Below are 143843 nucleotides of genomic sequence, written 5' to 3'. Positions count from 1 at the left end.
TTTCTATAATGAATGAGTAACCTATTCCTATAATTTTTTAATAAAATTTTCATATATAATTTATCTATTAGATTCTTTAAAAAAAATATATATATATATATATATATATATATATATATATATATATAGTGAAGAAACTTTATTTTTTTTATTAAGTTAATAAAATTTTTATAATTAATTATTTTAAAAAAAATAGTAATTTATAAAAATTCTTATAAGATGAAATATAAAATTTTGTTAAATATTTATGTACAAGCAGAAGCACAAGCAGAAGTTGGAAGAAATGATGACTGATTTCATGAAATCCTTTTTCAATTGCGTCTGTTTGAGAATACGAATGCAATTGCTTAATGAGCAATATCCCTTTTTATACCAAATTCAAAGCTCACCAGGTTATTTATTTGCTGCATCATTCCCACAAAGCAACATTATTTTAGTCCAAAGAGAGAAGAATATGTACTATTTTTTTAGTAATATTATAAAATAAAATATTAATAATAAAAAAATAATAATCAAATAAGATATAATCATTTAATATATCACATTTAAAATCTATAATTTTAACTAAAATTATAAAATTACATGAAAATTTAAGATATTATGAAAAATATAATGTTTTAACACAATTTTACAATTCACATCAACATTTTTGTAAAATGATATATCATTTTTATAAAGTAATTAAGTATAAAAAAATTTATTAATTAAACACTCTTTTAACAATACTATAAAAATTTATTAGTTAAAGATAAAATCAAATAAAAATAATAATCTAATATGTCACATTTAAATCTATAATTTTAATTAAAATTATTACTTTATAAAAAATTTAAAATTAAAAAAAAATGATGATTTAAAACAATTTTACAACTTAGCTTATATTATTTTCAAAAAATTATTTTTTTTTCTATAAAGTGCATGAATATATGTACTATTTTAATTATTTTAGTATTTCCTATAATGAATAAGTAATCTGTTTCTATAATTTTTTAATAAAAGTTATCACATATAATTTATCTATTAAATTTTTTAAAAAATATTATAAGTATTATTTTACGTGAAGAAATTTTACTTTTTTTTCGTTAAACTAAAAATTTTTTTATAATTAACCGTTTTAAGGAAAAAATATCATTTTATAAAAATTTTCATAAGATGAATTACAAAATTTTATTAAATAATCTTCTTTTTATAACAGAATAGTTTTACTTTATAATAAAATAAAGTAACTATAGAATACTCCCTATATAAATACATTAATGCCTAATCCTCCACCAAGAAGGAAATTGCAATTGATCTGGAGGATTTGCATTTACATATTTACCCTTCATTACATGGTCAGCAGCTTGGCATGGGCTTGTTATTTTGTAATGATGTAATTATCAAAATATATGGACAAAATAATAAATAATAATTGTAATTTGTCTTCTACATAATTTAGTCTTAGGCTAGGATATTCCAGATATGCCGCTGGAACTAGACCCAGAAGGGGAAAAAAATAGCTAATCATATTCAGAAAAAAAAAAAAAAGTAATTTAAAGGAGCAGTAGAACTGTAATGCTCATGAAGCACAAGCAGAAGTTTTGAAGAAATGATGACTGATATCATGAGATCCTTTTTCAAATAGGTCTGTTTGAGAATACGGATGCAATTGCTTAAAAGTACAGTGAGTTTGATTCAAGGCTAAATTTTTTAGCAACATCATCAAGAAATTTTCTAGCAGTTCATTTCATTCAGAAAGGAAAATGCAGCTGCTACATATCATGAATTTCATTAAAAAAAAAATGCAAGAATATTCAAGCTTAATGAGCAATATCCCTTTTTATACCAAATTCAAAGCTCACCAGGTTATTCATTTGTTGCATCATTCCCACAAAAGCAACATTTTTTAGTCTAGAGTGGAGATAACGAGTACAGATTTAGGGGAGAATTCGGCGAATAGGAGCTAATATAAAAACAATTGAATTAAAACAGTATGTCAATAAGAGTAAAAGGCTTACAATTGGTCCGGCATTTTATCAAACAGCTTGCCCTCGTTCTTCTCCTCTAAATTTCGGTGAGATCAACAGAGTAATTTAAGGGTTAATTTCTACTTATCTCAACCCTGTCAAAAGATTGATGGCCACTGGGATAAAAGAATGGTACATCCATCATTTGCCCTGGACAGTCAATTAGACGGATGAGTCGAAGAGATTCACAAATCACTGCCCGATCACAAATGCTCTTCAGTTGTGGTAAATTTCTCAAATTGAAAATCAATAACTTTGGGAGACTGAAATCCATAGTTTCTTCTTCTTCTTGTCTTTCTGCTCCTATTATCTCCTCCATCGACGAACAATCTCTGACATTAATCTCTTTCAGGTTTTGGAGGCTCGCCAGCAGGCGAGGAGGGAACAACTTCTTAATGGTTGGGCAATTTATCATCTCAAAAGTACTCAGTTGGTTAAAGCTGTTACCATAACATGGCAATGGTGGTGCAACAGCAACTTCTCTGCCAAAGAGGAAACGGAAGTTCTCCAAACTGTCAAGGTTTAGAAATTTAAGTCTTGGAAAAATACGCCAACCGTCTTCAGGCAACAAAAACAAGCACTCCATCCCATTGCACTTTCTAATGGAAACGTATTCCAGTTGAGTTGCATATATTAACGGATGAACACAGTGTAAGCTTTGTGCATCATTGCATTCTACAATCGCTAGCCCTTGCAAGTCAGCTGGAAAGTTCAGAAAATTCCCTTCTTTGCCGATACTGCAATTATTCGCCACAACATATTTATCAACCTCATAATTCCAACCTATCCCACTTCTTAAAAAAAAACGGTCACTCATTTTCTGGGATGATGGTCCTATTAAAAGTTCACATTCACTTCCAATCATCAATTCTTCCATTGATTCGACAAATGTGTTGAAGCCTACGAGATCATGGAAACGACAATACAAAGTTTCCACCTTGCTCAGTGATGCAACTTCCTCTCCCTCGACTGCTAACTTTAAAGGAAGTTTAAGAAATTGCAAATGAGAGAGTTTAGGTAATATCCCACGTCTTATTTCTTTTACCGATGTACCGCGGAGGTCTAGATACATGAGTTTGGACAGAAATTCCAGGCCATCTGGCACTTCTTCAACTCCACTAAATCCGAGATCCAATCTCTTCAGTTCTCTGAGATTTGCTAAAGATGGCAAACGCGTTAGCTTTCGACATCCACCGACCGCCAAGGAGGCGAGATTGACGAGGGTAGTGACAGAATTTGGCAAGTTTTGGATCCCTGTATTAGAAAGATCAAGAACCTTGAGCCCATGCAAGTGCTTAAAGAAAGAATCTGCAATCCGTCTCAATTCAAAATTGCCATGCAACAGTAGAGTTGAAAGGTTGGGACATCTTGGTGAATGATTAGAAGCAATTTCTTTAATGTAATTATGATGCAATGAAACTCTCACGAGATCTCCGGTCCAGATGCCTTCCTCTGGTAACTCTTCTAATCCCTTACCAAATTCAATCATGGCTCTAACTCCTGAACTTTCTTTCATTATTTGAAGGGCCATGCTTCTAATCAAGTGATGCATTGGTGTTAGATAACGATCACCATTCAGCAAGCATACATTTTCGAGTATATTTAACATTGTATGGCCCTCGTCAAACTCTTCTCTCCTGCTGTTCATCCTCTTTATTATCCCCTCATCAATCAAATACTGTATCAAATCCTCTTTAGCTATCCAACCATCATGCTCATCTTCTACTACTTCAAATAATGCACAGTATAAAAAACACTGTTGCAATGCTGGATCTTTCAAGTAATCATAACTAAGTTTTAATTTTCGAAATATCTCCTCACTAACTTGTCTCTGAATACGACCTTTCAGTGCATTCCTCCATTGTTGTATGTTGACTACTCCCCTCATATATCTGGCCATCGTTCTGATTCCTAGAGGCAAACCTTCTAATTCACTTACAACAGATTTTGCAATCTCCTCAACATCATTGGAAAGTGTCATTTTGTCTCCCACTTCTTTCTCGAACAACCGCCAGCCTTCTATCCCTGAAAGAGTCTCCATTTTGATGGTCTTCTGGCAATTTGTTTGTCTACACACTTCAAAAGATCGAGTTGTGAGAATCAAGTTACATCCATTCATATGGATAGGAATTCCCACATCTTGGAGAGAAATATAATCCCACACATCATCAAAAATTAAAATAGATCTCTTATTTTGAGTCAATTCTTTGGACAACCTTGCTGCTCTTTTATTTTCATCATCTTCACTGGAAAGATTTATACCCGCAGCCTTCGCAATAGAATTTTGGAGTTTGTGGATGCTGCAATTTGGAGACACATTAACCCAATAAACGTGATGAAACTTATTGGGGTCTTGTAGGAGTTTATTGTTGAGATGTTTTGCCAGCTCAGTTTTGCCAACGCCACCCATCCCATAAATACCGATTCTTAAGACATCATTCATTAACCAAGACCAAATATCCTCAATATGTTCTTCAAAATTTTCACCGACGACCTCTCTTGTCAGTAATGTATCGCCTAAAGTATTAACTGGGGGCACAAGTCCTCCAGCATTGTTCTCCATCTCACTACCCACTCCTGGAAGTGCAATGGTTGTCCCTTCCCCTATTTCTTGTTCCGGGGTCTGAACTAATTCCCTCAGTGTCATTTCTACATCCGTCACTTGGTTTTCAGCTACAGCTACGTTGTATTGTCTCCCTGAAGAAGTTGGAATTGTGAAAGCTGCATTGTTATTGGGTAAACTTGACATAGTTTTACGTTTTCGGTTGGGACCTCGTATTCCTTGATAATAAGATTGGGGATCTCCAATGGCTTGATAGGCTTCTTGTTGAACATCTTTAGGAACTGCAGGGCAAACATTAACATCATGTCCTTCAATTTTGGCCAAATGTCGTTTAAACCTTGTAATGCTCCCAGCGTAGCGTCCCCCACAATAATTACACTTGAAACCAGGATTTAATTTAGAGGCATATTTCCAAAATGGATCGTTGCCTCTCCCCATTTTTTAAAAATCCTACAGATATAATAAATTAGGGGTAAAAGGTTAAGTTCAATTCCAAGAGAGGAGAAAACTGAGTATCAATTTATAATAATATCCATGGAAATGCATATAATTGAGTCACATCTATTTGAGCTCAACATTGTATTAGAAGATCAGCAAGGCTCACCTATTAGCCACTTCTTTAATTTCTTGAACTGATCTGTAGGATTGGGGATCCAATCCTCCTCTTGTTTTGTCAGCTGTAAATTCTGATTTCCAGTGATGATATTTTCCTTTTATTCAAAAAAAAAAAATTAGTATATATTGAACTTTACACAAAATTAAACATATGAATCAAGATCGCCTGAAATTGATAGTAGATATTTTATTTTTGCAACCTACTTATGCATGCTTTATCTTGATCACCATCCCACCAACAGATAGTAGATAAAATTAAATAAATAATAACATACAAAAATTCAATTTAATTATATTAATGTTCAATTCAATTAATTTATAATAAAAATTTATGTATTGGGAATAGAATTTGGAATAATAATTAAATTCTTGCATAATTTCATTTCTTTAAACTCCGCTTAAGCAGTTTGCGCTTAACCGGTCCCAAGCCCGGATAAAGGAGGAGGGTTGCGGTAGGTGACAACCAGCGTAAAAATTTCGTTACACCTTATGATATGGATTCAAATGATAAAAATGTTGGGGCGTCCTCTACTAATGACCCGCTATATCAGAGCCCTGGTGTAGTGAGAAATATGCAAGGGTGTAAGGCGTTCACCAAAAGCGACGCGCCATGCCGACGCCCAGGTGTGGTGTTAAGTGAGCAAGGGTTCCCACATTATGAACGGGTATGAGTAAAGAAGTTAGTCCATAGGACAGATAGTAGAACAGATAGTGGAACAGAATACAAGATAGACATAGAAAATAATATAAGATATTATAGAAGGAGACCAATTAGGAAGGAGCAGGATAAGAGGAGGATCAGGGTTGGTACTTGGAATGTTGGATCACTTACAGAAAAATTAATGGAGCTTGTGGATACCTTGGAAAGGAGAAGAGTGAATATTGCTTGCATTCAGGAGACTAAATGGGTAGGAGAGAAAAGTAAGGAAGTGGGTAATTCAGGGTACAAACTGTGATTTACCGGAAAGGAGAAAAACAAGAACGGAGTGGACATAATCATAGACAGGACATTGAAAGACGCAGTAATAGCTGTGAAAAGCGTAGGAGATAGAATTATACTAGTAAAGCTAATACTAGAAGGAGAAACAATAAATATAGTTAGTGCTTATGCCTCACAAATAGGACTAGACATTGAGAGTAAACAAAAGTTTTAGGAAGATATGGATGATTTAATGCAAAACATACCGAATGAAGAGAATGTTTTCATTGGTGGAGATTTGAATGGACATGTAGGAAGTGATAGACAAGGTTATGAGAATGTTCATGGAGGTTTTGGTTTTGGCAGTCGAAATGAGGAGGGAAAAAGCATCCTGAATTTTGCTATGGCATACAACCTAATACTAATAAATACCTGCTTTATAAAAAGAGAGTTACATTTAGTGACTTTCAAAAGTGGGTAACATAGAAGCCAAATCGACTTCTTCTTAACCAGAAAGACAAATAGAGCTCTATACAAGGATTGCAAGGTCATTCCAGGAGAGGCTTTAACAAGTTAACATCGATTGGTGGTCTTGGATGTCAAGTTTAGAAACAATTCAAGTAAGGTCAGAAGAAATAGTGTAGCTCGAACAAAGTGGTGGGAGTTCAAAGGAGTAAAGCAAGTGAAGTTCAAAAATGAGCTTCTCGAGTCCGAAGTATGGAAGCTGGGTATGGAGGCCAATGATATGTGGATACAGATGGCATCAAAGATTAGAGAAGTAGCTAGAAAAGTACTTGGAGAGTCTAAAGGACATGGACCACCCTCAAAAGAGAGATGGTGATAGAATGAGGAAGTACAAAAGGCAATGAAGAGAAAAAAAAAATGGTATAAGAAATTAACTAAATGTGATAATAATGAGGCATATGAACAGTACAAGATAGCAAAGAAAGAGGCAAAAAAGGCAGTTAGTCAAGCAAAAGCACAGGCCTTTGAAAAGTTATATGAGAAACTTGGAACTAAAGAAGGGGAGAAAGATATTTATAGATTAGCAAGGAGGAGAGAAAGGAAATGTCAAGATCTTAATCAAGTTAGGTGCATTAAGGATAAAGAAGGAAAAGTATTGGTGAAAGATGAGGATATTAAAGAAATATGGAGAAATTATTTTAATGATCTCTTTAATAATAGTCAAAATGGTAATAGCGTGAATATAGACTATAGAACAATAGAAAAGAATGTGAATTATACTAGAAGGATTATATATTTAAAAGTAAAGGAAGCACTTAAGAGAATGAAAGTGGGTAAAGCCTGTTGACCCGATGAAATACCAATTGAAGTATGGAAGTGTTTAGGAGATATGGGAGTGGCATGGTTAACTAAATTATTTAATAAGATTCTAAACTCAAAGAAAATGCCCGATGAATGGAGGAGGAGTATTTTAGTACCTATTTTTAAAAATAAGGGAGATATACAGAGTTGCTCAAACTATAAGGGAATTAAACTCATGAGTCATACTATGAAGTTGTGAGAGAGAGTTGTGGAGCATCGACTACGTTATGATACTTCTATCTCTCTCAATTAATTTGGTTTCATGCCCGGTCGTTCAACTATGGAAGCGATCTTTCTCATTAGAAGCTTGATGGAGAAATATAGAGATATGAAGAAAGATATACACATGGTTTTTATTGATTTGGATAAGGCTTATGATAGTATTCCAAGAGATGTCTTATGGAATGTGTTAGAACAAAAGAGGATATCTATTAGGTACATACAAGTATTGAAAGATATGTATGAAGGAGCAACTACTATTGTGCGCACAGTGGAAGGGGACACAAAAGATTTTCCGATCTCAATTGGATTACACCAAGGATCAGCCATAAGCCCTTACCTTTTTACATTAGTTTTAGATGAATTGACGAAACATATATAAGAGAGTATTCCTTGGTGCATGATGTTTGCGGATGATATTGTTCTGATAGGTGAGACACGAGAAGGAGTCAATAGAAAGCTAGAGCTTTAGAGAAGTACTATAGAGTCAAAGGGTTTTAAGTTAAGTAGAACGAAGACAGAATACATGCATTGCAAGTTCAGTGAAGGCCAAACTGGTGATAGGGAAGGAGTTAGTTTGAATGGAGTTGTACTGTCCCAAAGTAATCACTTTAAATATCTAGGCTCAGTCCTTCAAGTAGATGGGGGATGTGAGGAGGATGTTAGTCATAGGATTAAAGCCGGATGGTTGAAGTGGAGACGTGCCACGGGAGTTTTATGTGATCGTAAGATTCCCAATAAGTTGAAAGGAAAATTTTATCGTACAGCCATACGATCGGCTATGTTATATGGTAGTGAGTGTTGGGCACTGAAAGAGTCGTATGCGTCTAAGATAAGAGTTGCAGAGATGAGAATGTTAAGGTGGATGTGTGGCCATACTAGACTAGATAAAGTACGTAATGAGAGTATTACAGAAAAGGTAGGAGTAGTGCCAATTGAAGATAAGTTGAGAGAAGGAAGATTGAGGTGGTTTGGTCATGTGAAGCGTAGACATACGGAGGCTTTAGTTAGACACGTAGAGCACATTAGGTTAGAGGATAGAAAAAAAAAATAGTAGACCTAAATTGACTTGGAGGAGAGTAGTACAACATGACCTAGAGACATTACACATTTCTGAGGATTTAAACCCAAATCGTTTAGAGTGGAGAAAGCGAATCCATATAGCTGACCTCAAATTTTTGGGATAAAGGCTTAGTTGAGTTGAGTATAATTTCATTTCTTTAATTAAAATTATTTTTTTAATATAATAAATTTTAAAATATATATTAAAAGAAAATGGAAACAATTAAAAAAATACAGTTCAACGTTATTATTTTTTTTTTATTTTCAATATTTATAAGTAATAAATAAAAATTATTAATAGCTATGTAATTAATCAAGATTTCAAACTAAGGCTAGCCGATAGAAACTCAAGGGTTTAATATATATTTAATGAAAATTAAGTTAAATGTTTACTTTCCAACATAAGTTGATGTCTTTTTCAGTGTTATCAAATCTGAATTGAACTGTTGGGTTGATCAGTGAATTGATGATTTGTGTATTAAATTAGTTTGAATTTGCAATCAAACCGAATATGGAGTTGATTCGCCAAAAATCAAGTAACCTGGCCGGTTTGAAAAATTATTTTTGAATGCTTGCGCAGAAATTTGAATCCAAGGCCTCGTGAGAATTTTTTGAAGTTAACTGATTAAACCAACTTGATAATTGTATATTTTATTTATTTCTATATATATTTTCAGAATAATTACTTTGTATCATACAAGTTTAGCAATTTTAAATTTTAAATATAAATAAAATGTTTAATTAATTTTATAAAAATAAATGTATTTTGTTCAAAATTTCTAATATTATTTAATTATTTTCTTGTAAAATTTAATAAAATATGTTTATTTAATTGATATAAATTTATAATTTTACTAAAATTACTTATTGAATGTATTCAATATAGTATGTAATATTAAAGGTATATTTAAAAAATATATTTTATGTATATCAAACTAAATTTCGTGATTTAAGCCTAAGAAGTTTAATTTTTTTAATTTTTTTTTATTTTTAAGATTAAATTAAAAATAAATTAAAAACCAATTTAGATATAAGACCACAAACAATAAAATAAGCTTTTGAGAGGTTAAACAGATCAACGGCATGAAATCTAAGAAAAAAATATATAATTTGCAATTTTTTCCCCCTTACTATTTTTGAAAATAAAAACTAAAAAGTAATGATTAGATCATTAAAGAAAAAAAAATAAAGATAAAAATATTTTTTTTTTATCAAAAAGATGTTCTTTAAAACGTTATTGTGTTCTTTTTCTTCAGTAAATTAAAATATATATATATTTATTAAACATGAATTTTTGTTGTTATTATTATATTTGTTTTCAAGCAAAATTAAAAGAAAAATAAAAAAAAAATAGAGCACATACCTGGAGTGATGGGTTAATCTTCAAAGATATATAAATTTAATAGTGTTGAAGATGAAGCGCCACTGAGATCCAACAACCACTTAGATCTGCGAGCGAGATGCGACTCTGGGAGAGAAGTCGAGTTGCTCTGGGAGAGAAGTCAAGTTGGAGGCAGAAGAAAACAAGACAAAGAAAACAGAGCGCGCTAGGTAAAGAAAGGGCAAAATATTATAAAGCGACGAGAAATGGAATCGCAAGTCAAGGAGGTGGAGCCTCGCTTGAAGGATTGCGAGAAATGATGTATGTATGTACCTAATAATATCTCTTAAACCATTAATGAAAATAATTTTCTTTATTTTACGCATTAAAAGCAAAGGATGAGCAAATAAAATCAAAAAATTAATCTGTAAATTAAAAATTAGTAACCTTGTATTTGGACGAGGAAATTTAAAATATAAGATTTAAACTTAATAAGAGTATATGTTTTGTTTAATTGATTAAAGCATTGAATATATATTAAATTTATACTCAACTCAACTAAACTTTTATCTCAAAAATTTGAGATCGACTTTCTCACTACACTCGAGCTTCGATGTTGTGTGACGAAATTTTTATGCTGGTTGTCACCTACCGCAATCCTCCTCCTTTATTCGAACTTGGGACCGGCTAAGCCCAAATTATTTAGCGAAGTTATATATTAAATTTATAAATGTAATAAATATCTTTTTTAAGTGTAAATTTAAAATAATTTATAAAATAGCCTTATTTTAAATGGACTATAAAGGTTCTTACAAAATAGATTGATAATACTTTAAATCCACCATTTATTAATAATTTATGTTAAAATTAAATCTAAATACCTTATTTTAATTTTTAGTATTCAAAAATAGCATAATATTAATTTAAGAAAAGTATTTAATTGAATTGTTAATTTGGATTCGGATTCAATTTATATTTTTATTTATTTTTCAAATAACTTTTATTTTTAATTTAATTTTAATTTTCATAAATACAATATTACAATTAATAAGATAAGTAATTAACTTTTAATTTGATTCCATTCTATTAAATTAACTGATTGATTTATAAACTTATTTATTTTTATATTTAGATTTTTTTATATTATCATATTTAGATTTTTTTTATATTATCATATTTAGATTTTTTTATATTATCATATTTATAAATATAATTTTTTATTTATATTCTATTTAATAATTCACCTCATTACATCTTTATAATATTTTATTTCTCATAATTAATATGAAAAATAATGAATTGTTATAATTGAATTTTATTTTAAATAAATAGCACGTTAAAGCTAATTTTATCATAAAAATGAACCATTTTATTATTATATTATATTTCTTTTATTGCTTAGAATTGTAAATATTATTGAATTATATTGGTAATTTGAAATTTAATGGTATAATATTATTAACATTTTTGTTTTTTGCATTATTTTTATTTTATAATATTTTACTTATAATAATGCATGATGTTGTTCATAGGTTTTTCTGCAGATTTGGATCTGCAAGACAAAAAAAAGAACACCAATGGACTGGCTTGGGTAACCTCTCCAATACATAAGTCAGTATGAGTATTGAGTAGAGTAAAAAATGAATAGAAATAACAATAAACCTGATTGTGGGGAGGCTTGATTTCCTTATATAGGCATCAAGTAGACTCATATTTGGAGTAAAATTTAATATTAAAATAGAGTTCTTATTTTAGAGGAAGTTCAGTTAAAGTAGGGTTTGGAATTTTTAATAAGTTGGGATATTTATACTTAGTGGATAATGTTTGCATTGGATTAAAATTATATTCATTTATGTATTTTGGGTGGTACTATATCATTAAGCCCCTTGAGTGCGAATTTTTAGGTTCGATGTCAAATGATGTATTAGATGACAGAACTTTGACCACGTGACGGAGCCTTTTTTTGGGCAAACCATTGCCTTAGAAATTTTGGGCAGATTGACACCTTGAGGTTAGGCGAGTGGTCGCCTTTGGGTAAACACCTTAAGGATGAGCGAATGATCACCTTTTGGTAGTGGATAAACGCTTTTAAGATGAATGAATGATTGCCTTAGGCAGGCGAATCATGCATGTGACACCTATTACCTGTCTACAATGTAGCCGAGTAAGGCATGCCACATTCGGTGTCGAAGCACCTTATCTTGTCTTATCTTATACCGTGTTAATTTAAATTTCATTTATTCGTATTTGTCCATGTGTGAAAATTTTTTTTTTATCACAATTTATTTTTGTGAAGACCCGAATAGAGTCTTCTCTGTCTTATTAGCGTTTGGCGGGTTTCATTATTTACTTGTTAAAACAGTTCATATCCATTTTACCTTTCCATGTATCACATCATATCATCTTTGCTCACATAAATTTCAAGTAAATATATTTTATTCATTCATATAAAATTCATATACAATAATAAAATTCATATACAACAATTTATAAATTATTTACAATCCCAAAATGAATTACATCCCGTTTATATACAATGAATAAAATACAAAATCTAGATACACATGGGCCCTACCAAAAAAAAAAAAAAAAGGACTGCTGAGGTAACACCAACACTATAATAGATCTGATGCAATCCCTATATGGCACTACTGCTGCTGCTGTTGCTAGTCTCTAGTACCTACGCGTGGTAAAACTAACGCGCTAAGCGAATTGCTTAATGGTGCATAAATAGAAGTAAAAATAGCTAAATAATTGAAGATAAATATTCCATGTAAAATTTCATAAATTTTGAGTCAATTACATGTTTGTTGAATTTTGGGAGCAAATGAATTTATCAGGATCTTTCTATTCATTTATCTCATATTCAGTTTTATTAAATTCATATAAGTGATCTCTTCATGTAATTATTTAATTTTAAAGCTTATTACACACATATGTGCCCAAGTAATCTATGACAGACTATAGAAGCTAGATACACGGAAGTATACTAGTTAGACATCTGTATGTCTATCATGTATACATCAGTCATGTCAGGCACAAGGCCAGCGGGCAGGCGCATAAAGGCATAAATCAAATCAGGCACAATGGCCAACGGGCAGGCATAAAGTTAGAGGAATAACCACATCAGACAGATATTATCTATCAATGATCATTCATATGGGCAATACTGCAATCTGTAGTCCCTAATTGGTATACCAATTGATCCATGCTATATACATAAGTCTAGGTATACTTTGGACAAAGTAGTATTATTAAGTACTTATAGTTTTATTATTTCATAGTATGTACTATTTGTGTTTCATAGCATTTTCATGTTACTTGTTACATAAGTCCCACATACATATTTATGTCACTTTTATGTTTAGCTATTCATTTTGGTTAATTCCATATCATATGACAAGTTATTTTATGAACCTTTCTCAAGGTCTATATTTGGTGTCCTAACTTCACCTAGCAAATTGATCAAGATGTAGCTACTGTTTGGCCACACTTCCTTCATGGAAGTTGTTCCTCTATGTCTTATCTTTGTTTTCCTTTTTGAATCATGTCATTTAGAGTTTTAGAACTCAAGTTATGGTCAAATTACCAAAACTGGTTTATTGACCCTTTATAGTTCCAGAACCAGGCAGATTCTGGAGTTAAATTTATCTAGTCATTTGGGCATGCTATAGTTAATTTTAGGCCTAATGTCCTTCATATGAATTATTCTCCTATGTTTTAGGGGTCACTCGTGTTCAAGAATCACAATTTTTCAAGTTATATAGGGTGGGTTATAGCCAATTAACTGACCTGGACTCATGAACACTGTGCCTTCAAGATTTCATATTCAGGTTAGTATCTTTGATTCCCATTTTAGGGTTCTTACACTTAAAATTTGAGGAAAGTTCCTTAATCAAAGTTGGAGTTCTGTTTCTTAGGTTTTCAAAACGGCTTGGCTCATCCCAATTGTAGTTTTCTAGTGAGAGATATGATCTAAATACTATTCAGGGGTCAAGTGGCAATGTAGTTCAATTTCAGGATTTGGGGTACTGATTTGTCCTAACAATTTGGCTAAGTTCCATTAGATTCTGGGTTTTGGTCTAAATACCAAAATTGTAGTTCTAAGTCTTATAGAAATTTTAGCTTTAGTTTCACTGTATTTGCAGTTTTGTGGACCATGTTATGACATTTTTGCCAAAACTGGTCGGGTAGGTCAAAGTCCAGAATTTCAAGTCAGTTTTGGTTTTGGTCAAAATTATTGACCTAACTTATTCTAGCAAATTAGTTGAGTTAAAGTCAGAACTGAGCTCTGTGTTCTTCATGAAAAATGTAGATTTATGTCCTAAATTTCATCTCCAATTGGCTTCACACCAATTGAAGCAATGTTGCTCTACTTATGGCCACATAACCCTGCTGGACTCATAGTTTCAAAATCCTGCACAAGAAATTCAACACTCCCAATATTAATTCCACCCAACTTCCAAACTTCAATCACATTCAAAGCACTTCAAATAATCAACAAATGGTCTCAACAAAGTCAATTAGACATCAATTCACAAAACCCTTTTTGGGTCAAAACCCTAACTTCAAATTCTCAACTCATGCATAACACATGTAATTCATAATCTAACTCATTTATACTCATCACATGCCATCACTAACTAGTTTAGAACAATTGAAACCATCAAATTCTCACTATCCCCATGGCTACCGAAATTAGGGTTTCCATTTAATCATGGTATTCTTTTAATTTCATGGAATTTCAACCTAGTTTGACATGCTAATAACACTTAGAGAAGGAAAGAAGCTTAGGTAGTGCACTAACCTCAACTTGAGCCAAATTAACCTTGCCTAAACTTCAAATTCTCTCACTTTCTTGGCTGTCAAAGGCTTCCTCAAGGTGTAGGAGCAATTTTTAGTGAAGGCAAGTATACGTTTTGGGGTGAGAATGAAGAGAAATTTAAGCTTGAAAGCTTGAAAATGGTGGGAGTATCCTAAGAACAAGGTTTGGCCATGGTGGTTCCAAGAAGAAGAAGATAGGCTTTTTGGTTAATTAAGTTCATTTGTCTCTCTTTTGTATGGTTGTCTGATTTCCATTGGTTATAAATTTTAATTACATCGTTCTTGTGTCATGCTTACACCATAAATGCATTTAAATTTTCTTTTCTTTCTTTTTCTTTTCTTATTTTCTCTACTCATTTCCATTACACAAATTCATGATTTTAATTCATTTTTAATGTTTTATTCTCTCTCATTTTGATTGATATTTAGGTCAAAATTCAACACTGAGGGTAAAATGACCAAAATGCCCTTCGTCATGTTCATTGAATTATAACTGTTTTTACCAATCAGCTTAATTTTTTTTTTGTATTTTTTTGGCATTTTTATTATCATCTAAACCTCATAAATTCCCCAATTAAGTCCCAATATTTATCTTACAGGTTTCCCCAGAAGTCTAGGGTTAACAATTGTCTTCACAGTCGCTTCCCGTTAGGGTTATCCATTGTCGGGACCTCAGCTCCTTTAACCTCTTTACACTTCATTTCTTTTATTTTTTCTTAATTTTACTTGGTCTTTATTCAATCAATTTATATCTCCTCACTTTAGTTTAAGTGTAGTTTCAGACATCCTGACTGTCTGAACAGATGTTAGTCATCGGAATAGTAGAATGTATAGACTACCTAAAGTGAGGGCGTTACAATGCACCTTAAGGATGGGTGAGCAATCTAACTTTGGCAGGCCAATAAATGCCTTAAGTTAGGTGGGTGAGTGAAATCAACCTAGTAGGCAGGCGGATAAATACTTTAGTTAGAGCAGGCAAGTAATCAACTTGGGAGACAGGCGGATAAATGCCTTAGTTAGGCAAGCGAGTAAAATTAACCCAGTAGGCAAATGATAAACGTCTTAGTTAGGGCAGGTGAGTGAAATTAGCTTGGTAGGCAGGCATATAAATGTCTTAGTTAGGGCAAGCGAATGAAATCAACTAGATAGGCAGTTGGATAAACGTCTTAATTAGGGTGGACAAATAAAATCAACACGATAGGTAGGTGGATAAACGCCTTAGTTAGATCGTGCAAGTGAAATTAGCTTGATAAGCAGGCAGATAAACATCTTAATTAGATTGGGCGAGTGATTTTTGCAAAAGTAATGCTTATACAAATATTCTTATAATATTTGCTGATGAATAATATATAATGCTGCATAGCAAATATGTATTTCACATTTCAAGTAAGTCTAAATATTAATCTTGACTGAAAATAAGGGTCTTCATATTTAACGAAGATTTGTCAATTAAATATTTATGTATGCATATATGTAGAATAAATTTAGTTTAAAAGTTAAAGCTTGTAACATTAGAAAAAGCCAAACGCAAGCTTGAAGGCTATATTGAAATATATAAATTTAGATGTCTCTATAAATCGACACTTATCTTTAAAAATAATATTGAACTGTACAATTTAATTAGGCTTGTATAAATTGCCTTTGATTAATTCTAGATATTAATTTATAGAATGAGTTACTTTAACAAATGTATGGTGGTCAAAATGTAAATATTGCAATAATTTCATGCGCACCATACAATGGCCTTTTTGGTGATTCTGTGCTAAAGATGTGTAGGAAAGAACTTGGGGTTCTATAAGTAAATATAATCAACAATTTTGCAATTTATGGCAAAGACGCCATGTAGCCCATTATGATGGCATACTTGTGATATTTTTTTTTTTTTGTCAGAAGATAATCCATACAACGCTTAAGGACTGAACTCCGTATCTTAATAAAACCTTGGCCATCCCAAAGGATCTATCCCTAGAATCGCCACACTAACGAATCTCAACTAGAACCATACCGAGACATACTCGGCTTACCCCTCTCGAGGTTTTTTTTTTTTTTTTTCTATCAGAAGATAACACATACACAATGCTCAAAGACAGGACTCGATATCTTGATAAAATCACGATAATTTTACTAAGACCTCTCATTATATATAAACACTACATACACACTTATCATATCCGATTTGGAATCCAAAGGATTGATAGCATACTTGTGAATACTGTTAAAACTTCATGCAAGAAAATAGGATGACACAAATGTAATTATGAGCTATAGTCAAGGGCCATCTTTCAACAGTGACAAGAAGACATTATTGTAATTATAGCAAAGAATTTAGTTGGTGGCATTAGACATAAATAAAGCCAAAATTCCCTAAAGCACAAGCTGATTTGTTGCCACGTCCCATGAGAGCCCATCACGGTGGCACTTTTGGTAATTTTGAGTAAAAATAGTTTAATTTGCACTCTTTTTTTTCTTGGAGGAATAAAAACAATTACAAAGATGTAAATAGAAAAATTTTAAAATATATAATAACATTGAAATATGACAATTTTTTTAGTGAGTAGAACGTTAACATATTGCTTAAAAATTATATTTAATGGAATTCTATTTTTTTCGTATTCTTAAGTGTTAAAATAAAAAATAAGTTAGAATTTAAACTAAAAATTTTAAATTTATATAAATTTTAAAATTAATTTAAATATTTAAAAAATAAGCTAATTGTAAATGATAAAAATATTGAAAGGTTTTTTAGAAAATCTAATCATTCCCTCTCTTTCTTATGATTATATATTATATAGATATGAAAGTATTAAGTAATAGAATGCATAAAAATTTCTATAAACGAATAATTCTCTTTTTAATTTTTATTTAAGTATATATTAAAAAATTAAATATATTAAAAGAAAAAACGTATAACTACCGAGTTAGCTCAATTGTTTTTTATTTTAAAGATTTTTTTATGAGATTTTGAGTTTAATTCTCTATACCAATGCTAAAAAATAAATATATTTTTTATTGAATAATTAAATCGGCCGAGTCAATCGGGTCATATCGGTCGACCGGATCACGCCAGGTTGCATTCTTGTCTAATTTAATTATATATTCGGACGGATTTGAGAGTTAATTCACTGATTTAACCAGTCGATTTGGTTCAAATTTAATAACTATCAAAATTAGAATTGGAATGAATCTATCTATCTATAAATATAAAGTAGACAAACTCCTCCGAGATCTTACCATGTAACATTCTAAGAGTAGAACTTGTCATGTGGCATTACAAGTGGCAATCTATCTTTTTTTTTCAAAAGATATCAAAATTCATTAATATATGAAACAACTTACAATTTTAGTTTAGAAAAGGGACTCATGACTCAATTTACAGAGGCCTATCTAAACAAACCCAACCATATTCTAAAAGAGGGTCCAAGCCCTTCAAAAAACCCTAGCTGATGATGCACCATTGCCTAGACCCATGATCCTTTGAAGAAGCGAAAAGGCTGCATGAAGGCTGAGAGAGATGACTGAACTTTCACCAGGGAAAAACAACTTCGATTGAAGCATCAATGGACTACAGACGGCTGACATCGCCTTAAAAGAGAGTCCCGAAAGCAACCCATGGTGAAAAAAGCCAGGCAAGCTAGACAACCTCCTGAAAATAGAAGCACCAGTCATGACAGCACCGCTGTTGAGATTGAATGGGTAGGAAAGATCTAGAAAACTCAAACCCGCAAAAGCAGTGCTAAGGCCCCTAGATCCAAAGCTTGAAAGGAGCAGAAATTTGAGAGAAAGGTAAAGCCCTGTGGCTTCTCATTCTCATATAGCCGGAGGGGGCGACACTCACTCGGTCAACTCTTGACCTTTGGGGTACCCCCCTCTCTCTACCACAACCATTGAAGCAATTTCCCCTCTAGAGCAATAACACAAACACAAAAATACATGCAAACTAACATAGAGTCAAATAGGTCAAATGAACTGCAGACATGTAAACCAAAAATAAAATAATCTATCTATAATCCATCCCGGAGGGGAGGGTGTAACCCACATTCGGGCTGAGGGAGGAGCTCTCCCTGCCCTTGAGGGGCAGAAGGAGCCGCTGGTCGACAGAACAAAGAGGAACTAAACCCTAGCTAAACACACAGAAATGAGAGAAAAAACAGGGAACCCTCTTCACAATACACAAACAATGAGAGAGGGTAGAGGGTAAGTGGCAATCTATTTATTCTTCTATGCTATAATAATAATAATAATAATAATAATAATAATAATAATAATAATGATAATAATAAGATATAAAGCAAACAAACCCTTTGAGATCTTGTTATGTGGCATTCTAAGAATAGAGATTGCTACGTAGCATTACAAGTTGTAATTTATCTATTCATCTGTTCTATGTATATAATAATAAAGAACTTGTCATGTGACATTCTAAGAAAGTCTTATCTCTCTTCTAATGATGATATTTACTTGAACATTTTATTTAAATTTATATTAATATTTAATTTTACATTATTTTCATATTTTTTATGGTACAATTAATAAAAAATTAATATTATTACTTTGGTTAATATAAATTATTTCACATCGCTTTGTTATTATTTAGAAAAATTTATGTATCGTTTATATTTGTATTAATATTTAATATTTAATTATTTTCTTGATATTTTTATAATATAATTAATAAATGATTGAAATAAAATTTTATTTTTCATATATTAATTGAGCATTATTAATTTTATGCTTTTTAATTATTTTGATATTTTTATTGTTTTATATATATAATTTATTAATTATTCCTTTTTCCTCTAATATTATTATATTAATATTTTATGTTTCTTTAATAAATAAGGTTATATGTATGATTAAAAAGAATAAAATAATAAATTATTTTTAGTGGCTATTGATTTATAATTTGTAGTCATTATTTTGTAACCTATAACTATTAAATGGCCAAACTTTGAAATTAAAGGTATAACGTTTTCAAATTAAAATTATTTAATAATTAAATTAAATTTATTTTGAATTTTTCTTCATTAAGTAGTTTGTGCCATTTGTAAATTACCAAACTTTTTTCAATCAACTAATGCTTTTCAAATTATTTTTTAATTTTTTATATTTTTCATTGTTTTCTATTCAATTTTTTTAGTCTCAATCTTAAAATATATATATATATATATATATATATATATATATATATATATATATATATATATATATATTTATTGATTCTTATTCCTAATTCCTTATAATATTAAAATGAAACTATTGAATCCAAAGCTAAAAGTCAAGTACCACCCACAACAAAATAAATAAATAAATAAATAAAATAATATCAAGAAAAACATAACTATTCGTGTGTGTGTATATATACACACAAAGATGAGTTTTCAATTTTAATTCTGGATATATTTCTTTTTAGTTTTATTTTTTTATTTGTCTTTGTTATTTTCTTTATATATAATGTTTTTATATTTATAGTAATTATTATCTTTTATATTAACTATTTAATTTTATTTTTATTTAATTTTTTTAATTTCTTTTAAAATATTTTTATTATTGTCATTGTTACCCCAGTTTTTATGATTAAATAATTAAAAATATTAAATATATTTAATTAATATTATTTAATTATTAATGTTTATAAATTTCTTAATTAATATTTCTTAAACATTTTACTATTTCATTTTCAGTACAAAAATTTAAGAATTATATACTTTAAAATTAATAAAAAAATTATATATTGAATGTCATATATATATATATATATATAATGAATTTTGAAAATATTAAATAATATAATTATGTATTTATATATATGAGATATAATAAAATAAAATTGTAAATATATAAACATAATATATGAGTTATATGTATTATTTCAGGCTATTAATTTTATTATTTAAAATTTTAATAATAAATTTAATGCAGTTATTACACTTTAATTTTGTTAAAATAATTTTTTTATTCATATAAATTTTACTAATTTAAAATACATTACATGTAACACAATATATTGATATTATAAAATTATTTCTTGAGTTTTATTTTTTATAAATCTACGCATCAACCCATATTTAACCGCTATTATGTACTATTAATATTATTTATCAAAATTTTAAATTTAATATTATTAATTAATTATTATAATTTTAAAGTAATAAAATATTTTCTAAATATTTTTCCAATCAAATCAATATAAATATTTTTTCAAAAATTAATTTTTAATTAATTAAACTTTTTTATGGCAATCTAAAATAGAATTTTAATCTTTAATTGCATTGTTATATGTTGCTATACATATAGTGCCTAGATTTATTTTACAACCATGATCATTAGGATATTTATGGTAACTCTCAATTAAATAATATTTATTAAATAAAGTAAATAACAATTGATAATTTCTATTTTAAAATTGATCAAATATTAATTATATTTGATATTTAATTATAACTTATATATAAATTTTGTATTTATACATTATATTTATTACTGAAATATATTATATTGTGTCACTTTTCTCACAAAATAATTTTAATCATTCATTATAATAATTTTATAAAAGAAATATTTATTGTTAGAGTTCACCAAAATACACAAGTTACATTCTCTATATAGTCAATGTAATTTTTTCCTAAAAAATTGAGAATTATCTTTCAAATCTTTACTAATTTTGTTTTATTTGATTTGAGTTATGAGCATTGAATTGATAATGTGACGAATATGTTATTTCAAATGTCCATATTCTTTATTCAACATTTTAGTATTAGATGGTAACTTTAAATATTTTCTTGCAATAAGTTAACATTCTTTTTTTTTAATTAAATAATAATTAGTGATAAATTTTTTTTTAATTTAAATGACTTCTTATTCAGTATCTATAAATAGTTGATACATTGTGATGTTTGAGCACACCACCAAATAATAAAAATAAGTAATTAGAAAAAGTTTTTTTTTCTCATATTTTCCTCTCAAATTCTTTCTTTGATTTGATATATTTTTACTATTTTTATTTAATATTTATTAGTCTCGATTCCCAAAATTTATTTATATTTCTACTTGTCCCTAATTTCCTATAATGTTAAGAAAAGTTTATTGAATTCCTAAAAAATAGTGACTTGTGCTAGAATTATGTCATCACGCATCGGATTGATATTTTGATCATCAATCGTTTTATTTTCATCAATTTTTGATAAAATTATTTCCAATTTTAGTTAAATAACTATATTTTTATATAAAAATCATTTGCAACTATATTTTTATTTATCAGTAAAATCTCAAAGATAAATGACAAATATGGTTATATTAAAAATTCAATTATAAATAAAAGTGATTGAAAAATTAAAATTGCAAAACTGTTTGTTGAAAAATGTTATATATTTTTAATATTTATTAAATTAATAGAAAATAATGATATTTAGTTACATATGTATATATTATATATTTATTTAAGATTTTAATTTTTACGAAATATATGTATTTTATATCATAAATTTATATAAAATGATAATAATTATTGTAAACGAATTAATTTATAAAAAATATATCAAATTAATAAAAAAAATTACATTTTACAAAACTTGAGAGATGTAGATTTTTTAAAATAATATAATAAAATATTATTTTTAATTAAGAATAATGTTATATATTTTTATTATTATTAAATTTAAATAATTCAATTCATCATTAGAAGTTCAATATATTTTTTATTATATTAATTAAAAAATATTATATTTATATATTTTTTAAAATAATATTATTTTCTCATTAATTTAACATATTTTTTCTAAACAAAAAAATAAATATTAATTTACATAAATTATGAGATAAAATATAAAAATTTCATAAAATTTAAATTAGTTTTGTGATAAAATTTAAATTGTTTTTGTGAATAAAGTAATTTTATTAAATTTCATAGGAACTTTATACGTATTAAAAAATTAAATAAGATATTTTAATTAATTACACTATAAATTAATTAAAAAATACTAATATATGAGTGAAAATTTATTTAAATTAAATTAAATAAAAGAAAAATATTTAATAATAATAATAATAATAATAATAATAATAATAATATATTCTTATTTAAAATATAATTAAAAAATAAAAATTATAAATCAGCCAGAGCATCATGCTAGTTTGTGATGTTATGGTATCTTTTAGACTGCTCCGTTTGAATTAGACCTAACTCATAAATACAGCAAACAGCCCATGAATGTACTGAAATGAAGTACATTGAATTAGATTCAAGGCTAAATTTTTTGGCAACATCATCAAGAAATCTGCTAATTATTCATTTCATTGAGAAAGGACGGTGATACTTGCGTGGATTGAGGACAAACCCCATTTTTTTTTTTTTCCTTTAATTTTCAAAGACAAAGTAATGATGGTTGACTAATGACTAAATAAAAAAAATTGAAACGTATAAAAAAATAGAGCAAAGAAGTTACATGTTTTGTAATGCAATATTACATTATAATTTTTTAGTCATCTCGCAATCACATATAATTTGTATTGCATTTCTTTAAGTTAGAGTGGATTTACACATTAAATTTACCATAGACTTCGCAACAATATTAAGATATCAGAGAACTAGTTTAACTTTATACTCGGTAGATTTACAATAAAGCCTATATTTCTATTAAGAAAATTAACGGGAATTTACAGGGAGAGGAAAAAAAAATCTCTACATATGATATTTATTGACCCAAAAAATACATAAGATTGAGTACCGATAAAAGTTCTTCGGTTAGTGTTGAAGAATAAAAGAGTCCATCTTATATATATAGATATGTAATCAAGGAAAATATATGTGGGACAATCACAAGTGTCAGAACAATGTAAAGGGATACAAATGAGTTCCCCATAACAATAGGTTTATATCAAGGATCGGCTTTGAGTCCATAGCCTTTTACCTTTGTTATGAATGAGCTAGCCAATAATATTCAAGATGATATCTCATGTTGCATGTTATTTGTAGATAACATTGTCTTAGTGGATGGAACTAATGAAAGAGTTAACCAAAAATTGAAATTGTAAAAAAGGACTCTTGAAAATAAAAATTTAAGCTTAGCAGAAATAAGATAGAATATATGCATTGCGAGTTTAACTCTCATAAAAGGAACGGAGGAGAGGTTTGATTAAATGAAATTTTGGTGTCAAAATATAATCAATTTAATTATTTAGGATCTATCATCTAGAAGAATGGAGTAATAGATCAGGATGTAACACATATGATCAGAATAAGATGGATGAAATGGACGAGTGGGATGGGCATGCTCTATGATTTTACAATCCTTGATAAAGTGAGAAGTATGTTCTATAGAATTATGATTAGACCAGTTATGTTGCATGCAAATGAATGTTGGACATCTAATTAGTGCACCCACAAAAGTATAGCAAAAATGCAGATGTTAAGATGAGTGTCTAGTAACACAAATATTGATAAAATTAGGAATAGCCATATCTGTCAGAAAATGCATTAAGAATAAAATGAGAGAAGTTAAATAAAATGGATTAGTTATGTCCAACATATAACATCAAATGCTCCGATACGGAAATATTATAAGTCAGTAGTGGAAATAACATAGAAGGAAGTAGTATCAAAGATTTACGATTTTTAGATATCGATATGAAATTGAACTCCGCTTAAGTAATTTGTGCTTAGCCGGTCCCAAGCCCGGATAAAGGAGGAGGATTGCGGTAGGTAACAACCAGCGTAAAAATTCTGTCACACCTTATGATATGAATTCAAATGATATAAACGTTGGGGCGTCCTCTACTTACAATACGCTACATCGGAGCCCGGATGTAGTGAGAAATATACAAGAGTGTAGGGCGTTCACCAAAAACGACGCGCCATGTCGGTACCGGGGTGTAGTATTAAATGAGCAAGAGTTCCAATATCATGGATGGGTATGGATAAAGAAGTTAGTCCATAGGATAGATAGTAGAACAGATAGTGGAACAGAACACAAAATAGGCATAAAGAACAATAAAAGATATCATAGAATAAGATCAATTAGGAAGGAACATGATAGGAGGAGAATCAATGTTGGTACTTGGAATGTTGGATCACTTATAGAAAAATTAATGGAGCTTGTGGATACCTTGGAAAGGAGAAGGGTGAATATTGCTTGCATTCAGGAGACTAAATGGGTAGGAGAAAAAAGCAAGGAAGTGAGTAATTCAGGGTACAAACAAACTGTGGTTTACCGGAAAGAAGAGGAACAAGAACGGAGTGGGCATAATCACAGACATGACATTGAAAGATGCTATAATAGCTGTGAAAAGAGTAGGAGATAGAATTATACTAGTAAAGATAGTACTAGAAGGAAAAACAATAAATGTAGTTAGTGCTTATGCCCCACAAATAGAACTAAATAGTGAGAGTAAACAAAGGTTTTAGAAAGATTTGGATGATCTAATGCAAAGCATACCAAATGAAGAGAATGTTTTCATCGGTGGAGATTTGAATGGATATGTAGGAAGTGATAGGCAAGGTTATGAGAATATTCATGGAGATTTTGGTTTTCGCAGCCGCAATGAGGAGGGAAAAAGTATCCTGGATTTTGCTATGGTATACGACCTAATACTAGCAAATACCTACTTTATAAAAAGAGAGTCACATTTAGTGACTTTCAAAAGTGGGCAACATAAAAGCCAAATTGACTTTCTCTTAACCAGAAAGACAAATAAAGCTCTATGCAAAGATTGTAAGGTCATTCCGGGAGAAGTTTTAACAAGCCAACATCGGTTAGTGGTCTTGGATATCAAGTTTAAGAACAATTCAAGTAAGGTTAGAAGAAATAGTGTAGCTCGAAGCTCAAACAAAGTGGTGGGAGTTGAAAGGAGTAAAGCAAGTGAAGTTCAAAAATGAGCTTATCGAGTCCGAAGCATGGAAGCTGGATGTGAAGGCCAATGGTTTGTGGATACACATGACATCAAGGATTAGAGAACTAGCTAAAAAAGTACTATGAGAGTCTAGAGGACATGGAATACCCTCAAAAGAGAGATATTGGTAGAATAAGGAAGTACAAAAGGCAGTGAAGAGAAAGAGAGAATGGTATAAGAAATTACCTAAGTGTGATAATAATAAGACATATGAACAGTACAAGATAGCAAAGACAGAGGCAAAAAAGGCAGTTAGTCAAGCAAGAGCGTAGGCCTTTGAAAAGTTGTATGAGAAACTTAGAACTAAAGAAGGGAAGAAAGATATTTATAGATTAGCAAGGAGGAGAGAAAAGAAATGTCAAGATCTCAATCAAGTTAGATGCATTAAGGATAAAGAAGGAAAAATGTTGGTGAAAGACGAGGACATTAAAGAAAGATAGAGAAATTATTTTGATGATCTTTTTACTAATAATTAAAATGGTAATAGTGTGAATATGAACTACAAAGCAATAGAAAAGAATGTGAACTATACTAGAAGTATTAGATCTTTAAAAGTAAAGGAAGCACTTAAGAAAATAAAAGTAGAAAAAGCTTGTGGACCCGATGGAATACCAATTGAAGTGTGAAATTGTTTGGGAGATATGGGAGTGGCATGGTTAACTAAATTGTTTAATAAGATTCCAAACTCAAAGAAAATGCCTGATGAATGGAGGAGTATTTTAGTACCTATTTTTTAAAATAAGGGAGACATACAGAATTATTCAAACTATAGGAGAATTAAACTCATGAGCCATACTATGAAGCTATGGGAGAGAGTTGTGGAACATCGACTACGTCATGACACTTCTATCTCTCCCAATCAATTTGGCTTCATGCCCGGTCGTTCAACTATAGAAGCGATCTTTCTCATTAGAAGTTTAATGGAGAAATATAGAGATGTGAAGAAAGATCTACACATGGTTTTTATTGATTTGGAGAAAGCTTATGATAGTATTCCAAGAGATGTCTTATGGAGAGTGTTAGAACAAAAGAGGGTATCTATTAGGTACATACAAATGTTGAAAGATATGTATGAAAGAGCAACTACTATTGTGCGCATAGTGGGAGGGGACACAAGAGATTTTCCTATCTCAGTTGGATTATACCAAGGTTCAGCTGTAAGCCCTTACCTTTTTATATTAGTTTTAAATGAATTGACGAAACATATATAAGAGAGTATCCCTTGGTGTATGATGTTTGCGAATGATATAATTCTGATAGATGAGACACGAGAAGGAGTCAATAGAAAGCTAGAGCTTTGGAGAAGTACCCTAGAATCAAAGAGTTTTAAGTTAAGTAGAACGAAAACAGAATACATGCATTGCAAGTTCAGTGAAAGCCGAACTGGTGATAGGGAAGGAGTTAGTTTGGATGGAGTGATACTGTCTCAAAGTAATCACTTTAAATATCTCGGCTTAGTCCTTCAAGTAGATGGAAGATGTGAGGAGGATGTTAGTCATATGATTAAAGCTGGATGGTTGAAGTGGAAACGTGCCACGAGAATTTTATATGATCGCAAAATTTCCAATAAGTTGAAAGGAAAATTTTACCGTTGCGGAGATGAGAATGTTAAGGTGGATGAGTGGCCATACTAGATTAGATAAAGTCCGTAACGAGAGTATTAGAGAAAAAGGTAGGAGTGGTGGCAATTGAGGATAAGTTGAGAGAAGGGAGATTGAGGTGGTTTGATCATGTGAAGCGTAGACATACGGAGGCTCTAGTTAGACAAGTAGAGCACATTAAGTTAGATGATAGAAAGAAAAGAAGGGGTAGACCTAAACTGACCTGGAGGAGAGTAGTACAACATGACTTAGAAGCATTACATATTTCCTAGGATTTAACCCAAAATCATTTAGAGTGGAGAAAGAGAATCCATATAGTCGATCACAAATTTTTGAGATAAATGCTTAGTTTAGTTAAGTTGAGTTGATCTGAAATTAGTTTTAAATAGAGTTGAATAGCCAAAAATAATCTATATAGTGGATCTCAACTAGTTTGAAACTAAAACTTAGTTATTGTTGTAATAAACATGAATGTTTAGAGCGACTTATTTTAACCAATATGCCATGAAGAAGAGACTAATTTAGATGCTACTGAGATGATGCAAAAACAAAATATAAAGTTTGAAATGCCTTCTGATTGAATGCTTTTGGTATGTACACAACAAGCAATAATGCAAACAAGGAACACAATTGAAGATCAAAATTAAAGAGTGAAAAAGTCATTGCAATTGGGGGGATAGCAGAGTTATGTGATGCTTTAGTGTACCGTCAACTACGGTAATAATACAAACTTAAAAAAGAAATTAAACATATCTCCATGCTTTTGATTATAAAATGTTACAAGCTAAATAAGAATCCCCATAAGATAATTGAGATAAGACAAGATTATAGAGTGAGTGTATCTATATAACAACGCGTAAAAGGATGTTATACAATGACATGGATTGTTTATGTTGTAGTGTAATGGACAAGAATGTTTCTGTCAACTTGAAATCAATAACCCATGTAAAAAGGGACTGATTGAGGCAAAAAGGGACTGATTGAGGCACCGTTTAGATGTGGGAACACGAGATTCAGAATTTGAACCTAATAGGTAGAAAAAGACAAATTTAAGTTCAACATGTAGACAGATTTAAGTTGTGAAGGATTCTCACCCAAAAGCAACCCGAAGCCCACCATGCCCCTTTGACCACCAGAGCCAGAAACTCAACTCAACTCAACTAAGCCTTTATCTTAAAAATTTATTGGGATCGGTTATATGGATTCTATTTCTCCATTCTAACGATTTTGGGTTAAGTTCTCGAAAATGTGTAATGCTTCTAGGTCATGTTGTACTACTATCCACCAAGTTAGTTTAGATCTACCCCTTCTTTTCTTTCTGTCCTTTAACCCAATGTGCTCTACTTGTCTAACTGGAGTTTCCGTATGTCTACGCTTCACATGACCAAACCACTTCAATCTCCATTCTCTCAACTTATTCTCAATTGGCACCACTCCTACCTTTTCTCTAATAATCTCATTACAGACTTTATCTAGTCTAGTATGGTCACTCATCCACCTTAGCATTCTCATCTCCGCAACTCTCATCTTAGATACATACGACTCCTTCATTGCCCAACACCCACTACCATATAACATGGCCAGTCGTATGGCTGTACGATAAAATTTTCCTTTCAACTTATTGAGAATCTTGCAATCGCATAAAACTCCCGTAACACGTACAAAAGTTTACAAATTCATTTTTTACAGTTCCAACAACAGAAACAAAAAAACTATATACATGATGTAAGCAAAAACAATTTGTCATCATCATAGAACTTGGAACTCTGTAACTTACAATGTACTCTAACATAACTAGGAGCTATACCTAAAGCCATAGCAATCAATGCTCAAAGTTTAAAGACACAACATATATAGTAGTTACAAATTTAACCTGATTACAAGAAAAAATTGCACGGGTCACCTGCAATTGCACAGACAATTTCACAGATGCAGCCCAGCAAAAAGCAACTCCAATTCCTCTTCCTGTGAGACAGTCCTCTGACATAATTGAAAAGATAACAAGTTAATGGCCATGAAAATTGCCATTCAAACATCTTAATACAGATTTCAGGTACTTGGGCATCACATACTGATAAAATTCCAAATTTGTTTTGTCAAAATTGCTCTTTATTTTTCTAATTGCAGATCCCCAAAAGCTTCTCTGTTCCCCCTCTTCCCTCCCACACCCCCCTCCCCCACCCTCTTCCCCTCCCTTCCTTTGATTTGAAAATAATTGGACCAGAAAATGGCAGTGCTGCCTTTTTTGTCCTGTTTAAAAAAGAGCTGTTAATATTCCATACCTGAATGGATAGAAGTTGCAGAATTTTGTTGAGAACTCGCAGGCGATGGGTAGCATAAGTGCTGTTTACAGGAAGTTGGTTCATTCTCTTCATTTCTTCATGAACTGCTGCCTTCTTCTCTTCATTTCCACTTTGCTGCCATTGAGGTTTAGACTGCGAGCCAGTTACATTTTCCATGGTACCGCTGTCCGTAAGATGACCAATTATACTCAATTTATCTGTATATCTGTGCCAAAGCAATAAGAGAATCTAACACAGGTTAGTAGACTGGGAAGAAAAAAAAAGATCACTAATATAATACTGAAGGTAGCAGAAATCTTTTTTTTTTTTTTTCAAAAATCATTTCCAAGAAAATGGTTTTAAAACTTAATGCCACAAGAAACCCTTTCCTATCTTGTCTCTAACTCATTCAATCTCATGATAAAATCATAAAAATAAGGCCAAATGTTATTATTTTTTAACAATCTCAGTCAACTTGTTAAAATTATTAACAATGGCTGTAAAATTGATATTAAAAAAATTGAAAATATAAGCAAAAGTCGGGATATTGTGGTCATTTAACGTTAAAAATAAAGGAAAACCAGCCTCAAACATCCAAAAGCTTTTAGGCAATTCTCGAATCCTCTCCTGAGGCCAAGGGAACAAAATCACCAATTCAGAAGATGAAGTCCACCTCAAAACGCTTGTGGGTGAATCAAAGAGAAGTTATCTCCCAAATAAAATGGGACTACTATCAATATCAGCAATTGAAAGACATGTCATTAGGAAGAAGTAATAATCAACAGAGAAGAAAGCATAACGTAATAATACCTTATAGGGCTTTGAAATTATAAGAGAAATAAAGTATCAAGAAAAATGATTGAGAACAGAGATTATTTCTCCAGCTCCTCTTATTTCTAAAGCTCCAAGATAGAAATTTTTGCATTGAAGAAAGAATTCAAAATCAAGCACATGTCTTTTCTCTAGAGCTAAGAAACTTATGAGAAAAAATAATAATAATTCCAAATAGACAAAATTAAAAAAGAAGAAGAAGAAGAAGAAGAAGAAGAAGAAGGAAAGACAAAATTTTCCTTCCTTTTCCTACAATTTCTCAGGATCCAAACAGAACACAGAATTCAACTTCGAAAATCTCACATCAACAAGATATAACGTACAAAAACCCTAAAAAGAATAAGTCGCAGAGGAGACACTCACAGTCACAGTCGTCGCTTTGTCTGCAAATTTGTAAGATCGGAAGCATGATTCTGCAGGCATCACCGCTTGGCTCTCCACATCGTTTAGCATCTGTGGGGTCAAAACGCAGTCGTTTTTCTTCTGCTAACCTCCCCACACGTACCAATCCCACAACGCTGCCTCACCTCACATTGGCACGTGCAAACAAAGAAAAATAAAAACCCCATAAAAGCCAAAGAAAATGAAACAATCAAATTTAAAAGTCAAGGGGCGAGCACACACTGTTTGCGATCTCTCTTTTCTTTTCTCTCTTTCCTTTTTCACATGGTAATCAGAGAGAGGGAAAAGAGAGAGACAATAAAGAACACAGAGAGAAGAGGGGAGAGCCAGATAAAAAGACGAAACTGACCTCAATTTCTCTGTTCTTGCTGTTTCTGCTTCTTGTTTGTTTCTTCTGTCTCTCAATTTGCCGATTCTAGGTTTGGTTGGTACTGTCGCCATGAACGAGAAGGCCAACGTCTCTAAAGAGCTTAATGCTAAGCACAGAAAGGTTCTCTTTCAATATCCTTATTAGCGCTATCTCTTTTTTTTTTTTTTTTATTTCGATTCTATCTTAAGTTTTTCCTTTTTTTTTTTTTTTTTTTTCTTTTTGGAGTTTGGCTTGTTCTGATTATATCTCAATTTCCTGTTGATCTAGAAGAAGTTTATGTTCTATTTTGTTGATGTGAAATTCGGGGAAAATGAAGCTTAGATTGAATAGAACGTTGATGGATTTGAATTTTTGCCTGATTTAATCTGTGTGTTTTGGATGGGAATCTGCGTTTTCAATCTGATTTTATATTCTATTTTGATGTAACTTCCCATTTCTAGTTAATTTTCTGTTTTTATGAACTTTTCCTGAAGATTTGATTTAAATTTTGGATAAATGATGAAATATGCCCATGTTAAGATCATTTCTTACGTCAACAAATATATGATCTCTCTTTAACAATTAGTGCTTATGTATAATTTTGCTGAAAATTTGCTGTTGTAACTCTTAGCTATGCATACGTTAAGCTAATACTGGATATGAATTTATATTTTTAATTTATCAATCCTTGTTTTAAAACCTGTAGAAAATGATACAATCAAGAAAATTGCATTTTGTAGGCATCTATTTAAACAATATTTTGAGGTCTTATTTGTATCTTTAAAACTAATGTGGATGTACAGGCCCAGAAATGCCTACAGGTATAATACTCACAAGTACTTTAATTTTTCAGTGTGGCTGCTTGTGATTTGTTTCTTCCGTTGAAATATTTTGAGTTTCAATGGAATTATCTGGTATTATAGATGCCTGTATTTTCTCGTGTGTCATATTGCCTGGGTGCTGTTATGGCATCCAAATTGATATTGGTTTGTGTGCTAATTACCAAATTATTTATCATACAGTAAGTGAAATAGATGAACGTTGTTGAGTCTTAAGTTTATGGTATGCATCAGCTGAAACACTATAGCAATGAGTGTTTTGGAAATGAGCGTTAGTTATCATTCAGAGAGTTAGGAACATATTAACTACAGTGGAATTACAAAGTTCTCAAGAACATTTACTGATTCTAACGCTGCATTTATGCTATTTTCATAGTGCTTTTTTCTTTTTACATATCAGCTTTACCATTGAGTGACTAGATTTTAATTTAAGCCAAAATTTAGAATGTTTTAAGTTAATGCCTTTTTTCTCTTTTAAAAGAAATGTAGCTATTAGCATTTTTCTTTCACTTGTGGAAATGCTTGGCTAACATGATCGTGTTGCCTATGATACATCAAATTGATTAGTAGGAGACAATTAGATAATTTTTTCAATCACTGAAAAGGAATTTCTGATGAGCATATTATCTTATGACTTGTTTGCTTTGTTTCTCAGAAGTATACTTCCTAGATTGGATTTTTATCTTTGCATTTTATACCTATGCAGATCTTGGAAGGTCTCCTTAAATTGCCTGAGAATAGAGAATGTGCTGACTGCAAAGCCAAGTATGTATGTAGAGAATATTAAGGATATAATAACCATATTAATAGTAAATAGTTGAGTTCATGCATAAGCTTGGAAATAACTTAGGGTTTTCTTAGCAGTATTGTTGTAATTGTTGTTGAGAAAAAGACACAATTTTGAATATGTTGATTAAAAGCAATTAAATTTAATATAGATTTTACATATTTTGTTCGTAAAAACTCCAAGAAGTTGCTTTTTGTTGTTGCATCTAATTTTTTATTTTTTCAAAAAAGCAGTTTCAACTTTAATGCCAAACGCACACGTAGTGGTCTTGGATCCTCATAAATTACACCATACATTAGCAGGCTTTTGTTAGTTTCTCATTCTTTGTTATATTATGAGTTGTTAATATTAACTTGTTTGTGATGCAGAGGTCCAAGGTGGGCAAGTGTGAATTTAGGTATCTTTATATGCATGCAATGTTCAGGGATACACCGAAGCCTGGGGGTGCACATATCGAAGGTGATGTTTCATTGTCCAATATGCTTTATGATTGATTTAATTCTTTGAGAACTAAGTGAAAAGGATGAGCTGTCCTTAACTTCCATTGAATTATTATATGTGGACTTCTGATGGAAATTCAGTAAGCTTTATTGTAGAACAATAGCATATGGACAGTAATTATGGGGGACCATATTAACAAGGGCTTCTTGATTTTGTTCAGAATCAACTCAACTTCAGCTTTTCTTTATTATTATGATTTTATGAGAAAATGCCTAAAAAGCAGTTGTGAGGTGGAGGGATTGATGATTAATCCTACATGGAATAATAATTCTGAATATATGATGGTATTTCAATTAAGTGAATTGTACTTTTGCACATTGTGTGTCATAAATGAATCTGTAACCTTTTGCATATATTCATTTTGCTTGCTTTTTAACCTTTATTATATCATTGTTAATCATGTGAATCAATGGAAACTTGGCTTTGGCTGTTCAATGAATCTATAACCTTTTATTTAATATATATATATATATATATATAGAGAGAGAGAGAGAGAGAGAGAGAGAGAGAGAGAGAGCTGTGAATCTTGATAGTTAATGGAATATTTCCTTATTAAAACTACAATAGCAATTATCTATCTGGACGATATTTTTGAATCCTTTCTTGTTTCTGCTGCAGGTTCGATCTGCAGCCCTTGACACATGGCTTCCAGAGCAGGTTGCATTTATTCAATGTAAGATTGTTTGTTTTGTTATGAGCTTGTAGTGATTTTTATCATGTTGATTTGACCTTTAAAATTGATTAATTCTCTGCTTCTTACTGTTCTTGTAAAGCAATGGGAAATGAGAAGGCAAATAGTTACTGGGAAGCAGAGCTACCCCCCAACTACGATAGAGTTGGCATAGAGAATTTCATTCGTGCAAAGTATGCATCGAGCATTAGAATGCTGTCTTTACCTTTTTTTCCCCATGGGCATCATCAATCTCTTTTGTGCCAATGTAAGTACTCTTGATTATTGCATTTGTCTTACAGGTATGAAGAGAAGAGATGGGTCCCTAGAGATGGAGAACCAAAATCCCCTCCTAGAGACCATGATGAAAGGTCTTCTTTGCATTGGCAGAGACCCAGTGAAAGAAGTGGGCATCAACGTGCCAGCAGTTCAGAAAATATGTTTGATGAAAGAAAGAATGCTCAACCACTAAGTTCAAAGGACAGTTTTCCTGTTCAAAGAATTAGCATTCCCATTCCTCCGAAGGGACCTGAGCAGGTATTTTGTCTTTAATTCTAGTTGAATATTGTGACATTCAAAGGTTTAACTGTGAATGTTCGCAATAAGAGCATGGCTTACCAATATTTTCTTGTTTCTTAACTTTCCCCTTTCTTTTCTCCTCCTTTCATTTATAAGACAAATGAATTAAGAAAAGAAAGAGGGTAACAGCGAAGGCCTTTGTAGGTGCAAGTTTTTTAATTGCTTTCTCTGTGTGTTGTTCCCTTCCTAAAATTGACGATAATAAATAATTAGTATGTCAGTTATTTGAGTTTGTTACAGAATAAGTAAACTTCTTGCTTGATTCTTTGCCCCTAATTTATTGAAAATGAAATCCGCCTCAAAAAAGACAAGGAATAGATCACTTTACTGGAACTGTAAATTTATGTAATGTAATTCATATTAAGCCAATGAAATTAAGAGAATGACAGGGCGGAGCCATTTCCAAGTATTTTGATCAAATTTCTGCTATTCTATTATCTTTGGCTAATTTCATGATATCTCTTGGTTAGAGTGGATATATCATACTTGCATATTTCTTGCTGTTTATTTACTTAAACCCCCTTCTCCTCTCCCCCTCCCCCCCCCCCCAACAAAAAAAAAAAGGAGTTGTAGACATGTTCAATGCTTAATTACTTGAGTATGATGTATTTGTGCACAAACAGATCGCCCATCCAAAGCCCCATCAGGTTATTCAGAAAATTGAACCTACAGTGGAGCCAGCTGAACCAACAAAGAATGCTGCAACTGCCATTCCAGCTGCTTCGGCCCCGAAAGTTGATTATGCTACTGACCTTTTCAATATGTTATCTGTGGATGGCCCAAGTGAAAATGGCTCTGAGGCAGCTTCCAATGATGATAATGGATGGGCAGGATTTCAATGTAAGTCTTCATTTTGCACATTTTCCACTTGAAAGGATCATACAAGCAGAACCAGTTTTTGCTCTTTTTTTTTTTTTCATTTGTTCCCTTTTCCCCTTATAAAAATTTTAGTAGCATGGTCTAGTTTCTGTTACAAATACCCTTGATGTTCCATTAGTAAGTTCTGTTGTTGCTGTTTAGTTTGACTCTCGGCCAATTAACAGCTGCAGCTGCAGCTGCTGAAGAAGCATCAACAACAGACAAAAATGCTCCAACTAAAGTGGCAGAGAATAATACCAACTCCACTTCTGGAATTGAGGATCTATTTAAAGATTCGCCTTCTTTAACAGCACCTTCAGTGACAGAGAAACACCAAAAAGATGTAAAAAATGATATCATGAGCCTTTTTGAGAAGGTATATGGTGGTGGTGTTTTTTATTATTATTTATTATTATTATTATGTTCATTTAAATATATATATATATATATATATATATATTTCATAACTTTAATCATGTAATTATTTACAGAAGTAGAGAAACTCAATTTGTGCCTTAAAATCATTTCATAAAACCTACATCAGTTAAATGTTTACAATTGGAAATTAGCATTCATTAGAGAATTTACATTTGCTGTACGAATATAAGTTATTTGATACTCATATCGTGAATATATTACAGTCCAATATGGTGTCCCCATTTGCAATGCATCAACAGCAACTTGCTATGCTGGCACAGCAACAGTCCCTTCTCATGGCTGCTGCAGCAAAATCAGGTGGTGTGGAACCAAAATTTCCTGGCAGTATTCAACAGCCTGGGTCCAATGGTATATTGCCTGCTCAAAATTGGCCAAATGTTGGATACCAAATTCCTGGATTAGTGATGCCAGTAGCCGGGCAGGGTGACCCACGGAAACTTATGCAGGTAGCCTAACATTGATTGCATCAATTTTTGTGGCATTTTTGTAGCATCTGGAGATCTTCTGACATTTCAATTGTCTTTCCCTTGAGTTAGACTGGTAACTCAGGACTCACAAATCTAGCAGGAAGCTCTGTACCATATCCAATGTCTAGGTATATATATATTTTTTCCCTTTTAATTTGACTGCTGTAATAAAGCTCAATATTGATGAATTAGCAATTACGTGGTTTTGCTTGAAACTTGATCATTAATGAATAATGAAACCTTCCTTGGAAAAAAACCCTTTCTGATTGTCAGCTGAAATATTTTTATAAATGTTATTTTTTTGTTATACTTGTTTGAGTCGAGTCAAACTTCAGATGGTATTTGACTGATGTCTAAAATTTCTAAAGTACATATCTTGTTATTTGTGTGTAACAGCTGCCTTTTTTTTTGCAAAAGTTCAATGAGCATATTTCAAATGGTGGAAATTTATGGATTTCTTGTCTTTGACTAGGTGAAGCTGAAGAATCAATCATTGAAAGTTTCTTCTCCTCCTTGCTGTATTTCCTCCCCTCTTCTCTGTGCATGTCTGATTGTGTGTATGTGCCATTCCTTGTGAGATGATCCTTGGGTCTTCCATTGCATTTAAACTTCCAGCATCTAGTTTTGCTCTGTGCAAGGAATAAAAATTTCTCTTTTTCTCAAAATTTTCCTGACCAACATTTTGTAAAGAATTTGCTTAGTCATCAGGGATTATAATTCAACCTAATGTCCAAGTTTCTGTGTCCTCTGTTGACTACTTGCAGGATGATTTCAGGTTGGCACTTAAAAATAATTGCCATTTTTAACCTAACTTGCACACCATATTTCTCACATAAGCAATGTCGGTGTTCCTTGCTTGTATCTTGATAATAGGCAAACCATGGGAGGTTTTTGTACCCTCTGCGAAGGACTATAATATACCCCAATGTGCAAACTTTCTAAGGATTTTGAGAAAATACCATAATTCCATATTCTTACATTGCTTTTGCTTTTCTTTTTCCTACTTTTGTAGTTTTTACTATGCCTCTCTCCTCGCTGTTGCTTTTTTGGTTTTGGTCATGTACAAAGGTAAAATTACATGGTCTCATTGAGGCTTTATCCTTAAGGGGCACATAGGTTGGCAATTTTAGGCACAACCCATGAACACGACCGAAAATAGAGGGTTGGTTTGAGCTCATTCATGTTTGTGTTGAAATCATGTCAATCTGACTTGACATATTTATGATACGCTTTATTATTTGTGTCACATGTCGATCCATAACCCACCAACCCGTTTTAACCCGCCAACCCGTTTTAACTTGGCAACCCATTTAACCTGTTAACTCGCAAATGACATTATTAAAAGTAATGAATTAATAAATATAAGTCTAATTATTTATTGCATTAGAATTGCGTTACAATAACTAATTTGTTTTCTTTTTATTAAAACTAATTTAATTTGTGAATTGATATAATAAGTTAAAAAATATTGCTTAATAATTGTTATTTTTAATTTTTTAGTTAAAATGTTGATTAGCTAAATATTAAAAATATCATTTGCTTGATTTATGTTTTTTATTTTTATATATTATTAAATTTTTGCATGTTAATATGCATAAATTTCATGTAATACATTATTTTATAAAAATTAAAAATATTAAATCGTGTCAAATTGTGTTAAATAAGTTGAGTCATGTCAAATCGTGTTAAATAGGTTGATTGATATCAAATTGTGTTAAATGGATCGTGTCGTGTCAAATTAACCCAACATGATTTAACATTAATCGTGTCGCGTAACCCATATAATAAAAAAATCGTGTTTGTATTTCGATTTTTGACACGATTTATTAATCGCGTCGTGTTCGTGTTTGTGTCGTGTCGACACGAACACGACCTAACAACCCGAACTACAACCCCATTCAGGTGCCTTTCTGTTTTGTTTTTAACTGTGTGGTTATATGTAACATTGCATGGAATTTACTCTATAAACATCACTATCACTATACAATTGGAAGGTTATCTTGTATGTAACCCTGATGAAGATTGCTGCTAGCTTTTTCTTGGAGTAAATTGGAGATTAGAATTTGGGGCTAGCTGTCAGTAATCTTGTGTTTGTGTTCAACCATGCCTAGAGGCGGATGCTATTTACTTTTCTCTCGTCAGCATGAATTATTTTAATTAAACTTATTAGTTTTTTTCTTGGTTGCATTGATGTTTTATTATGTTCTGGATGCTTGTGCATTCAATTATTATTAACAAATTGAAAGCATTGTGTAATGTGTTTTATTTATCTGCATTTTAGTAAATGTGTGCTTGACATCACATCAGCGCACATCTAGGTGCCTTATCCTTGGACATCTCTGTTGACTGCCCTTTGGCTGTAATCCTGCAATTTTTTTTACTGTGGTAAGGGCTGGCAGCACTGCTTAAGTGGATTAACTAATTGCCATATGGTTTTTGAATCCCAAACAAAGTCTGGTTCGATTGGACCAATATTAGTTTGTGCTGATATCATGTTTGTTATGGATAATAAATATGGGGCAATTACCAAAATTTTTTGATATGTTCTATGCAACTTTATTTTCATAATATTTGCCATTCCTTGCTTGCAGCTTTTATACCTCAGGGCAGGTTACCCCTGTTAATGGTGTGACGACTGGAGTTAGTCCTCAATCGGGAGCTCCAGTTTCATCCGGGAATTCATCACAATCTGGAAAGGATTATGATTTCTCATCATTAACACAAGGCATGTTCCCAAAGCAGTGAGTTTCGAGGGAGTGACAATGTTGGCCTTTTCATACCAATACCATGATAGTTGTATTACAGGAAAATAGCACCTAAAAAAGATTTTCCTCCTGTATGGCGATTGTAAACTATTTTGTAGAGGCAGTTTCAGTTTTTCTCTTTCATATTTGTTTAATGGCTCATTTTGTATTGGGTAGATGTATCCAGAGTAATAAAGATGGGTTTGGATTGATCTCATCCTTCTCTGCTTATTGCTACCTTTCCCCATCTTGCAGATTTTGAACCATTAGTATTCTGTACAAGTTTGTATCTTGAAAGTGTGGAACTGGAAGTGTCTCTTATATATTGATTTTTTTGTTATTTTTTTTAACCAAACTGTTTATGCTTGGAGTTGATTTAGTTTAGTTAGAAGACACCCATATAAATTAGGACAGGATGTGGCTAATCTTCTAATAATTGCATTTTTCCTTGTATCATTTCAAACTCAATCGATATGTTTATCAAACATTCGATATCTTCAATATCGGTCAGGAAAGCAAGTATGACTGCTGATGGTATAGCTAAGTTATGGAGTTTTTGTGAGTGGCTCTTTGTCATGCCTTCTGCTATTCAACGTTGTATGTGCTTAAGCCAATTTCGCCATATGATGCATGATTGAAGTTTATTTTTTTAAAAAAAAAAATCGATATGCTTATCAAACATTCTCCTTTTCAATTTTTATTATCAATGGCAAAGCTTGAATTTTATTTTTGGGAGGCTATATAGAGAATGTAACGCTGAGTATAATAACATGCAAAAGATTTTGTTGTGTATATAATAATATTTTTTTAGAAGTTGTATATATAATTTTATTATAATAAGAAAAAGCAAAACTTTAATGAATAAAACTTAAATTAATTAATAAATAAAATTAATTTATTATTAATCAATTAAAGAAATTTAAACTTATAATCAAATATTTCAAATATATGTAAAACTAATAGAATGAGATACGTTAATATGAGAAGTGATTATACGTGATTTTGTAATTTAATTTGTATTAAAACCAACTTTTTTTATTTGATTTGGTAAAAAATATTGAATTCATCCAAACCGATTCATGTACACACCTAGTAAAGATAGTAGTGGCTAAGTGGTGATAGTGGTAATCAAGTGATAGTGGTAGTAATAGCAATGGTGATAGTAGGATGGTGGTGAAGGTGATAGTGATAGCAATGGTGATAATGGCAGTAATAGTGACACGGTAGCGACAGTGATGATAATAATAGTGATAGTTGAATAGTAGTGATAGCAATAATATTGATGATAAATAAAAAAAAATTAAAATAAGTAATCATTATTAATTCATTTTTATATATATTAATTATTATATCATCTTAAATATAATTGATTACATTATGTAATTTATATTTCACTACATAATTTTTTTTATTATCAAATAATATAATCGAATATATAATATAATATGTCAAATATAATCTAAATTTAAGTCAATTATTATTTTTTTTTGTTTTTTGTTTTTTTATGAATGTTCAGTGTATTATTTTTTAGTTCATGGGAAATATCCTATAACTTGCCGTTGGTCACACTATTTCCCAGCCATGCATGCATTCGATTTTTATCACTTCACCTGCCAAGAAAGCATCGATCTGATTTTGAACAAGTTCTAGCCATTTGATTAAAATTCTGTACGTAGTCACACACAACTACAAATAGTGGCTGTAAAATGTCATAATTAAGCAAGTTGAAGAGTGTATAATTGGCCTGAAATCATTATTGGTGACTTTGAATACGGGCAAGTTCCTTTGCGTATACAAACAAAATAATAATCAAGCATTTTTTTTTTTTCTACATATTGGCGTAATCAAATTAAATTTGGTTGGTCTAATGATTTCTCACCTTACCATTGAAATTATACGCTTTGGATAATTGCACGCCAAGCTCTTATTAGACCGTCGGTGGTTTAGGTGTCCGGATAAAGACAGACAACGTATGATACATACGTTTTTCATGACACAAAAATGTTACAGGCATAGTTACTAAGTATTTTCAAACACAGAATTCAACTTGTTAAATTTCAGGCCAGGAGAGTATGGATAAATATTATCATAATTTTGGCAGAATTAAATTTTCAATATATATTTTTTTATTTATTTACATTTTTATCCCATTTGCATGAACCCACCACCTTCCATTTGTTAATCATTTGAATTTGTGGTCGGTCGGGTAGGGCTGCACCCAAAAGGCTGATTGGCATGTGAGATACCCACCACCATTGCCCGGAGATTCAGGATCCTGAACAAAGCTCCGGTTGACCTACAGTGATGCTATTATAAAATTTAGTGTGCCCGTAAAAGAAAAATCAAATGTTTCTGACATTACCAATTGCACCTACATTAAAGTAAGCCTAGATTAATTGAGATAAAGAAATTAGGATTGGAGAGACCATGGCTTGTTTTGGGTTAATTAATTAATTGGGAATAAATTATAATAAATTAATCATAGAGTGCATAGTGCAGAGAAAGATGCTAAATAAAAAATATATATATTTTTAAAGTCGATATATTTAGAGTGAAACTAGATCTGATTCACTATAAATTTAAGACATAAATATATGATATTCATAAATTTTAAATTTATTTTGTACATGATATTACGTTGTTGCTTCTACTCTACTCCTTCACATGGGTAATAGTAATAATAAGAAACATGCTTCGAAATGGCTATTAATTAATTAATAGAGTTAGGCATGATATGGTCAATTAACATTGCAGAATGGTTGGAATGTCAAGCTCAACAAATTCTACATCATGATGACTGATATTATGAATACGGGATAGTTAAGTGTGCTTCTGAAATATATAATTCAACAGAGCATATATGTATATATGATGTGGAAAATTATGTCAATAGCTTTTAGGCTTACATCCATTTCATAATTTCTACTTCTGCATCTTTAATCTGTATATAACAATATATATAACTTCTTTTCTCGCTTTATATTTGGGTTTGGTTCCACAGATTCAAGGAATTTATGTTTCTAAGTTGAACTTCACTTAAAATTTTTAACAATAATTTCAATATGATTTAAATTATTGTAAATAAAATGATGTCGTTTTGAATGCTAGGGATGGAGTAGGATAAATTGTGACGTATGCATGCTAAGTGTCAATGCGTGGGGTATCAGATGTCAACTCTGACATGTAGTAAAGTCCTACGTGTCCGATTCTAACCTAACTCTTACCTACAAGGAGAATTTTCATAGCTCCCACAACAGTGCGCTGCTGGAAATCTAAAACGGCACTGCACCTTATGCAACTTTCGAAACATTAGCATCATCCTATAGATATATACCAACTCTTGTTCTCATTATCTCTACACATGCAGCTTGCCCTCACACGCTCTCTTTTAGCACCCTGTCTCTGTCTCCGCATTCAGAACCACCGCCTGAACAATCTTGAAGCTTTCTTAATTTCCCTGAAAAAGTTATGATGGTGTTTCCTACTTCAGGTTCTGGAAACTTAGTCATCTCTCTCAAACTAGCTTTAATTTCCACCGCTGTATTATCTGTTGCGGTGATTTTAAAGCTATCTGTTCCGGTGGTAACTGATTTTGCAGTCTCTGAACTTCCTGTCGTGTATAGCTCTGTTCTCTCTTGGCTTCGGCCTCCTTATCTTTATTTGGTCATCAATGGCATAATCATGTCAATCGTCGCCTCCTCCATGCTGCAGCTCCAAAAATCTGAGGAACCCTCAAAACAACAGGTGATTTTTTCCTGGCCAACGCCGACGGTGGTGCCAGCGAAGGCCTCTGGCGATGTATCATCTGACTATATTGATGGCGTTATTGTGGGCGGATCTGGGTATCAAGATTTGAATGTGGTAGACAAGCTTGTGCCCGTGGATGATCGCACTGTGAATGCTGTGTACAGTAGTGAGGAGGGTAGGGTTGTAGAAAGAGAGATAACAGTGACGGAAGCTGGTGATGAGGCTGCGGTGTCTTACAAATCGGTGCAGCCTCCACATAGGAGTAATCCAATGGACTTCTTGTTTGAGAAAGAAGAGAAAAAGAAACCACAGGTTTCTGCAAGTTTTGGTTCCAAGAAATCAGTGAAAGCAAGTCCTGAACGTATCTCTCCATCTCTCTCTCGCTAAAAACATAAAAATGTCAGGTTAAGCAAATCACCATTGGGTCATTGGTTAATTTAATCACCATTTTCTTTTCCTTGCAGCCGGGAAGGCAACAGTGTTATTAGGCGTATCGAAACCGAAACGGCACGATACCATGGAGAGCACGTGGAAGATGCTAACGGACGGCCGTCCAATGCCATTGACCAGACACCTCAAGAAATCCGACACGTGGGACACTCACGTTCGTCGAGACGACGCCATCTCACCTCTGCCGCTTCCGGAGAAGATGAAGAAGTCGGAGACTTTTAGTGAAAACAAGTCGAAGCTGAGTCATGAGAATGGTCAGGGATCGGGGAAACCGAAAAGAGAACCATCGTTGAGTCAAGACGAGTTCAACCGCCGAGTGGAGGCGTTTATAAAGAAGTTCAATGAAGAAATGAGGCTGCAGAGGCAAGAATCGTTGAATCAGTACCAGGAGATGCTTAACAGGGGGACTTATTAGGAATTTTGATTAGCTTTGTGGGTTGAAACCTAAATTACATGTTTATGTTTGTTTTATGAATAACAAAAGAAAAAAAAAATCAAAGGGGATAAAAAGGGATAACAGAGCACTAGAATTGCCGGTTGGTAAAGTAGACTCCAGTCTCCCCAGTTTTTATTGGTTGGACATGGATGATGGAAATTGGAAAATCAGAAGGCACACCTTAATCAGCTAGTCCTGCCTATCTTTGCTCTCTTTAAAAAATTTATCCCAAACTAACCAATAATCAGCTAGCCAAAAACGAAGGAATCACTATCAGCTCAATCATATGAAATCCTTGACAATATTCATGGAATTGGTAACCTTTTGTCTGGTTGTAGCTGGATCTGATATGGTCCCATTTGTCAAAAGCATAACTCACACAGACAGAGATGAGGATGCTTTCTCAGGATACCAGTCACCTTCCCTCCAGTCACTGAGGTCATGATGCGCCTGCTCAATCCGTCAGCGAGAATGAGAACCACTGATCTTATCTGTTCCATGGCCGACTAGCTTCCATTCATAATGCAAGCGTCAAATTTGCATTAGAAGGCCTTTTTTTTTTTTTTTCTTAACACGCTATAGCGGTTGAACCATTCAGAGCATTAGCATATCTAGTTTCAACTTTCAAGACTGGTGGATAAAATTAGCACTCAAATGCACCATCTATTATACACCTTTTTTTTTTTTTAATTATTCAACAAGATCTTTGAAATGCTCATGCAACTTCACTAAGTGACGTATTATTTTGTGATAGTGATATAATACGACCTGAATTCTGAATTGAATGACAAGCAATTTGAATCATTGAATTCAAAAAAGAGACCGAATACCTACGAAAACAAAGTGATCAAATAAGAGACAAAGTGCTCGAATAAAACATATAGTGTTCGGGCAGGTTACAAGATGATCAAATAAAATGATAACTCGGACAAGATATAGGTATTAGATATAATCGAAAAGTATTTGAACAAGAAATAGTGATCGAGTATGCCTTAAAAGTAGATTATATGTTAAACGTATGTTCTATATTTTCACTGGGAATGTCGTTAGATTTTAAGTGACAGCTCCATAAAATACAAAAAAAAAAATGATTAGATATGAACTGGTAAAATTCCTATTAAGACAGAAAGTGTACTATCCTTTATCTCATAAATATGGTTCGCAACAATACTTAAGGCATGCAATTCTACACATATATTTCTTTCAGTATTTGCTTTCCCTTATCAGCATTTACTGACTTAAGCATTAAAGTGGCCCTGCTCAAGCCAATGACCTCACATTCTTTCTTACCGGAATCATTCATTGACCCGAAACCTCAAGCAACATCAAATAGCATAAAAAAAACATTCTCATACCTAGAGGCCAAGTCAGTCTGCAATGGGTCGCAGAACATTAAATTACTATTACGAGAAACCTATAAAATATTCTGGTATAATATGAAAGGTCTATATAACCAAGTGTAGAACAGGGAAGACTTCCCGCAGTGATCTTAATTATACTGCTTTATATCCATTAATCTTTTCTCTGTACATTGTGAAGTAAATCCTAAAGAACAGCAGGTTGGGACATTTACATAGCCATTGTGGCTGGGAAGAGCCTATCCAAGAAAGTATATACACCCCCTCCTAGGAGAAGTGCACCACTGCAAAGCAAATCAAATTCAAATATGTGTTAGAAGCAATTAAACTCTAGGGATCCCACAAGCTGGAAAAAATAATTCTTGTTACACATGCAATTACACAGTAAGGTAATACTATGGTTGCTAAGATAGTTGACTAAGATTACTCCAAAATTACCTCATTGGATTGATCCATGCTGAAAACTTGCGGAATGACAGCAGGCTCTGCAAATGTCTTAAAGGTTAAACTTTGAGAAGATTAAAAAGAATATTGAGACAAGGTAATAGATTAATTGGACTCTCTTTACTTACATATAGCCATAATTAGGCTAATTGTTATCACCAAGGGTATTGACACATTACATTTTACTCCCACATCAAATTAGACTATGACTATTGCACATCAGGCCCAGTCCTAGCAACCAGTAGATTCATGCAACGTTCAAGTCCAGAACGTAGTGGAAGCAATTTTTGATACTCTTGGTTAAACAAAATGATAAAACTATATCCCCCAATGTAAACCAAATACCTGCAATGCTCCAGCAAAAGAAGCAGCAAGAAGCAGAGGAGCAACATAGCCAGTAGTGTACGTCAAAAGTAAGCTGCCCCCTACCACTGGATCCTGTTATAAATAATACTTAGTTACACTTTTACAAAGTTGCAGCCAATATGTAAACAAAATTTAAGCAAAGTGCATTTGTGCCATAGAACTTTTCCTTTCACACTAAATTCTTTGCAAATATCAAACAGAACTTTTGGACGCAGATAACTAGGAAAAAATGAGCATAACCTGTTGGTCTGCATCTGTATTTGCAAAAAGAAATGGAAGGGGGAAGGCAAGGAGCATAGGCAGTGCCAGTGAGAGAAAAAAAGGGAGACAGCAATATGTACCTTACTTGCAGCTACAAATCCCAGCAAAGTGGCAAGCACAGGCGTGCTGCAAGGAGAGGCAGCTAATGCAAAAGTAAGCCCAGCTAAATATGCTTGCACACCTAAAAATGCCATACTTTTCATCATTAAAACTTTCAAGAGAACCAGATCATATATAATGAATATTCAAAGGATTAGGCAAAATTTGAAAAGGGCAATTACTTGATGGAAAATTAGCAGCAGCAGCACGGGGGTCAAAATTGTTAAAAAAGGAAGGGAGTTGAAATTCAATTATCTGCAATATTGCCCGCAGAATGAGAATATAAACAAAAAAGGAAGAACTAAATCACAAATAGCCAACTCAATAAAGTCTATTTGCAACTAAACCATTCAAGCTAATCCAGGAAATGCTAAAAAGGCCATCATCAAGTGCTCAGAATAACCAAACAACCAGCCAACATTTGCACAAATAAAACAATTAGCAAAATATATCAATACCTCAAGGAGATTTAGACCCATAATAATAGCCAAACCAGAAGCAGCCAAAGGTAATCCTTGTCCTATCTGTCCATATGCCTTTCCAGCAAATGAAGCTGCTATGCCAAGAAGAGCTAGTGTCGTAGCCAATCCTAAAGAAAATGCAATAGAATCTGAAATGACCTGGACAGAAGCATCAAACTTATTAGATCAATGTGTCAAAGTCATATCTAAGAGTAAAAACTTAAAAGAATTAAAAAAGAAAATCATTTAGGAAGTCGTAACATTACCTCTGCCCTACTTTTCCCAGAGCCAAATGCTCCTGTATGGTCAAAATGAGATCATTATCCAGATGTAGAGATGACAAGAGATGCAAAACACAAATTGCAAACTCCTTACTAGTAAATTATGTCACTTTTCCATGAAATATGATATGATACGATATAATACTTACCAATGTAACCAAGGGTCAATGGTAGAACACTCAGTGTACATGGTGAAAGGCTAGTCACAAGCCCTGCCCCAAAAATAACTGCCAAACTGTAATGCAGAATAAGCAACGAATCAAACAATATTGATAAAAACACATGGATCTTTTTAATGAACAGATGCAAATAGAAGGAAGCGGAGTAGGGACAAACCTGGTGAAACTAAGGGCTGATAACTGGTCCTGAACAGCTTCATTAGCCTGCTGTCCGGCTGAATATAAGAAGCCTCCAAACCAATCACCAATGCTTCCATCAGCCAAAGTATAGATAGAAGCAGTTTCTTCCTGAATAAAAGCAAAAATAATTACAGGTCCTAAGATTATTTGAGAAGTATACCCTGAAACAGTCTACGGAAATAGTATCATGTATTACAAGGATACAAAATAGGAACTTTTGAAACTCTAACCTAAAATACTAATGATAAATGAGGATACCGTTAGGTGAAAAGTTGGAATATAAAAATTTTGACAACATTAAGGAATTCAAAGATAAAAATAAAATGAAATAACGGTTGAAGAAAAATATCCATTAAAATGTTTCCCACGTAAGGTTTGGAATTGGAGGTGTCAGTTCAGACAGAAACAAACGAAGTCTCACCAATAATTTATCCGTCATTACAGCCTTTGCCGCATCTATTGCAACCAAATTTGCAGCTGAGAATTCAGAAAAGAAAGATGTTTATAGCTGAAAACCTTGAAGAACACACAAAAGAAGGCCCCAATATGCAATTCTTAACCTTTAATCAAATAAAAAATTACATTGACGGTTATGTTGCCATATTAGAACTGCCACGCCCAGAAATAGAAGCATCCCAATCGACAAATTGGGGCAATTTTCCATTTAAATCTCCAAAAATAATATTAAATAAGCAATTAAGCATCACTCCTTAATCATGTATCAAGTACAACGCAGTCTTTGCAATGAAATCACTGTTACCTGCAATGGAACTTGCTATTGTCTTTGTTCGAAAGCCGTCATTCTTCGATAACGATACGATATCATCACGAAGATTGTCATTCGTGGAAGATTTGTTACTCATTTTGATTGGGACCTTATCTCTCCCTTCACCAGCGAAATTGATAGTCTCAATTATTTATTTAAGTCCAGACAAAATGAAATCGAAAAGAGAAAACTTTCAATTTACTCACCATGATTGGTTCTGTGTCTATTTATGGAACAGCTAACACAGTGGTTTACAAGCAAACTCATGATAACACGACGGAAACTCTGAGTTCTGAGTTGTGTTTGGTCTCCGAGAATGACAACGGGAAATTAAGATGAGTGATTCGGAAGAAAATTTGAGTGGAGAAAGACCTGTATGGGAGCGGAGCGGGAGATATTTTGCTCGCTCCGAGGGCGAATATACCAAAATCAGTGACAGTGACTGGATATTAAGCGGAGATGATCAACGGTCAATTTCTTTAGACGACGCAGTGGTAAACCATATTATTTTTTACCTTTTTAGCCTCTAATAAAATCGGAAAAAAAATATTTACGTCGAAGCGGTGATTTCATACATGCACTAAATACGCAAAGAGGATGATAAATTAATTTATAATATATAAATATATGGATGGAGAATGAATTTATATTATTTATAAATATATTATTTTTAATTAAATTTATATAAATTTTAAAAAAATTCTATTTGAGTTAAATAATATTAGTAATTAAAAATCATCTGCATTAAAATTTTATTAATAAATATTATATTTAAAATTTTTATTTCAATATATAAAAGTATGAATGGGAAAGGATAAAAATATTTTTAATTTTTAAAATAATTTTTGATATTTAAAATAATTACATTAATATTTTATTTTAAATTAATTATTTTTATTAAAATTTCTAAAATTTTTTTACTTATTCATATTAAAAAAATAATTAAAATATATTAAAAACGTAATTAAATTATAATAATAACTACTTCTTAAAATACTAACTGCAAATGTCCATGTATCACACCCAAACACAATAATACGAAACAATATAGAAAAGCACATTGCTTGCTAAATATTTTGATTTAGTTTCCAAGCATTATTGATCTCTGTTTATGGGATTACCCATCCATGATTTTTAGTCTAGGAGTAATTAAACCTCACATGCAGCAGCTATATAGGTAGAAGCCCTGAATATAGTCTTGTTCTATACGAGTCCTATATTATTAGAATGCACATCTGAGATGGAAAGTTCAAAGCTACCACAGATGGATTTTTGAAAATGGAGCTACCAATTTCTTTATTTTCCAGGGCTGTATAGCATGCATGAGAGAGTTTCTTTTCAGCAACTTCAGAGGGATATCTCAGATGTTGCCAATTGCACTTGTTGTGGGCTGCGGACCCTGATTAGCACCTCCCTGCTGGAATATTTGCAACGATAAAACATTAGCATTAATTGTAGGATGTATCTCATTTATCAACAAGATTAAAACTACAATGATTTTGAAGGAAAATGAAGTGAAGAAGCTGTATAGATGGTGGATACTTACAGCTTGAATGAGTTCTTTCCTTACACAATTCATGCATTTAACACCTCCAGTATCCAAGATCAAATATGCATGTGCTGACATAATGCATCCGCAGTGAAGAAGCTAGGAAGGAAAATTAATTAGAAAATTAGCATGGCAGAAAATTTTTTTTTTAAAAATTGGAAAATGGGTAGGAAGCCATGAAAGGGAAATGGGAAGAACATGGAGAGTAGAGATATAGCTCACCGCATCACAAACAGCACAGTTCCTCCATCCATTAGCGCTCCAGTGAAAAATTTTGCAGAAGTTTCCGCTATCATATGCGGATCTATAGTTGCAAAATGAAAAATTGTTCAAGAAAATCATTGAGAATTTAATAATCAGCAAATAAAATTTCTCATAATGCTCGTTAATCTACTCTTCATGGTAATACCAGATAATTAACAAGCAAAAGTGACAATACAACATAAATTAACAATCCTGGAGAGGAACCAAATGATTACTAACTTCACATTTTGCGAGTTTCTTAGCTGAAATTTTTCCCCAGTGCTCAGCTTAGATTAATAAAGAGTTTCAAAATCTCCTTAGCAAAGTTCTTGATGGTTGCACCTTCTTCACCTTTCAAGACTAGACCAAGATCCTTCCCAAATCTCAACATGATGGCAGCTTCCTCTTACAGTAATGGATTTGATGAGGTGGTGGATATTAATTGATGCTTTCATTTTTAGGATTATTGGTTTTACAATTTTGTATATTCCCTTATTCAATCCCCCCTCTCGATACATCACACTACAAAAAAACACTTTTTGGCGACGAACTTACTAATTATTATATTATATATAACTAAAACAAACAATCTTTTTACTGTTCCTGAGAAACAGTAAAAGGATTCTTTTTTTTGTTATTATTATTTTAATTTTTTATTATTTTATTTCATTATTAAATTTACATTAGTTATTATTATTGGTAATTTTATTTTGTGATATAATGACTTTCACTTTATACATTAACATTATATAAATGAAATATCAGAATTTCATATTACGTTGTTAATCTATTTTACTAATATTACTTATACTGTCTTTTTCTTTTTATAAACTACTATTTTAAATAGTAATATAATTATAGAGTTGTTCAGTATACTAAATATAGAGCTGAGCATTTAATTCGAATCAAACCAAATTGAATCATTAAAATTGAATTAACCGAATTATAATATTTTAGAAATCGAACCAAACTGAAATGAATAAAAAATAAATTAAAGCAAACCTCTCTATTTCGGTTTGGTTCAATTCAAACTGATCAATTTTTGAATTTTGATTGATTTTTTAATTTAGATTTATTTTCAAATTATTTGGTCTGATTTTAATTTTTATTTGAACCTAATAACCATTAATCAATGAAATTAAATAATTTATATACATAAAATTATATATAATTCATAAATTCTCTATAAAAATAAATCAATTTGAAAATAAATAAAGCAATTTAGTTCATTTCGATTCAATCAATTTTTACCTCTTCAAAATCGAACCAAATCGAAATAATCAAAATTCTTAAAATGTAAAATTGAATTGAACTAAATTATTTTAAAAATCAAATTGAATTACTGAATTAAGGCGGTTTAGTTCGGTTTATTCGATTCAAATTGAATATAATTCACTCTTAATTAAATATGCAAATTTAGTTTATAAGTAACTAATAATTGAATTTTATTTACTTTTAAATTGATTAAATGATTTTAATAATTATTAAAAAATAATTTTATTTGTAATTTATAAGTATAATAGTTATATTATTATTATAAAATAAAATTGAATATATTTTTAGTATAAATATTTTTTATTTATTAATTATATTAAAAAATAAATAAAAAATAATAATATTCGCAACACCGTGCGGACTTTTAGAGATTGTGTGTATCCATATATCGAAACTTATATTTTCCTCAAAGTATATATATATATAAAAGAAAAATCTTCGCGACATAGTTCGCATTCTCTCTTTCCCGTGATTACATTATAGGTGCTTTTGGTTCCTCTCTCTCTCTCGCGCACACGCAAACCCTTTCGATTCGATCCAATCCGAGAAGTCTATCTAAATCTTTTCTTAATTGGGCAAATCTAGGGTTTTTTATTTTTGTTTCATTTTATTGTCTTTTGTTGGCGAATCGTTGATTGGAGATTGTTGTTATTGGGGCGTCAGGGTTTGTAGGCGCTTGTAGATCAGGTTTCATGTTAAATGGGTGTATTCTTTGGTAAATTTTAATGATGTTTTGGCATATGGCAGGGCTCTCCACGACGTTGCCAGTGAGTGCTTTTTTTGACATTTCTCGAATCGTTATTTCTTTTCTTCTTGATTCGTATTCACGTGTTAATAAATGCATCTGCTTCTTAGCTTAATTTCTTTGTTCCCGTATTGTCTGAATTTTTTTCTTCTTGATTACGGGGAAAGCGCTGGAAAATATAAGAAAATGGACATTTTGAATTTCTATTGTTTCTAGTCTTTCGGAACCACCATAGACTGAAACTTTTGTCTGTTTCATCAGTATAATGTATAGTGCTAGTCTATCACTAAATCCATGACTAATCCATCGCTAATAATTTTTAACAAGAAGATCTTTTGTGACAAACTAAATCTGTTGCTAACCTTAGAAATCTGTAGCTCATCTTGGTTTAATCAAATATTTGATAAAATGACGAACTGGCTTAGAACATTGAGTTGCGGACTCCTTACCAATCAAGAATAGTAGTGATTTCTTTATCTATTTCATTAGTCGATTCACTAGATAAAAATGCATAGACATTGATGGTTGATGTAGAATTCGTAGCTTGTTATTATGGACCAAAAGGGATTACATTGATAAATTATATAAATGTTTTGGTTGGTAAGCATAATGATGTTCAAGAAATTGTTTATAAATAATGTTTTTTTTAAGCCAAACTGTGGTTTATCCAATTGCTGTTTCTTTTTATAAAACTTACACTTACTCCCTATCTCTCTTTTTGTTTACCTGCAATATAATTTTTTATTATTAATAAAAAGATTAGTAGGAAAAACTTAATATGAACACATTGTTTACGTCTCGGTCAGCAAACTTCCCCATTTACGCCAATAAGGCATGTTTGGAACACCCTCCTTTTACCAAGATATCAACCAAAGAAATTGCTACACCTCTTGTGTGAGTGAAGCTAACGCTTGGCAAGGTAGCACATAGATTAAGAGAAGATTTGATGAGATCGTAAAGACGCCATGGACACCCTCAAACGAATCAACCATGAAATTGCATTACTCGAATTCGATTCAAAGATAAACATACAAAAGGGACTGAAAAGATTAGTCGATTTTGAGATGTAAGTTGCAACGCTTTACGAATTGCTAAAAACTCTACTTCATTTGAATCAGAGATGCCAATTGGGCAAGAGAAAATACATTTCATTTACCTTCATGATCTCTCAAGACACCTCCAATTCCAGTTGATTCTAGATTCCTTGTGAGGACCCATCAGTCCATTTGAACATATTGGGAGGTGGAGGAATCCATGAGATAGTAGGTTTAATCACTGTTTCATTTCCCATCCCAACCTTTAATAGCTTCCACACCAAGGAGAAGTTGCATGCCCGTATAAGGAAAGGACTCATCTTTACTCTTCATCCATACTCTGCTCTCTATCTCACCTTTATCTCCTCATCAAATCCCCCTTCTCAATAAATCATGTAGGGCTAAATGGGATAGTATAGGTCAATAGCTTTATTCAATATCGAATAGAAAGGTACACTAGCTGGCAACATTGAATCAAGGACTCTCTGCCCTTCCCCAGTCAAGCATGGTAAGGATTGCGTTAAATATTTCATTAGTCGATTTCCCAGATAAAAATGTATGAGTAGGGCATTAATGGATTAATTAGAATTAGTTGCCTGCTACTGTGGAGCAAAGGAAAGTACATTGATAATGATATAAGCACAATGATGATAAATTGTGTGTAGTTTAAAGTGATCTCTTAGGTTGCCATCGATAATAGTTTCCATCGTCGACTATAACCTCCCCTCATTTTCCTTTTACAGTTTGTTGTATTTTGTGCCTTCTTTATTCTTCTACCCTTTGTGGGTTTGCTATAGGGTATTCTTTAAACCCTTGCACATCCCCATCCAATCATATAAGGTAAAAGGTATAAAAAGTAAGACTCCTCTCTACTTTCAAAAAACCTAATTAGAACAAAATTACTAGACTTTCTTCATATAGAAGATTACAATCAAATGAGGATAAATAATCCTTGTTGTAAAGGATCTCCGGGCATACTATCATCAAATTCCTCTTCATCAGCGGATCGGGTAACCATAGGTCCCAAATCAAGAATAGGGGTCTCTGATTACTTCACCATACTAGTTGAATAGTTGCTTCCTAAGTAGCCTACATGCGCTGGTAATTTCTATTAGATAGGTCTTGAGTGTCCTATTCGAAGCTTTGCATGGCTTCATGTTTGTGCTCTTATCTCCATCCAGTCGAGGTGCAAAAAAGCAAGATTTCGCCTTACTTTTAAAGATCAATTGCATTAAATGAACTTCGGCAGTTGATCGACACCAACCTAAGGAGGAGGGAATGCCACATAATAAATGCAGCAGCTTTTAAAGAAAGAAAGAATCTCGTTATCAATGAGAGGATTATTATAAATAGTCTCTCCAAGGAAAGAAACTCCCTCTTCAAATCAACTACGCAATTATGTCCTAATTCCTCCTTTAACATGTTTAGCAGAAAAAACCTTCCACAATTGCCACAGAATCAATGTCCACTTGCATTTGTCGATAACTCCATGATCCAACCCATAGAAAGTCTTGTAGACATACCTCACAATTCAGTGGAAAACGAAGAACAAGCATTCATTCTGAGGGAAATCAACTAGCCACCCACCTCTAGGGGTAAGAAAACAAAATCGAAAAAATATTCCTCCACCAAAAACCTATTTTATTTTTTATTTACTAACTCAATCTCACTTATATATAACTGAATTTAATTTTGAATAAATAGTATCAATTTATTTTATTAATCACCATTGTAAATAATATGGAATTACATTGATAATATTTACAATGATGATTTAATGAAAAAAAAAATTTAAAAGTGCATGGTATTCTATTAAATAAGGGTGCCCATAAATCTTTTTAATTGATTTTTTTACACTAAATTTAACGAAATAAAATTAGGAAATAAAAATAGTTTGTAAGACTGCTAGTTTAAAAAACATTAGAGTCTATTTGGTTGTGGAAATCTAAAGTAATTTTTTGGATAAATTTTATAAGAAAACTGAAAAATAAAAAATTATTACATTATTTTTTTTAATTTTTAAAAATTTAATTATGATTTTAAAATAATTTTAATTTATTTTTTATTATTTTCTTTCATAATAATATTACTATTTTTCAATTGTTTTCCTAATAAAAAATAATGACTTTTCTATAATAAAAATTATATAATAATTTTCATAATTAAAATTAAATAATTATTTTAAAAATTTTATTTGTAATAATAAAAAATAATCATTTTATTAAAAATAAATAAATAACGCATTTAAAAAATTAATAATAGAATAAGTTTTAAATATATTTCATAATAATTTATTTTTAATTATTATAAAAAATAAATTATATAATATACAGGTAAATGCATTTTTCATATTTTTCCTTACTTTTTCTATAAAAAATGAAAGCTTCTTTTAAAAAAATAAGACTAAAATTTTCTTAAAAGAAACAAAAAAACTAAAATATTATTTTTCGATTGTCAATGTTTTAAGCTATTATATTAGTGTTATATTATTGTAATGGGCCAGGCCATATACCAAATCACATCCTAAGCCTATTCTTTCTTGGGCTAAGAACAAAACCTCTTATCCAAGCCCAGTACTAGGTGGACCCAAACCCATGATGGGTCCACCATAAATCTTTTACTCCACCCAGCAACATTTCAATGCAAGACCTTCCAAAGATCAAACCTTTACCAGCACACAGTTAATCTAAACAACTCCCATATAAACTTATTGCATATAAAATTAAAAGGGAAAACAATCCATAAAATATAAAGCATAGATTTATTTTTTTGATATTAATAAAAAAAAACCCAATAATACTAATAAATGAACGAACATGCATGCATGCATGAAACTGATTCACAAATATGTATACACCACTGGTTGAATTTGAAGAGGAAAGAAAAAAAAGCATTAAAATGATTCCATAATCGAAGAAAAATAGAGATCAAAAGCAAAACAAGAAGCAAGCTTATGAATGAAGAGAAGCACTTACGCACAATTGTCGCAAAGCCCTGCATAATTGCCACTTCTCAGTTGCCAGCCTCGCCTGAAGTGAGTCGAGTGAGCCATGCAGTAGAAGCATTTCCCAGCATTCAGAATTAAGCGAGGAAGAAGAAGAAGTGAAGGACAAGAGGCGGAAGAATCCATGAGATCAAGAGAACTTAAGAAAAGAAGAAGAAGAAGAAACCTGAAGCAAATAAGAAAGAAATAAGAAAGTAAAGAATGGTTATATAAAGACAATCTTAATCGTCACCATTATGACAAATGTTCAAGTTTTTGCTAAAAGACAGTAAAATGGATTCGCTCACAAGTTCAACTCTGCAATTTTAATTTTCTAGAAAATTATTTTTTTAATAGATTTTAACTCGCCCTAAATTATAACTATAATGAAGAAGTTTGAGACATCCACAAGGATCAACTCAAATCCTTGTAAAGTGATACAACTACTTGGCATGTAATTACATGAAAAGATATTACTTTTTTTAATAGATACATACATGAAGTAATATAACTGTTTAGCAGAAAGATTCTACGTGAAATGTTTATATGAAAAAATGCAACGCTTCTTAACAGTTACATGTATAAATAGTATAACTGTTTGACCAAAAGATATAACTACATAAAAATATGTAATTCTTTTTAATAAATATATGCATGAAGAAATGCAACTATTTAGCCAAAAGATACAACTGTATGAAGATATGTAACTCTTTTTAATAAATACATACGTGAATTGATGTAATTATTTGACCAAAATATGTAACTATATAAAGAGATAAACCTTTTTTTAATAGTTACATATAACTCTTTGGCCAAAAGACGCATTGATTTATAGATAGCTATATTTTTGTCTTCATTAGTGTAATAAGAGAAAACACATAAATAAAAGTTATGTGCATTAAATGGTGGTACATTAACTTTTGTTCTTGACATCTTTAAAAAAACTCCCATTTGATTTATTGATGGAGGAGTGATTATTCTGCAAATAAAGTATACATTTAACCTTCATTTGTTTTATGAAAAATATTTTCTGAAAATATTTTTTACATTTTTTTAATATTTGGGGCACTCAGAAAAAATTAATCAACGAAAAATATTTTACTGATCAAAGAGAAAACTAAATTATTTTTAAGAAAAATGACTTTCATTTTTTAAAAGAAAAAATCATTTTTCGTTTTTCAAATTTTGATAATCTTAATAAAGTGTGAACACACTTATATATATATATGAAATAAATACATATCATTAATTTAATATTACAACCAAACAATGAAAAATATTTTTATATAAAATATTTTTCATGAAAAATATTTTTCATATATAAGTTATTTTCTATGAAGCACGAGCTTTAAATTGTGAAACAAATATGATAGAAATCTTAAAATTATATGAATATTAGTTATAACCTATGCATTTAAATTTATATGTTAGGTCTTATATTTTTCTTCAGATAATATATATTAAATTTTAAATATAAAATATACGGTAGTATTTACATCATATATTTATATTTGAAATTCATAAAAAAAACTAAATTTAAGTAAAATTTTATATATATATATATATATATATATATATATATATATATATATATATAATTTTACGCACTGAATTGCAAGTATCAACTTTTTTATTTTTCTTTTTCAGGATTTTGAGATTATAAATTTTGGATTCTTAACAATTAATGGGTCTCAAATTTGTCAAAATTAAAAGGCGGTCCTCAGTATGACAAAAGAGGATTAGAGTTAATGAGTTGTTAGATTAAGTGGCAAGATTAAAGACCTAGGTTTAGTTTTATATTGTTGGTAAAGATAAATTTAATAATTAGTGTAACCTGATTTAATTCAGTGATTGAAATTGCATTATTTATCACTAAATTTAAATTGAAAATCTATTTTTTTAATTTCTTACTAAAAAAAATTTAATTAGGTTATTTAAAGCACGCAATCAAATGATATAAAATTCAAATTATTCTATATCATAATCGATTCCTTAATTATTTATTTTGTGCAATTTTGTTTTCAGTGGTATTTTTTAAATAAGATCTTTCATTCCATCGTGACTGATTTAATAATTCAATCAATTTAATTTGATATTAATTAAAATTTTAATAATTTTTAGTAAAATAATTGAAATTTTAAAAATTAAAATCATATTCTCATTTGATTATCAAATAGAATTATCAGATGTAACTATTAATATTTTTCTTGCTTGAGTTTCATTTATTATTCTATAGATTCAAGATATAAAATAAATAATAAATATATATCTATTAAATATATAGATTTTATATATTTATATATTAAGAGAGGTTCATGGCATATAATTTCAAAATTTTTTTTGACGTTTTTGGGGGTCCATAAAAAAAACCGTTTTTTTTAGCACTAAATGGAGCTTGAAAATAAAAAAAAAATTATATACTAATTAATGATAAATTGAATCTGAGCAATAATTAGTAATTTTACTTATACATTGCACACGGCTATTTATTATTTTATTTTAATAATATAATTAATCTATATTTTTATATTTTTATAATTATATTATAAAATTTTAATTAATTATAATTTTATATCAATTTTAATAAATAAATAAATTATTAATTAATAGATTTTTTTTATTAGTCTTTAAATTATTAGACATATACCAATAGAAAAATAAAAAAAAATACATGTCACTTTAACTATTTTGAAAATATCATTATTAAAATTCTTATATTTTAAACATAAGAAATGTTTTTAAAAATATATATATTTAAATTTTCTAAATAATTTTTTAGTGAATAATTAATTTTACATATATAATTTTTTTTAAAATAATTATTTTTAATGTAATTAAAATTTTAATTAAAATTTTAATTTTAGGGATATAATATGATGAATATAGTTTTATAATATTTAAAGTTATAAACTTTAGAAAATTTTAAAATTTTTTAAAAAATATGCTACAAATAATTTTAGATTTTAATATTTGAAATAAGATTTTAATAGTTAAAATTTAAAAATATTTAAATTTAAATAAAATTAATATTTAATAATTAAAAATAATAAACAAATGTGTCATATAACACTTTTTTTAGCATATTTATTAGTTTATGTAGAACGTATATATTTTCTCGAATTGTTAATATTTAAAAGTACTCGCTTATATTTCTAAATTCTATTTTATCACCAGTATCATATTAAATTCAACTAATAAGTATTTGAATAAAATTTTTAATAAATAATTTAATAACTATAAACTTTTTAACGTATCATGTTACGAAAAAATTTGATAAAATCTCATACATTAAACTTTACATGAATTGAGAAATACACATTTTAATGGAAGCATTAAATAAATTTCAGCTGAAGCATAAAGTAAAAAATAAGAAAATTCAAGAGCTTATTTGTGGGGTTGAAATCTAATTTTTAGAAAATTAGCATTTTAATGTTATTAGAAAACTTTAAATTATTTAATTATATAAATTTTATAATTAAAATATATCAAATTTAATATAAAAATAATTCTTAATTAACACATTGTAAACAAATAATAATTTCCTCAACATCGTGGTCCTACTCTCAGTAAAATTTCCTCAAAATTTAAAATCTTTCCTTCTACCATTCTCTAGTGTTCGAAATCTCTGGTTGTAAAGACCAGTTTCTTCATAGTATTTAGTCATACAGCAGTTTTGCTGATTGAGTTCTCGCTGTTTTGCTATCATTCTGCAAAATTTTCTCAACTGACTGCTCATTTTTCGATATTGCTTTTGCTATGGCTTTCATCTTTCGAACATTTTTTTATCTTTTAATTGGTCTTCCCTTCACCTTTCTGTTCCAAAAGCAGTACCGATTAGACAAACACATCAAGGGGAAAAAATGAACAAGATGTAAACAGGAGAAATGATCCCAAAAAAAAAGTTCTTCATGTACCTGATGATTGATACTTAGCCAACTGATCAAAAATCATTATGTAAACCTTTCCAATGTTAACAGAGAGAGATTGAGAGAGAGGCATAGAGATTAGAGAATGAGGGAATACATAAACTGAAGAAAAAATTCTATATGCTTGTGTCAAGAATGAACACTAATATGCCATCAATGGGCAGAGTTTAGAATTAGAATATGAATGTTTTTGAGAACTTGAAGCTAACCCATATGATGTGTCTTCAATACTGAAGGACCTCAACAACCAACAGTATCAGTTTCCATAATACATGGCATAAACATTACCCATACATTGGAATCTTTGATTAGCATATATAAATAGCAGACAACCATCCTTATCCACATTGCAGAATCGTTACATACACCTCTCTTCCTCATTTTCCCAAACAGCATAAGCAATTCTTCAGCAAAATTTTACGCTCTTAGCACATTGTTCATTGGTTTGGTAACCATGACCAATTGTGTTTACACCTTCATTAATAAATATCATTCTCAATTCCAATTACAGTTTAATCAACTTTAATCCAGGGCAGGCGTCGTAAACAAATTGAATCATCATTTTTCTTTAATCCTTAGCAGTAACATTCAGATATAAGTGCACTCGTATATAAACACAGAGACTACAGTACAGATATAACTGGGAAATCGAAAACTGTTGTAATGAGTAATAGACGGGTTGGCACTGACCTATTAGGAAACGCAGAAACCAGTTTTTGAGCTACAGACTCTGACGTATCCATTGCTGCGTGTACAATTAAACTCAGTTCAATACAATCACAAGAAATCACCACTAAAAATAAAATAAAACAAAAATTTGCATCAAAAAAATTAGAGAGAGAAAAGGTGCAATTGAATTTAACAGAAGAGAAAGAATTAAGTGCCTTGAGGGACATCTGAGGTGGTGGGCTCTGTGATGTCCATTGGCCAGAGCATGCAGCTGATCTAAATAGTGTACTAATGTGTCCATAAAGAAGCACTCAGTTTCCAACTAATTTGTAATGAGCACAACTACCCAACTTAAGGATTTTCTTTTTGGCAATGAGGATCTTTACATGGCCCCCAATTACCTGTTAGGTGACTTAACAATCATGTTTCCTGAACTCTACTGTCCACTGGGCCAGAATTTTATTAACACTAGCAACTTTTTAAGGTTGCTTTCAGCTAAAATTTTGAATGGTTCTTGACTTCAGTCATTGCTCACCCATATTAAATAAATTTGGTTTTTTCAATAATCCAAAATTTATCAATCAATTTTTTTGTTTTACCATTTATTAATTATTAGAATATATTGCATTTAGACTCAAGATTTATATGATCTTTTGTGACTATATATTCATAATTAAATTGATAAAAAATAAAAAAGAAAAAGGGGGTTCAAGGTCTTCAACAGCAGGAAAATCTCAAGGCCCTATTAACTTGGCAAGCACTCAAGCAAGAATAGGAGGTCAGGAGGAGGCAAGAAGCTAAATAAGAAGTTTTGGACCTTAGGAAAAAATTATGTTTCTTTTCAGAAATTTCAATATTTCATATTGAAGACAATGATGTTCAATGATTAAAAGGGTAAGCCTATGGCACAAAAAGATGAGGCATCTAATGACATCTACATATGCCACTGCCAATGCAATGTCATGGCTCTCATATACATACATGCGTGTCCCTTTCCTTCTGAAAACAATGGATGGCCACTCCTTTAACAATTCTTTTAACTATTTAGCGATCTTAGAGTATATGCTTTCACTGTGAATAGATGAATTTCTTTTTTTATAAATAAAAATAAAATAAAATTTAATATTTAAGAAAATACTATTTTTTAATGCTTTTAATATATATATATATATTATAAGAGTCTTGCAATATTCTTGGTAAAATAAAAATTTTGTAATGCAAATTATTTGAAGAGATGGGAAGATTAGTGAAATTAAACTTAACGTACAAAATGACATGCATGAAGTGGGGAGTATATATCAATAATATGTATCATGCAAATAAAATGAAATAAAATAATAGAGGGATGAACATGAAGTAATTATGGGATTGATGCTAAAAGCAAATAATAATGTTTCATTTAGGAATTAATTAATATTGATGAAAATATTAATTATTATTAAATTGCAGACAACTTTTAGGTCAATTCTAATGGGAGACAAGGGCAACCAAATGGGTTGCATTAGGTGTTTCACTTTATTTTACAAGAAGTTGGTAAACTAGAGGTTAAGTGAGTTACAGTTCCAAAACTGTGATTGCCCATTATCCTTTTTGACCTTCCCAATTCTATTCTATGGGCGAAACCCAAGACTGGTCCTGATTTTAAGAATTTTGAATTTTTTTTTAAAATAATGTTCATTTTTATTTATGAACAATAAATTTTAATAATTATTTCTGCACTTATATAATTATAATATTATAATTTTTTAATTTTAAAATGTAACATAAAATTTTTTAAATTTTACACGGTAAAATTTTTCTAATTTTCAATTATTAATTTTTTAGTCAGAAACTGACGTGAACAGCTATCGCATAGCGTTTAATCAATATTTCTCTCCCCGATCTCTTATGTAAAGTGTAAAATTATTCTTTCTACACATGAAAAATTATTATGTTTACAGAGATAAGAATGATTTAATTTACACATGACTTAAAAGATAAAAGAAAAATACTGACTAAGTTTCATGTTAGAACTGTTCGAGTCAACGTGTAACTGAAAAATTGATAATTAGAGGTTATAGGGATTTTATTGTGTAAAATTTAAAAGTTGATGGAGTTTTATGTTATATTTTTAAGTTAAACGACTATAATATTATAATTAGATAAGTTCAGAGATAATTATCAAAATTTATTTATATATACAGATGTTATAAATAAGTGAAAAACACATTAATTTTTAAATAAATTAATTTAAAAATTCTCTACCATCTGCAGTATTAGCTCATTTTGAAGTAAGCTGAGCCAAAAAAATCTTTAAGAAAACACATCGATATCTCATTTTTTAAGTTTATGAACTTCATAAAAAAGACAGAATCGAGGGTTATAAGAAGTCAACACCATTAATGGAAGTAAATTCATTAAAAAATTTATAAATCTAGAAGAACTATTTAGAAAAGAACTAAAAATCAAAGAAAAGAAGAGCAAAGAACCACTATCGATAAAAGAAAGACGTAACCCTTAAATGGGTTGCAGGAGAAGCATGAATTGGAGAGAAAAGAAGCGAATGAAAGACATTGCTCGTAACTTTTCAAGCAGAATTTATTTGGATTTCACGCCTTATGGTACTATTTGTTTTGGTAAATTACTTCCTAAATATAATTTTCTAACTTTATAATAATATGAATTTGAATTTATTTTTTTAAATAAAAATATAAAATTTTAACGTAATACTTTATCTTTTTTATTAAAATATTACCTTTGCCCTAAATTCTTATAAAACAAGAGATACTTATGATATTACTTTAGTGCAATTAAAAAAATACCAACTTTGACAAATTGCCAATAAATATCTTTTTGAGTTATTTAAATTTAATTTAACTTATTATATGGCATAATTTTGGGTTTTTTTTTTTTAATTGAATAGGCATGGGTCTATATAAAGGTCCAAAATAGTAGCACTAGACCCCTCAAGCTAAAAGACAATTAATTATTTCCAACAATGCGGGAAGTTGAAATAAAATACCTTTTAACATGATATGAAACTCACTACCTTATCTCGATTACGCTGCTCGATATATGAATATAATCCTTTGAGGGAGGGATTTTGCCAATTTCCATGATGTATTTTGAGCATTTAATTTTATTGTTATTTTTATTTTGCTTGAAATTTATATAAATTTTCATGAATTTAAATTATGATTTGATTTAAAAATTTCGCGTTATGATTCTATTGAGATAAAAAATGAGATTTGTATGAATCAATACAAATATTATAATATTTTGTATCATTTGTAGAAGAAGTGTGAGATATTTAAAAAACATATTAGGGTTAGAATTTGAGAATTCTGAGTAATTATATCTTATTTCTTTTATCATAGCAGAACTTTTTCTCTTGTTTTACTCATGGATGTTGACCTTACCTTACGATCGAACCACATTAAATTCTGTGTTGTTATTCTTCTTTTTTCTATACTGTATGATTATATAATTTATATGTGTGCTTTAGAATTACATATTTGTTATAATATTTATTTTTATTAAACTTATTCCATAATTAAGTTTTCATTTATTTTATACAAAATATTTTTTAAAATATTTTTTTTATCTTTAATATTAAAAGTATCCAAAAAAAATAAATTAATAAAATATATTTTAAATTATTTTTGAGAAAAAATAACTTTTTTTTAATGGAAAGTCATTTTCTATTTTTTATAGTTTAATAATCGAGAAAACACTAAATATTTTAATAGAAAATTTTCCCTAGCTTTCAATTGTAATTGTGTATTTCAATTAATTCCTTTGTAAATAACATTATCAAATTAATTCAATAGTTCTCGTTTAGGCATTACATCTAATAACACTGTTGTAACACTTTTAGATTTTGCCACATTGTCTAAAATGAGAAACGAGTAAAATAATTATTTTGTAAATATTGAAATAATAAGTTAATACTTAAATACTTATTTTATTACAAAAAATCAAGAATTTAATTTTCAAAGAGATTAATCATTAAAACTCTTAATTGTTACATATACATAGAATCAAATAAATCAACCCATGAAAAATAGGTTATACAGCTAAAGATTCAGCTCTTAATGTACTTAATTTATAATTTAAATTTCATTATTGTGGTTGGAGATTTTTGTGATTAGGTGATATGTATATTCTTAGTGGTCTATAGGCGCTCTCTGGCTCTCAGATGAGAATACTCCTCTTTCCCTTAAACTTTTATTTATTAAAAAAAAATGAAACAAAATTTAAAAAAATTTCAATAATGAGAATTTATCAAGCACAATAAACAAAACTCTAACCCTCAAATTCTTAGAAATGTTGTTAGAGTAGCTAAATGAATCAATCTTTTTGTTGAGAGAAAGACGACGATATGATTGTGTTTGTGTATTTATCTTCAATAAAAAAACTAAAATGTCAATAGGTAAGTTGATGTACGTGTGTTCATGGTATCAGTTGTGAATGAGTATATAATATAAATTTATAAATATTAACGCGTATTAATAAAATTTTAACAATTTTATTAAAGAATATATCTCTTATATGAACTTATATGTGAATATTTATATGCTATATAAAAAAAAAAAATTGACAATATGGCATGAGACGAGGTCAAAAGCAGAAATGAGAAAAATGGTGAATAGGAATGGAATATGAAAAGAGCAAAGCATTAGACACCAACATCAACGCGAGAGTGGGAGAGGATTAGGTGGACAATGGCTTCGCCGGTTCAACATATTTGTCAATTTCTTCTTCCTGACTTATCTACCACATTTTTCCTTAGCTTTTGGCGCTTTCCCTTTTCCCCCCTAATTAGTGGGGCCTACGTTTCCGTTATGATTAATCTCCCTCCACTTAAATTATTATTCCTTTATGTTCTATTTTATATCTCAAATTACCTGTTTACCCTTTTTGCAATATATATATTTCAACTTTGCAAAATTCAAAATACCAAATCTATTGCTCCCTCATAAAATCTTCCTTGATTGGGTGAGGATAAAACTTTCTTATAAGTGTAAAAAATTCAATTATTTAATTTATATTATTAAATTAATTTTTTAAAAGTAAATATTTTTTTTTGTAAGAAACTATTTTATACAGTAAAGGATTATTAAGTTGTTCTTTCATAATTAAGTATAATTTAATTTATTAATTTATTCTTTAATTTATTATACTTTAAATCATATTATGAGTTTTATTTTTTTTATAACTTAAGAGCAAATTCACTTTTTGGAAAATTATACTAAACATATTTATATCATATTATACAACAGGAATTATCAATAATTTAATTAAATATATGATATTTATCAAGGGCTGTGTATATGTATATATATATATGATATATTTTTTTAATAATTTAGCTCAGTAAATTAAGGAAAAAAGGAATAGAAACTTATTTATTCATAAACAATTATAATTTATAAAGGTCTAGCAAAATTTTGTCTTCAACCTTGTTGTGTCCATTCTTTTAAGAACCTACTTTTGCTTTTGACTTCTTGCTTATAAGGCACCCAATGCAAAAGAATTAGGAAAAGCAAAACCAATTTCATATTCACAAAGCAAAAATACACATATTAAGGGGCATTATTGTCAATTGATTTTCATGTATTTAAACTTCCCTCCATTATAAGCAATGTCACAATCAACAAAACCCATTGACTTTCAAATATCTTATCATGTCATAACCTCAAAGTCATGCACATAATTTAAATTCAAACACAATATTATAAACATATATATATATATATATATATATATATATATATATATATATATATATATATCTTTAATGGCTCAATCATATTAAAAATTATCCAAGGACAAAAGACACATATTCCCTATCCTCTTGGGCATGTTTGTGTCCAACCACAAAAAAGCCATCAAGTTCTTTTTATATATGCTAATTAAAACTAAAAGGTTTGGATATACCCTTCTTTTGTGAGGTATTCACTACCATACCCTTTTAGGTGAAGAAAAAGTTCTTTGCAAATGTAATTATTGAGAAGTGCTCAAAAGGACCATGCCCATATGGTCCACAAAAAAAAAAAAAAAAAGCTTTGTGCTTTCTAATATTTAACCAAGGACATGGTCCCATAAGATCCAAAGTGTATGGTCATCATGTAATCATGTAATTAGCTTTGAAAAAACAATGATTTCTAAAATTTTTTTATAGCTTAATTAGATTGAGGGATAGTGGGAGTTTTACCTAATGTTTTGAAATTTATACTAATTTTAAAATCATGTTGTGACACCCCTTATCCGTGTACAGTATACCCGAGTAAGTAATGCCACACGGTGTACCGGTACACTCTAATATATCTTAATTAATTTATATCATGCTTTTGAATATAATTTATGAAATATAATTTATTTAAGCCATTTATCGAAATTATTATTTATTTGAGGTTCCGAAAATTTTAAAGAAAATCCGGCAGAGTACCGGCTAAAAATGGAGAAAACAGTTCTTCGGAACCTGTAAAAAACACTTCCAATACTCATGTCTCGTCATCTCAAACTCCAATATCAAAATCTCAACAACATTCCTCAATTTCAGTTCTCAATCATCCATCACATGTGATAATCAAGTATAAATCACAATTAGATATTTATTTTTCCATTCACAAATACAATTTTCATAATTTACATGATCAATAAAATACATTTCATAATTCTAAATACATATGAGAAAATAAAAATTTAGTTACAAAATGACAAAATGACACCTAGTGCCCTACCAATGCACTGCAGGTGGTGAGGACTGACATCGTGCAGAATCGCAGATGGACTCACCCGTCTGCGGTCTACTGGGCTCACGATCGATATCTCCGATCTACGCGTGGCAAAAGCAACGCGCTAAGCAATAATGCTTAGTGGTGCAATAATAAAATAAAAGAAAATAGCAGAAAATAAATATGTAGTGAATGTATATGTTTTATTTGTTTTGAATTTGTATATCATTAACTTTGTCCACTTTCATTCATTTGGTTGCCCAAGTAACCTACACTAGATGACTGGACTGGATAAACGGGTAAACTGGCACTAGGTATCAAGTACCTCGGGTCGTCATACCATCGGTCACATATGCATCTCCCAGGCAATGTAATGACTAATAATTTGTGATAACATCAGGCACAAGGTCAAAGCTCAATACAAGATCAGAATGGCTAAAAGCCATAAAATCACAGAATAGCATATTGCCATGTGTAGTACTGCTAACTGAACCCTATTGGCATGCCAAACTATCCAAACCAATCTTGTTAGGTATACTAGGGCATTTGAAACTTTTAAATTCTTCAATTTGTGAATTTCAAGTTTTGGTGTCACTATTCACCCCATTGGTCAACAAAAATGTTGACTTTTGGATAGAAAATAGGTATATTGGTTTTGACACTCCCAACATACCACATTTTGCATTTAAAACTTGTTGGAATTAACCCCTAAATCCATTTCCAAACCTAAAACCTAGAGAACAGAATTTTCAGTTTTTGTGACCCAATTTTACTGTTCCATTGGGCCCTGTTGCAGTGGGAATTTGAGGAAATGGTAAACATGAAAGTTGTTCCTTATTTTGTCTAGTTGAATTTCCTTTTTTGAATTACTCCATTTGGAGTTTTGTAGCTCCAGATATGGTCCAAAAATCACAGCTGGCCGGATTGGAAAAACTGCAGAATTACCAAATCTACAGTACCATAAATAGTGATTGTGACTGCCATTTGGGTTAGGTTCTGGTCATAATTTGGGGTAGGTTTCTTCATGAAAGTTGTTTTTCTAGGTCTTAACTTGTTGCTGTAAAAATTTCAGGTCAATTGACCATTTCTACAGTGAGTTATGGCCAAATGAACAGTTGGTCATTTCTGCAGGTGCTGTTGCAGGGTATCCGGATTGGGGCCAACTTTTGGTCCTCTTGCTTTGGTCTTTTGGGCATGGTTTCTTCAGCAAAAATGTGCCATTATAAGTCTAGTTTCATGTCCAATTGGCCAAAAACCAATTGGACCAACACAGCCAAAGATTTGGCAGTCCAAGTGGGCTGGAATTACAGTCTCATTTCTGCTGTCTTTAGGCAGCCTTCCCATTTCAGTTTGCCATGCATTAACTCACTTCAAAATATGATTAACTTGCCTTAAATGGTCACTAATTGACCATTAGAATGTCCATTAATCATTTCATAAGCCAAGTCCACATTTTACTCCCAAAACCCTAGTTCAAATTCATGATTTATACAATTTACCTTAGTTAGCTACTAATTCATTATTCTTATGTTTATAAACTTCAAACTTGATTTCTAGTTCACTCCAAGCTCATCAAAAACACTCATTCCTCTTCCTTCACTAGGGCAGCCGAAATTCATGGTGGACATACACACAATTTTTATTCATTTATGCTACAATTTCTTACTTAATTCAAGTCTCTTATCATGTAGATAAAAGTTTAAGGTATGTATATCCACTAACCTTTAAGTGGCACTTCTTGGACTTGTATTTTTCTTAGAATTTCTCCTCTTTGTGGCTGCCTAGAGCTTTCTTAGGGTGTGTAGATAAATTTTAGTAAAGATAACTTAGGGTTTTGGGGTGAGGTTTGAGAGGTTTTTAAGCTTGATTGAAGATGTTAATGGAGGTTTAGGTATGGCTTGGGTTTCGGCTGGTTTGGGGAAGGAGATGGCTGCTAGCTTTTTGATTTTTTTTTAGTCTCAATTTGTCTCTTTTATTAGTTAGTTAATTGGTTATTTAATTGTGATTGGTTATAGCTTTTAAATGACATCATCAAGATGTCATAAATGAGCTTTTTTTTATTTTTCTTTTCTTTTCATCACTACTCAATTTCAATTTAATTTTTAGTAATGTTTATTCATATTTTATGTCATAATAATTATTTACTTAACTAGACAAGTCGGCCAAAAATCACTCCGAAGGCGAAATGACCAAAATGCCCTCCATTTGGCTTAACGGGTCAAAATTGTCTGTACCGATTGAAAAATTTTTCTAAATATTTTCTTGGCATTCTAATGCCATAGGAACCTCAATGACCCTTCTCTGGAGTCCCAATAATTATTTTATGAATTTTTACCCCGGTCTAGGGCTCCTAGTTGCGAGAACCGCAACTTCCCTCTAGTTACCCGTCGCTTGGGCACCGGCTCATTTGACTTGGTTAAATTTTATTTCTAAAATTTTTACTAAATTTTTCTTATTAATATTTGAGTTAATTATGGTTCCTCACTTTAGTTTAAATATTTTTCCTGACGTTCTAGCTGTCCGGACCGACACCAGTCACCGGAACAGTAGAATGTACGGAGTTGCTACCGGGAGGGTGTTACACATGTAGTGCCAAATCCATACTTTGTGTGAAAGGTTATTAGTTGTATTTTACAAGTATTTATAATTTGATACAGATTTTGACACTTCTAGTTCTTCATTAAGTTTCTAATAATGCGCCAATTGAAAAGCAATTTTGGTGTAGTGTGAGTAATGCAATATTTTAACCAACTTAAATTTTAATTTGGGTATATATATATATCATTAAATGAAGAGTTGTATAAAATGTTGCACCTACTTATGTGAAAATTTTAATCAATTAATTTATTTTTATTCTAAAAATAAAAAATATTTATGCTAGCTTGTTAATATTATAGATCTTTTTTCTCACAAAAAAATCACTTGGTGTATAAGAAATTTTATAAAATTTGTTATATTATGATTTTACATGAAAAAAAAAGACTAAAGGAAATAAAAAGCATAGATTATGCAATTATATTGTTTTTCTTTTATGATTATGTTATAATAATAATAATAATAATAATAATAATAATAATAATAATAATAATAATAATAATGCTATGTAATTTGCAATCTAATTTTTTATTTTTTTTTAAATTGAAAATTTTAATTAAAATAACAAAAATTGATTATTTTTTTTATTATTATTATTATTTTTTTACAAACAACATATGTAACATAAGTATCATTAGTATTATACATTATCACTATACATTCTATATTTTTTTTTTCAAAAAATAGATTATCATTACTATTTGAAGTAAAACAAGGGTTAAAACCCAAACAACAATAGGTTAAACATATATTGTCTAGCTAGTAAAACTTAGCAAATCCAAATCCGCAATTTAGTTCCCAATCCATGATAACAAGAAAGTCACAATATAGCACACCAGAAGCCCCTCACACATACCCTATTTGAAGCTAGGTCAAGTTACGCAAAATAGGATCATCGATTATTTTACCACTGCTGTCACCATTTGTGGGTAAGAATGCTAGGAATCTTATGAGTTCGAATAGACCAGAGGCTCATACAAAGCATTAGAAACCCAAAAATAGCAACCCCAACCAACAATGGTGGCCAAAATGTGAGCTCCAAACAAACCAGTAAAGCGCCAAGCCATGGAGGTACTGAGAAACCAAACTGAGGAGGAGGTGATGTAAAGCTCTTAGGTCCTATAAACCTTCAAGAGTCGGCCACTACTAGGTGAGTAAAGACTCTGGAGACTTTGCCGGCCAAAGAAATAGAGAACCCTCTCAAGTCCAATACTAAGGAAACCACAATCACAGACAGAGGAGCTGAAAGATAGATGACATCGATAGATCTTTCACCTTTGAAGCTTCTAGCTCGCATGCAACACCCTAAACATACAGTAAAACCAACTCTATAGGTGATTGAAATGAAGCACTCAACAATTAGTACTAGCCCCACCACCAAAAAAAAAAAAAAATTCAAAACTTTATTTACGCACACACTCCCACCCGAAAGGAGAGGAGGGCAGACCAACTTCTGGGACAAGAGAGGAGAGCCTTCCCCCCCTGATGAGGCATAGTAAATCGTTGAATGATAGAAAGAATAGTCTATACGTCCTAAGTTTGTTGTAAGTACAAAGAATTAGATCATGCCTAGTAGGAATAACATAGATTATAGAAATGATAACTTGGTCAAAAGCAAATTTTATTAATATTGTTTCAAAAATTAATTAAATAATATAATAATTCAGTTTTCATTTTTTGTGTACAAATTACAAAAATTTATAACTAAGAATCACGTATCGAAATTAAAGTTTATAAATTCTCAACTATATTATTGATAAACATTTAAATACTCTTGCACGTGAAAAAAATCAATGAACTCACAAGTAATTATTACATTACAACACCATTGCCTTACTTAATCTCAAAATTGCATTTTATTTCCTTAATTCTCCTTCCATTATATCATTGTAAATAACATTATTAAAAAATGTAAAGCTATAATTTCCAATTATTTTCTTTATTTTTTAAGATAAAATTCTCCTTTTTTTTTAATGGTAAGATAAAATTCTATTTATAGTTTAGAAGAAATTAATATTTATACAAATATAGGTGGGCATTTTAGCAAAGATACTATTTGATGGTCGATTTTCCAAGCAGGCAACTCTCCCTAGTTTGCAAGAAATTATTACAAATACGGGTTGGTATACAAATAAAGGAAATTTGGTGGGTTGGATATGCAATAAATGATAAATCCTCCAAAATGCAAAATGACCACCCAAAAAGGGCATAACGGGAATTTAGCATGGAAATTCAAAAAATAGTAATCTGTAATAGCATAATTTGAAATTTAAAAAAAAAAAAAAAAAACCCTCAAAGCTTTCGACTTCCTAATTGGCAACTGGACCCTTCTCAGCTTTTACAGGGTTCCAGACTCTCATCAAGCTAAGCATTTTGTTTTTTCTTTCCAAAAAAAGAGAAATTACAAATATATATTTTATTATTTTTAAATCAGATCTAAACCGTTTCACAAGAAACGATTTCGCCAACTCACCACCTAACCTGAAAATTTTGAATTTATGCAAAAGCAACAACAATAGCAAAACCAAAAGCAGAGAAGGAGGAGAAGAAGCAGAAGCTGAATTCTGTTTCAGGAAAAGGAAAACAGAAAGCCCTCTTCTCTTTTCTTCTTCCTCAACACCAAGGTTGGGTTGGGTTGGATTACGAGAAACAGCCACAGTTTGTGTGAGTTTCGTTGTTAATCTTAACAGCCTTTACACTCTCTTTTAGCAAACCAAGCTTGTCACAGAGTTTGTTTTCTTTTTGCCTTTTTGTTTTCGCGCAACGGTGGAAACAGATACAACCACAACGTTTCCTTCTTCTACCTGTTAACAAACCCTCAAAATTTTAGCCTCAGAATTCTGTAATTCTTATCTTAATTCGGTTTTTTTTTTTATTGGGAACTGTGGTTTGGAGAGAGGTGGCGTGGCGTAGCGTGGCGTTCATTGAGACACCTTTTTTTATTAAATTTTATTTTTGCGGATTATAAAATTGTAAGTATAGTTGGCGAGGATATTTTGATTCCAAATAGGGTTTTTGGATGCTTATTTTTATCTTAATTAAACCTCAATTTTGAGATTTTAGAGGCAGACTGAGTTTCTTTATTGGAGTTTGTGTCTCTTTTTCTTTTTGTCGAAGTTTGGATCAGAAGGGTTTTTTTTTTGTTCAAAGCTGCGTTTTCATGACGTTGTGTGTATGAGAGAACTGCAATTTTTTCGAGCTTTTGGTAACTATCGCAGAAATTAGTTTTTGAGAACGTGTTCCGCTTTGATTTGAATAAGAATTTTGCTTTCTTCGTCTGTCTTCCTTCACATTTTGGCGTTTATGAAATCCAATTTCGACTTTTTATCAGTCTTAAGGTGTTGAGAGAAGTTGCGAGTGTAAAATTTTTAACATTTTGATCCAAATTAGGTATTCGAAGCTGTTTGAGTATTTGTTAATTTTTATTATTTTACAATTTGTTATTGGGTGACAAATTTCTTAGTTTGTGGAATCAGAATGCTTGGAAGTTTATTTTTGAAAATTTTGTGTCGTGTCAGGGTTTTGTATTGAAGGAATAAATTGCAATAGAAAATGATGGTGTCTGCGTCACCGGCAGCGGTGGCAAGGAGCTCATTGGAGGAGATGCTGGACTCGCTTCGGCGGCGAGATGAGGCCTTGGAGAAGACCAAAGAACTGCCGCCTGCTTTGCCAGCTCGGCCCACCTCAAGGGCACGACTTCCCTCTGCGCGGCACTCACTGCCCACTGACTTCATGGTAGGTGCCAATGGCCAAATGGAAAGCAAAGTGGAAATTGAAGTTAATAAAGGGAAGGAGGATACAATTAGGAAGGAGAAGCAGTTAGGGAACAAGACAGGAAGTTTTGGAAGCAAGAAGATGAGGAAAGATCAGAATTGTGTGGATTCAAATCCTTATTCGGAGGAGAAGAATGGGCCAGCAAAGGGACCTGTTATTAGTTCAATACCAAACGCTGAAGAGCCAGAGTGGGAGGACAACATTGGCTATTTTATCAAGAAGGTAATTTTACGCGCCCCCGCGCGCGCGCACACACACACGTATCCCAATCTTCCTTTTTTCCTTCAGATCTACCTGTTATTTCATATCAATGCTCAGTGGATTGTTTTTATGTTGTAACTAAAGTTGTCGGAGTGCCTAGAGATAAGAGCCGGCTCAGTAGTTTTTGCTAGAGTAGGAATGCTTATGGATGTTAGGTTTTTTTTTTTTTTTTACTTTAGGTTTTGGATTTTCGGGCAGAAGTTGAAATTTTAGGAGTTGATCCAGCTCACTAGTTTTTGCTAGAATAGGAATGCCTATGGATAGGTTTGTTTTTGTTACTTTAGGTTTTAGATTTTAGGGCAGAAGTTGAAATTTTAGGAGTTGAAACTTTCTACAATGATTGGTGATCCACAGGTGTCTCCACATTGTAATAGGAGATGTTTAACCGTGGAGAACAGTTTCTCTTATATATGGTTGTACTCATCTGTAGAATAACCTCGAAAATGTGAATTTATTTTACAATAGTGGTTGATGGGCAGGTGCGGGGTGGTACAACAGGGATACATGTTAGAACTGTTATATTGTTGGGATGAGTGGATTAATCAACACTCATTTAATTTAGAAGGTGAAGATATAGCTGAAATGTTTAGAACGGATAGATTGTGTCATTCACAATGTCAATTATTGATATTGGTTCCTTAATAGTTTTTAAGTGTGAATTATTTTATTCCATAAAAAGCATTTTTGTTATTGTACATGGATATGTTTTATTTGGTGAAAGTTGGCGCAAACGAAATTGAGTTTATTATGGGATTATTTTCTTCCAGAAACTACGAATCTGGTGTCAGCTTGCAAATGGGCGATGGGGTTCAGGGAATATACAATCAACTTCAGGGGATGAAGCAGTTGTCTTACTCTCAGGTGGAAATGTAAGCTCCTTTTTTCTCTGAATGCTTTTTGAACATCTTTCAATTGCTTATGCTGGTGGAGTCTAACTGCAAATAATGTTTCATTTTTATAGTTTGTAAAGGTGTCTACTGCAGACCTCTTGCCTGCAAACCCAGATATTCTTGAGGGTGTAGATGATCTTATGAAGCTTAGTTATCTGAATGAGCCATCAGTTTTTTACAATCTTAAGTACCGATATTCTCAGGATATGGTTTATGTAAGTGCAATAGAAACCTTTTTCTCATACCATGTTCTTGTTAGTAAGATTTTTGTCTTCTCTCAGCTCCTTTTTTGCCATTTCTTTTGTTCATTTCCGCAGAGCAAAGCAGGGCCAGTTTTAATTGCTGTAAATCCCTTCAAAGCTGTTCCATTTTATGGAAATGAAATTATCACAGCTTATAAGCAGAAGCTTCTGGACAGTCCTCATGTTTATGCTATAGCAGACACTGCTTACAGTGAGATGATGAGAGGTGAATGAATCCTATTTCTTTTTTTTTTTTTTCCTGCTCTTGAAGTTAGTATTATGTCTGAGGCCCTTCTTTCTCATTGCCTTCTTTTTGGTGATTACAATCTGCAGATGAAAAAAATCAATCCATAATTATAAGGTTAGTTTTCATTTCTTTCTTTTAGTATTTTTGAGCTTCTCTATTTTTTCCCCCTTATCTCCTATTGTGCTGGGTCTTTACTCTTTAATCTCTTCTTTAATACTTCAAAAACAATTGGGATATTTGTGTAGCTATAAATTCTTTTAACATTTGTCCTACAGTGGTGAAAGTGGAGCTGGGAAAACCGAGACAGCAAAGCATGCAATGCAATACTTGGCTAATCTTGGTGGTGGCATTGGTGGCATAGAGCATGAGATTCTTCAGACCAACTGCATACTTGAAGCATTCGGAAATGCAAAAACATCCAGGAATGACAACTCCAGCAGATTTGTGAGTTATTATTACTTTTTTTGTACTTCATTGGATAAGTTACTCCCGGATTTGTCACTTTAACACTTTGCACTTTTCCTTTTGGTGCAGGGGAAGCTAATTGAAATTCATTTCAGCACATTAGGGAAGATATGCGGTGCTAAAATTCAAACTTGTAAGCATGTTTAAGTCAAGTGAATTGTTTTTATTAGTGTGCAATTTCATGCTTTGTGTAATAACTGATTTGCCAATTTTCCTATGTTGACATATGCAAATGTTGATTCTCGTATGATACTTGTGCATAGTTCTGCTAGAAAAGGTAAATTTTCAATCCAAAATTTTATCTTGGAATTTGCATTTTCATCATCTTTGACTTCTCAGCTTGTTATTTCTCCTTTAAGCAGTCTAGAGTAGTTCAGCTGGCCAAGGGTGAAAGATCTTACCATATATTTTACCAACTTTGTGCTGGTGCTCCATCAATTCTTAGAGGTAAAATTTTCGTGAATTAGCCATCTAAATTTCGAAAGTTTTTTGATTAAAAGTAACCTTTATTATGCTGATATGCATATTGCATACATTTGCCAGGCATTTCCATAGTAAAAGGAGATTAAAATTTGTTTTAATGAGATAATGTTGCTAAGACCTTATACAATGGATCTTAAAATTGCTCTGGGGTCTTTTCAACTTACTGTTTTGTCATGTTAACTGATTCTATTATTGGTTAATCCTTGTCGAACATTTGTTTCTGTGCTGTTTTTATCATTAATCATAAGCTCTCATGTGGCTTAAAGGCTGATATGCAGAACTGTAGCATACACATTCAGCATTCATTTTTGAGCTTTAGTTGTACAATAGCTATCTCTTCCTTGAAAAGCTAAAACTATTGATTGATCAATCCATCTTAACTTCATTGTGCCCTCTCTTTCTCTCTCTGTCTCTCTCTCCCCCTCCTGCCCTCTCCCCTTATATCTCTTTTTTCCCTTTGCAGAGAGATTGAACCTTAAAATGGCTAGTGAGTACAACTATCTTAACCAGAGTGAGTGCTTGGTAATTGATGGTGTTGATGATGCCCTGAACTTTCATAAGCTTATGGTAAGTACAAAGTTAAGTTTTTACTGCCATGATCTATATGGTAAAAGCCCCATGTTTTACATTATTTTATTTCATGGCACTAAGGATGATAGATTTCTTCTGTTTTTGGTGGGTTATTTTCCCATCTCTCTAGGAAGCCTTAGACATTATTCAAATTTGCAAAGCTGATCAGGAGCAGACATTTGCAATGCTTGCTGCAATATTGTGGCTTGGAAATGTATCATTTCAAGTAATTGGCAATGAAAATCATGTGGAGGTGTTGGCTGATGAAGGTAAAATCCAAAGGGATATGCTTTTGATGGTGTCTCTTCTAATGCATGTTTTGTGTCTATTGTCGTTTCTGTGCCTTCTATCTTGGCAGCTTTGATTATTGGATTATAACTGATACTGCCTCAAGTTTATTATCTAGTCATAAACGAAAGATGGAAATGTCTTAGTGATTTTGTCAAGCAGTGATAGTGAGGTGGAACCATATTTGTTGATGGAATATGTTAATATGTCAGTTTCAAGTCAGAGTGATTATATAAGTACTAGACTATGCAGCTTTCAATTTTAATTCAAGTAATGGAAGTCTAACTTTTCTCTCTTGGCAAACTAATAGAATTTGGTGATTACCAGTAAGAGTTCATGTTTATAGCTGATTGAAAGGAGTAGACTTAGATGAACTTTAACCCTGAATATTCTGATGGCAATTTGAATGAGCTTAATCATGTGTAATGCATTTACTAAAATTATGATTGTGCAATAGTTTTAACATGATAGAATGGGTTTGTATATGTAGTGAAATAACCAATCAGCTGAATGAGTAGAATGTCGTACATCTAATACTGATTAGACATGCATCGTAGGATATACAGGTAGCCAGCATTTTGACATGATTACATACATGGTATTGTGGAGCTTTATTTGAAACACTACTGATTTTGCTATTATGAACTTTTACAGCTATAACAAATGCTGCCAGGCTGATGGGTTGTAGTATCCAGGACTTGACACTTGCCTTATCAACCCATAAAATTCGATGTGGAAAGGATGATATTGTTAAAAAGTTGACATTCCAGCAGGTATTTTTAGTTCTTGATTTAAAAATAAATTTACCCATCTTTTATGCACATCTATCATATACCTATTATATATTTGAAAACTATTTGCCAAATGCGTGCATTTATTTGATGTCCTTAATTATCTTGAATTCAGGCAATTGACAGAAGAGATGCATTGGCAAAGTTTATCTTTGCAAGCTTGTTTGATTGGCTTGTGGATCAAATCAACAAGTCACTTGGAGTGGGCAAACTGTGTACTGGAAGATCCATAAATATCCTTGATATTTATGGGTTTGAGTCATTTATGGTATACAAGTTGTATGTTTGATGTTTCTGTTTGGTAATGCTTTAAGTGCTGTACACTTGTATCCCTGGTGATTTTAGGCTCTTCAATTTTTCAGAATAATAGCTTTGAACAATTTTGCATTAATTATGCAAATGAGAGGCTGCAGCAACATTTCAACAGGCATCTATTTAAACTTGAGCAGGAGGTAAGCATCTTGGATCTTTAGCAGCATTAATGCATGTTGAAATAAGGCAACCTTCCAGGATTCTTCTTGGTTACAATGATGAAAACAGTCAATTACTCTCAGTGTCTCATATCACATACACACATTCTCTTTTGCTTCTCCAAAGTCATAAAATTGTTGCCATATCTTATTTCTTTAAAATGCCAGTAACTGATAAAAATGACTATTTTATAATGGAAGAAAAGCCTGATTCCAGGGCCAGGACTATGAGGCTTTTTGGTCAGCCCAATTGATTTTCACAAGCCTTTGTTTTAAACACCTTATGTCATGCTTGGCATTCTCATTTTCTGACTTAAAGTCTCATCTCACTGGATGTATTTTGTCTTTCACTGGTTAAATTTCTTTGGAATTGTTATTGTGATCTGATTGTCTAGACAGTCAAAGTTATAATTTCTTATTAATTTCAGGATTATCAAGAGGATGGGATTGATTGGACTAAAGTTGATTTTGCTGACAACCAAGAATGCTTAAACCTCTTTGAAAAGGTATTTCGGTGCATTCATTTTTCTGTATTTTTTATGTGCAGCTTTGTGTTATGAAGGTTGTTTGGGTTCTTCACTTTGCTTTATTTGCATTGGACTATCTCAAGTACATTGGGCATATATGTACAGACTATAAATTTGAAAATGTATTTGGTTTATGTGCCGTATATTATGAGCTAATTGTTGTTATATGAATGTCACCATAGCATTCAGCAGGTATATGATATGTGATTTTGAGTGCTATCAACTGATGCATTTCATATTTTCTTTAGATTTGTTGGTGTCTAAAGCCAGAATGCTTGCCGTCATGCTTAAAGTGGTCACACTTCCATTGCATTCATTTTTTGCAGAAACCTTTAGGACTACTGTCTTTGTTGGATGAGGAATCAAATTTCCCCAATGCCACTGATTTCACGTTTGCCAATAAGCTTAAGCAGCACTTGAGCAGTAATCCTTGCTTTAAAGCTGAAAGAGGGAGGGCTTTTGCCATTCTTCATTACGCTGGAGAGGTCAGTTATGCTTTTTTCCTGGAGGAGGTTTGATTTTTTCCCCTATCTGTTTGAACTCTTCAAGTCAGCCTGGAAACCTTGACAATTAGTCCTTTTGCTTATGGTATTATTGATGAAATCAATGCATATGAGGAATCTGTAATTTTTTAAGGGAATTTATGGTTCCTCCATCCTTTTCTGTTGTGTGTATGTGTGTTAGGTTTAAACTTAAGTGCCATAAAGCATAGGTTTCTTCTTCTTAAGTATCAATTAAATAGAGCATCTTCCAGTGAACTGGCCCTGTTGATTGTCTTAAAATTGGATTCGTTTAGGAATTTTATTTTGTGAAATAGAATTATTAGCATCCGAAACGTTGTACTTATTTATTAGTTTATGCACTACAGCTGGTAAATGTCAGAAGAACGATGGTAACATTGTGTTTAATAGTGGCTAGTTTTGATGCTAACACTTAAAAGGTAAATCCTTAATGTGACTGTTCTTTTTTTTCTGTTTTTACCCATTTCTAGGTTCTTTACATCTTAGTATTGGGGATGCAAATTCTCCTATTAAAAATGATATAGAATATTGCTTTCAAATTAGGCCAGTTTGCTAAATATTTGGCAGTGATTTTATATCTTGTTCAGTTAGTGTAGCCCCTTAGCTATTGTTTACATATGCAGAAAATATGATGCTTTGAAACAAATAATCTATTCTCTGGGCCTACTATTCCCATTCAATTCATGCTGGGTTAATAAACTGTTAATGTGAATATATATATATATATATATATATATATATATATATATATATATATATATGAAATTATTAATGTTTAGAGTTTGTTCAGGTTGTATATGATACAAATGGCTTCCTGGAAAAGAACCGAGATCTGCTGCACTCAGATTTCTTCCAACTACTGTCATCCTGCAGTTGCCAACTGCCACAATTGTTTGCCTCCAGAATGTATAATCGATGGGAGTCTTTGAAATTTGCAAGTCCATTAAGCCAATCTGGTGGAATGGAATTCTCAACACAAAGTGTCGGTACTAAGTTCAAGGTAGACAATTATGCCATGGTGTTTACATCTACTCATGTAGTATTGATAGTCTGACTTCAGATTGGATACCTGAACTCGGCAATTTTATCAAACTATTATGTGACTTATTTGATGAAATTGGAGAATCAACTTTGTTTTGAAAATAATATCATCTCTGGAAGTATAAAGAATACAAAAGGATATCATCTCAACATTTTGTTTGTCACTTATTCAAGAGCATGCCTTGTTTTTAGCACAACAATTTGTGCCCTGGCCAGTGCATAATCCTTTCTGATATTGCTTTTTGCAAAACCTTGAGGGGTGTCTTTCATGTCTGTAGGGGCAACTATTCAAACTGATGCACCAGCTGGAGAAGACCACACCTCACTTCATTCGCTGCATAAAACCAAATACTAAGCAGCTTCCTGGAGTCTATGAAGACAATCTTGTCTTACAACAACTTCGATGTTGTGGAGTTTTGGAGGTGGTTAGGATTTCAAGATCTGGGTATCCAACTCGAATGACTCATCAAGACTTTGCTCAAAGGTACAGGATAACATATTCCTTGCATTAGATTCTCTTCTAGTTCATTTCCTTTTTGATTAGTGGTTAGTGAATTCTTATCATAAACTTGCTCTTAATTTAGGTATGGCTTCCTACTCTTGGGGACAAATGTATCTCAAGATCCATTAAGCATATCAGTTGCTGTTCTACAACAATTTAATGTAGCCCCTGAAATGTATCAAGTTGGTTATACCAAAGTGTTTCTTCGGACAGGCCAGGTGTGGAACTATATTTACAAGAGTTTCAAATTTTTTTGATTTCCTGTCCTACACTGTTCTTAGGTACTTTTGTTATACATCTGGCTGATAGTTATGTCTACTTTGCTTTTAATGTTTAGAAGTTGTAACTTGAACTTTTAGTAGGTTTATAGAATTCAGTTGTAAGGAACTTTTGCAACTGTCAACAGTAATTCAAATGACTGAAATTTTCATTATCTCACATTTTGGAGCAAGTCTCTTTTTATGTTTTTTGAACATGAATTATTGTACATAATTATCTATAATTAGTAACTGCCTAATTGCTTTTATGTATGCTTAGAATGAATATGTTATTTTGCTAATTGCTGTGTGTGAAACTCACCAATTATTAGCATGAAATAAACTAATCATGGTTTATGCAAAAAATAAAAAGGTCTATTGCAATGTTAGACTTTGCATGCTACTGTAGCAATATAGTAAGGCTCAATAAAGCTTCACTATTATGTTAAAGAAACTATATTCTCATTTAAATTGAAAAAATAAATAAAACGTATTCCTTTATCTTTTATGATTCTTAGTAGATCTATTAATTAATTAAGAGGCATATCAATCTTTTGTTCTTGTGGAGTGTTTCTCTTTAGTGACCTGTAGATCTCTTTGGGCATGCTTAAGAGTAGGCCATTACTGTCTGCATAATACTTGATCCATTGCATGGGCTTTATTTAAAAAAAAAAAAAAGGTTTTAAAAATATAATGTTCCTTTATATGTAGTACAATTACATTGTACTTTAACACTGTAGTAGCATATAATCACAAAATGTGAAAGTTTTATGGACTTGGCTCTTGAGGACTATGTATCAAGTTTGAGAATGAGTTAAATCTGGGCTTGAAGTTCATCAAGTTCTGAGAATGAGCAATTTCAAGTTAGCTCTAAGACGAGTGTGAATTCTCAAAATTAATCATAGTGAGCCTAATACACATCTCAATTCAGCTTGACTTTGTTCATCTGTAGCCCTAATGCAATAAATTGACCTATGGGTACTGATGTCTTTTTGAGAAGTAGCTATGTTTCTGGAATTGTTTGGTGGTTGCTTTGATTTCTCATCAATTGTACACAATTGTCAGTTTCACATTAGGATTTTGAATGTGAGGAGGAGAACTAAGTTGGAGGGAAGGTGATTTAATCATACAAGTAACACAATTATCCACTTTCGAGATCAAAACATCGCTGATTTGGTTTGGAGCAGGAGCACCGAGCACCTCTTAGGAATCTCACAAACATTTAGGATACATTATCTTGTGGATTAAAACCTGGTGTGGCATGATGCTTAGATTTGGAAATTGAGTCAACATATTGCTTTTTGCTTGTTATGAGATTATGATTGTCAGTCAATTACTTCACTGATTTATTGTTTGTTGGTGGATCACAGATAGCGAAATTGGAGGAGCAGAGGAAGCGAGTTCAACAAGGCATACTTGGGGTCCAAAAATGTTTCCGTGGCTCCCAAGCTCGTCGTGATTTAAATAAACTGAAACAAGGAGTGACAATATTACAATCATGTAAGGCAAACTTATTTTTTATATTTATTATCTTATTCTGTTGGGATGTTTTGCTCTCTATATTTTGGTGGACCTCACATTTCAACATTGATTTGGTCTATCATATACAAATTGCACCATCTCTTTCTAGTAACTTTTAGTTGTTGGTCCTTGCTGATAATTTGCTTTAAAGCACCAAAAATACTTGTTTTGGTGGCCTTAGATGCAACTTATTGTTATGATTTACTTGGGTCCTAATGAAGCTGATTTTTTTTTTCAGTATTCTATGATTTTAAATTCATTTGTTTACTTTTGAAATTCAGTTGTCCGTGGTGAAAATGCCAGAAGGAAGTATAAATCTATGCCAAGGAGTTGCACAGTTAATGCTACCCTCACAGTTGATATTGATAATAAGCTGGTGGCAATTATATGCTTACAATCTGGTAAAAAAAAAATTGTCCTCTGGCCAATTTTAACTCTTATTATTGTGTGCAATATTTTTATTATCCTCCTCCTGCAGTAATCCGTGGGTGGTTGGCTCGGAAGCAATTCAATGACAAGTGTAAATTGATTCCAAATTCTAAAAGAAAGCTAGGAAGGAAGATTTCAGAAGTGAAGGTATTCTTCTTGATGCTGTTTTAGCTCTCAATCATTCACTACAGCTTTGACATGCATAATTTACAGAATTCTTGTGTATTTTTTGGCACCTATTTGTGAATTATTGTTTATTGCAAATATTACATTAGTTTTAGTTGTGTTTTCTCCTCTTTTTTTAATTTCAGACCTAGAAGTTTTGCTTGGATTTATTAGAGATTATGATTCTCATGATGGAAGTGGCCTTTTTTTTTGTTCATATAAAACACTAGTGAATAACTTTTGGGGTAAAGATCTTTCCTATATCTTTCCCATCAAAAGAAGTCTGTCTGTGTTGTACTTTATAATGCTTAAGATGGCATATTAACTAGATCGCTTCACCATTTCTTGTTGTGTCCAATTGCAATTTAGAAAATAGAGGAAGAGAAAGAAGATAAATTAGCAGAAAGGTTTTTCAATGTTAGGAAGCTCAAGTCATCAAACCATTATTGATAATGACATTTCTGTTTCATTACTATAAAATACTAATTTCTCCTTTCGGTTTCTTTGTCAAAGCGAAACTCTTGAGGTCTAATTATGTGTGCCTAGATTTTGTTGAGCAATCTGTTTGTGTGTGTTTCTATTGCTGTGTATTTCAAATTGTGATTTGTGATCTGTTGGCTGGATGCTACCTTGAATAACTTGTACAATGATAGAAGAATTTTGAATTTCTGGGAATTTATGGGCATCTTCAGAGTGAATCAGGTAATATATGCTCAGATAGATATTTGCTTCGGCATTTTTTGGTCCGCAATATGATGGGAAAATATGATTTAAAATTGTTATATAGAAAGCTGTCTGTTGGGATGAGTTTAAGATGAAAATTCTTTTTCCTCAAATACTGACTAGGCATCTATAATATGTCATGTGGCTTTCACAATACATCCTATACAATCTTTTTTAAACTTAATAACTGTCGTACTGAAAAGCTGTGAGCCATCAGGGTCGTTGTCTATCTTTGCCCTGGCTATTTGAACTACTTTTTCTGATCTCATTGGGAAGTAATTGATAATATAATGTACAATTCTTTTGTTCATGAAAACAAAGCAGGCAGCTCTGGAGTTAAATCATTATCATTATTTGCAGGAACACCATAGCAACTGTGATAAAAACTTATATGTTCTTTGATGCATATTTTTGTTCTTAGTTTTTCTGTGTATTTAAATAATGCAATGAAGTTGACTTTTTTCCTTGCTGACCAGGTCATACCACAAGAGCAAGTTGAGCTTCAGACTTCGATTTTGGCAGAACTTCAAAGGAGGGTTACTAAAGCAGAAGTAACTCTAGTGCAAAAGGAAGAGGAAAATGCTGCATTGCGGGAACAATTACAACAGTTTGAGAGACAGTGGTCAGAATATGAGGCAAAGATGAAAGCAATGGAAGAAACATGGCAAATGCAGATGGTATCATTGCAAGTAAGTTTTCTTGTTAATACATAAATATGCCTCTTTGTTTTGTTCTTAATATACAAAAAGGACAAAAACAGAGAATTGTGAAGAAATTAATCTGATTTTGATGGCTACGGCTCATACATTCAAACTGACTTTATAATGTAATAACAGTGACCTTCTACTAATAATAAAAAAAAAAGGATTGTACCCTACAACTATTTTTTCTGGTTATCTTCTCATTAGGGAGTATCTTTAGCAAGTAAAAGAGCATATCTTCATTAGCTAGAAAATAATAGAGTTGGCTTCGTAACAATTAGTACATTTTAAATTTTAGATTTCTAGAACAATAAAAACGGCCTCTCTCTTGCAAAGCAAGGGTAAGGCTGCGCAATGCGCACATCAACGCTCGCCAAAGCCGACAAGTGTAGGATGTTTGTGCATCGGGTCACCCTTTACTTCTAGAACAACAATTTCAATGCAAATGTGCTGTTTGTGGACTATTAACTTTACACGGATTTTGAACAATGCACCTTGAGTTGAACATATCCTTGGTAGCGGTGGGTATCTTAACTTACCAGAGATCATCAATTCAACTCAACTCAACTCAATTCAATTAAGCCTTTATCCCAAAAATTTAGGGTCGGTTATATGGATTCTCTTTCTCCACTCTAAACGATTTTGGGTTAAATCCTCGGAAATATGTAATGCTTCTAGGTCATGTTGTACTACTCTCCTCCAGGTCAGTTTAGGTCTACCCCTTCTTTTCTATCATCTAACCTAATGTGCTCTACTTGTCTAATTGAAGCCTTCGTATGTCTACGCTTCACATGACTAAATCACCTCAATCTCCCTTCTCTCAACATATCGTCAATTGGTACCACTCCTACCTTTTCTCTAATACTCTTATTACAGACTTTATCTAGTCTAGTATGGCCACTCATCCACTTTAACATTCTCATCTCCGCAACTCTTATCTTAGACACATATGACTCATTCAGTGCTCAACACTCACTACCATATAACATGGCCGGTTGTATGGTTGTATAGTAAAATTTTCCTTTCAACTTATTGAGAATCTTGCGATCACATAAAACTCCCATGGCACGTCTCTACGTCAGTTATCCGGCTTTAATCTTATGACTAACATCCTCCTCACATCCCCCATCTACTTGAAGGACTGAGCCGAGATATTTAAAGTGATTACTTTGGGACAGTACCACTCCATCTAAACTAACTCCTTACCTATCACCAGTTCGGCCTTCACTGAACTTGCAATGCATGTATTTTGTCTTCATTCTACTTAAAGCCCTTTGACTCTAGAGTACTTCTCCAAAGTTTTAGCTTTCTATTGACTCCTTCTCGTGTCTCATTTATCAGAACTATATCATTCGCAAACATCATGCACCAAGGGATACTCTCTTGTATATGTTTCGTCAGTTCATCTAAAACTAATGTAAAAAGGTAAGAGCTTACAACTGAACCTTAATGAAATCCAACTGAAATAGGAAAATCTCGTGTCCCCTCCTACTGTGCACACTATAGTAGTTGCTACTTCATATAAATCTTTCAACACTTGTATGTACTAAATAGATACCCTCTTTTGTTCTAACACTCTCCATAAGATATCTCTTGGAACACTATCATAAGCCTTCTCCAAATCGATAAAAACTATGTGTAAATCTTTCTTTACATCTCTATATTTCTCCATTAAGCTTCTAATGACAAAGATTGCTTCCATAGTTGAATGAACGGGCATAAAGCCAAATTGATTAGGAGAGATAGAAGTGTCATGACGTAGTCGATGTTCCACAACTCTCTCCCACAGCTTCATAGTATGGCTCACGAGTTTAATTCCCCTATAGTTTGAGCAACTCTGTATGTTTCCCTTATTTTTAAAAATGGGTACTAAAATACTCCTCTTCCATTCATCAGACATTTTTTTTTTGAATTTAGAATTTTATTAAACAATTTAGTTAACCATGCCACTCCCATATCTCCCAAACACTTCCACACTTCAATTGGTATTCTATCGGGTCCACAGGCTTTATCTACTTTCATTCTCTTAAGTGCTTCCTTTACTTCTAAAAATCTAATCCTAGTATAATTCACATTCTTTTCTATTGCTCTGTAGTCTATATTCACGCTATTACCATTTTGATTATTATTAAAAAGATCATCAAAATAATTTCTCCATTTTTCTTTAATGTCCTCATCTTTCATTAACATTTTTCCTTCTTTATCCTTAATGCACCTAATTTGATTGAGATCTTGACATTTCTTTTCTCTCCTCCTTGCTAATCTATGCATACCTTTCTCCCATTCTTTAGTTCCAAGTTTCTCATACAATTTTTAAAAGGCCTGCGCTCTTGCTTAACTAACTGCCTTTTTTGTCTCTTTCTTTGCTATCTTGTACTGTTCATATGCCTCATTATTATCACACTTAGGTAATTTCTTATACCATTCCCTCTTTCTCTTCACTGCCTTTTGTACTTCCTCATTCTACCACCATCTCTCTTTTGAGGATGGTCCATGTCCTCTAGACTCTCCAAGTACTTTTTTAGCAACTTCTCTAATATTTGATGCCATCTGTACCCACATACCATTGACCTCCACATCTAGCTTCCATGCTTCGGACTCGAGAAGCTCATTTTTGAACTTCACTTGCATTACGCCTTTCAACTCCTATCACTTTGTTCGAGCTATACTATTTCTTCTAATCTTATTTGAATTGTTCTTAAACTTGACATCCAATACCACGAACCGATGTTGGCTTGTTAAAGCCTCTCCCAGAATGACCTTACAATCTTTGCATAGAGTTCTATTTGTCTTCCTGGTTAAGAGGAAGTCAATTTGGCTTCTATGTTACCCACTTTTGAAAGTCACTAAATGTGACTCTCTTTTTATAAAATAGGTATTTGCTAGTATTAAGTCATATACCATAGCAAAATCCATGATGCTTTTTCCTTCCTCAGTTTGACTGCCAAAACCAAAACCTCCATGAACATTCTCATAACCTTGCCTATCACTTCCTACGTGTCCATTCAAATCTTCACCGATGAAAACATTCTCTTCATTTGTTATGCTTTGCATTAGATCATCCAAATATTTTCAAAACCTTTGTTTACTTTCACTATCTAGTCCTATTTGTGGGGCATAAGCACTAATCATATTTATTGTTTCTCCTTCTAGTACTAGTTTTACTAGTATAATTCTATCCCCTACTTTTTTCACAGCTATTACAGCATCTTTCAATGTACTGTCTATGATTATACCCACTTCGTTTCTGTTCCTCTCTTTTTTAGTAAACCACAGTTTGTACCCGGAATTACCCACTTGCTTTTCTCTCCTATCCATTTAGTCTCCTGAATGCAAGCAATATTCACCCTTCTTCTTTCCAAGGTATCCACAAGCTCCATTAATTTTCCTGTAAGTGATCCAACATTCCAAGTGCCAATCCTAATTCTCCTCCTATCCTGTTCCTTCCTAATTGATTTTCTTCTATGATATCTTCTATTGTTGTCTATCTTGTGTTCTGTTCCACTATTTGTTCTACTATTTGTCTTATGGACTAACTTTTTTACCCACACCTGTCCATGATGTGAGAACTCTTGCTTATTTAACACCATACTTGGGCGTCGGCATTCCTCGTTGCTTTCGGTGAACGCCCTACACACTTGCATATTTCTTATTACACCCGGACTCCGATATAGTGCGTCGTAAGTAGAGGACGCCCCAATGTTTATATCATTTGAATCCATATCATAAGGTGTGACGAAATTTTTACGCTGGTTGTCACCTACCGCAACCCTTCTCCTTTATCCGGGTTTAGGACCGGCTAAGCACAAACTACTTAGGCGGAGTTTTACCAGAGATCATCATTATCTAAAAATTAGCCAATGAAATGCTGATAAATTTTAGTTGGTCAGTAGGTCTAGGACCAGTATAGAAGGGACAGTGATGTTGGGGGAGTAATCATCATCTTCATCAGTTAGGAGGTGGCCTGTATACCTTTTTATTTGCTTGACATCAAATGGTTTAGCAGATACTGGGCTACATTATGGTGCAAATACAATGTCATCATTGGTTAAGATGGGATTGTAACAAAAAGGAGGTAGCGTTCCTATAAGCTTAGCAAGCAAGCTGATGTTGCTCAGAGAATATTTTAATTGGAGAGACCGTGACTAACTTGTCACTGTCATTAACTGAGGATCTTACTTGCAACTATGCCGTTACTTTCTGGTCATCAAATTTTAAGAGTGGCAAAATGTGATTGGCTTATGGACCTAATTGGATAGGAAAACCTTATTATGCCAAACCAGACTGACTAGACATTTTTAGCCCTTGGTGTGGCCTTGAGGCATTTGCCTGAGGCAAGTCGAAGTGCATGATTAACATCAAATCGTATGAGTTTGTTCTTCCAACAAATGAAAGCAGTTGTACCTTTTATTTGCTAACAATGACCAAAGGACTTCTAATTAAAGCCTGAGAAGAGATGAATGAAATTGGCTCTAATGGTCAAGTTTACTACTTACTAGTGACTGTAACTCAGGTTTTGGTTTGTGTCATCTAACCTAAGGAGATGAAAGCCTGTCTCCTGAATATCATTATTCATCCTTCCCCTATCAGCCACCAAAAATTGAAGAAAATAAAATTTGATTTCTGTTAGGTATGCCAATTGAAGATATGTGAGAGGGACTGTAATATGTGATGGTTCCACCATCTGTCAAAAGCTTTAGATATCTGATATTTAGAATGCAAATATTCATATCTCTATATGGATTCTTCAGACGGTGTGATAGTTGGCTTAATATATTACTTTGATATCTATATTTCTTAATTGTAATTTCATTGTCAGACAAGTCTTGCTGCAGCCAGAAAGAGTCTTGCTACTGATAACACTGCTGGTCAACCTGGAAAACTACTTGATTCTTTTGCATCACCTCACTATTATGATTCTGAGGAAAACACGTCCTCAGGACTTCGAACTCCTGGTGGAAGCACGCCCAGCAAAATGCCTCTTACCATTCATGATGGAGGAGTAGGGAGAGAGACTAATGGCCCTATAAATGCGGTCAGCATTCTTGCAAAGGAATTTGAGCAACGGAGACAAAATTTTGATGATGATGCCAAAGCACTAGCCGAGGTTAAAGCAGCTCAACCTGCTTCTGATTCAGAATTTAGAAAATTGAAATTAAGATTTGAGACATGGAAGAAAGAATACAAAGTAAGATTAAGAGAGACAAAGGCAAGGCTTAACAAATTTGGGCATGGAGAAATTGAAAGAAGAACTCGAAAATGGTGGGGAAAGATAGGGCCAAAGGGGTTCCGACGCTCCCATGTTTGATTACCATTTTCCACTTGGAGGGTAGGGATGGTCAGATAAATGTGGAGGGAGCTCAAGGAACGCACGAGAAGTGTACAAAGCCATCATGTGGCTTCCCCATTGTCTAGTGGTTGGTTTGCTCTTTAAAGCCCCAGAAATTTGGTCTATGTTGTGATGGTAGCTGAGTTGGAAAAATTATATTTTTTTATCCACCAAATTGTTGATCAATGAAAAGGATTAATGATCATGTATAGTCGAATAGGTTTTCTAAGATTCATGCTCCAGCGTCTCTTTTTGCAAACTAGGTTAGGCTATTTGTATATATTCTGTTATCATAGATGTAATGAGACAAACTTGGTAGTACCAAGCGTGAAAATATGAAATGAAATTATTTATATTGCCTGGTTCTCTCATCAGCAAAGCATTATTCATAGACCAATGATTGATTTGGAAATTTTCTTACGATGGCACGAATTTCGGTCATCTGATCAATCGAAATGCTGATCCATTGTGAAAATTCATGCACACTGAATCATCTATTGCTTACTCTCCCGAATACCAATTTATGTTTGGCAATGGTTTAGAGAAAGGAATATAGTAACTTTCTGTTAAACTTCTAACTTACTCTTTGTAATTTTAAAATTAAGTAATTTAATTTTTAACATTTTAATAAATTTATAAATTAATCATTAACATTAGAATTTTAATTAAATCATTGTTAATTTTAATAAAAATGATCAAAATATTTTTAATTTTATTTTCACTTTGAACATAATTTAGTCTCTAAAATTCTATTTGATAAATAATTTAGTTTTTGAGATATAGTTAAATTTACAATTTAATTCATATAGTTTGAAAATTAAGTAATTTAATCCTTAACATTTTAATAAACTTACAAGTTAGTTTCTATCCTTAAAAATATCATCAATTCTTCATTAAATTTAATAAAAATTACTAAAATATCTTTTAACTGTATTTTTAATCTGAATAATTTAGTCATTGATATTTTATTTTATTAACAATTTGAGTTCATATTTATATTTTATTTTTCTTTTTTTATATATAACAAAGTAATATAATATATGAAAATATTATAAATTGATAAATATATAAATAATTATTTATATATTATTTAAATAATAATGATAAATATAATTTTACAAAATTATAAGGTCTTATTTACAAATAATTATATTATTTAAAGATCAATTTATAAAAGATATGAATGATTTTATAATTAACTAAAATTTTTGAGACCTTAAAATTAATTAATTTATATTTTTAATAATTATAAATTAAATTTAAAATTTTTTAATTTAATGTGACTTGCATTTTAAAAATAGAAGAACTAAATTGATAATAAAACAAAATATCAGAGACTAAATTATTAATAAAATAAAATTTTATGTACTAAATTATTTTTAAATTGAAAATTATCATTTTATTGAAGGAGAAATTAAGATGTTCACTCAAACAGAAAAAATAATGATAAGAAAAAAAAATTCCCACTACATCGCACAGGTTATCATCTAGTTATCGAATTAAGATTGGGTTTAAATAGGATGGATTTGATTTTATAAGTATACTCTAATAAGCATTGATTTAATTCAACAATTTGATTCCAAATTGGTATAAGGATCTCAAGCTAAAACTAATAGATGGCTATCCACTTCTATCAGGAAACAAGATATCATGGTAATTAAAGAAGACGAGCACCGCCATCAAATTAAAATGTACATTGGACTTCAATTGGTACTCAAGTTTTTAAATCTAGCAGTACAGGAACCATGATACCCTTGCTAGAGTTTCCACTCGAAATCATCAATTTATGATCCAGGGACAAACTTTGTGGCATAGGCCCAAGCATTGTTAGCAACAGGGTTGTCAAGGTGGTCCAAGAGGTTCTCCAGGGGACCCTTTCCAGTTACAATAGCTTGAACAAAGAAACCAAACATGGAGAACATGGCTAGCCTGCCATTCTTTATCTCCTTCACCTTGAGCTCTGCAAATGTAACAGGATCGTCTGCAAGGCCTAGAGGATCAAAGTACTGGCCACCGGGGTAAAGGTCATTGCCCTCTCCCACTCCAGGGAGACCATTGATGCGGAATCCCTCAACAAGTCCCATCAGGACTACTTGGAATCCAAGAACTGCTAGAATGCTTTGTGCATGGACAAGGTTTGGGTTTCCCAAGTAGTCCAAGCCACCTTCTGAGAAGATTTGCGCTCCAGCTTTGAACCATACTGGTTCCTTGAAGTCCACTCTTACCCATTTCTCAAGTGCTTCTGGGGTGATGCAGCCTAGTGCTCCAAGCATGGCCCATCTCCCATGGATCACCTGAAAAATACAAAATAATTACATTTTTTTCACGTCTTAATTTCACATTGTTTCACATTGTAATCCAGCATAATCGAGTTACAACACAATAATCACACCTACAAAGGAGTGTTTTAAAGAACCAATTGAAATTTGCTTTCAGCTTCCATTGGAGGGGGCAGCAATTGCATTATTGCAATAGTCAAATCTAATTTTTTTAAGGCCAAGATCACTTTGACACATAAAATCTTACTTCCAACAAACATAGTTAAGAGTCTTTGATCACAAATTGCTTCCCCTTGAACTAAAATCTCTGGATAGATATTTCAAGCATTTATTTGGGACGGCCTTTTGTAACAATTTATTCTAGGATTCACGTTAAAATCTATCTGAAGTGCTCATATTGCATATTTCCCAAAGAAAAAAGCAAAATTGAATGTTTTATGGTAGCCATCATATGGCAGCTATGCTCAATGTCGAAGATAAAGAAGTCAGAAAACTAAGGTTGTGCATATAAGAGTTACCTCAAGAGCCCTGTTCTTGGCAAAGGCCTCAGGATCAGCTGACAAACCAGCAGTGTCCCATCCATAGTCACCTGGAAATTCTCCAGTCAGATATGAAGGAGTCTGAGCTGAAAAGGGTCCTAAGTACTTCACTCTGTCTGGGCCATACCACAACTCATTCCCCTATTCAAAATCACAAACAGAACCCATCATCACCAAAACACAAACAACCAGAGAGAAAGAGAGAGATAGAATACCATGGTGTATTTGCCATTTCCCATAGAGACGACATCTCTAAGAGGATTAGCACTTGATCCCCTCTGGCCAAGAAATGGGGTTGGCCTAAGTATAGTACTGGAGCCAGCAATTGATGCCATTTCGTTAAAAGCCCTTCCAAAGGAATACTCTCAGTTGCAACTTAGTAATGTCTCTTGGAGGGTAGATAATTGCAGCCTGGAGAAAGGGAAGTGTTGAGTTTATATGCCAAGGAATAGAGAATCAGAAAAATGGGTGGCTAAGAATGCAAGAGATGGAACTGGTGGTTGGTGGGGTTCTTTGGGGTTTCCATCACCCAATCAGGAAGCTGCAAAGGATTTTCTGTATCTCAAACTCATTTTATTTTATCCACATTACCTTGTCTGAGCTTAGATAGTTTTTCCTCTTCCTTAGTTTTTGGACTAAGGGCAAAAAAAAAATGGTTGTACAATTTATTTTCAATTGATTGGGTTTTGATGAATGATCATTAGAATATACTATAGTATTTTGCATGGCTACTGCAATTGAATGAATTATTAAAATCACAATGTTAAGTGAAATTCAAATATATATTTTCAATTATAATTTAGTTTCTCGTATTTCATTATAGAAACAGTAGCTCAATGTCTCACTTTTTTTTAATTTTAAATTACTTTATTAACTTTTAAAATTTAGCATAAATACTGTATCACTAAATAATATAATAAGAAAACCCCTATTTTCTCTAAAAATTAGTGCCAAACAAGATTTATTTATTTTTTTTTTAATTTTTTTTACACTGAATTCATATATATGAGATATGTGAATATACCCAAATGGATATACTGTCCAGTGTCCACTGAAATAGCTGCCTTTTTTGAGGAATTTCATTTACGAGATGCATGTGTGGGGTAGAACTACTTCACGGCTATTAAAAAGGCAGGATAATTTATCCATTTTATTCTATTTCTTTATAGAGAAGAAAGAATACAAGTAATGAAGAAAAGGATTGTGTATTTGTCTGTGTCCCATTTACAGAGATATTACATCTATTTATACATGAGAATATGAACTAATTTGGACAAGAATAATAATTGCTATAATTATGCTACACAAATCTCCTATAATCATCTTGATTCTTTGTAATTATGTTACACAAATCTCCTATAATCATGCCGATTCTTTGTAATTATGCTAACACCCCCACTCAATCTCAAGGTGGTAGCACAGGTGCGAACTTGAGTTTGCTTAAGAGATCCCGGAAGCGGCGGGAGGATGCGTTTTGGTGAATATATCGGTTTGGTGTGAGAGGAGATAGGAATCAAACATATGGTGCCATGAGCAACATGATGACGTACAAAATGACAATCAATTTCGATGTGTTTGGTACGCTCATGAAATACATCATTATGAGAAATCTGTATGGCACTTCTATTATCGCAATGGAGTATTGTGGCGTAAGAATGAGTGACACCCAAATCGCTTAATAACCACCGTAACCAAAGTAATTCGGATGTAGCATCGGAAGAGCACGATATTCGATTACGTGCTAGAACGTGCAACAACGATTTGCTTTTGCTACGCCAAGAGATAAGAGAATTACCCAAGAAGAAACAATAACCAGTTGTAGAGCGACGATCCGGATCACCACCAATCGAGATCGAGTAGCGGATAATACTAGGGAGGAGGTAGCGGAAAAGTGCAAACCATGAAAAGAGTGCCTTTGATATAACGAAGGATTAAATGCAGAGAAATGAGTTGAGCGAGGAGCGGACATAAACCGGTGACGGATGAACGAGATATGAAATATCAGTCGAGTAATCGTGAGATAAACAAGACTCGGACAAATTTTCGATATAAAGTAGGATCATCAAGAGGAGTGCCATCAAGAGGTGTAAGTTTGCAATTGAGCTCCAATGGGGTTGATCTTGTTTTGCTATCGATGATGCTTTCGAGAAAGTAAGTCGGATGCATACTTGGCTTGAGATAGATAATAGCCATCAGAATTTTGAGAAACTTCAAGGCCCAAAAAATAGCTGAGAGAACCAACGACTTTCATTTCAAAATGTTGATTGAGATAATGTTGTAACTCTAAAATACGGATGAATCATCTCTGTTATTATCATATCATCAACATAAAGCGGCAGAAGAACAATACCCACCGCTTCGACGAGTGAATAATGCAGAATCATGTGGACTAGAGAGAAAACCAAGTTGAGCAAGAGTGGAACTAAATTTGGCAAATCAGGCCCTGGGAGCTTGTTTTAATCCATATAAGGCTCGCCGAAGTTTGCAAACCTTATGAGGAGAATGATAACCAGGAGGAGGATGCATATAAACCTCTTCTGTTAAATCACCATGAAGAAAAGCATTTTTAACATCCATCTGGAAAAGTTTCCATTTACGAATCAAAGAATAGCTAAGAGACTGCGAATAGATGTTAATCGGGCCACTGGAGCAAAAGTTTCCTCATAGTCGATACCATACTCTTGAGTGTACCCTTTGGCTACTAAGCGAGCTTTGTAGCGTTCAATAGTTCCATCAGAACGGGTCTTGATTTTGTAAATCCATTTGCAACCAATAGGAGTCTTGTTTGGTGGAAGATCAACTAAATCCCAAGTATGAGTTTTCTCTAAAGCCTGAAGTTCATCACCATAGCTTGCGCCAAAGAGGGTCGATTTGCCTCACGATAAGAATGAGGCTCATGAAGGGTTGCAATAGTAGAGTAACAATGAAAATCGTAAAGATAATGAGGAGTTTCTCTTACACGGGTAGAACGACGAAGAGTAGTGCTAGGAGGAGATGCAGCGCAGTCTTTGGATCAACAAGCTGGTCGATTCAACAAAGGCAGGTGTAGTTTGGCTAATATTGTTCACATCACAATCACCTGGATCAGGACTTGGAAACAGCTCTTTGGATTTGTCAGTGAAAAATAGATAGTCAGTATTTACAGAGTGATGAAATTTGGAAAGAGAAGAGAACATAGTATTTTCCCAAAGGTAACATGACGAGAGATGCGTAACTTATTAGAAAGCAGGATCCCAACAACGATACCCTTTGTGTTCAATGCCATAACCAAGAAAACAACATAGACGAGCACGGGGTTCTAATTTGGTATGTTCATGAGGTTGTAAAAGAACAAAAGAGACACATCCAAAAGGTTTAAGGATAGAATAGTCAGGAGGTTGTCTAAACAACTTTTCTAAAGGAGATAAATTATGAAGAACCAAGGTAGAAAGACGGTTAATAATATAAATAGCCTGAAGAGCTGCTTCTCCCCAAAATTTTTTTGGACATGAGGCTGAAAAAAGAAGAGTACGTCTGAGAATCAAGAATATGGCGATGCTTGCGTTATTTCGCCCATTCTGTTGAGAGGTGTGAGGACAAGAACGTTGAACAACGGTGCCTTGTTGACTAAGAAATCAAGCAAAGAAGAATCCGATATTCCATGGCATTGTCTGCTCGAGAATTTTAATGTCACAAGAGAATCGAGTTTTAATCATTTTTGCAAATGTGATGTAAATTTGTGATAACTCGGATCGATGTTTCAAAAATATATCCAAGTAAACCGAGAATAATCATCAATAAATATTACAAAATAACGAAAACCATTTATTGAAGAAATAGGAGAAGGACCCCAAATGTCGAATGAATTAAACCAAAAGGAGTTCTCAAGTAGTATTATTATGGGAAAAAGATAATGCGAGTTGTTTTGCAAGTGACAATTTAAACAATTAAATGACTCAAACTTAGTAGATCCTAATAATCCACGAGAAATTAAAGGTTGAATTTTCTTGGTAGAAGCATGACCAAGACGAAGATGCCATTGGTGAATGGAGGAATTAGGGATTGTAGCTGAGACACAAATCTCGAGGAAGATGTAAAGATGTAAGCTCAAATAATCGACCCACTCTGCGACCCTCCCAAGAATCTGTCCCGTTTGTGGATCCTGTGCACTGACACCATGGTGAGAAAAATAACATTTAGTCCTTTTTCACACAACCGACCAATGAAATAAGATTGAGTGCCAAATTAGGGATATAATAGGTGTCGGGAGATGAAGATTTGAGGTAGACACATGACCAGTATGTGTGATGTTCATTTTAGTACCATTTGCGGTATGGATTGGTGGTAAGGAAGATACAGTTTTGCGAAGACAAGAATTTAAGATTAGTGGTCATATGATTACAACATGCGAGTCAAAAAGCCAATAAGAATTACCCGGAGTGGCAGACATGGCAGCAGGAGAATTAGAAGAGATAACCTGTTTGAATAGTGCCTCAAGATCACTCATGGTGATGGCAGTAGAGCCCTCGATGCGACAACAGCGATGAGGAAGATCCGTGCTTTGAGACATTCTTGAATTTAGAATGCCCTCCTTTTGATCTTGGAGGCGTGTGGGACAATGTTCAAGAATATGACCGTAACCATGACAATATCGCATTTTATGGTAGGACAATATGCAAAAGCATGACCAATTTGATTACAATTCTTACGAGTTGATTGCCGATTTACGATGTGAGGATCGAGTAGTTGCAAGAGCGACTTCAAATTGAGGAGTTTTATCCAAACCGAGACGAGTCTATTCTAAAATAATATCTTGAATAGCAGTTTCCAATGATGGGAGTGGATTTCGATGTAGCAGGGACGCTCGAACGGCCTCATATTCTGATCGAAGAGCCATTAGAACTTGAATGAGATGAAGATGATCTTCACTGATTTTGGCCTGAGATATTTGATTCCAAATAGGTTGGACCTGGGCAAGAAAATCATTCACAGATTGACCTGCTTCTTGTTTCAGATTATGAAGAGTAGTCCACAAATGATAATAGTGGGCCAGTCCAGGTGATCGATATCGATTAGCCAAAAATCCCGCATTTCTTTTGCAGAGTCATAATTAGCAAAGCGGATGTGGATGGACGAGAGGTATTGCGAAACTGGTGATGATCTGATGATTTTACTATCCCAATCCTCAAGACGGTCAGCAAATTTTGCATCAGTTTCATCGTTCTCTCTTGTCGGCGTAGTGATATCTCCGGTAACAATACGCCAAAGCTTGCGACCTATCAAAAAACTTTTCATTCCTTGAACCCAAAGATTATAGTTGGAACCAGTCAGAACTGTTGCAATAGGTTTTGAAATATCAGATTTCTCCATTGATAACAAGATGAGGAAAAAAAAATGGTATAATAATAGGTATGAAAGAATGAACCAGAACAGGTTGTAGAGAGAGCAGAGAGACCCCAAAAAACTAGAAATAAAAGTTTTATGGCTCTGATACCATGTTAGAAGAAAGAATACAAGTAATGAAGAAAAGGATTGTGTATTTGTCTGTGTCCCATTTACAGAGATATTACATCTATTTATACATGAGAATATGAACTAATTTGGACAAGAATAATAATTGCTATAATTATGCTACACAAATCTCCTATAATCATGCTGATTGCTGTAATTATGTTACACAAATCTCCTATAATCATGCTGATTGCTGTAATTATGCTAACAAGTCGTAATCTCCTACTTCGCATGAATTTTTGCAATTAATTATATAATTTATTTCAATAAAATTATAATTAAAATAATAATAAAATGTTAATTATAATTAGAATAATAAAAACTTTTAATCATAACTATAATAACAATAAAATTTTATTTTGGATGGATTTTTAATGGAAAAAAATTATTATTTAGTCTTTTAATAGTGTATTATATAAAAATTAAATTTTAATAATAAAATTTTTAAAATAATTTTTTTAAAGTATAAATAAATATTTAAAATGTAAAATATCAAATGTCAAATTATAAGTTAGTATAAACTTAATAAATCTTGACAAAAAAAAACTTAATAAATAATTATATTTAAATTATCAATCAATCATATGGGAGTGGATCGTGTGCTAGCTTTCTGAAAGTAGGTATTTTTTGTTGATAAAAAAAAAAGTATTTTTAGAGCAACCATATTTAAAGATATGTACGAAGAAATAATTACTATTATGCGCATAGTGGGAGAGCACACAAGAGATTTTACTATGTCAGTTAGATTACACCGAGGTTCAGATGTAAACCCTTACCTTTTTACATTAGTTTTAGATGAATTAACAAAACATATACAAGAGAGTATCCCTTGGTGCATGATGTTTGTGGATGATATAGTTATGATAGATGAGACGCAAGGAGTTAATAGAAAATTGGAGTTTTGGAGAAATACTCTAGAGTCAAAGGACTTTAAGTTAAGTAGAACGAAAATAGAATACATGCATTGCAAGTTCAGTGAAGGGTAAACTGGTGATAGGGAAGGAGTTAGTTTGAATGGAGTTAGTTTAGATGGAGTGATACTGTCCCAAAGTAATCACTTTAAATATCTCGGCTCAGTCCTGCAAGTAGATGGGGGATGTGAGGAGGATATTAGTCATAGGATTAAAGCTGGATGGTTGAAGTGGAGACGTGTCACGAGAGTTTTATGTGATCGCAAGATTCTCAATAAGTTAAAAGGAAAATTTTACCACACAGCCATACGACCGGCTATATTATATGGTAGTGAGTGTTGGACACTGAAGAAGTTGTATATGTCTAAGATAAGAATTACGGAGATGAGAATGTTAAGGTGGATGAGTGGCTATACTAGATTAGATAAAGCCCGTAATGAAAATATTATAAAAAAAGTAGGGTGATACCAATTGAGAATAAGTTAAGAGAAGGGAGATTGAGATGGTTTGGTCATGTAAAGTGTAGACATACGAAGGCTCCAGTTAGACAAGCAGAGCATATTAGGGCAGAAAATAGAAAGAAAAGAAGGAGATAGGAGTTGCGGAGATGAGAATGTTAAGGTGAATGAGTGGGCCATACTAGACTATATAAAGTCCATAATAAGAGTATTAGAGAAAAGGTAAGAGTGGTATCAATTGAGAATAAGTTAAAAGAAGAGAAATTGAGGTGGTTTGGTTATGTGAAGTGTAGGCATACGGAGGCTCCAGTTAGACAAGTAGAGCACATTACGGTAGAGAATAGAAAGAAAATAAGAGGTGAACTTAAACTTACTTGGAGTAGAGTAGTACAACATGACCTAGAAGTATTATATAATTCTGAGGATTTAACCCAAAATCATTTAGAGTGGAGAAAGAGAATCCATATAGCCGATCCCAAATTTTTGGGATAAAGATTTAATTGAGTTGAGTATATTGTTTAATATTTAAAGTATTTAAAAAATAAATTAATAAAAATATTTTTTAATAAAAAAATAAATAATAACTTTTTAAAAAAAATTATTTTTATACACTTTAATAATTTTATTAAAACACGAAGATTACACAGAGTCTGTTTGACATTACTATTAGAATTGCTATTAATAAAATCATTTTTTTAGATATACTTATTAAATAATATTAAAAAATAATTTAAAATTAAATTTAATAAATTTTATATATAAATATTATTTTTTTAATAACATTTAAAATAATACTTTTATACAAAATTTTTGGAGCCTAAAAACACGATATCAAACAAACGTATAAAAGACACTCCGTGACCTTAGCATCATTTCCTAGATTGGACAAACTTCCCACGGATAACATTTGCCCGTCATGATACGGAAGAGACGGTCCGTGACCCTAGCATTATTTCTTTATGTTGATTTTCGAATTTCACCAACGGTCGAATTTTGTAGGTGCCATCACAGCACATTCCCCTATATTACTATTTGAAAATTTTTATTTAAATTAAACCAATTTATTACAAATTTAAGATATTATATAATAAATTAACTTATCAGATCATAATATTTATAGTAGGACTTTCATATAAAATAAATTAAATTTATATATTTATATTTTTTAGTTATATATTTATATTTTAAATTTATAACATATTAAATTTAAATAATTTTCTTTTAAATTTATGAAATTGTATATATAAAATTGATATATCTATATTCATGTAAATTTTTTTAAAGAGGCTAAACTTTTTATTAAAAAAAAAAAAAATCAATTTTCACCACTCTCCCTATCATATGAGATCCTAGCCGTCAAATTTATAGGTCCCACATTCTCCTTTAGCAATAGCTAACCAATCGAACGGTCAATAATTTCGTTCATTACATGTCAAATAAAGGATACCTTTTTAAAGAATGTCTACAATCTTAGCTTTAACATGCAAAACAGGGCCAAAGCCCCATTAGATTAGAAATGGAGGATTTTCCCCTCAAAAATCCAATCATGAGGGCACAGGCGCTACTAAATTCGTGATTTTTCTTTTTCTTTTGTGTGTTCTTCATCTTTGCTTAAGATAGTTCAAAGGAAGCGGAAATGGCTCTCAAGAATGCCAGAGATCACTGGGCATTTCTGGTAATCTCCTGCTTCTGTTTTAAAGATTGGTGGGCTGGGGATTTTGTGGATTTTTTTTTGGTTGCATCCGTAGATTTTTATTAAGGCTTAATTGCATTAGGCATGGATTTTCTTTTATATGGGTTATGTGGATTTGGTGTGGTCTCGCCTGTTTTTATCAGGTATTGGTTGGAAATCTTTGGTGTGTTCTTGAGTTTGGTCTCTTGGTAGCATCTCTGATGATGGTCTTCCGTTGGCACCTCTGGGTGTTGGTTATGTGTTTGGAAAGTCTAAAAACGAAATTTTATTTGATCAATGAGCCCTGTTCTTGGCAAAGGCCTCAGGATCAGCTGACAAACCAGCAGTGTCCCATCCATAGTCACCTGGAAATTCTCCAGTCAGATATGAAGGAGTCTGAGCTGAAAAGGGTCCTAGGTACTTCACTCTGTCTGGGCCATACCACAACTCATTCCCCTATTCAAAATCACAAACAGAACCCATCATCACCAAAACACAAACAACCAGAGAGAAAGAGAGATATAGAATACCATGATGTATTTGCCATTTCCCATAGAGACGGCATCTCTAAGAGGATTAGCACTTGATCCCCTCTGGCCAAGAAATGGGGTTGGCCTAAGTATAGTACTGGAGCTAGCAATTGATGCCATTTCGTTAAAAGCCCTTCCAAAGGAATACTCTCAGTTGCAACTTAGTAATGTCTCTTGGAGGGTAGATAATTGCAGCCTGGAGAAAGGGAAGTGTTGAGTTTATATGCCAAGGAATAGAGAATCAGAAAAATGGGTGGCTAAGAATGCAAGAGATGGAACTGGCGGTTGGTGGGGTTCTTTGGGGTTTCAATCACCCAATCAGGAAGCTACAAAGGATTTTCTGTATCTCAAACTCATTTTATTTTATCCACATTATCTTGTCTGAGCTTAGATAGTTTACAAATGGTTGTACAATTTATTTTCAATTGATTGGGTTTTGATGAATGATCATTAGAATATACTATAGTATTTTGCATGGCTACTGCAATTGAATGAATTATTAAAATCACAATGTTAAGTGAAATTCAAATATATATTTTCAATTATAATTTAGTTTCTCGTATTTCATTATAGAAACAGTAGCTCAACGTCTCACTTTTTTTTAATTTTAAATTACTTTATTAACTTTTAAAATTTAGCATAAATACTGTATCACTAAATAATATAATAAGAAAACCCCTATTTTCTCTAAAAATTAGTGCCAAACAAGATTTATTTATTTTTTTTTTAATTTTTTTTACACTGAATTCATATATATGAGATATGTGAATATACCCAAATGGATATACTGTCCAGTGTCCACTGAAATAGCTGCCTTTTTTGAGGAATTTCATTTACGAGATGCATGTGTGGGGTAGAACTACTTCACGGCTATTAAAAAGGCAGGATAATTTATCCATTTTATTCTATTTCTTTATAGAAAATTAGTCGTAATCTCCTACTTCGCATGAATTTTTGCAATTAATTATATAATTTATTTCAATAAAATTATAATTAAAATAATAATAAAATGTTAATTATAATTAGAATAATAAAAACTTTTAATCATAACTATAATAACAATAAAATTTTATTTTGGATGGATTTTTAATGGAAAAAAATTATTATTTAGTCTTTTAATAGTGTATTATATAAAAATTAAATTTTAATAATAAAATTTTTAAAATAATTTTTTTAAAGTGTAAATAAATATTTAAAATATAAAATATCAAATGTCAAATTATAAGTTAGTATAAACTTAATAAATCTTGACGAAAAAAATAAACTTAATAAATAATTATATTTAAATTATCAATCAATCATATGGGAGTGGATCCTGTGCTAGCTTTCTGAAAGTAGGTATTTTTTGTTGATAAAAAAATAAGTATTTTTAGAGCAACTATATTTAAAGACATTTATGAAAGAGCAATTACTATTGTGCACACAGTGGGAGGGGCATACAAGAGATTTTCTTATCTCAATTGAATTACACCAAGGTTCAGTTGTAAACCCTTACATTTTTACATTAGTTTTAGATGAATTAACGAAACATATACAATAGAGTATCCCTTGGTGCATTATATTTGTGAATTATATAGTTCAGATAGATGAGACGCAAGAAGGAGTTAATAGAAAGTTAGAGTTTTGGAGAAGTACTCTAGAGTAAGAGAACTTTAAGTTAAGTAGAACGAAAACAGAATATATATGCATTGCAAGTTCAGTGAAGGGCGAATTGGTGATAGAGAATGAGTTAGTTTGGATGGAGTTAGTTTGGATGGAGTGATACTATCCCAAAGTAATCACTTTAAATATCTTGACTCAGTCCTACAAGTAAATTGGGGATGTGAGAAGGATATTAGTTATAGAATTAAAGCCGGATGGTTGAAGTGGAAACATGTCACGAGAGTTTTATGTGATCGCAAGATTCCCAATAAGCTGAAAAGAAAATTTTACTGTATAGACATACGACCGGCCATATTATATAGTAGTGAGTGTTGGGCACTGAAGAAATCGTATATGTCAAAGATAAAAATTACAGAGATAAAGATGTTAAGGCCGATAAATGGCCATACTGGACTAGATAAAGTCTGTAATGAGAGTATTAGAGAAAAGGTAGGAGTGGTGCCAATTGAGAATAAGTTAAGAGAATGGAGATTGAGGTGATTTATTCATGTGAAGCGTAGACATAAGGAGACTCCAATTAGACAAGTAGAGCACATTAGGGTAGAGAATAGAAAGAAAAGAAGGGGTGGACCTAAACTGACTTGGAGGAGAGTAGTACAACATGACCTAGAAGTATTACACATTTCTGAGGATTTAACCCAAAATCGTTTAGAGTGGAGAAAGAGAATTTATATAACCGATCCCAAATTTTTGGGATAAAGGTTTAGTTGAATTGATTATATTTTTTAATATTTAAAGTATTTAAAAAATAAATTAATAAAAATATTTTTTAATAAAAAATAAATAAATAATAACTTTTTTAAAAAATTATTTTTTATACACTTTAATAAGTTTATTAAAACACGAAGACTTACACAGAACTTGTTTGACATTACTATTAAAACTACTATTAATAAAATCACTTTTTTAGATATACTTATTAAACAGTATTAAAAAATAATTTAAAATTAAATTTAATAAATTTTAATTATAAAATATTAAAATATATTTTTTATATTATTTTTTTAATAATATCTAAAATAATACTTTTATCCAAAATTTATTTAAAGCCTAAAAACACAATATCAAACAAACGTATAAAAGACACTCCGTGACCTTAGCATCATTTCCTAGATTGGACAAACTTCCCACGGATAAAATTTGCCCGTCATGATACGGAAGAGACGACCCGTGACCCTAGCATTATTTCTTTATGTTGATTTTCGAATTTCACCAACGGTCAAATTTTGTAGGTGCCATCACAGCACATTCCCCTATATTATTATTTGAAAATTTTTATTTAAATTAAACCAATTTATTACAAATTTAAGATATTATATAATAAATTAACTTATCAGATCATAATATTTATAGTAGGACTTTCATATAAAATAAATTAAATTTATATATTTATATTTTTTAGTTATATCTTTATATTTTAAATTTACAACTTATTAAATTTAAATAATTTTCTTTTAAATTTATGAAATTGTATATATAAAATTGATATATCTATATTCATGTAAATTTTGCTAAAGAGGCTAAACTTTTTACTAAAAAAAAAAAAATCAATTTTCACCACTCTCCCTATCATAAGAGATCCTAGCCGTTAAATTTATAGGTCCCACATTCTCCTCTAGCATTAGCTAACCAATCGAGCGGTCAATAATTTCGTTCATTACATGTCAAATAAAGGGTACCGTTTTAAAGAATGCCTACAATCTTAGCTTTAACATGTAAAACAGGGCCACATTAGATTAGAAATGGAGGATTTTCCCCTCAAAAATCCAATCATGAGGGCACAGGCGCTACTAAATTCGTGATTTTTCTTTTTCTTTTGTGTGTTCTTCATCTTTGCTTAAGATAGTTCAAAGGAAGCGGAAATGGCTCTCAAGAATGCCAGAGATCACTGGGCATTTCTGGTAATCTCCTGCTTCTGTTTTAAAGATTGGTGGGCTGGGGATTTTGTGGATTTTTTTTTTTGGTTGCATCCGTAGATTTTTATTAAGGCTTAATTGCATTAGGCATGGACTTTCTTTTTTATGGGTCATGTGGATTTGGTGTGGTCTCGCCTGTTTTTATCAGGTATTGGTTGGAAATCTTTGGTGTGTTCGAGTTTGGTCCCTTGGTAGCATCTCTGATGATGGTCTTCCGTTGGCACCTCTGGGTGTTGGTTATGTGTTTGGAAAGTCTAAAAATGAAATTTTATTTCATCAATGAGCCATGTTTGGAAAGTTTAAAACCGTTAGAAATTTTTTTTGTTAAAAAAAAAAATCATTTTAAAAGTAGCATGATTTTGCAAGAATTCTATTCATTTAATGATTAAAAATGCAACACACCCATTGATATAAATAATCAATAATTCCAAACAATAGAATTTATATGAATTCTGTTATTTTTAAAATTTATTTCAAATACATAAACTTTCTTACAAAATCATTTGAATTGAATTCTTTTAATAGAATTAAATTGAATTCTAGCATAAAAAATCATTTCAACTGTAGTGATTATATAACATACTTTTGTTCTGTTATTATTTTGATTTTTCCATTTAGAATGAGTTATGATCCATCGGTTCTTTTTTTTTTTTTTTCGAAAAATAGTTTTGATCAATTTGATTCTTAGGCCATATTTTTATTGATCTTGTTTTTGGATGCTTGGGCTTTATCTTCTTGTGATATAGAATTTGTTTCGAATAAAGTTGAATGGCAAAAAAAAATTCATTTAACCAACCCAACTAGTTTGGTTGGAGAATGTAGGAGAAGTAAAACAACTTTGAGTTATTTTCTTTTTAATGGTAAATTGTTCTCCAATAACAGACCTTGTGTACCCAAAATATGATCCTTTCTGTATCTCTTATTATTTTGCATTATCTTATTACTCATTATTGATTGATATGTAGGAAGAAATTGAAGCACCAATGTGGGTAGATCTTACCTTAGAAGCAATGTCTAATTACCAAGACATGTAAGTGTTTGTGTAATTGGTTATGAACTTAGACTTCCATTTTCTCTTAGAAATTGTTAAATTTTGTATCCTTGAAACTAACATAATTTATGTGCTACCTTGCAGTAATGATGGGTGGTTTCACACTAGCCATGTGTAAGCATCTTTTTTCCTTCAGTTAATTATTTTCCTATTTAGCAATGGAATTTTTTTTCCCCTTAGTTATCCATTCTGCCATGGGAATTTTCTTTTTCCTTTTTTTTTTTTGGAAGTCCAAAGTGAGATAAAAATTCTTATTAAAGCTCAATCAATATATTATTCAGGTTCCACCAATGTTCTTCTCATCAGTTAAAAGCAGCATTTGCTCATTCTGGTGAGGGTAGTATATCCTCAGACATTGATATGAAGCAGCCATCTTCACCTAAGCTTCCACACTCAGTTTCAAGATCCAGGGGCAAGCACTATGCAAGCAACAAATGTGGTGGAAATGGTCGCAATCTTGCATTGAATAAGCAGCATCCAGTTAAGGTTTTAAGTGGGAAATCTTCATGGGTGAATTCAGGATCTGGTGAGGAAATAAAACCAAAACTCAGCTTTATAAATTCTATAAAAACTTCAAGGTCAAAAAAAAATTTTGTTCTTAAGAGGGAATTAACCAATAATGTAAAAGAAAATGGTTTGAAAGCTGTATCCAATCATGGAGACTGTGAAGGTAGTTCAAGTTCTGTGGTGGATAAGGCAGGTGTAAGCAATACAAGTACCATTACTTCGGAGGGTGGTGAGAAACCACAACAAAGAAACATGGAGGTATCAAATCTAGCTTTTGGATATTCAAGTGGACTTTTATCAGCCATGAGGGTTAGCCTTAGGAAAAGCTGTGTTACAAGACAAGCATCAAGGGTTTATTTTAATAATAATAGGAGGCAATCAAGAGGTTGCCTTTCTCTGTCTGGAAAATCTAGCGTTGGATCTTCTTCAAACCCTAGTTTTGATGTTAATAGTCCTACATTTGCACTGATGCAGCACAGAGAGGGCACCCCAGATAGCAGAAATGCAGCAAATATGACTAGAGCAACAAAGAACAAAGTAAAAGATTCTAATGTGTTTACGGCTTCTAATGTTCATGTTAAAGGGGGAAATTGTAATGCTAGAAAGGGAAGAACATTCTCAAAGTCAGCCCACCGAGAAGTTGCAAAGTCAAAGGTTAGAAACTGTTGAAATTTAGGACAAATATGTTATAAACTTGTGCTAAGTATGATATTTTGCAATAATCTGGTTCTGATACATTACATTTAAAATACTTTATTAAGTACTGTTTAACAACAGTAGTATATTACTAAGATGGATGACATTTAAATTCATAGAACATCATGAGCGTGTTAACAAGTGTAAGTTTCAAATTTTGCAGGTCCAAAATCAGACCAGACATGTGAAAGCTTTGCTACCACATAGGGTTAATGAACCAGGTTTATTATCTGGTGCTGCAAAGGCCAAGGAGAAAGTTACAATGGGTGGGCACAACAGATTGTTGGCTAGTGGAAATGAGAATGCAAAAGGAAGAGTGCCCATGAGCCAGAAATGCAGTCGTGGAGACATTGCTACTGGAATCATGGATAGGGTTCAGAAAGAGGGTAAACAAAGTGTACCACAAAAGTGTGATAGAACAAGATTGGTTGGCCCAAAGGTATCAATGTTGATTATCATTTTTGTGGCCTCAAAAATTTGCCCTTGTTTATTCTTTTCTGAAAACTAGAGTAATCTAAAAACTTGATTGAATTTGAAAATATTTTGCTTAAATAATGTTAAAAACGAAGTATCTGCTTTCATTCCTTAACTCAGTGTTGTGTGCCCAATCAGAAAATTCCGAAATGGGTAACTGTGTTCTGATGATTAGAAGTGTTTAATTGGATTTCCATAAGAAATGCTTATTTTGTTTGCATCTTTTTCTTTTCTGTGGAGATAGTCTTATGCATGATGAAGTTGATTTAGTGCTAGAGTTTGTTCCTGAGGCTCCATTTGTAAGGAAATAAAACTTTAATGTTTTGGCTTGTATTTTTGTTCAGATTCATTAACGTTTAAGGTGTGAAGTTTTGAAGCGGGACTTTTCTGTTCGTCTCCCAATCCCTCCTGCCACAACTCCCTCGACAACTGTTAGAATAAAATTTTTTATTCAGTACCTCTTGGCCTTTATCTGAAAGAATGTTGATTGTTGGTCTACTTTTGTTTTCATAAATCTCATTCAGCAAAGTGTACATTTTTTTTCGAAGCAGAATTTCTTATTCACCTCTTTTATGACTTATATTTCATGTATATGGTCACACTCTTTAACAATCTCCACTCATAACACACATCTGTCATTCGAGTATTTTCTGCATGGAGATTGCATTGGAAATGGATAACTACCAATAGAACTCAATATCTCGTGATGATTTTACAATTGGATTGACAAATTGATTTCCATTAATAAACTTGATTGAACTTCTTATACTTTTTTTTTCCTACAGTTTCACACAAATTCTGGTTTTCCCTTGAACTTTTTTCAGGAAAAAATCAGCAGTCCAAATAAGGGTAAACATCCAGCAAATGCGTCTCAGAGGGTCTACCTTCGATGAGCAAGCATAGCAGCATAGCTGTTTGTACATAGATTCTCAACCTTCTCCAACTACAAAGAAAACAATCCACATTATCTTTGCTTCCAAAGTTGATTTTCCAGATTACAGGGGCAAATTTTAGTATTATTGCCCACATTATCTTTGCTTTCATTTGTAAATTCTTTCTAGTTCTTTCATATCCTTATAATTGAGCCTGCATGAACCCCTTGTTACTCTAATATGTTAAATTTCAACTGACAAGTATACTGTGTATCATAGAGCATTGAATGGAAGCTCCTACATAAAGTTTGGGAAATTCAAAAACAATTTCAATGGTGGCTTAAATGAACTAAAGTTGGTATAAAGTTGAGTTAGGTATAAATCGAACCGAACTGCCTTAATTCAGTAATTTGGTTCGTTTTTTAAGATAATTCAGTTTGGTTCGGTTTTCAAGATAATTTGGTTCAGTTTGGTTGTACATTTTAAGAGTTTTGCTTATTTTAGCTTAGTTTAGTTTTGGAGAGAAAAAATTGATTGAACCGAACCGAACTGAATTGTTTTATTGATTTTTAAATTGATTTATTTTTATAGGGAATTTATAAATTATATATAATTTGATATATATAAATTATTTAATTTCATTGATTAATAGTTATTAGGTTTAAATTAAGGTCAAAATCAGACTAAATAATTTAAAAATTAAATCTAAATTAAAAAATTCATCAAAACTCAAAAATCGATCTGTTCTAACTTAACCAAAATGAAATAGAACGATTCAATTTGGTTCGATTTGATTTTTAAAATATAGTAATTCAATTAATTGAGTTATGATAATTCGATTTAATTTAGTTCGATTGAATTGAATGTTCAGCCCTATTAATTTGTGCTAGTTAGGCAATGTCAAGCTTGTTCTGAAGCCAGAGGCATTTATTTACGAACTGCAGGAACTTTTGATGTGGAAAAAGCAAAGGCTGGTAGTCATACACCCTCCATCATGCCCAAGAGGGAGAGACACCAATGCACAATCACTTAAAAGCAGGAGTAATTAACTGTTAACACGGCTAACTTAGTGCATTTTTTTCCCCAAAGGTAGACGGTTCATCAAGTGATCACCTGTTTATAACAAACAATGGGCCTCGATCCAGCTCACGTAGGCTGCTCTATTAAAATTGAAACTAAAATTAAAAAGAGATTTCTATCGTCAATTTACCAATTTGCATGTTGATTTATAATTAAATTTCACTTTTCATCCTTTAATTCAAATTTACATTACAAAAATTTATTAAATTCAAGTTTGTAAATTTATAAACTTAAATTTAAAAAATTTTCCTTTAAAATTTTAATAAAAATATTCTTAATAAATTATAAATTATGATTATATAAATTTTCTTTTAAACTTTATTTATTTTTTACTTATTTTAAATAAAATTATGGTTTTAGAAATAATCTAATATTTTTATAAATTTAAAATTAATTAATTAATTATCTAATTTATCTTAATTCTTTTAATTTTATTTTAATGTGAGAAAAATTTAAGAATATATTATTTTACTTTATTAACGATATTCAAACTGTTGTGGCTTCTACTTTAGCATTAGAGCTTTATTTTTGCCTTTGTTATCCCTTCTAGCAACCCAAGAGGGGGGTGAATTGGGTGGAAATTAAAATTTTTGGTGGCAAAGAGAAATTAATGAAAAATAGGCACATTGGAACTTTACCTCATTGGAGCTTTCCTCCATTGCCATGAAGCACATTTTGGCAACTTTATCACTAATCTCCTCATCTTAGGAGTCACTTGATTCATCCCATGTTGCTTTGAGTGACTTCTTCTTGACCTTCTTGAAGGGTTTCTTCAACTTGGGATAATCCACTCTAATGTGACCTGGCTTGTTGCATTCATAGCATATAAGAGGATCCTTTTTGCTACTCTCACCTTATCCTTCTTAAAGTTTCTCTTTGGAATGAACTTCTTGTTTTTGAAGAGCATCTTCCTTATTCTCCTTGTTACTAGAGACAACTCTTTCTCATCAAACTCTTCATCTTCATCACTTGACTTTTTGGAAGAGACCTTAAAAGCTATGTTTTTCTTGGCCTTGCTTTGTTCCTCCACTTGCTCTCTTTTGAGAGTCATCTCATAGTCAATGAGATTTCTCAAAAGTTCGTCAAGTTGTACCTTGCTCAAGTCTTTAGAATCCTTTAGTGAGGTTACTTTAGGTAGCCACTCCTTAGGAAGACTTTTTAGAATCTTCTTTACTAGCTTCTCATTTGTGAATGTCTTCCCAAGGGATTTGATTCCTCTAATGATCTCTATAAATCTATCATACATTTGACTTATAGCCTCATCCGATTTCATCTTTAACAATCATATTGATAGATTAGGGAATCCATCTTTTTCTCCTTTACTTGACTAGTGCTCTTATGAGTAATCACCAAGGCATTCCAAATCTCCTTTGCTGGAGACTTCATACGCACTTTGTTATACTCACTTCTACTTAGAGCACAAAACAAAACATGAATTGCTTTATCATTTAGAGCAACTCTTCTCTTCTCTTGCTCACTCCATTCACCCTTTGGTTTTGCCACATACACCTTCTACTACTTTGGTTGGGGTGAATGGTCCACTCTCAAAAACTTCTTACAAATCTACTCTTTCCTATTTAAGGAAGTAATACATCCTATTTTTCCTATAAATAAAGTCATTACTATCAAAGAAGGGAGGTCTTACCACCGATTGGCCTTCTTGTGCATTGAAGGTTGCCATTAATCTTTACTCCAAGATGATTAAATCTTTGCTGAATGGAGACTTGCTCTGATATCACTTGTTGTCCCTTATAGCAACCCAAGAGGGGGGTAGAAATTAAAATTTTTGGTGACAAAGAGAAATTAATGAAAAATAGGCACAAGAAAGAAAGAAGGGAAAGAAGGAAGACAATCGATTTATAGAGGTTCGGCTATCCCAAGTCTACATCCTCTCCTCAAGGCCCTCCTTGAGAGTTAACTCCACTAATCTTTCTTCTTTGGATGAAGAACAAACCTCTTACACAACCATAAGAGCAAGCCCTTACTTTTTTATAAATTCATTTTCTCACAAGAGCAACTTAATGCTCTAACATACTTAAGAAACAATAAATACTCTCAGTAACTTTAAACTCACTCTTAGAACTCACAAATTATAGATTAACAAACAAACTCTCAAGAATTAATTATGGAAGCTCAAGTTCTAGAGAGAGAAAGAAGGAAAAGCTTTTGAACTTAATAAGTTCTCAAAAAATTAGTTGTTATATCTTCCCTCGAGTCATAAATGGTCTCTATTTATAGTTTTAGCAAGAAAATGACCGTTGGGGGTACATTAAATACAAATATAGCCGTTCAACCATTCAAAACCCTATTTTATCGAGTTGTAAAAACCCAGGTTTGGCTATCGAAATCCCTTGCTTCAACTACCGAAAGTTGGGGCGCCAAAACTTTATGTTTAAACTCTTCACTTCGGTTGTCAGAGTCTTTTACTTCAGCTACCGAAGTTCTTTCTAGTAAAAAATGCAAAAACACTTTAAAAACTCATAACTTTTTGTCCTAAACTCGGATTTTCGATTCGTTTAAACCGTTGAAAAGCTAATCCAATAAACTTTTTACCAAAAACATTTTCAACCAAAAAAATTTTACATTTCTCAAAAATAAAAATTTCATTTTACTCCACCTTGGTCAAGAAACAAGTAAAAATAAGGACACTAAGAAATTTTGAAAATTTCTAAACTTGAGCCAATACAGTTAACTAATTGAGATTCATAAAGTATAAAAAAAATAAAAATTATATTGTAGAGTCTTCTTGATCTTCGCTTCAATTCTTGCTCTTCTTTTCAATCTTGATTTTGAAACAATTTCACACTTTTGAATTTAGGATCTACAATCTTAACACAAACACTTTCAAAGTAGATTAGTATCACACTAATTGTTTATTATCATTAAAACATCGATTAGGACTCCTAGGTCCAACAGCCTCCATGAGAAAGACATGCTTAGGGAATGGAATTGACAAATCTTTTTTAATGAACCACACCCTAATAATTCTAACTTTGCCTTAACTTGTCGCTTCTAGTGTTTTTTCTTTTATACAACTGTGCCCATTAGGGGTATGCAAGGTTCTATACAGTTTAGTTCTTAGAAGGAATAGGAATGGAAAATTTGCATTTTCATTTTCAATTTAATTTGGTTTTTTCAATTCAATTTTACTTTTTGAAACTTCTGTTTCGATGAGTTCAAGTCCTGATTCCTAAAAAATATTTTATCTTAGTATAATATAATTTGATAAGTTGTTGTTTGATGATAAAAACACCCGTTTCTATCATGCCCATGTTTCTAGTCAAAGGCAAAGAAATCAAATCATTAAAATTAAAAATGCTAATGGGTCTGGTTGTATCGGGATGATGAGATTAAAGCAAAAGCTCTCTCGTATTTTTCCTATTTATTCTCAACAGATTAGGTATCTCTCTCAATTGAATTTCTGCATATTATTCCCTCTGTGGTATCTAACAATATGAATGAAGAATTATGTAAACTACTGTCTGAGGATGAAGTTAAAGTAGCAATTTTTCCTTTAGGGGGCTTACAAAGCCCCAGGTCCGGACGACTATCAGAGTGTATTCTATCAAAAATACTAGAGAGTAGTTAAAAATGAGGTGGTGTCCATGGTGAGGGATTTTTTTCATTCTAATGTTTTTCCTCCACAGTTGAACTCCACTATTATAACTTTGATTCCGAAAACTTCAAATCCTCAATCATTTGCTGATTTTCGACCTTTAAGTCTATGTGATTTCTCTTACAAAGTGGTTTCCAAAATCCTTGCAAATCGTTTGAGGCCGCAATCTAAATGACATTATTTCTCCTTTGCATTCTGCATTTGTGCTTAATCGGAGTATCCATGATAATGTCTTAGTGGTCCACGAAGATTTTCTTGCTTTGAGAAGGCCTAAGTAGGGGAACTAGTGTGCTATGGCTATCAAAGTTGACATCCACAAGGCATATGACAGTGTCAATTAGAATTTCCTCATCCAAGTCATGCAACAAATGGTATTCAGTAGGCAATGGATATCTTGGATTTATCATTATATATCTTCAGTGGAGTTAGAATCAATGGAGACATTTCTATTTTTTTTCATCTAGGCAAAGGTATTCGTCAAGGTGATCCTATATTACCATACCTTTTTCTTCTTGTATCAGATGCTTTATCTAGAATTTTGGATCATGCAGTTAATGGGAATGTTATTTCGAGATTTAAGATCAATAGAAGATGTCTAACTTTGACCCATTTGCTATTTGCAGATGACACAATCCTTTTTGGATGTGCCTTTAGGTCGGAAGCTCAGCATCTTAAGAGGAGTTTGGATGATTATATTCAATTCTCAAGGCAATGTATTAATCTTCAAAAATCAGATATTACTTTTAGTGGTAACATGCCTGATTCAGTGAAGCAAGGTGTGGAATATGTTCTCCATATACCTAATTCTGGTATGCTTTCCAAATATTTAGGTAGTCCTTTTTCTAGTGGTCGGTCAAAATCTCAAGCACTGAATTTTCTCAAGGATAGCATTAGAGCTAAGCTATTTAGTTGGAAGGCTAAATTTCTAACTATGGCGGGGCTAGAAATTCTCATTAAGGTTGTCATACAAGCCATCCCATCTTACATCATATCAGTTTTCAACCTTCCCAATGGTTTGATTCGTAACCTTCATTAGTTGGCTTCTAAATTTTGGTGGCAAAATTCTCTAGATAAATCCAACATCCACTGGTTGAGCTGGCATAAGTTATCTAGGAGAAAAAAGGATGGTGGAATTAGCTTTTGAGATTTGATACTGTTTAACGACACTCTATTAGCTAAGCAAGCTCACAAGATGTTAAAAAATCCTGATGCTCTTTGGGTTAAGGTGATTAAAGGCATCTATTATCCCTTCACGGACTTCATGAGTGCTAATCAAAGATCTCATCCATTATGGGGTTGGTCTAGTCTTATCCAAGGAAGAGAAGTTATCAGAGATAGTTTGAGATGGAATGTCTCATCTCCTTCATTTCTTAATGTGTGGGAGGAACCTTGGATTCCATCTCTCCTTGGTTTCAAAATTGCAAGTCCTCGGCCAAGGGATAGCCCTATTGTTTACATAGCTGATTTAATTGCAACAAGGAATCAGTGGGATATTAACATTCTTAGGGCTTTTTTTTCAATTATTGAATGTCGGGAAATTATTAAAATCCCCCTTAGAGGCTGTCATAAAGATCCTGCTATGATCTGGCATCATTCTCATATGGGCATCCCTTCTGTCAAAGCTGTTTATAATAGACTCAAATCCAAACAGCAAGATCATATTTCAACAGCCCAGCCTTCCTCTTCCTGAGATCTCTCTCCTCAAATTTGGCAACATTTATGGTCCCTTTCCATTCCCCAGAAGGTGAAAATGTTCTTATGGAGGGCTTGCAATAATGCTTTAGCAACAAAGGCCAACTTGTATAGTAGAAAATGTTTAGATTCCCCATTGCGCCCAATCTGCAGCAACCATGTGGAAACTGTGGAACACTATCTTTTATTATGTGCCCATGCTAAAGCTACTTGGTTTGGTTCTTCATTAGGTCTTCAACCAAGTGAGATTGGTTTCTTATCATTGTCTTTTTAATAGCTCAGTTTAGAACAATTATTGCATCTAAATTCTTCTCATATTCTTATCTTAGTGGCCATGACTTGCTAGTATATGTGGAAGTTCAGAAATGAATTAGTTTTTTATTCTCACCACCCGGAGTTTGTTTCTACTATAAAAAAAAAAAAAAAGAAGCTAAGAATGCCATTGATGAGTTGATTTTCTTGGTGGCCCCACATCAGCCCTCTTTGCCAAATCAATAGTTTCCTGTGTTTTCTTCATGGCGTCCCCTGAGCAAAATTGTATCAAATTTAATTTTGACGCCTCTTTTTTTGAGACCTCTAGAAAAGCGGGTATCAGTTTTGTAGTTCATAACTCAATAGGGTCTTTAATTGATGGTTATGCAGCTTCTCTTTTATGTTCCTCTTCTTTGGTAGCAAAAGCCCAAGGTCTTCGGGCTACAGTATGGTTGGCTAGAAGTTAAGGATGGTCTCATATTTCTTCTGAATCAAATTGTCTTCAGTTGACAGCTTATCTAACTTTCCCTTTAAATCCTATTCCATGGGAGATGGGGGTAATAGTTCATGATACTAAAAGTCTTTTAATTGTGAATCCTCATTGGTCTATCAAGTGCTAGTAGTATGCCCTAGAGCATATCATTGTATTATATCATGTAAATATTTATTCCCATTTAATGGCAATTATTTTTCTCTTTTAAGTTTGAATTTAATTGAAAAGGTCCTTTAATATCTTGTTAAATGTTCTATTCTTAAGATGTTAAGAATATGAGTGACAGAATATTCTAGTATAAATATTATAAATTTGGTTCATAATCTAGGATACTTCATTGGGCATGACTTATTCAGAAAGATTGTCATTTATGTTTGTTTTCATGGATTAGTATGAGATACTAAGGGGATGGAATGGTAAATCCCATGCCATATAACAAACATGTTAGACACTTATAAGATAAGTAGGCCGAACCAGTGACATAAGATGACTTACATAAGGAGTTTACTCTTGTTAATACAAAGTCATCTAGATCATAATAGTACATATAATCCTTTGACCTGAGATAATACAGTTATCTTGTATATAGGTGGTTTGAGTTTGATACTGCTTTCATACTTATACTATGTATAGGTATGTAGGCATGTGTTGGCCCCGACTAGTTATATATGGAGATAGGTGTTAGTCAAGATGGGATCTGTTACTCTAAGTAAATAGGAATAAAATCTTATGTCCATTTAATTGTTCTTGCTGAATTCAAGTTCCTAGCCAGGACAGATAGACTTAGAAAAGAGTTTCTGACAGGAAAGTCTTATTAATCTAGAATTAGAATTAAAAGAGGACATATGATTCCAAGCAAAAAAATTTGACATGAAACCATGACTGTAACTGGAATTGGGATTTTATAACGGAGAGATTCTAGTGCATGGTACGCATGATCAAGGTTCATGAATTGAAGAATTAATTCAGAGCTAATTGGGTATTTATGGTACATTATGCTAGATACTAACCATGATTTATGAGAACTTAAATGAACAGAGAATTTCATTTTAGTTTGGAATGATTCCAATAATATTAAGGAGTTAATATTATTCTCATTGCCAATTAATAATAAATCTAGTAAGTTTCACATATAAGAGCAACTTGATCACAGTATAATTAATTTGATTAATTAATTAAATGATTTAATTAATTAATTAAATTAATAAATTTAATTTATAATTAGATTACAAAGTCTCTAGCATGACTTGAAACTAAATTTGCCTATGGAAGAATTTAAGTTAATATTTAAAGTGTTTAAATATAAGCTTGAAAGATTAAGTTTGAAGGAAGAAAAAGATTATGGATTTAGTCAAAATTTTACACAAGTTTGACTTGCCAAATTTTGACAATTTTGACTTGGTAAAAAATGGGAGGTAAAATTATAATTAATTAATGGTTAATTAATTAAATTAATTAGTGTTTAGAATACTAATTAATTAATTTTAATTTTCCTAATTAATATTTAAGCATGACAAGTATGCCAATGGCAGATTGAAAACTCATTTAATTGTTAGATGAGAAAGTGACACTTTGAAGCTTACTTTTAATTAAGGAAATTAAATAAAAGGAAAAGTGAAGAAGAAAATTATCATCTTCTTTCTCTCTTCCCTTTGGCTGAACTTTACTCCTCCCTTTACCAAAGAATTCTTTCATCTTCTTTAGCTTAATTCAAAGGTGTAAAGTGTTAATACACTTGAATTAATCATAAGAAAAGTGTTTCTCTATACTTCCACACCTATAAGATCATGAAATTCTTCTCCTCTTCTCCTTCCCATCTTGGGCGAACCAATTGAAGATCAAGGGAGGGACTTTGCTTGATCCAAGGAAGTTTTGATCAAGGGGCTTATGTGGACAACTTAGAGAGCCAACATTTGGTGGCTTCACTACCCAGATTTAGTGTTAGAATATTGATTTTGCGCCTTAAGGGTAAGAATTTATCTAATTCTGCACCTTAAGGGTAAGAATTTATCTAAACCCTAACTTGTTATAATTTAGGGATTTTGTTTCCTCTTGGCAAATTACGCTTATTAGTAATTGATTATAACCAAAACTACGTATTTTTGTAATAGTATAAAATATTTATGCATGTTACATGAAACCTAAGGGTATAAATTTTAAAATTGCTAACCTTGCACTTTAAGGCTAGCTTAGATGCATTTTTCTTTCATCAAGTTCATCCTGAGAATAGCTAATTGATGTGCTCACTGACTTGCTGGTAAAGTGAGGATTGTTGCTTTACCTTTGAGTTGGCTTTCAAATCCTCCTACCTTTTTTTTTTTTTTTTACTTGTTAATGCATTACATGGCCCATTGAGCATCAGAACTACGTATCTGATAAAGAGATGGAGGTAAATTAACAACCCAGTTACATGGTAAAGCCTTCCTATAACTAAGATTTGCAATCAGATGGGCCGCTTTATTGGCTACTCTTCTAACATGCTTGAAACTACATGTGTGGAAATGCTTAGCTAACTTTCTCATAGTTCCAACCATAGTATAAATTTCCCAAAAATTCATAGTGGGGAAACTATTCATTGCATGGATCAAATTTGCTAAATCAGACTCAACTATTGTTTGTGCTCTCCTCTTGTTTTCAGCTAGACATATGGCTTCCAAAATGGCCATGGTTTCTCTAGCTAGAATTGATGAGCAATTGACCTTCTTGGTAACACCTTCTACAACCTTGCCTTCCGAATTTCTACAAATCACTGCTATAATTGCCTTCGAATGCCTTCCTTCATTGCCACATCACAATTATATTTGAAATGGCCCTTAGGAGGACAAGTCCATTGTGCCACTGAAGAAGTTACAGGACTGAAATTTGTGCTTTGCAAGTACTGGGATCCATTGCCTGCAAGAATTTATTGTTCAGTGACTAGTAATTTGATTCTTTTAGTAGTATCAATGGGACTGGGAATGCAGTCTTCATAAACTGCCATATTTCTGGCCTTCCATATGAACCAACAAGTAGTAACAATTTGAACCAATGTATCTACTTTAAATCCAATATGATCTAGACTTTGAACAATATCCGACCACCACCTACCAAATGAATAGAATCCCATCTCGTTTGGTTTATAAGCACAAGGACAAATAAACCATGTAGCTTGCGCATGATTGCACCAGAAAAAGTAATGCTCAATAGATTCATTTGCTGCATTACAAATTGCACATATAGGCTGGCTTTTGACACCTCTTCTAACCAAGTTTTCCAACACTGGAAGAGCATTCTGAGTAGCTAGCTTTAGAAACACTTTTAGTTTCAAAAGTAAAGGCAAATTCCAAGTTTTCTTCCATACCTTAACAGAAAAAAGATGTGATTGCATGGGACCACAATTTATGATACTCAATTTGATATTACTCAACACCTTGTAGCCTGACTTAACTGTATACTGACCTCAATTCTCATACTGCCAAATCAATTCATCCTTACATCCTTGGGGACCCACTAGAATAGAAAGGATATTTGCTGCTACTCGTAGACTGAACAGCTGATATACTAACTGTTCATTCCATTCCCCCTTATTGTGATTTATGATGTCTACGACCCAATTTACTTATAAAGGGCAGTTGTTTGGTCTATTAACTCTGAAGTTTGATGACGAAGGCAGCCAAGGATATTCCCATATAAAAGTATTGCTACCATCCCCAACATTTATTCTCACTCCTGCCCTTAAGACTTCACGGCTAGCTAAGATACTTTGCCACATCCATGATCTTTTCCATTTCTTAGGTGCTTTCCAAAATTCTGAATTTGGAAAACACACCCCTTTTAACACTCTAACCCACAAAGAAGAAGGATTAGAGATCAATCTCCATGCTTGTTTTGCAAGGCAAGCCAGATTAAAATTCTCAAACTCCCTAAATCCCATCCCACCAAGAAATTTTGGAACAGTAGCTTTCCTCCAGCTCACCCAGCATATTTTCTTTTCCTTACATTTCCTGCCCATCCAGAAGCTAGATACTAGACTATTCAGCTGGTTGCAAAAACTTCTCCAGAATTTAAGGACTGCCATAGCATAAGAGGGGATGGTGCCAATGATAGACTTTATGAGGATTTCCCGACCAGCTCGAGTGAGGACTTTCTGCTTCCAGGCTTGGGTTTTGGCTTCAATCCTTTCTCTGATAAATTTAAGTGCTTGTGTTTTTTACCTTCCCCAAAAGGAAGGTGATCCCAAGTATCGCTCATTGGATCTCATTTCTGTCATTCCCATCATCGACTGGATTTCTCTCCTCAGATTCAAGGGAGTTAACCTATTAAACTAGATGCTTGACTTATTATAATTCACCCTTTGGCCTGTGGCTGCAGCAAATTTTTGAATGATTGAGAACAAGCACTGATCTTCCCTTCTTGATGCCCTTCCAAACATGAGAGTATCATCAGCAAACAGAGAACTTGTCATTGCTGGTGCTTGCCTAGCCAACTTAATTACTTTTAGCTTGCCTTCTTGCTGAGCTCTGCTAATAAGATTAGATAAAGCTTGAGAGACAAAAAGGAATAAATATGGGGATAAAGGATCCCCTTGTAGGATACCTCTTGATAGGGAGAAAAAAGGAGTGGGAACTCCATTAACAAGTATTGAGAGACTTACTGTAGTCACACACTGCATTACCCGATGCACCCAAGTTGGAGAAAAACCCATCATTAGCAAAATTGCCCTCAAAAAACTCCATTCCACCTAATCATATGTTTTATATATATCAAGTTTAATTGCCATTACGTGACTCTTATTCTTTGAAGTTCGAAGATAGTGGAACACTTCATGAGCAAGACTAATATTATCTTGAATAACTCTCCCTGGAATGAAAGCTACCTGCTCCTGAGCAATAAACAAATACATCCACGATTTTAGTCTGTTTGCGATAATTTTTGAAATCACTTTATAGAGGAAGTTACACTTGCTTATGGGCTTGAATTGATTTATTGAAACATGATTTTTACATTTAGGGACTAATAGAACATTTGTTCTGTTTAATTCCTTTGACATATAGCCCCTAACAAAAAAACTTCTAACAGCATTACATAGATCTTCTCCTATAATATCCCAGTGATGTTGATAAAATAAACCAGAAAAGCCATCCAGGTCAGGGGCTTTTGAACCTCCCAACTGATAAAGTGCTGACTTGATTTCATCATTCGAAACTGAAGCTTCTAAGGCATCATTAATATCTTGAGTAACCACTAGAGAAATGATATTTGTCACCTCCTCTACACCTTCTAAAGTGCTGCTGCGATACACTGATGTAAAAAAGGATAAAATCTCTTGACGAATCTCATTAGGAGAATCAATCCATTGCCCATTTGACTTCTGAAGTTTCAAAATACAATTTCGTTGTCGCCTTTGAATGTTAGTGAGGTAAAACTTGGTATTCTGGTCTCCTTTCTGAAGCCAAGAGATTCTTGACCTTTACCTCCAGTGAGCCTCCTCCCTTTGCCACAAGCAATGAAGCTTGTTCAATAGTTCAACCTCCACTGCCCCATTATCACTATTTGAAGGATCCTCATACAGCTTTTCTAATTGTTGTTGAAGACATTCCATTTCTTTTTTATCTCCCCTAAATTGCTCTCTATTCCATCTGCATAATCTCGCTCTACACAATTTAAGTTTCTGTCTCATCATGTGCAAAGGGAAACCTTGGAAAATCGCCTTCTAAGAGTCATTTACAATATTCTTACAATTAGGGTGTTGCAACCATTTTCTTCAAATCGAAAAAGATGAACTATTTTATAAGGAGGTTCCAAACACAAAATGAGAGGCCAGTGATCTGAGCTAAGAAGGGGCCCATGGAATAGCACTACTTTCGAAAAAACCTCTCTCCACTCTACTGACACCATAGCCCTATCCAACCTTTCTAGTATAGTAGTATCCCCAAACTACTTGTTAAACCAAGTGAAAGGAGATCCCTTGCATTGGAGGTCTATCAATTCATTGATTGACATAAAGTTTTGGAGGTCCCAAGCCTGAGAGGATCTTACTTGACTACCTCCTAGTTTGTCATTCTGATCCAACATTGAGTTTAAATCCCCTATACAAAGCCAAGACTCCATTGAGGCATCTCTCAACCTCAAAAGATCTTCCCACACCTTGCTTTCATCAGAGTTATACGGGGTCCCATAAATGAACATAGCATGAAATTTATAACCACTGTGTATCTACAAAATTTGCGGAGAAACTGTAGACATTCACTGTAACTTTGTCATTCCACCACAAAGCTAAACCCCCAGCTTTCCCTCTTGGATCTACATAAAAAGCTTCCTTCATGCCAATTCTTCTTCTAACAAATTCCATATATATCCTCTTTTTTTTTTTTGTTTCCATCAAAAAAATGATTGAGAGGCCATGCTTCCAAAACAGCTCCCTAAGAGCTCTAACTGTCGAGGTTCGGCCTAACCCTCCACAGTTCCAGGATATAAACATCATGTTGACTTTGGTGGCTTCTGGCCAGCCACCAAGGCCTCAGAAAGAGATTTCTCTATTTGCCCCACCATTTTCCCCATCAGCTTGGTCATCTCTATCCTTAGCTATTATTTTCGTCGGCTCCTGCTCTCCCTCTTCATTCCTTTCTGATGTTTGACTAATAGTCCTCGCCCTTCTTTTCCATGTATGCTTCATAGTAGGAGCAATGTTGGTACCCCGCTCTACATCCTCTTGTGTACTATCCTCCTACTCAAGACTAGTGAAAGATTTCCCTGTATATGTGTTCTTAGAGGGAAGGGATTCAAAAAAGAGTTTAATTTCCTCTGGTCTTGGTCCTGCTATAATATTCTCTAGCCGCTTCAAACTACAGGCTAGATGGATCAGACAGTCAAAAGGCTTTGGAGGGAATAAAGAGAAATCTAGAAAATAAGGCTTTTCAATCTGCAGTTGGGCCAATGAAGACTAGAATTGTCTTTTCCTGCTATGTCATTCATGAATGTCTGGGTCAAGCCCACAGTAAGAGAGGATATGCTCTGTCTCATGGGCTAAGTCTCTTTTTTTACCTACCAACTTACCCGGGCCTTGAACCTCCTCAGTAGAAGAATAGATAACATTAGATTTTAAGGGAAAAGAGTTGCCGTCATTTTCCTTTGATCCAAGTGGGCACACATTTTTTCCTCGCGCATTCATTTCTTTGTCAGCCGCTAATAAGGGATCCTGTATATTTTTATTAGAGGGAACCATCTCCAAGAGACTCATTGTTCTATCAGTTGCTACAGCTGACATATTAAGGGGATATTTGCCTTTATCTTGACTTCTCTCTTCCTTAAGTAGTGGTTTACTGATCTACCTTCCTCATGGATTCATAACATTCGGACCTTTAATATATCCTTGTGATCTTGGTATTAGTGCCACAATCGAATTTGGCCTCGCATATAGTCTACGCGCCTCTATAGATTCCTTTAGTAAGGAGGCTGGAGGACTGTAGGTAAGCAACGACAATTTTGGTTCTTTGATAGGTAGATTTCCCTATTGATCATTTGGCATACCCTCATTTCTCCTTGCCCACACTGGGGTTTTTGCTATCAACCACGCTCCATATTTCCTCATCGGACTGCTGCCCTTCCCTTGGGATGGTGATACCTCTCTTTCTACACAAGACTTCATCATACGACCCAACTTCCCACACCTATAGCAAAACACTGGAAGCTTCTCATACTTTATCTTTATCCAATCTTTCCTTCCTTCACCTTTAGTAAGATGGAAACCTGTGGCTTATCAACCCTCAAGATAATACGAATCCTAATGAATGATTGCCAATCCTCTTGGTACTGGTCATTTCTTTTCAAGGCCATAAAACCCTCAAACAAACTCCCAATCCTTCTAGGTTTTCCTCATTCCACATACTCGGTGGTAAATCATACACTTGAATCCAAAATGCTGTTGAAGAGAAGTCAATCTCCTATATGGACTTGTCTGGAGGCCACTTCTTGAAGATAAGCAAATTATTATCTATCAACCATGGGCCTTCCTCGCTAATCCTTTGACAATCTGTAATATTCACAAAATTAAAAATAAATGTACCTTCAGGACCCTTTTTTACCATACATTCCTCCGGCAGTTTCCATACCTTGCTCATAGTGGTCTTAAAAATCCAGGGATTGTATTTTCTTATACCCAAGATTCTTGCTACCAATATGTTATCAATAAAGATTATCCCTGTTTCTCGAGAGGATAATAACTCCAAGGATGGTTCATCACAAGTTAGGGATTCAGTCATGCTGACTAAGTTTTGGATAGTTGTTTCTGGGTGAGACATTAAGGGTGAAAGAGAAACACTCAAGGATAGAAAGACTTTAAAAACTAGCAATAAATAATAGAGCCCTACTAAAGGATCTGGATATAACAATCCACTCTCAAAGAAAGAGGACTAATCACAACTTAGATGCTCCACTCTTTCAGAGAAAATGATTTTCAAATCCTCCTACCTAGTTAGCTAATCTATTGGTTATTGATATGATGTATTCTTTATTTTCGTGAATGAATATCTCTTTTCTAGTAAAAAAAAAAGGTCTAGCAATGATGGAATTGTATTTAGTTACTTCGAAGGGTAACATCCACCCTTAAATAATTTCACACTCTATATATAAAACAAGAAAGAATCTGACTCTCATTTTTCTCTCTCATTTCTTCTTCATTTACTTGGGGTCTAGTCCCTTTGCTTTACTGGTCAACGGCTTCCTTTGCCCCTCAAGGGTAAGGGGAGCTCCTCCTTTAGCCTGAAAGTGGGTTTCTGCACTCCCCTTTCAGGTTGGACTATAGATAGTTGGTCTTTTGCTACAGATCTGTGGTTTTTCATAACAAGGGCTCCCTTATGACTTGTTTAGGCTTTGTGTTTGCTTTGTGCTAGCTTGTGGGTGTTCTGTAGCTTTAGGTCTTGTTCTTGCAGGGAGTTTGCTCCGGTGGTTGTGGTAAAGTGAGAAGAGTACCCCAAGGGTTCAAGAGGTGCCAAATGAGTGCCAGCCCTTCCAACTATATGAGATTAAGAGGCCATAAGGCTATCCTTCTCTATTTTCTTCTCCCTCAAGCTCTTGATCTAGGGGCCTTAGCACTGCTTGCCGGGTTGGATGGCGTTTCGAAAGGCTATTTTACAAAGTTTTGGTTGATGGACTTGATCTAGTCGTACCAAAAATAAAGAGATATGTTTTGCTGTATCGAAGACTTCCATTCTCTGGATTTTGGCGGCAATGCTACCATGGCCAATACTTTTCTTTTGTCGATGGCTCTTTCTAACCTACTCTTGCTTTTTCACCCATGGCCGCTATTTTATGGACTATTTTAATCAAGCAAAATTGTTGTGTGTTGTCCCTTTGAAAAATTCAATATGCTGTTATCTTCTCTGGGTAAAGTTCGGCTACGTTCCAGTGAGGCTCCTTCAACAACATTTTGAAGCGTTCGGGATGGTGATAACTTCTTAAGGGTCTAATTATGAGTGCTTTCTTCGCTAGGGTTTATTTATGGGGTGGGCCTTCTCTATGTTGGAGCTGGACTGGATCAGATGGACTCTTTTTTATAGGTCATGAGCTTTTTTTTTTTTAATAATGATTGTAACTTTTTTTTAAAAAATGAATTTATATATCTTTTGATAAAAAGCAAAAAAAAAAACTATTAAATAATTTCACTTCTATTATTAAAATAAAAAATTTATTACTAATCAAACTTAATTTTGATAAGTAAAATTCATTAGTTTGTAATATAGTATACAAATAAGGGGAATAAAAGAGAATTTTAGACAATTTTTAATAATTGCATATAAATATATATATAATTATATTAAACTATATATCTAAAAAGTTATAGAAAAACATATTTATAAAATAATTGTTTTTAATATGATACAAATCTAAAACAGTTTCAATTCGATTATTAACGAACAATCAGAATCAGTTACTACGGTAACAATTTTTTTTTCGATTCAATTTTTTATTCAGTCCAAGAGAACAAAAACAATGCTGCCCATGGTAGGCTAACTTTCATACTTGGTTATTAGAGCTAGACTGAGGAGCTTTGGAAAAATCGAGCCAAAGGATGTATCATCTTGTTTAACGAATGGGGCAGGAGCTTTACAAATATCAGGGTGAGAGAGTTTCACCCACATACTGACAGGATCATCCAGGGTATATAATCATGAGGGTTTGGTTCAGGTTTAGGTTTAGATATGTCTAGAGGATTGGGATCCTCGGGAGACTTTTCTTCCTTTTAGAAGAGGCAGGGATAAGCTTCCCATTTAATAACACATAACTGTGATAAAATCTTATGAATGAAACTATGCAAATGTACTTCAAAATCATTCCTGTGAGATTATCAAGGGCCCTAAACAAATTTGCACCAAAGACAGCGAATGGCAGTAAATAGCAAAAACACTAACGTAGCACTGCTTTCTGCACTGCATGGGTTACAATGGCAACTTTGATTATCCTCCTCTATTTAGCAATTCAAATGAATAGCAAAAAGGGTAAGACTTCTGAAAATTTCTTCTATTCAAGATCAAGTCACCAGAGAAAATTTTCACAAATCCAATCTAAGTTTCAGCAGCATTTCAATAACGAGGTAAAAACCTTCCAAGAGTTAAATTACACAGCACAGCTTCACATTTCTATGACCTATTTATCTAAGGTAGTTATTTTAGTGGCACCGTATAGGCACAAGGACCCCATTAGAAAGTGCATCATATTAAATACATGATCGATCTCTCATGTGTCATTGCTATACCAAGTAAAATCTGTACAAGGTAACAATATCATCAAGAGTGGTATCCACTCCCTCAAAAGTAAACATAAAGCAAGCAGCATTTAATATACACATTTCCAGCAAAATTTCAGTTATGTTGAAGAAAAATGCTCTGTTTAGTTCTCTCTTCTTCAAAACTTCCCAAGAACACTCTTTACATGACGTTATGCACCAAAATGGTTCTACATAATGCGCCACCATAACAAACAATGTGCTAGAGTGGGATTTGCAATAGGGTTGATCCTCGTTTATCCTTGCCTCCTTAAAGCTCCATAATTCCTTGTTACCTACAAGAAATGGATATATTTTCAGGTTAAGGTACAGCTGTAAAATGTCAATAACCAGTAGAACACACACGTGCATATCAAATGCATCTTGAACATCATATTATAACCCATTGAGTTGTAAGCAAACAGACTGCATCCAAATATGAAACAACAACAGATATAAAAGGAGTATCACTTCATCTTCCTGGTTAAGAAATTGATGACTCCCATTAACCAGTTAAACCTTCAAGGAAACATTTCACTTTCTCTAGCAATAACAGGTATTATGTCCACTGTTGCAGCAATCAATCAAGTATAAGTACAGAAGGAATAGACAGAAGCAGTCCTTAAGCTAGAAATCAGCTATACCCTCAAAATATCATTTACAACCTATTCCAAAAACTCAAATATCACAAATCCCTTTCGTCCTCTCTGTTTTGCTAGTAAGAAATATACATGCTACCATTATTATATCAGCACTATTTTTCAATATTGTACTCTCCTGAAGATATCAAATACTATAGCAAAGAGGATAGATAATTTCAAGCCTTAACAAAAATAATGGAGGTGACTCGTGAGAGTTTTTGCCTGAAGATAATTAAGAGGTTGTCCAAATTTTTCAGAAAAATCACTTCAATAGAATTGCTAAGGTAAAAGATGGCAAAATGCTACACTAAATTATAGCAATTTTTATGCTTACATAAGACAGAACATAATTAAGGTAATACAGGTGCTGAAACCAAGGGCTAAGTAAAGGTTAACGATAGCAGTTTGGGGAAACCAGAGAGTTTTTTGTAATTGAAGTAGAGCAATTGAAGAATATATGCCCAATTAAATTCCCAAGTGAGAAATGAAACTACGGAAACAAATTCTGAAACATCACCAACCCGAGGTTGAGACTTATTTAATCTTTTTGCCAAATCTTCATCATCATCATCATCCTTCCACATATGCATTCTTTGAATTGCTGAGTTGTCCAATTTCTTTCCCCGCTTTGTGGTTGTGGCTCCTCTTCCTCTTCCACCAGGAGCAGCTCTTTTGCGCCCTTTGCCTCGAACACTTTTACCATCATCCTTTAAAAGACACACCAAATTTGATTACTATCTATGCAGCCAATATCATGTTAGCCCAGTCAACTCATAGAAAATGAAGTCAGATTTTCTACTAACTGGCCAATAATGTAATAGATAATAAAAGTAATCCAAATTGAAGGTTTTCCCTAAATAAGGTCTCACTCTTAACCCGTAAACTTATGCCACAGGTAAAGGGTTAACAAAAACAGGTGCATGCATGTGCATGTCAATGGGTAACTTGCCATAGCCAAGACTTCAATTCAGAGGTACTATAATTCGCAGATGCTCTTCCTTTTTCAGGACCAATCTATGTTCTTTCTTTTATCAGAAAGGTGTATTTCTTGATGACATCCGGTTTTATATTTCACACTACCACCAGTATCATATCTTCACGGCAATAGCCAATAACCTACCTTAAACTGAATTATTGAATAGAAAAATGAAGAACCCCAAAAGTGGTATGTTGCAAAAATTATGGAATAGAAGTCCATACCGAACTATCGTCAACCTCATTGATTTTATTATTCTCAGCATCTTCACTAGAAGCAGAATCTACATTTTCCACCTCATCAGCAACACTTCTAACTGCAGCTGTTGCAGCAACCGAGACTGATCTGAAATGCCAAAAAGTTTTACATAAGAAGAATATGAACTTGAAACTATTATACTGCATGCTTTTCATAACTTATACAATTAGGATCAGCAGATGTTCCATGTACACTCCATTTTTTCCATTTTCCACAGCAATAGCAAAATGCTAGCTGCCTATTGTCTAGCATTATCACAATCTCTGCATTTCTCTAGTTGCATTCACTACATTGAGTTGGATTTAGAACTACAGTGTGAACAGGTGATATTGAACCATACGTTAATTTAAATATTTCTCAAAGCTATCTATGCTTAGCCTAGGGCAAGTTGTCATTTAGATTAAGTAGTATGCCTTCACATACAATTATGAGTTAGATTAGTCATGGTAGCTAATAAGCTATGTAACTAGCCACTTCTATTATAATTAACCTTTGAGATTGGCGAAACCCAAGAGTTGCATCAAGAGTTGTTTGCTTCAAGTTACTTGAGCCTCTGCCTCTGCCCCTACCTCTTCCTCTTGAAGCTCTACCTTTACCAGCTTCTGAAGCATCATGAGAAGGCCTAGAAACTACTTTTGAACCTTTCTGGTTTCTACCCGAGGCCCTTGAACCAGATATCTGTCCTGTGTCTTCCTCATCACTGAAAGAAACTGCACTTCCAATTCCTGCAGCACTTGTGCTTTTGATATGCTGCACAAAATTGAAAAGAGAAGCTCAGACAGCAGATAATAGTTCAATTATAGCCTGTTTGACACACATTTACGGACACAAACAAATGCTTTCCTATCCAATAAAAGAATAAAACAATATTCCACAAAGCAAAACAAGCTATCAATTACCTCTGTGGGCTGTGCACTAGATGTGAATTGTGGAGCATCCTTAGAGAGCATAGACCTTTCCTTGACACGTTCCTGCAACAAATATATTAAGTTGGTTTGATCAAACTAACTACAGGTAGTATTTCCATAACATACAGGATATACTCTTAACTTCCCTAATTTGTTCCACATAGAAACACCCAGAGGAAAAGAACTACGAAGGGCATTCCAAGCTAAATCCATAAACGCCTCACAGATGTGCATATATATAACATTTCCATTAGTAAATATGTGCACAGATGAACATTCTGCATACATACGTAGCTACAGATATGCATACATATCGGACATGCATAATATGCGACATCAGTTAATTTTTAAAGGAATTAGAAAGATAAATATTGAAAACTTAAGCTTCTTGCCTCCAAACAATCTCCAACTTTGAGAATTATATCCTCCTCTTCAAACTTTGTGGTATCTGAATCCTTTGCAATTTTATTCTGTAGAAACAGAAAAGTGAATCAATGGGAAGCAACAGATGTCATGTATTGGGAAGATGGGATAAAATACTTACACGTGTTTCTTGAATATTGTATTGCACACAAGAATAGAATGCCATTTTGTCATCTTTATTAATAAAATTGTGCAGTGCAACATCCAAATCACTGACTGGAAGAATTTCCATTTTCTGCAAGATAGCCATCATCAGGAGTAACTCAAAAATTGATATTCTTGAAAGCATATAATGCTTTTGATTCTATAAATATTTCTATCTCCACATCCAGATTTTTTTTCTACAATTCAATTTAGTAGTGACTTTAAAGATATGAATTAAATAGAACCAGTAAACCTATCCTTCTGAATCTGGAAAATTCTGAATTATCAGATTCAGACATTTGAATCTGAATGCCAAATATAACATGATTTTCAATAGAAAATATCCAAGAATTCTATAGTATCCTATTATTCCTAATATTAGAATGCTCTGTATATACCATACGTAACTTACAAGAATGAAAATGAAAATTGTGTGTGTGTATGAGTGTGTGTGTGTGTGTGTGTAGTGGCTGAGTACCAGGTTGCTTTCAGCGACCAAAGCTTCTATATTTTGCTGATTTAGCTCTTCTGGGCGAAGACGTTCAGAATCGTCAATTTTAGCTGAAAAAAAAAAAGAAAAAATCCTATGTTATGACATTAAATTACCAAAACAGACAATTGAAAGAAGAAGAAACCTTGATGCCACATAGAAAATATGTTTGTTTCACAGAGATGAAACTTGCAATTTATATTTGACATGTTGCATATCTAACATCCCCTTAAGAACAACAGGGGAAGAGATCACCACCAGGATGCTAACAGAAGCAACCACACTGATGCTTATTGAACCATGCAAATATAATTTAGAATCCACATAAAACCAGACAGTCAAAACAGAGTAGATAACTTCGATCAACTAGACAATTCAAATTACCTTGGCCCTGACACTTCCTAGAAGCCTTTGAGAATATAAGAATATCTTGAGGATTTGCAACCTGAAAATTAAATTGAGGGACAATTCTTGCTCAAACTTAATTCAAGATAACAAAGCATAGCTTCTTCACTGGGACAAGTAACAGACTGAAAGTACCTTCCCCACATACTTCTGTCCAAATCGTTGAGGATTTATTGTCATAAATCCAGAGTAATCTACCTACCAAATCAATTGAAAAGTCAATATATCAATGCCAGTAAAGGGCAGAGATGGGTTAACATTACATTTTTCCCACTCGTAAAAGCATCTCAGTATCCAGAAAATTGCAATAAGAGTCAAATAATTGGATTAAAAGAGGCAATAGAAGTTCCAAAAAGTTTGGTAAGAAATTTAGTGGGAAATTATGGTTTCAAAATGACAGATAAGTAAAAATCTATATTTCCAAGCTCCTGTAGTTAAAATTTTATGCTTTGTCAAAACATTCAGTTGAAAAAATAAGACCTTTTTTTCCTGTGTAAAATACGATAGAACATTGAATGAAGATATGAAAAAGCACGGACTGATCTTCCTCCAATCCAAAGACGTGTCCAACAGCGAAAACTAATAAGTGCAAGTGATGCTCAAATTTGGGAATGACCTTTCTTATCATTTGTAAGGATAGGTGGGTGTTACCTTTAGTCGAACTAATGGAAGCTTAAGCTCTGATCTGGTAACTGCCTTGCTATTAGATTTCTCTATCAGATTACTGACCTAAGAAATTAAACTAAATGCAATTAGCATATTTTCCATTATCTATAAGTACTAACATAGACAGGCAAATAATGACAAAAAATCTGAAAGGTCCAAACCTTCTTTGCCAATATTTAAAAAAAAAAATAAAGAAGAAAAAAGAAAAAAAAAAAAAACTTACCACTTTATCCAAATGTTCAAGAATTGAGCTCTGATCATTGGGATCAATGTCAGGTTCATCCTTTAACACAACCTACATCATGAAACTGAGTAAATCAGGAAAAGATCATTCACGGATGAAGAAAGGCTGCTGCCAGTTTACCTCTGCATATTCAAAAGGTCTCACTGAAGTCAAAGGTATCTTGGTTGGGCGATATTGATTTCCCTATACAATATCACAATATAAAAAGAATGGTAATAAACAGGGGCACAAATACTGCGTTCTTAAATTGGGAAAAGAAAAACTTCGAGGTTTTCCTAAAAGCTACCTTAATTTCTAGAAGCAGCACATGCTTTGGTTTTGATTCTCCATCAATTAGTGATGTTGCAACTGAAGAACCAGGTTGAGTGATATGAAATCCCATCCCAGGAATTTCCTTTAAGATCAAAAACCATCTTCAATTCAGTAAGAAACCACAATATAATTTAAATACTAGGAGAAACTGTGAAATTGGAACCTGCGGATCAATAAGACATTCATGCTCATGTCCCCACACTATGAAGTCCAGGAATCTTGGTAGAAAATGCTCATTTATTGCATTCTTTGGATTTGTCTTCACTCTGCAGATTACAATAGGAGAAAAAATTTGAAATTCACATACATTAATATATTAAGATATAACTACAAGAGTATGTTAATGTGAAAAGACACCAGGTTAGATGATTTCTCAAATTTCTCTCTTTCATTTTCAAGCAAGATTCAATGCAATCTTTGAAATAAAAGTGGCAAAACATATGCAAACAGACTCTCACTCATACAAACAGACTCTCACTCATACAAACACATACTACCGCTAACACAACCTGTTCTGATGAAGCACCAGAATGTTGAACCAATCAGACAGTTGACACCCTTCTTGAGATTCAGGTCTCATCCATTGCACAGCATGTGGTGTCTGCAAAATTAAGATAAAACAAAAAGAAAGGTTAGCATACTTGAAGTCAGAGATTAAAAGGCAGTGAAATATCTTACACGAAGCACCTGAAACATTCTGTTGAGTCGCTCATCCCTAATATTCCCAAGACCATACAGAGCCACAGCTGTTGAACCCTGCAATTCATATTAATTTGTCAGAATATAAACAGAATAAATAGTTATGTGTCTTGCTAATAACATCTATCACCAAACCTTCCTAATAAGGATAGGGTAGAGTGTGATCTGACCAACACCGGAACCCTCAAGAACCATTTTGCCAAAATAGTTCACAAGATTGCATGCTGAAAGAATATCAACTGCTGAAAGGTTGTCCTGTCACCAGTGATAATATTAAGTTACATGATTTAAATTTTATTTAAGACCAGCTAAATAAAACAGTCTTAAGAATGTTGATAAGGCACTCATGCATGAATATGTTATACAACATGTTTGGGAAGTTAAGTTGCTTAATTACAAACAATAAAGTCTAAAGATATAGTTCAATAGTCTCATCAGTTTTGCAAACAACTACAGAATGTTATTGCACCACAAATGAACAGTTAAAAAGTTGTCAGATCAGCATTTTCTCAAAACTTCAGCAGATCACTTGCACAGTAATTTTAAATGAGTAAACACTATTACTAAACTCCAAACCTGTAAAAAAAGGTACAGTTTGTTTGGTAGAACCGTAGAAGGGAAATGAAATTTGTGGAAGGTAAAGGAAGCGAATATTATTTTAGGGAAGTACAAGGGAAGAAGATAACAGAAAGCAGCTTTCCTTCAAAGTCATAAGAACAGATCTTTCTGCTCCTCATCCACAATTTTATGGAAATGCGAAGGAGAGCACATTTAAATGGACCTTTTAATTCTTAATTCCTTTTCTTCCTTTCCTACAAATAAAATGAGGGAAGAACTTACACACTACGCTTGCTAATTTCTCCTTTCCATCAGGACATTCCATTCCCTCCAATTTCCTTTCCCACCACCACAAAGGTAGGAAAGTAAATGAGCCGAGCTGCTCAAGGATCGAATGGATAAAAGCTCATCTCAGTTCTGATGCATAATGAGGTGAGTTCGAGCTTTGTTTTTAAGCTTGTTTAATAAACGCGCCAAGTTTGAGTGTACCACTAGTCAGTTTGTTTAGGCTCATGAACTAGCTCATTTATAAGCTTGTAAGCCAACTATGTGTGTGTATGCGTGTGCACTTGCGACAAATTATAAGATATTTAAATTACGAATAATATAATTTTAAAATAAAATACAATTCAAATATATAATTTATGACCTTTATAATTTAACTAATGGTGTCATTAAAATTATTAATTTAATTATTATGATTTATTGGACCTATAATTAAATGAGTTTTTTTATAATAATTAATGAAAGTTATAACTTTTTCTAGTAATTTGGCTAATTAAGATAGATGACACGAGCTCATGATATTGATAAACAAGTTAAATGTGAACGAAGCTCACGAACTTGATAAACGAGTTAAATGTGAGCCAAACTCATAAATTTGATAAATGAGCTAAATGCAAGTCAAGCTTAAGCCAAGCTAGAGCCTAATAAAATCTAAACAAGCTTAGCTCGCGCTTCAAATCCAAGCTCGAGCTTAGTGAAAATCTAATGAGCTGGGCCTGAGCTCTTTAAAGCTCAGCTCATTTACACCCTACACAGAGGGTACGGGTAGCACTTGATCAGCCATGATAATATGGATATGTTTATCTAGAAGAAAACATGCAGCAAGTTCATAATTTTTGAATTATTAGTACAGCAGTAGTCACCATCATAAATACAGAAATACTCCACTACCGCCCATGGTTGAAGGCTTTAATACAGCAAAAATAGCAAACATCATAATTGCTGACAATGTTTTTCACATTAGTAGTCCCAAATTCCAACTTTCTTTTTTCTTGGGCAGCTAAGCAGGTGATGAAGATACGAGGTGACAACAAGTTTAACCCCATGAAAAGGCTCAAACCAAAATCTATGAGATTACCACCAAAAAATTTGACATAGCAATGTTAATTGCCCATTGCAGCTCATACACTATTTAGTTACAGCAAAACAAAAAGATTATAAATTACAAATCTATAAATAAGCACATCAAAAGAAAGATTGACCTGTTGTCTTAATGAAAAGAGAGAGAGGGAGAGAGAGAGAGAGAAACATAGTAACATAAATCCATACCACTCCAGCAGGATCATCATGATTTCCATGGATGCTGAACACTGGCAAACCAACATTGAAGTGGGGGTCTTCATAATTTACATGGCCAAATCTGTTAAAAATGACAAGTTGTTATCAAACAGTATGTTTAGTGAGTTCTTTCTTTGATTTCCCTGAACAAGAAGTATTCATGAGAGGAATGTGTTATTAACGTTAGTCATTTTTTAAGTGTGTATGCATGGGATACAAATCATATGAGCGTAGCTGTTAATTCCAGTAACAGAAATATACCACAAATTTTAACATTAAAAAAAAAAGCAAAAAATAGCACATTACCTTTAAAAAAATATATATTACATAAGAATGATTATATAAAAAGACAGCACAAAATACAAGTTGGAGTGTCTTCAAAACATAACTTGGTTCTATGAAATCAATTTATTAGAATAAAGAAGTTTCATTGCTTAAGTAATGTTATAACCTGTATGCAGCCACAGGGTAGGCATATCATTATCAATGACAAAAAGAAAAAGAAAAAAGGGAGAAGGAAAGGCAGGAAGGGAGGAGGCGGCCGCTAGAATGTAATAATTGGATAATGGATGAAGTTATTAAACAGTAATGAAGGTTCTTACGTATTTGCAAAATTTACAGTCTGGTCACTAACAACTTGAAACTGCACTGGTCTATCATTGAGACAATGACAGCGGAGAATCTCAATGGCCTTGACTAAGGTTGACCTTGAGGGCTTATTTTCATGGAAAAGATCACCACCAAGGAGCAAGAAGTCCACCTGTTACCAGATATACATAAATGCACTGGAGAACTCAACATGTATAAATATCTATAATGTTGTGTCTCAACATAATCCATAAATTAAGATAGAACATATTTCTTAGTGCCCAAGCATTACAATTCAGCTCCTCTGAATTTAAACCTGCAATGAAAGATGTCTAATATTCTATCGACCTGAAGCAATTAGCATATAGGCTAGGCAAGAGAAAATTTTCAAGTCTAACTTCAACTAAATGAATAAAGAAAAACACCAATATGACAAATTTTGCACGCAGAGAAATGTGCATGATAGGAAATAATTGAATATTTACCTTTTGCCAAATGACATATCTACCAGCTATAGGGGGAAAATGACAAATGACAAATTTCAAAACCAGCAGGAATAATGGATTCAAATAAGGGGGCATGCGAAGCAATATGTACCTGCTTTTGCTCTGCTATTGAGCATATCTCTTCGAATGCCTGGAAAGAATCATGTCGTCGTATTTCATCCTTCTCCATATAGCCCAGGTGGCAATCAGTTGCAACAAGTATCCGAAGTGTATTTGTAATATCCTCCCTAGGAAAAACATTTAAACATAGCATAAGATGACTTCTGGTGAAACAAACAATAAAAAGATCCATTTTCTGAATTTTCCAGGCATTGTAATGCAACATTTATAACTGGCTTAGATTTAATTCAATCAAAGTTGAGTTATTTTTAAGAAAAGTATCCTTAACACCACACCATTATAGTAGGTAGTTTTGTTAGTTTTAATCTAAACACTCCTCAGACAATATCAAACTACCCTCCACCAAAACCCACCCTAAAAAATTAGAAAACAAGCATCAAATTATAAACCTAATAAACCATTCAGTCTACCCAAGACGAGTTAACCATTTCTGTTTAAGCATTACTAACAACAGAAAACGTAAAAGAAAATTTTCAGTGCATATTTTCCAGACCATAATGTAACGTAACAAAATGAACTTCTGATTATTTAATTGAATTTCTGTTTGAATTACATTCAATTACAAAACATGCACTCGTTCCCTTTCTATGCTCCTTCGGTTCTTCTTCCCCTTGAAGACAAGAAAGAGATTAGAAAGAAAGTAAATTCACCTTGGAGTGTCTACCATGATAGCGAAATTGCAACTCTTCAAATCCTCAACCAGGAGCAAGCAAAAGCGCAGCAATGCAAAGTTAAAAATCAAAATTACACACTGCGAGCAAAAATAAGTCAACGTTCAGTAAATGTTAAACTCTAGCGCTTTTCATTAGAATATTAAACCAATTAATACGAGCAAAAATAAAGACATAGAACGAGCAGTAAAGAAGTGAATACACTATAAAAACCTATGTTCAGTTGCCGGCAGATAGAGAAAAGTAAAATAAAATAGAGCCAAGAAAACATAGAATAAACTGCCAAATGCTGTTAAAATAATCAAAACTTGCTCTGAATTTCTCGGGAAACAACCAAAGTAAGGTAAACTGGAGGCAAATATACAGATAGAATGCGCGTTATCATAAATTCTCGCCTTTCAGATTGTGGAATTGGAGAGAAGAGTACGTTTTCCACCGTAGGAAGCACGAGGTCAAAAGCAAAGAGAGAGGAGACTCTGAGTGAAGAGGGAAGGGGTTTCAGGTGGCGGGCCATTTCAAAGAGCCAGGAAATGGGAAGCTAAAATGGGGGAAAATGGGATTTTTCATGGGGTGGCCACGGTCCGGTTTTGTTCTTGTTCACAACCAGAATCGGCTTTGAAAAAATGCACTCTTGCGATTTCTTTCAAATTCATATTTTTTTTAGAAATCTTAAACCGGCGATTCCAAATCATACTGAACCAGCAATTCTAAACCGACTCAATTGAGCTCTTTAAATTAAATAAAAAATAAAAAAAAACTCTATAAATTCACTGCCTACCCTAATTCATTTATACAAATATTAAATTTTCTACGTAATTATTCTCTACATTTTTTTTAATTTTCAATTTCTCTTACTTCCTTTCAAATTCTCTAGACAATTTTCTTTTACAGCTCTTTAGTCTCAATACTCTCAAATTTTCTATTTTATTATTTTATATACTCACTTAAATTATTAATACTATCTTAATTATATCATTATTATTTTATATCTCAATAAAATTTTAGTACCTTTTATTTTAATTTTTCCTTCTCTTTTGTGCTTTTTTAATTATCAAATTTTATCCTCGAAACTTTGGTTCCTCAAAATCCAAATCGTAGGCATAGGAGTGTGCAAACGGTCAGTTCGGTTTCGAACCGAACCGAATCGATAAAACCGAAAATCAAAAATAAAAAATTTTAAAAACTGAACCAAACCGATTGAGAAGAGAAAATCGAACCGAATCGAACCGATAAATATCGGTTCGGTTCGATTTTAAACCGATCAAACCGAAATTTATAAAATTTCATATTATTAACATTAAATCTAAATAATAAAAACATAAAAACAAAAAAAATTAGAAATCAAAACTCAAAAATCTAAAGGTTCGGTTCGGTTTTCGTTGATTTCGGTTCGGTTCGATTCGGTTCGATTCAATTTGATTCGATTTTTTTTTAATTTCCTATATATATTTAATAATTTCGGTTCGGTTCGATTTTTTTGATTTTGTTATGAAAATAATCGAACCAAACCGATTAACCGAAATTATCAAAATTATAAACCGAACCGAACCGATTAAATTTTAAAACCTAACCGATTGAACCGAATTAATCGGTTCGATTTGATTTTTTGATTTAAACCGAAAACTGCTCTCCCCTGTGTAGGCATGCACTTTTAATTTCTTTAAGAAAAAATTAATTTTATCTCTATTTATTTCACCAATTCTTTGATTAAATCTAAGTCTTTTTTTATTAAATTTTTCTTAAAAATAGATTAATTTATCTTTTATTTTATTTTTATTAAAAAAAATTTAAAAAAATTAAAATATTTTTACAAATATAACTTAATTCTAAATTAATAAAATTTTTTTTCTTTTTTTCAAACTACCTCTATATCATCCTCAAACCATCTTGAATCGTCATTTTTGAACTAGTTTTTGAATCATTTTCAAATCAGGGTTTAAACCGTAATCGACAATTCAAGAACCGTTCCTCAAATGTCCCATTTTTTTTTATTCAGATTTATGATTTCATTGAATCTAAATCAATGATTCATAAACCGTGACCACTCATATATTTTCTAGTTGATGATAACTGTCGCATTTACAATTTATACTCTCTTTTTTTTTTGTTATACTAGAATTTTAAAATGTACGTTACCCGTTGTTTATGCTCCTTATATAATTAGTCGTGAATTAATTATCCTTATATGTAATTTTAGGCAAAACTTTTGCTTACTCATTAATAAATCTTAAAATTAAAAAAATTAAAGTAAATATCCAAATTAAAAGTATGCAAATATCTAAAAACATTTTCATTATATTTCAATTATATATATTTAAGTAAATTAGATGTATTCTTATTTATTAATAATATTTTAATTTTACCTAAATAGATTTAAAATATTTGCCTTATTAGGTATATATACTATTTTATACTCCCAAATTTTTTTATTATTCATAATTTTTTAAATAATTTAAGTTAGTCCGAATATTAAAAAAAATTATTTTTTAATTTCTTGCTGTTATAGCTGATTCTTTAATTTTTGAAAAGTTTACTTTAATTTTAAATATTTATTATTTTTAATGAAAGATAAAAATTAAAATAAATCGACAATAAAAAATATAATATATCAATTGATCGGAAAAGATAATAACAATCAAAATTACGTAATTTTAGTTGAATTAAATCAATTTTGGCCATGATTTAAAAACAACTTTTAAAATAAGCTAAAATTAAAAAAAAAACTAACAAAGCTAAAAATAATATATATATATATATATATATATATATATATATATATATATATATATATATATAAGTTTTTAAATTACATAATATTATTTATCATTAATAAAAATATTTATGAATTGAGATATCTACAAGTATTTTTTAAATAGGGTTTATAATAATATTATTAATTATTATTTATTATAGACTAAAAATATAAAAGTAATTTGATCCTATAATTAAATGATGATGTTTTAACATAAATAAATTATTATAATAATTAAAATATAATGACAGTAAAAATGATGAGAAAAAATAGTTAAAAATATGATAATTATAATATAATAATTGAAAAGCAATAAAATTATAGAAATAGATAAAATTTAAAAGATATTAAATTTTATTTTTATGTTATGATTATGTGAGAAGCAACTAAACATGGTAAAAAACAAGGGCGAGAGAGTATGAGAATCTGGTGGTGATTCGCGTTTTTTGGGCAAAGAGGGTGTTTGGATTTCGCCTGTGGTAGGCCCGACATTTTGGGCCGAGCGGGGCTGGACTGGGCAAATGAGGGAAAAATTAGTGTTTGGTTTGAATTGCTGCCATCTAATGGGAAAAATAAACAAAGTATAGCAGCACATTCATTTTCAATTTTAAAAATGGCAAAGTTTGATTTTATCCTACAATTCGACCCGAATTTATTTAATTTGATGTCATCTATAATTTATTTTAATTTAAATAAAATTAAATTTTAATTTATGATCCAAATAGTTTAAATTTTGATTTAAAAATTAAATGAATAAACTTATTTAATAAAATTTTAACATTTTGATGTGAAACAATTTACAAAGTGACATTTCTATACAGTGTGTTTGAATGGAGTGGGCAAAGATTTTATAAAGTAAAGTAATAAAAAGTAAAATAGTAAAATCACCTAAACCTATTAGTAAGTGAATTAAAAAAGTGATGATATTAGAAGTTTTGAAACCTCTGAAAACTTTATCTCTTTTAAAATATTTTCCTCTCAAACAAACATCATATTTTAAAACCTTCGTCTTTATCTCCAAAAACTTTCTTCCAAACAAATTGTAAGAGGGGGGGATTTGAGGGTTTGCCCCCTCAAACTTACAATGGTTAAGTAATGATCTCTAATTTGAAGTGATGCCAAACTCTATATATCAATTGTCATTTTAAGAAATAAATTTCAAAAGTTCAAATCATTAGAAAACAATTATATCAGGAACGTTTAATGGGAGCTAGGCTAAAAAATATATAGGTTTGGATCAGAGATTATAGGGTGAGGATCATCACCATATGAGAAGCAGTAGCAGAGGGCCATGGTTATTATATTAATTAGGTACATGTTCCAATCATTCTTGTCCATTTTCTTTACTTCAATAATATCTGCCTCACATGTCATTCCTAGCCCCAACGATTTACCCTTCAATAATAATAATAATAAAGCCAATGTTTTTATGTGTATAAAAGATGAGAGAGAGAGAGAGAGATTCTGTTGGGTTTCTAAGAATACACTACACGACATAGGGCAGTGAGCAGTGATGAACTGTGGGCAACGTTAAGACCATGTTTGGTAGAAAGAGAGAAGTGTTCAATTGGGATAAGTATCAAAGGTATCATAATTGATGAACAAGCAAACAAAAAGAACGAAACTGCATGGAAGCTGGGTTCTTCCATCTTTATTTAAGCTTTGAATGAGACCCACAGTGCTTCTTGTCCCTCTCCTTATCTTCCTCTTTCTATATGCCCCACATATGTTCACCTCCCTTCTCTTTCTGCAACTTCCTAAAATATCCTTTTAAATGTGTCATGAATCGCCCACTGATCATTTCGTCCGATTTAATTAAGATTGTTGAATGGATATAGCCATAAGAATTGTTATTTACAAAATCATATCTGATAAATCTCAAAATTTTACTATAAATTTCATATCGTCTTATTTAGAAAAAAATTACTAAAGTATAAAGAAATTCTATTATTTAAAGATTTAAGATTTTTTTTTTTTAAATTCGATTTACTATAAGTTAAAATATAATATATATATATATATATATATATATATATATATATATATAGTAAAATTTATCTATTTTATATATTTATGTATTTAATTAATTTATAATGAATTTAATCTAAATAAAAAAATCCCTCAAGTGTCTTAGCATTCTGTTAATTTTGATTATTAAGTTCTAGTTTAGTTATTTTATTGGATTAGATGGATCCAAGTCTTGATTAAAGTCGAACCGACTAATAATAAATATTGAATTAGGTTGAAATTAATCGATTCAGTCTGATTCTAGATTGAAATTAAAATTTTTTCTTTTAAAAAAATTAATTAATGAATTTAATTAGAACTGTACCTTATTAGATCTAAATCCATCCCAATTTTCTTAAACTTTAAATTAAAATTACAAATTTCAATTCTAAGAATTTTTATTTGATAAAATCTATATATATATAATGATTTTATTATTAATAGGATCTATCATAATTAATAATTATAATTAAATTGTTATACACACGTGAATTTTATTATATAATTTTTCTAATTTCAGGGACCACTATACCTAAATGAGTGATCAATGCATAGCCAATATATTTTATATGTTTTAATTTAATTAGTTGTTTCTATGAGATTTATTAATTTTATAATAAAAAAAATTAATTTTCTTATTGCAAATTTTATTAGTTATTATTCAATTATTAATTAAGTTTTCATTGAATGAAACAAATACCCATTTTAAATATTCAAATATAAATTGTCCAATCCTAATGATGATTCTAACCATCATCAAATCAACAAACAATGATAGAAATGACCAAATTATAAGTGATTTCTTTATTATTATTACAATTGTTTTATGAGCTTTCTTCTCTTTGGCTTTGGTTGCTTTGATTTGTTTGTTTGTTTTGCATAGCAATGGAGTACTTCCCTATTGAAAAAAGGCTCCTTGGCCTTGCATACTATTCTGCAAGTTTCAAAAAGAACATTTATTGTGTCTATCACAAAATTCACAAACATGGAACCCCACATCATTGCAGAGGGTGTGTTAGGGTTTTGATTTATTGAATGAAAACTCCATGATTCCTTTTTCTTGTGGTGGTACGTGTGCTTGTACTTTTAGCCTTATAATTGAGGTGAAGATTTTGAAGTAAATGCTTTTACTAACCGTCGTTTTTATCCTCCATATATTACAGTTTTCTTGTGGCATGATTCACGTTGTTGCTTTATTTTATTTCTTTCAAAAAATAAATACTTAGGGCTTGTCACTTTTAGAAAATATTAATTTTTTAAAAAATTGAAAAATACAATTTCGTGTGTGTGTATATATATATATATATATATATATATATGTCACGACCCAACCTATGGGCCGGACCGGCACTAGGACCTGGGCCAGCCTAAAGCCCCCGAGGCCCGTAGTAAGCCTTAACTATTCATTTACCCAACTCTAAGGCCCATTTGAGCCCAATTTTAAGAAACCAACCGGACAGAGTCCGGCCATAAAATGGACCTACCAACGGAGAGTTTTTGACTCACCCGACCTGTAAACACAATAAACAATCCATTGGGGAGCTCAGCTCACTCTCCACATACTCATATCATCATAATGATAAATGGGAGCTCAGCTCCCTCATCCAGTTCATCAAACATGCATATAATAATTTTACAGGTCCACAATAATAATTTAGTTTACAGACCCAAATCAAATAAACATTTCTAACACATGCGGAAATTCTAGGAGTAAATAAAATTACACAAATATTGATAAACAACCTGCGAGGAAAGGAAGTAGGTTAACCTAAAAAATATCCTCCTGTGGCCTGGAAAAATATTGAACAGGAGTGAGCGTTCGACTCAGAGAGTAAAATATCAATTTTAACCATAATCTCTATAACTATCTAAAACTAATGCACCCTGTAGAGTGAAATGCAACATCAACAATATTTTCACATCATAACATC

At 32.3% G+C, this 143843-nt stretch overlaps 11 protein-coding genes across 20 annotated transcripts; 5 read left to right on the top strand and 6 right to left on the bottom strand.

Annotated features, from left to right (window-relative positions):
* Positions 1 to 1792: 1792 nt before the first annotated feature.
* Positions 1793 to 10297, bottom strand: LOC131179242 (probable disease resistance protein At4g27220). The gene is made up of 3 exons (XM_058145443.1): positions 10074 to 10297; positions 5174 to 5279; positions 1793 to 5019 (listed from the first exon to the last, which is right to left on the bottom strand). Exon 3 carries the CDS (start codon positions 5005 to 5007, stop codon positions 2080 to 2082), a length of 2928 nt encoding a protein of 975 aa, XP_058001426.1. The 5' UTR covers positions 5008 to 5019; positions 5174 to 5279; positions 10074 to 10297; the 3' UTR covers positions 1793 to 2079.
* An 18743-nt stretch (positions 10298 to 29040) lies between these two features.
* Positions 29041 to 30940, bottom strand: LOC131179241 (uncharacterized). Of its 2 annotated transcripts, none has more exons than XR_009148205.1 (3): positions 30433 to 30773; positions 29623 to 29848; positions 29041 to 29320 (listed from the first exon to the last, which is right to left on the bottom strand). XR_009148205.1 is itself a non-coding variant. In XM_058145442.1 (3 exons), exons 1-3 carry the CDS (start codon positions 30904 to 30906, stop codon positions 29264 to 29266), a joined length of 396 nt encoding a protein of 131 aa, XP_058001425.1. In that variant the 5' UTR covers positions 30907 to 30940; the 3' UTR covers positions 29041 to 29263. The 2 variants fall into 2 exon arrangements, 1 of the variants encoding a protein (XP_058001425.1); XM_058145442.1 differs by lacking the exon at positions 30433 to 30773 and adding an exon at positions 30817 to 30940 and having other exon boundaries at positions 29623 to 29871.
* A 102-nt stretch (positions 30941 to 31042) lies between these two features.
* On the top strand, positions 31043 to 39304 carry LOC110642774 (ADP-ribosylation factor GTPase-activating protein AGD5). Of its 2 annotated transcripts, none has more exons than XM_058145441.1 (11): positions 31043 to 31345; positions 32750 to 32808; positions 33199 to 33289; positions 33950 to 34004; positions 34105 to 34195; positions 34304 to 34538; positions 35204 to 35420; positions 35630 to 35814; positions 36080 to 36322; positions 36413 to 36471; positions 38935 to 39304. In XM_058145441.1, the coding sequence occupies exons 1-11, from the start codon at positions 31295 to 31297 to the stop codon at positions 39086 to 39088; spliced, it is 1440 nt and encodes a 479-aa protein (XP_058001424.1). In that variant the 5' UTR covers positions 31043 to 31294; the 3' UTR covers positions 39089 to 39304. The 2 variants fall into 2 exon arrangements, with proteins under 2 accessions (XP_058001424.1, XP_058001423.1); XM_058145440.1 differs by having other exon boundaries at positions 35624 to 35814.
* Positions 39305 to 42348: 3044 nt separating this feature from the next.
* On the top strand, positions 42349 to 44247 carry LOC110642772 (uncharacterized). The gene is made up of 2 exons (XM_021794911.2): positions 42349 to 43195; positions 43299 to 44247. Exons 1-2 carry the CDS (start codon positions 42556 to 42558, stop codon positions 43697 to 43699), a joined length of 1041 nt encoding a protein of 346 aa, XP_021650603.2. The 5' UTR covers positions 42349 to 42555; the 3' UTR covers positions 43700 to 44247.
* An 851-nt stretch (positions 44248 to 45098) lies between these two features.
* Positions 45099 to 48559, bottom strand: LOC110642770 (cytochrome c-type biogenesis ccda-like chloroplastic protein). The gene is made up of 12 exons (XM_021794907.2): positions 48322 to 48559; positions 48110 to 48235; positions 47771 to 47826; positions 47327 to 47457; positions 47140 to 47225; positions 46976 to 47007; positions 46707 to 46868; positions 46431 to 46503; positions 46230 to 46330; positions 45868 to 45960; positions 45517 to 45563; positions 45099 to 45362 (listed from the first exon to the last, which is right to left on the bottom strand). The coding sequence occupies exons 1-12, from the start codon at positions 48380 to 48382 to the stop codon at positions 45290 to 45292; spliced, it is 1041 nt and encodes a 346-aa protein (XP_021650599.2). The 5' UTR covers positions 48383 to 48559; the 3' UTR covers positions 45099 to 45289.
* Positions 48560 to 72166: 23607 nt separating this feature from the next.
* On the top strand, positions 72167 to 90421 carry LOC110642773 (myosin-2). 5 transcript variants are annotated; one of them, XM_058145434.1, is made up of 25 exons: positions 72168 to 72517; positions 73372 to 73849; positions 74656 to 74757; positions 74850 to 74993; positions 75096 to 75246; positions 75354 to 75381; positions 75543 to 75711; positions 75802 to 75865; positions 75996 to 76009; positions 76095 to 76179; positions 76679 to 76782; positions 76916 to 77054; positions 77728 to 77846; positions 77980 to 78132; positions 78227 to 78316; positions 78763 to 78840; positions 79188 to 79346; positions 80173 to 80382; positions 80702 to 80907; positions 81008 to 81143; positions 82553 to 82682; positions 82985 to 83104; positions 83182 to 83279; positions 84497 to 84709; positions 89541 to 90421. In XM_058145434.1, the coding sequence occupies exons 2-25, from the start codon at positions 73406 to 73408 to the stop codon at positions 90027 to 90029; spliced, it is 3645 nt and encodes a 1214-aa protein (XP_058001417.1). In that variant the 5' UTR covers positions 72168 to 72517; positions 73372 to 73405; the 3' UTR covers positions 90030 to 90421. The 5 variants fall into 5 exon arrangements, with proteins under 5 accessions (XP_058001422.1, XP_058001417.1, XP_058001418.1 ...); XM_058145435.1 differs by having other exon boundaries at positions 72168 to 72825; XM_058145438.1 differs by lacking the exon at positions 72168 to 72517 and adding an exon at positions 73042 to 73058.
* A 1277-nt stretch (positions 90422 to 91698) lies between these two features.
* Positions 91699 to 93278, bottom strand: LOC110642777 (chlorophyll a-b binding protein 3, chloroplastic). Its single transcript, XM_021794916.2, has 3 exons — positions 93084 to 93278; positions 92848 to 93009; positions 91699 to 92344 (listed from the first exon to the last, which is right to left on the bottom strand). The coding sequence occupies exons 1-3, from the start codon at positions 93201 to 93203 to the stop codon at positions 91835 to 91837; spliced, it is 792 nt and encodes a 263-aa protein (XP_021650608.2). The 5' UTR covers positions 93204 to 93278; the 3' UTR covers positions 91699 to 91834.
* Positions 93279 to 101693: 8415 nt separating this feature from the next.
* LOC131179407 (chlorophyll a-b binding protein 3, chloroplastic-like) lies at positions 101694 to 136558 on the bottom strand. Its single transcript, XM_058146247.1, has 3 exons — positions 136548 to 136558; positions 101930 to 102067; positions 101694 to 101855 (listed from the first exon to the last, which is right to left on the bottom strand). The coding sequence occupies exons 2-3, from the start codon at positions 102047 to 102049 to the stop codon at positions 101694 to 101696; spliced, it is 282 nt and encodes a 93-aa protein (XP_058002230.1). The 5' UTR covers positions 102050 to 102067; positions 136548 to 136558.
* LOC110642771 (uncharacterized) lies at positions 105324 to 109371 on the top strand. Of its 3 annotated transcripts, none has more exons than XM_021794909.2 (6): positions 105324 to 105492; positions 106473 to 106537; positions 106643 to 106672; positions 106840 to 107719; positions 107925 to 108200; positions 109060 to 109371. In XM_021794909.2, exons 1-6 carry the CDS (start codon positions 105454 to 105456, stop codon positions 109126 to 109128), a joined length of 1359 nt encoding a protein of 452 aa, XP_021650601.2. In that variant the 5' UTR covers positions 105324 to 105453; the 3' UTR covers positions 109129 to 109371. The 3 variants fall into 3 exon arrangements, with proteins under 3 accessions (XP_021650601.2, XP_058001416.1, XP_021650602.2); XM_058145433.1 differs by lacking the exon at positions 109060 to 109371 and adding an exon at positions 108580 to 109046; XM_021794910.2 differs by having other exon boundaries at positions 105363 to 105492; positions 106477 to 106537.
* Positions 114189 to 115493, top strand: LOC131179406 (uncharacterized). Its single transcript, XM_058146246.1, has 2 exons — positions 114189 to 114816; positions 114979 to 115493. Exons 1-2 carry the CDS (start codon positions 114189 to 114191, stop codon positions 115491 to 115493), a joined length of 1143 nt encoding a protein of 380 aa, XP_058002229.1.
* On the bottom strand, positions 126932 to 137719 carry LOC110642776 (double-strand break repair protein MRE11). 2 transcript variants are annotated; one of them, XM_021794914.2, is made up of 23 exons: positions 137549 to 137719; positions 137133 to 137233; positions 136454 to 136589; positions 135871 to 136028; positions 135260 to 135350; positions 133283 to 133402; positions 133136 to 133204; positions 132958 to 133049; positions 132612 to 132714; positions 132423 to 132530; positions 132257 to 132319; positions 132116 to 132187; positions 131878 to 131955; positions 131362 to 131424; positions 131206 to 131266; positions 130810 to 130892; positions 130309 to 130422; positions 130157 to 130234; positions 129756 to 129827; positions 129347 to 129606; positions 128823 to 128943; positions 128144 to 128329; positions 126932 to 127277 (listed from the first exon to the last, which is right to left on the bottom strand). In XM_021794914.2, the coding sequence occupies exons 2-23, from the start codon at positions 137147 to 137149 to the stop codon at positions 127239 to 127241; spliced, it is 2184 nt and encodes a 727-aa protein (XP_021650606.2). In that variant the 5' UTR covers positions 137150 to 137233; positions 137549 to 137719; the 3' UTR covers positions 126932 to 127238. The 2 variants fall into 2 exon arrangements, with proteins under 2 accessions (XP_021650606.2, XP_021650607.2); XM_021794915.2 differs by having other exon boundaries at positions 137590 to 137715.
* Positions 137720 to 143843: the final 6124 nt, after the last annotated feature.

This window comes from Hevea brasiliensis, chromosome 4, assembly GCF_030052815.1.
Source record: "Hevea brasiliensis isolate MT/VB/25A 57/8 chromosome 4, ASM3005281v1, whole genome shotgun sequence".
Lineage (NCBI taxonomy): Eukaryota > Viridiplantae > Streptophyta > Magnoliopsida > Malpighiales > Euphorbiaceae > Hevea > Hevea brasiliensis.
This window is presented reverse-complemented; position numbering and strand designations above follow the sequence as displayed.

What these genes read in the sequence shown, in the direction of transcription:
- LOC131179242 (XM_058145443.1), bottom strand. Translation starts at nt 5,007, where the DNA reads ATGGGGAGAGGCAACGATCCATTTTGGAAATATGCCTCTAAATTAAAT.
- LOC131179241 (XM_058145442.1), bottom strand. Translation starts at nt 30,906, where the DNA reads ATGCTAAACGATGTGGAGAGCCAAGCGGTGATGCCTGCAGAATCATGC. An exon ending in ACAAAGCGACGACTGTGACT is followed by an intron (nt 29,872 to 30,816) that starts GTGAGTGTCTCC and finishes AACCTGTGTTAG; the next exon opens with ATTCTCTTATTGCTTTGGCA. An exon ending in TGCAACTTCTATCCATTCAG is followed by an intron (nt 29,321 to 29,622) that starts GTATGGAATATT and finishes CAATTATGTCAG; the next exon opens with AGGACTGTCTCACAGGAAGA.
- LOC110642774 (XM_058145440.1), top strand. Translation starts at nt 31,295, where the DNA reads ATGAACGAGAAGGCCAACGTCTCTAAAGAGCTTAATGCTAAGCACAGA. An exon ending in TGGGGGTGCACATATCGAAG is followed by an intron (nt 33,290 to 33,949) that starts GTGATGTTTCAT and finishes TTTCTGCTGCAG; the next exon opens with GTTCGATCTGCAGCCCTTGA. An exon ending in GTACCATATCCAATGTCTAG is followed by an intron (nt 36,472 to 38,934) that starts GTATATATATAT and finishes CCTTGCTTGCAG; the next exon opens with CTTTTATACCTCAGGGCAGG.
- LOC110642772 (XM_021794911.2), top strand. Translation starts at nt 42,556, where the DNA reads ATGATGGTGTTTCCTACTTCAGGTTCTGGAAACTTAGTCATCTCTCTC. An exon ending in AGTGAAAGCAAGTCCTGAAC is followed by an intron (nt 43,196 to 43,298) that starts GTATCTCTCCAT and finishes TTTTCCTTGCAG; the next exon opens with CCGGGAAGGCAACAGTGTTA.
- LOC110642770 (XM_021794907.2), bottom strand. Translation starts at nt 48,382, where the DNA reads ATGAGTTTGCTTGTAAACCACTGTGTTAGCTGTTCCATAAATAGACAC. An exon ending in TCAGCCCTTAGTTTCACCAG is followed by an intron (nt 47,226 to 47,326) that starts GTTTGTCCCTAC and finishes TCTGCATTACAG; the next exon opens with TTTGGCAGTTATTTTTGGGG. An exon ending in GCATGGATCAATCCAATGAG is followed by an intron (nt 45,363 to 45,516) that starts GTAATTTTGGAG and finishes TTTGCTTTGCAG; the next exon opens with TGGTGCACTTCTCCTAGGAG.
- LOC110642773 (XM_058145434.1), top strand. Translation starts at nt 73,406, where the DNA reads ATGATGGTGTCTGCGTCACCGGCAGCGGTGGCAAGGAGCTCATTGGAG. An exon ending in AATCAATCCATAATTATAAG is followed by an intron (nt 75,382 to 75,542) that starts GTTAGTTTTCAT and finishes TTTGTCCTACAG; the next exon opens with TGGTGAAAGTGGAGCTGGGA. An exon ending in TATTTAAACTTGAGCAGGAG is followed by an intron (nt 78,317 to 78,762) that starts GTAAGCATCTTG and finishes TATTAATTTCAG; the next exon opens with GATTATCAAGAGGATGGGAT.
- LOC110642777 (XM_021794916.2), bottom strand. Translation starts at nt 93,203, where the DNA reads ATGGCATCAATTGCTGGCTCCAGTACTATACTTAGGCCAACCCCATTT. An exon ending in GAAATGGCAAATACACCATG is followed by an intron (nt 93,010 to 93,083) that starts GTATTCTATCTC and finishes GATTTTGAATAG; the next exon opens with GGGAATGAGTTGTGGTATGG. An exon ending in CCAAGAACAGGGCTCTTGAG is followed by an intron (nt 92,345 to 92,847) that starts GTAACTCTTATA and finishes TGTATTTTTCAG; the next exon opens with GTGATCCATGGGAGATGGGC.
- LOC131179407 (XM_058146247.1), bottom strand. Translation starts at nt 102,049, where the DNA reads ATGGCATCAATTGCTAGCTCCAGTACTATACTTAGGCCAACCCCATTT. An exon ending in GAAATGGCAAATACATCATG is followed by an intron (nt 101,856 to 101,929) that starts GTATTCTATATC and finishes GATTTTGAATAG; the next exon opens with GGGAATGAGTTGTGGTATGG.
- LOC110642771 (XM_021794909.2), top strand. Translation starts at nt 105,454, where the DNA reads ATGGCTCTCAAGAATGCCAGAGATCACTGGGCATTTCTG. An exon ending in GAGAAGTTGCAAAGTCAAAG is followed by an intron (nt 107,720 to 107,924) that starts GTTAGAAACTGT and finishes CAAATTTTGCAG; the next exon opens with GTCCAAAATCAGACCAGACA. An exon ending in CAAGATTGGTTGGCCCAAAG is followed by an intron (nt 108,201 to 109,059) that starts GTATCAATGTTG and finishes AACTTTTTTCAG; the next exon opens with GAAAAAATCAGCAGTCCAAA.
- LOC131179406 (XM_058146246.1), top strand. Translation starts at nt 114,189, where the DNA reads ATGGATATCTTGGATTTATCATTATATATCTTCAGTGGAGTTAGAATC. An exon ending in AGTTTTCAACCTTCCCAATG is followed by an intron (nt 114,817 to 114,978) that starts GTTTGATTCGTA and finishes ACACTCTATTAG; the next exon opens with CTAAGCAAGCTCACAAGATG.
- LOC110642776 (XM_021794915.2), bottom strand. Translation starts at nt 137,667, where the DNA reads ATGGCCCGCCACCTGAAACCCCTTCCCTCTTCACTCAGAGTCTCCTCT. An exon ending in TTGACCTCGTGCTTCCTACG is followed by an intron (nt 137,234 to 137,589) that starts GTGGAAAACGTA and finishes TTTTGCTCGCAG; the next exon opens with TGTGTAATTTTGATTTTTAA. An exon ending in GGGTTTCGCCAATCTCAAAG is followed by an intron (nt 128,944 to 129,346) that starts GTTAATTATAAT and finishes TTGGCATTTCAG; the next exon opens with ATCAGTCTCGGTTGCTGCAA.